The sequence below is a fragment of the Pleurodeles waltl genome, chromosome 6 (genome assembly GCF_031143425.1).
Source record: "Pleurodeles waltl isolate 20211129_DDA chromosome 6, aPleWal1.hap1.20221129, whole genome shotgun sequence".
In the NCBI taxonomy this organism is placed as follows: Eukaryota; Metazoa; Chordata; class Amphibia; order Caudata; family Salamandridae; genus Pleurodeles; species Pleurodeles waltl.
The window spans coordinates 65,339,852-65,484,030 of NC_090445.1; the positions used below are offsets into that span (position 1 = coordinate 65,339,852).

Here is a 144,179-nt window from a genome sequence, read left to right on the forward strand (position 1 = left end):
CCTTGAGAAGGGGGACCAAACCGAACCGCACCCAGAAGACCTCGCTCCTTCTTTTCTACTCTGTCTTGTAACTGACTCACTCTCTCTGCTAGACTAGTTGCTATATCTTTAGATGCTACTACATCCGATCGGAGCTGCGTAATTACTTTAACTAACTCATCCAATGTGGCCATATTGACAACCTAGCGCAAACCAGGAGGATTAAACATTTGTGGGCTCACTGTTTTGTCAGGGAGACCGGATCCTCGGGGTTTGCACCTGTTCCCAATATGTCCACCTCTTGGCAGCTCCAAACTCTAATACCTATTATAGCACAGAGTTAAAGAATGGCCAAGTGGGGGATGGGGTTGTAGGTTGGGAACAGCGGGGAAGGACACCTGTGGGAGCAAGAGTTAAGAACAAAATGGCAAGATTATTCACATTGACTTTCATAAACTTTGTTCCAAATATGTATATACTGATAACATGAATGATCAAGAGCTTTTCTATAACATGACCTTATTAGCTCTGGGTACCTGGAAAATAAAGAAGGATTATGCAAACTTTCATATGAGCATTTTTTTTTTAGAATAACATCTTATGCTCTGAACTTTGAACTATCTCAAGTTAGTTCTTGGAATAACAACTACGTTATAACAAGAATCAATGAACACATTAGTTTTCATGAATAAACTGCAATAGACCCATGAATGATACTGCAAGGTCACACTCTGTCTTGAATTTCAGGATTCAATTGCCTAGAAATTATTATATACTTGATCGCGCACTCTGCCGATCTGAAACACAAGGGATAAATGCCAAGAATGAATCACGCACACTGGTGCTGATTCAACTATCAGGATTAGAATGTCTAGAAACGATTGTGCGCTCTGCCGATCTGATCTACAAGGGTTAATGGCCAAGAATGAATCGCGCACACTGCTGCCGATTCAACCATCAAGGTTTAAATGGCAAGATACGATCGCACACTCTGCTGATCTGAGCTGCAAGGGTTAATTGCCAAGAATGAATCGCGCACACTGTTGCCGATTCAACCACCAAGGTTTAAATGCCAAGATACGATTGCGCACTCTGCCGATCTGAGCTGCAAGGGTTAATTGCCAAGAATGAATCGCGCACACTGTTGCCGATTCAACCATCAAGGTTTAAATGTCAAGATACGATCGCGCACTCTGCTGATCTGAGCTGCAAGGGTTAATTGCCAAGAATGAATCGCGCACACTGTTGCTGATTCGACCATCAAGGTTTAAATGCCAGGAAATGATCGCGTACACTGCCGACCTGAACTGAAGAGTTAAATGCCAAGAAAACAATCGCACACACGATTAACCAAAAGGCCCAAAACTCGAATATTTCTGATAATAGGCCAGGGGCCTAATCCGACCTCAGCCTTACCGCCCTGCTTCAAGATCAGCAAGATAATGAGGACAGTGCCTGGATAAGCCTAGGTAGGCATCCGGAACAGGAGCTCAGGAAAATGCTGCTGCTTTGCACCGGGACCTCTGAATAGTGAGCACGTGGGGCTGGGCTGGGTCCCTTAAATAGACCCAGGCCCTGCCCACATGCAACACCCAGCCAGACTGCAGGAAAGGATTCTAGAAGGGCTCATAATAGGGACCACACCCTAACCACACCCTATAATCCTACAGCAAAGCCTTGAAAATGAGCAATACATTGCAAACAGCATTAATGACGTTTAAAGATAAATCGCTGCAATGCAAAAGGTTAACATACTCCACCAACACACAATGCATGAATTATTACATACATAAGGATTGGCATATTGCATTACGTCGCCCGCAGAGCGGGCATTGTCCTGATTTTGACAATATTTGATATCTGTATCTAGCAAGATTTCTCTCCAATTTAAGCATTCTAGATGAGACACACTACCAATCTGTTTTTTCTTTATTAAGTTCTGATACCAAGAATGCGTAAGGATTTGATGTTTCTATGACCAGATCAGTTGGACTGTGGCCGGTTGGAGTCCTAGATGAAGTTTGTGGTTGGTTTCAAGATTCGATTCGTCAGGTTTTTTTGTTGTGTTATTGCAAAGAAAGAGGAAGGACTTAAGAGTCACGGACATTTATATAGACTGTAGACCAGGGATTGGTCGGATTGGACTACTGGGAATGTTGGGTGTTGTTTTTTTTTGGTTAACTAAACGTTTATTGGCTGCTGTGTTGTTTCAGTAAAGAAAGAGAAAGCATAATCCTCGTCTCCGTGTCCTTAATAGAATTGAAAATTCTTGACATGCAAGCTAGAAAAAGTTTCATTCAAGCTTTCATGCTGGACACTAAAAAAACATCCATTCTGACAACATTTTTGGCTTTATGGAGGATGGGCTCAGGGCTCAAAGCGAGGCTTGGATAACGATGCATTCCTAGCCTCGTATAGCAATAAATAGAAGTTATTCAAGTTTCATGCTGGACGCTAAAACACATATGCTTTGACAACATTTGAACTTTACAGAGGGCGGGACTCAGGGCTGAAAGCAATGCTTTGACAACAATGCGTTCCATGCCTTCTGTAATAATAAATAAAATCACTGAAACAAGAGAATGAGGCATGCACAGGCATGCACAAGAGCAAAAACACACTAGAATGCTGACCTTTGTAGGGAAAAAGACAGCCACAAGGAGATTACATAAAGAGCGGAAGACAAACAAAACAAGCACAGCGTGAGCGCTATGCAGCCAAAACATTTAAAAAAAATCCCCAAAAGTTAATGTAAACAGTATTTTGGCCTCAGGACACTGATAAGAAAAAACACACGACTAAAAAACATTGGTAAATGCAGGAAATATACTACAGCCAATAGAAAAGTAGGAAAAGTGGCAAGCTCAGGAGCCAATAAAAAGCAAGAGGGCATGATGTTGCCCTTTTAAGATGAATATTAACAATAGATTTCACAAGCACAGCACAAGCACTGTGCAGCCGAAACCTAGAAATGAAAATCGGCATGTACGGTGGCAGTTACTTCTCCAATTCTATGGCAATATGATTTTCTTTGGCATTTGTCACTAAATCACATTTCTTTAAGCACTAGTCTTCCATATAAGCCACATAGACTGATTCCTTTGACTCATTCTATGCTTCTATTATGAGGCAGCGCTATTTGTTGTGTGATAAGCTTTGATATCCATAAATATAATGCCTACTGTCTTGTAAATTAATCAGAATGCTTTTAAAGAAAAAGTAATGCGATGCTGTAACCTTTGCATCTTAATATTCAGAGTCAGTTCTGTTTGTAATAGTTCCCTATGGGATCTAAACCTATGCCTCTGGAGAGACAGACATGCAGGCTGCTGAAGGCTCGCCAATAGCACCAATAAAACGGCAGAAAAGGGCCACTTTAAATATTAAAATCAAAAAAGAGAACAGCACTACCAGCCAATTCGTCAAGTTTTTGTCAGCCCTAAAATTATAGATAAAGAATTTTGTTGATGTAACTGCAACCATGATACTGTTTTCTCTGGGGGCGGGGTCATTTTAAGATGTTCATGTAGTGTGTGCATTTAACATTGGTACAACACCAGTAACCCATCAAGAAAAGGATACTTCTCACAAAGATCAAGGTGAAAACTTTCGTTGTTTTCACCTTAATAGGTGTTCAATGTGTTTATTAAATGGAGTGGTAGTCAATAGTGAAACACGCATTAAAATTGCACCACAGTCCTGGGCTGTAGTGTGCTTGTGGGGGAGGGGCTCTCCGCACCACAGCAGCTTCTGGTGCCTAGACTGCCCCTGTGCCTGTGGCATGTTTAGAAGCCTGTATGATGTGGCTACATGTTTTTGGTTGTTCTTATGTCTGCACGCTTATGTGCACTGTGCTTGTTTGGTTTCTCATCTGCCCTTTAACTAATCTCCCCATAGCTGCACCTATTCAAGCATACTTACTTTTCTTTGTACTTCACCCTATACCTAATCTCCCCAATCTATAGTACCACCAGTAACAGCACAATATATTTGGCCTTTCTTCAAAAAACAACTACTAACACAATTTTTTTTTTCAATTCTGTTAGGGACACTGAGTCGAGGATTATGCTTCTCCTTCATTGCTGTTTATTAATGTACAAAGCACAGCAGCCAATAAAATTAGACTTTAAAAAAACGACATTACCCATAAGATATGACATCACAGTATCAGTACCAATCACAGTACATCATGTAATATTTGCTTGTGGAGGACCATACATCTTCCTCCTTCTTTGCTCTTAGGATAATAAGTCTTAAATTCAGAAAGAAAAAGTCTTACCAAGAACTTCTGTGACCGTTTCTGAACGCTGTCCAAACGAACTGACATGCTAACAGGCCCGAAGTGAGAAACGGAGTTCATCTCTTCTCAGTCAACTGGTCTTCTGATCAGAAACTAAGAAAACAGCAAAATAAAACATCATCGTAATATTCTGTCGTAGACAGTTTAAGTTATACAACAACACTCATTTAATCATATGGGAGTCAAGCACATCAATGACAATTTTCAGAACTTGAAAAGTAAGATGAACATTTAATAATCACATTATTGAAAATATGTCCTTTCATATATCATACCATTTCAATGATGATTTACTTCATGAATTAAGATTTTCTGGGGGTAGGGGTAGGGCGAAATGCTTAGAATGATTGGGTGGGATAATCCTTGCCTTCCTGTCCTTAATAGAATTGAAAATTCTTGTCGCTTAAGCTAGAATTTTTTGTATTCTGTGTCAGGACTGGAAGATTCAAATTGTGCTTGTTCAAAGCTGTTGTAACACAATAGAGGGCTCACTTAAAATCGGTTTAAGTAAAAAAGACTTAAATGTAAAGTTGGTTGACCAATCCGCTGCTCTCATTATGTCTTGTAATTGGGATCCTAGACAAAGGGGGTCATTCCGACCGCCGCCAGCCAGGCGGAAACCGCCATGCAGCCGCCAATGCGGCCGCACTCACGCGGCCCCCATTCCAACATTCCCGCTGGGCCGGCGGGAATGAGGCCGCAACACAGGAGCCGGCTCCGTATGGAGCCGGCGGTGTTGCGGCCGTGCGACGGGTGCAGTTGCACCCGTTGCGCTTTTCACTGTCTGCTACGCAGACAGTGAAAAGCAGGCCGGGGCCCTGTTAGGGGGCCCCAGGACACCCCTTACCGCCAGCCTCTTCCTGGCAGTGAAAACCGCCAGAAACAGGCTGGCGATAAGGGGGTCATAATCCCCAGGGCAGCGCTGCTTGCAGCGCTGCCCTGGCGGATTATCCCAGCCGGGGCAGAAATGGCGGAAAACCGCCGGCCCCGGCGGTCCGACCGCGGCTCTACCGACGCGGTCGGAATAGTGAAGGAAGCACTGCCAGCCTGTTGGCGGTGCTTCCGTCATTCTTGCCCTGGCGGTCTCGGACCGCCAGGGTCAGAATGACCCCCAAAATGTTTTTGAGGCCATGGCACCTGGTACAGAGTGACCTCTGAATATTGACATATCAACTCCTGCTTCAGACAGAATCCATCTCACCCAGTGAGCTAGGGTAGGTGAAGATACTGGGTGAAAGGGTTTCTGAAAGGAAATCAGGAGTTGACCTGGTTCGATCTTTGTATTCCCTTAAACATTATACAATGCATAACTTAGGATCTTCTGGAAAACTAGGATAAGTTACTTGCCTGGAAAATGTTTTGGTTCTTCTAGAGATGGAAAAAGTAACCCCATCCAGGGAATAGACTCTGCCGGAAATATCTAGACCTCTAACATCTGAATCCCTTCTACATCTTATCAGGCACAGTAATTTGGTCAGTTTGGCTAATAGTTGTTTCTTAGACAAAGCAGAGTTACATGGCCAGTATCGTAGGAAACTTAGGATGATGTTAACATCGCTTAAATGTGCATACTTTGGTTGGGGAGGCTTAGCTAATGGGATACCTCTCATCACCCTACTTACCAAATGGTGTTCCCCTACAGGTTTCCCTTCACTGGACATGTGTCCCGCTGAGATGGCTGATCGGTAATTATTGACCGAAAAGTAGCTTAAGCCTTCAGATGCCATCTCTGCCAAGAAATTGATTACAGAAGTAATGGGGGACCCTAACGGATCCAGACACAGTGTATTGCACCAACCCACCCATCTACGCCAGGCCGAGGCATAGCCTGGTCAGATTCCATGAGTGGAATCTGACCAGCAAGCGGATATAAAGGAGATAGATTATTTCAAGAAGGCCGTCAGGGACCAACATTGTCAGAAATGCGCCAGGCCAGCAGCTGCAGTTTGTTCTGACTGAGAAAGGGATAGGGCAGACCCACTGGATCTAACAAGCGCTCTGGGATTGAAGGGCTCTGATTCTGAGGGTCTCTGGACATTTCCAATAGAACTAGAAACCAAGGTTGTGCTCTCCATAGTGGAGTGATCAGGATCAGTTCTGCTTTCCGTTTCAGAGTTTGAGGTGCTACTCTTGGTATCATTATGAACGGATGAAAGGCATACAGAAGAGGTCCTGTACACTGTTGTAGGAAGGAATCTGTGGCAATGGCCATGGGATCCGGTCTCCAAGAAAAGAAGCAGTGCAGTTGATGTGAGAAATGAGATGTGAATAGGTCTATGTGACATTGGCCCCACTTCATTTGTAGGACCTGGAATACTGACTGATGGAGCCTCCATTCACTTGGATCTCTGAGATACCTGCAGTTCCAGTCCCCTATTGTATTGAGTTGGCCCAGGAGGTATTCTGCTATCATTGTAATCTGATTCTGGAAGCAGTAATGTCAGAAGGTCTTTGCTATCACTGCTAGAATTCGTGACCTTGTCCCGAGTCTGTTGACATAACAGACCGCAGAAATGCTGTCCTTGTGCAGTAAAACGCAACAGTTGGAGAATAGGGCTAGTGTCTTTATCGCCAAGAAGCCTGCTAACAGCTCCAAGTAGGTTATGTGAAGATGAGATTTTTCGCAAGACCAGCGTCCTCTTGTGGAACAGGAGCCGCACCTGGCTTCCCAACCCCACCTGCTGGTGTCTGAATCTAGAATGACGTCTGGCGGAGAGCGGAAGTTGGCTCTGCTGTTCACGCTGACATGTGGTCCAGCCTCCACCTAAGTTTGCTGCGAGTCTCTGGGGTGAAGTATATAAGTTCTGCATATGTCAGGCCTTTCCCGAGGTGATGGATCTTTAAGCGATGGAGCGCCCTGTAATGTATAGGCACTGGAAAGATGGCTTGTATGGAAGATGCTAACAAGCCTACTATCCTGGCTACTATCCTGAGGGAAATCTTGTCTTTGTGAAGAGTGGACCGGATCTCCTTCTGAATTGAGTGCAACTTCTGGGCTGGAAGAGATAGAAGAGAAGTAGAAGAGTCGATCTGGAAAACCAGAAAATCTATCTGATGAGGAGTGGTCAGATCAGATTTCTTTGCATTGATCAGAAAGCCCAGATCCTGGAGTAACTGAATGGTCCATTCTAAGTGTTGCGTGAGTGACTGGGCATCTCAGGCCATGAGCAGTATGTCATCTAAGTAGACAATCATTCGAACCCCCCTGGAATACAGTTTCTCTGTCACTGGGCGCACAACCTTGGTGAAGCACCAAGGGGTGGAGGAGAGGTCCGAAAGGGAGAACCTTGAAGTTGAACCATTGATTGCACCAGTATCGAGAGATAGGCGTCCTTGAGATCTAAGCGAACCATCCAATTGCCTTCCCTGAGAATGTCCCTGAGAAGATGGATCCCTTCCATTCTTTAAGTGACAATAAAGAATCCAACTGTTGAATTCTTTCAAGTTGATTACTAGCCGTGATCCCCTTTCATTCTTGTTTACCACAAATATATTGCTGCAAAACCCTTAACGATCTGCTTGACAGGAGGAAATTGCATCTTTGACCAACAACTGGTGTATCTCTTGTTGAATAAAGAAACAAGCTAGTATGGAAAAATGGATTGGTTTTGGTAGGCTCGTCTGTTGAGGGTTCCCAAAAAACTCTAGGTGAAAACCTCCCACCGTCTCAAGTACCCAATGATCTGACATCAACAAGGACCAATTATGTGCAAAGAATCTGGTGCTATCCCCCTGTTTTACTGCCAAGGTCGAGATCAAACTTACCTTGGGAGTTGGAGCCATAGTTGTTCCCTCGGAAGCCACCTTGGTTGAAATGGGCACGTCCGGCCCATGCTCTAGCAGGATACAGGGTGTCTCTGGCCTCAGACGTGTATTCTCTGCCTGAGGCAGTGTAGCCTGGGTGAGGGCTGAGTGTGATGGAGCGGGCAGACAGATGCCGTTTGTTTCTGCCGGCCCTAGCAAAAATGCATTGTTGTAACACTTTGTTCAATTATGTCTGGGCCTTGTCAAGGGCCGTGAATGTGTGGACAAATGTGCCCAAGTCCATTATAAATTTGTCTCCAAACAGGAGGCCATTAGCAAGGGGACCCGGCTCAAAGTTGGCTAGGTCCGCTAGTTTGGGATCGATGTACAATAAAAACGATCGTCTCCTTTCCATGGAGATAGCGCAATTTGCAATGCCCAGGATGAACAATGCGTGTGTGCCCACCCTACTAAGGTATCAGGGACTATCAAAGAGCTGGATTCTTTTGCTGCTACTGCCAGGTCCAAACCTTTGCACAAAGGGCCTGCAAGGTCTAAGACTTTATCCTGGCAGGACTTCCATGACCTATTTATTCCCTTTTTAGGGTTTTTGGAGGAGCGCTTGATGAATGTCGCAAGATTGGGGTCTAATTCAGGAGTTAGGGCTCCCTTACCGGGAATGTCAGGGCGAGGGAATTCAGAATATAGGCGGTTCCTGACTTCCTTGTCTAAGGCCTTTGTCAGTCTTGATTGGGCGTAGTCCGCAACTGTGGGCAGGGGAGTCCAGTCAGATGACTTGGGATGAATGGTCGCATCTGGGTCAAAGGTAAGAGCAGACGCGGTATCTAGACCTTCAGCGGAAGGGGTGGCTCCCTGTAATTGGTAGGAGCGCTTCTGCAAGGGCCCTATTAACTGATTGTGCCACTGAGGCGTCCAGGGTCTGGGTATCTGGAGAGATAATCAGCCGGGGCCTGCTGGGGACCAGGGATATGACGGACCTGAAATGAAAAGGGTTGGAGTTCAAGGAACCACCTCAAGATCCGTGAATTCGTATCTTTATGAGCCGATAACCAAGTGAGGGGAGCATGATCTGTATAGAGAATAAAAGGGCGACCCAAAAGGTAATACTGCAAGGTGTCTACAGCCCATTTGATGGCCAAACATTCCTTTTCGATCGTGGGATAATGGCGCTCCCGAGGAAACAGTTTCCTGCTAATATACACTATCGGGTGATCCCTACCGTCCTCATCGGGCTGGGTCAGTACCCCTCCTAGCCCGACATCAGAGGCATCTGTATAGAGGTGGAACGGTTTCGAGAAATCTGGGCACCGTAGGATGGGCTCCCTAGTCAGAAAGGATTTTAGCTGGTCAAAACTAGTCTCCTGTTGATCCGAAAAAGGGGCTAATTGATTAGGACGAGACTTAGCCAGGAGATCCGTAAGGGGGGCGGCTAGGGTGGAATAATTGGGAATGAATCTTCGATAGTAGCCGACCAACCCTAGGAAGGAACGCAAATCTTTCTTCGTTGCAGGGCTAGGTGCATTGAGAATAGCTTCTACCTTCTTAGATTGGGGTTGGAGGTTCCCTTGACTGATTTTGTATCCTAAGTATAATATGTCAGGCTGTCCGATAACGCATTTTTTCGGATTGGCAGTTAACCCTGCCTGTCTCAGAGTATGGAATATCTGTTGCAAATGCCGTAGATGATCATTCCATGTTTCACTGAAAATAACTACGTCATCTAAGTAAGCAGCTGAAAAATGTCGGAAGGGGTTTAGGAGGCTGTCCATTAACCGTTGAAATGTCGCTGGGGCTCCATGCAGTCCGAACGGCAACACTGTGAAGTGGTACAGACCGGACTGCGTGGCAAAGGCCGTTTTCTCTTTATCTTCTGCGGCTAGTGGAATCTGCCAATATCCTTTAGTTAAATCTAGGGTGGACATGTATTTTGCTTTTCCTAATTTTTCTAATACATCATCCACCCTGGGTATCGGATAAGTATCGAACATGGAATGTTCGTTGAGTTTCCTGAAGTCGATGTAGAATCTAATAGTACCATCAGGTTTTGGTACCAGGACAACTGGGGAGCACCAGGGACTAGTCGAAGGCTCTATTACTCCTAATTCTAGCATCTTTTGGACGTCGTCCTCCATAATCTGTTTCCTGGCTTCTGGGATACGATATGGTCGTAACCGGACAATTGTACCTGGTGCAGTCCGTATTTTATGGGCAATCAAAGAGGTTTTGCCTGGCACTATGGAAAAAAATGATCTGAAATGTTCCAGTAAACTGAATACCTGTTCCCTCTCTAATTGTGTTAAGGAGGCGTTCACTGTGGGCAGACTCTCCTCGATAGTGGTCTCGGTCGGGCAAAATTCAATTTGAACCCTCCCATTGGGACATAGGAACCGGCCCATGGCTTCGGTCGAGTTAGAGCTCTCGGGTTCTTCCCATTTCTTTAAGAGATTTATGTGATAAATCTGGGTTTTCTGCGGCGTGGTCGAGATTTCAATTAGGTAAGTGACCGGGGAAACGGCTCGTAGTACTTTATGTGGACCCTGCCATTTTGCAACCAATTTGTGTTCAGACGTGGGGCGCATTATAAGTACCTGATCTCCTGGTAGTAGAACCCTTAATTTACTCCCTCGATCGTAATACTGTTTTTGGTTCTGTTGGGCATGTTCCATATTTACTCGGACTGTGTCCCATAACCCTTGCAACTGAGACCGTAAGTCGTGGGCATATTCTAACAGGGGTTTCCCCCCCTCCTCCGCCTCCTCTTCCCACGCTTCTATGGCCATGTCCAGCAGGGATCGGGGCTGTCTTCCGAACACGAGTTCAAAAGGACTGTGTCCGGTGGACCCCTGTTCATGTGTACGTATAGCATACAATACCAGGGGCAATTTTTGATCCCAGTCTCTACCTGACTCCTCTACTACTTTCCTTAGCAGGGTTTTTATGGTACGGTTGTACCGTTCCACCAGTCCATCGGTCTGTGGATGGTACACCGAGGTGCGAATTTGGGAAATGCCTAACGTTTTGCACACCTGCTTCATGAGTGTAGACATGAAAGGAGTTCCCTGGTCCGTGAGTATTTCATGTGGAAATCCTACTCGAGAAAATACATTAATCATTGCTTGGGCTACTGTTTTGGTTGTTATACTTTTTAAAGGAATGGCCTCTGGGTATCGGGTGGCATAATCTACCATGACTAGGATATATGTGTGTCCTTTCGTGGAGGGTACTATGGGACCTATCAAGTCCATTCCCATCCTACTAAATGGAAAGTCTATGATGGGTAATGGCATGAGAGGCGCTTTTCTAGGTCTACCGGGTTCGGTAAGTTGGCACCTGGAACATTGGGAGCAACATTTTCGTATGTGGGCGAAAACCCCCGGCCAATAGAACCGCCGGAGGAGATACTCCTCTGTTTTTTCCCTTCCGAAATGACCTCCTCCGGGTTGACAGTGGGCTAAGGTTAGAACATGTTCTCTATAGTGCTCGGGCACTAACAACTGTTGCTTACGGTCCCCGGAGCGATTAGTGGTTATGCGATATAAGAGGTTTTTTCTAATTAAGAAGTAGGGACCCACCTCTTCGGTTTCTTCTGATTTTGCCGACTTCCAAGCTTGGGCGAGAGAAGGATCTTCTCTCTGTCTTTGGGGAAACCCGACAGGCACCTCATGTGTCTCGGCAATCAGACCTGAGGGTGTGTTATGTGTCTCTTTCTCCCGGTGGTTTGCTTTTTCTACACGCTTCTCCCTACGTGACAGTTTCCTACGGGTAGAGGGGGGCTCTAGGTCGCTGTCAGAAAAAGGGGCACCCCTCCACCAATCCTGGGTCAGGGTTGGTTGTCGAACGTGGTCCAGGATCTCCTGAAAATGTTCGTAATCCGTCCCAATAATACATTCCTCTATCAGATCTGACATTATACCCATAGGAAGGATGTCCCTGTAATTCCTCCACTCTACTGTCAGGGCCTGTAAGGGGTATCTCTCCTTATCCCCATGAATGCAGCAAATAGTCACCCAATGTTCGACTTCCTGGTCTGCTAGGGCTAGGAGATCCTTTCTTATCACGGATTGACTGCATCCGGAATCTATAAGGGCGCAAACCACTCTACCATTGACGTTTAAGGATTGTTTAAATTTGGGGTTGCCCCGGCCTGTACACAGCACCCGTCGTCGGGTAACTCCAACCTCCATGGGTTCACTAGTGTCTTGTTTTCTTGGACACATACGGGCAATGTGCCCCCATTCCCCACAGTTATAACACTGAGGACCTGGTACTGGTGGATGCTCGTAGGTTCTGCGAGGTATGGGTTCTTCGGGAAGGACTCTGGGAGTGCTTTTCGGGTTGGGGAGCCCCGGTTTTATGCTGGGGCGGGTTGGCATATTTCGTACATCCACCGAACGATGGTAGGCACATGCTAAGTCAATTGCCATCTCCGTATTTACCTTGGGATGTTGACGGATCCAGTGTTTTGTAGCCGTAGGCAAGGCATCTAAATATTGTTCGAGGACAATTGTTTGGATTACGTCTTCCCGGCTATTCCCTGATGGACCCAACCATTTTAAAGCCAAATCGTTTACCCGATAGTAGAAGGTTCGGGGATCCTCGTTCGGTCCCCATTTGATTTTCCTGAATTTGATTCTATAATATTCTGTGTCATGCCCCACCCGCTCTAATATACTGGTCTTAATTTCGGAATATGGGGTTGTGCCCCCGGGGTTCGCTGCTTGATATGCGGCTTGTAGGATTCCTGTAAGCAGGGGGGCGACATACTGGCCCCATCTATCTTCCGGCCATTGCGCGGTTGAGGCCACCCTTTCAAAATTAGTAAAAAAGGATTCGGGATCCTCCCCTTCTTGATATTTTTGCAAGACGGAACTTGGGACATTGGGGTGTACCTTAGTGGTAGCAATAGTCTCCGTTAGTTTCTTCATGGCCGTCTCGTGGACCAGTTGATTATTGGCCAGTATGGTTGCCTGACTTTTCAAAGCCGACTGTAAGGCTTCCCGGTCTTCCTTAGCCTCCCTCTGGTGGGCCTCCCACACCAGTTGTAGGTGTCGTTGGCCTTCGGCCAACTGTTTTATCATGTCCTCCAGCGAGGGGGCGTCACTCATTGTGTATACTTGTTCGATTGTCGAGGAGGATCTGATCCCACTTCTGACACCACTGTGACAGATCGAACAATATACAAATGATGACGAGATATGCGTTTAGTTTATGGTGGGATTTATTCTAGGATTAAGGTTGAATACAGAAAAAAAAACTTAAAGTATATAACCAGGCGTGCGGGGTTTCCTTAGGGTTTTCGGTGTTGTTGTTCAGTTTCCTGTATTGTGGATTTAGTCTCAATGTTTCTTGTTTCTTTTTTTCGGGGTGACTTCTGGCAGGTCCCCTCAGGTGGATTCCCGGATACCGGAAAACAAAGGAAAAACAACACCCGGGTAAGTATGGGGTTTAACCAAGGTTATTTCAGTCTTTCTCTGCAGTCTTGTCTGGGTATGGGTAGGAATGATAAGGGGGGGGGGTGTCTGTGCGGAGTTGGGGAATAAGTGCTCTCAATCTCTAGTTATAGATTTGTGGGGTGCTCATATGTGCTCGTTATCATGCCCCTTTCGGTTCCCTCCCTTTCCTCCTCTATATTCCCTCCCTCCCCCCCCTCCCTAGTCTGATATGGCCTTTGTTTTGGTCCACAAGGACCGTACCTTGGTGAGCCACGACCCTCCTGGGTCGTGGCTGGTGTTGCGGCGTTCCTCTGCTGCGGTTTCTTCTCCTGCGGTCTTTTCTGAGGTCTCCCTCTCCCGGGCTCTCCTCTCCTGCTCCTCCGGTCTCCTCTCCTGGGCTCTCCTCTCCTGCTCCTTCTCCTGGGCTCTCCTCTCCTGCTCCTTCTCCTGGGCTCTCCTCTCCTGCTCCTTCTCCTGGGCTCTCCTCTCCTGGGCTCTCCTCTCCTGCTCCTTCTCCTGGGTTCTCCTCTCCTGGGCTCTCCTCTCCTGCTCCTTCTCCTGGGTTCTCTCCTCCTGCTCCTTCTCCTGGGCTCTCCTCTCCTGCTCCTCCGGTCTCTTCTCCTCGGCTCTCCTCTCCTGCCCCTCCTCCCTTGTTCCGGTGCCGTCTTCCCTTTTGTTTACGCCGCGCCGGGAAACCCATCCGGTTTCCCAGGCAACGGCCCTCCCCCTGCCTCGCTCGTATCGCGTCGCCCTGGCAACGGGGAGACGCGGACATGACGTATCGGCCTGGTCCGATACGTCATGTCGAGCCGCGGCTGCCGGGGACGCCCGGTCACAGTCCTCTGTTCAATGCACCTCATGTCCAATGTCCTTTGCAAGGAGTAGGTCTTCATGCTCCTGGTAATATGCAGCACCGTCTGGGTTCTGTCTGTCTATCATGGTTCTTTTTTAGAAGAAAGAAATAGTCACAGGCCTATGTACTGACAAAGATGAGACAAGAAGGCCATGTGAAGTGACTATTCAGGCACTATCCACTTCTTATATATTGACAAGTAATTTTCTTACTTTAAATTTGTCTCCCCCCAGGAATAAAACCTGTGGTAGCCTTGTTACAGCCCATGCATATGGGTGTGAGGAGAACGCTATACTCTACAGCCTGAATCACTGTGGGTGCCGGCTCTAAACTTGCCGAGTCTGACGCGTGGGCTCGCTGTCCAGATTCAGACTAGAAACTGACCAGCAGCATGAAGCACGGGGGCAGCGAGCCAGAAAGAGGACTAACGTCCTTGCACAATGCGCTTCATTCCCCTGCCTCCTCGCACCCCCACCGGGTGCAGCAAACAGCTTGTGGCCTGTTCTGCCACCCAAGTGAAGGACGAAGACCATGCACGTCCAAGAATCAACCCATTTGTCTCACTCGGGCGGTGGCACACTTGAAAGAAAATTGTGTGCGCTGTGATACGTTTGCGCACTTTAAAACCATTCAATAGCTCATCAGTTTACGGGCATCAAATACAAATAGTAAATCTATAAGCAAAACTTAATGGATAAAATAAGGTACTCATCTTCCGCGGAGCAGCAAAGAAAGAGGAGATTTATGGTTCTCCACAAGTATATATTACATGATGTACTTTGATTGGTACTGATACTCTGACGTTATTTCTTATGGGTAATGTAGTTTTTTAAAAGTCTAATTATATTAGATGCTGTGCTCTTACATTAATAAACAGCAAAGAAGGAGAAGCATAATCCGAAACCTCCGGTTGTGACATAGAATTTCACAGAGTTTCAGTAACTTATAATTTAACATCTGCTCACGAAGCTGCAACTTACAACAAAAATACCTTGTTATAAATCACATAGGGGAAACCAAATGCATTTACCAATGCTTGTCTTTCACATGTTTGCACATGTATCTTGATCTTGTGCAGTTTAGCATGATGTCTTTCCTCTGAGCATGTCTTGGGGCATTGCAAGATTTGATGTTTAAAAACGATATACATTGAGACTTCTATTGTCTTATGTTCATGGAATCACTAAGGCATTGACCAATTTGAGATTGCTTCTTGCTCTATATTATGTGCAACATAATTATAGAAAAGCAACTTTTAATGTGTTGATCTCAGTAGTGGTTCGTGGGCCGCGGTAGGGGCGGGCTGCAGCGGGGAGGCGCGGGATGGGGGAGGAGGGAGGGAATAAACATTTAAGTTAATTTTAAAAAAAACACTTACCTCCTCCGCCGCTCCTTGTCCCTTGACGTTCCTCTGCCTCTGCAGGTACAGGCTCCAAGCCTGCCCTGCGCCAATCCTGACACTACTGAGAGCAGTAGCAGAATTGGCTGGGAGCACCCAGCTAGGGCGAGCCCAAGAAGACCGGGAGCCTGTGCAAGCTCTCTCAGCTCTCTCAGCAACTGTGTTGCTGGGCTGGAGAGAGCCTACAGCGCATGTGTGTTTGGCCGGCCCGAGATGGCCAACCAAACACACTTGCGCTGTGAAGGGCAGTGCACGTCACCCCCATGGCCCCACCCCTTTTAAAGAAAACAATAATAAACATAGTTTAGTATCATTTTCTTTAAAAGGTTTTGCAGCTCCCACTGCAGGCTGGGGTGGCGAAAAAATAGGGAGGGGACCCTCCTGTATACAAAATACCGGGGGGAAACAGGGTACCGTAAAACAGTAAGTACATAGAGAAAACCCCCACCAGGCAAGTTAGTCCAATCACACCTCACTCACACGAACAATGAATCTCACTGTTGATCAGCTAAGAATCCGAAGAATCAAAGTTAAATATTTAATAACATTCTGAACAAACTCACAAATCATATAATGACAAAACAAACACATAAATATTAAAACATCAAGAATATAGATTTCATATTGAATACAATTACATAACAGGGAGACAAACAAAAGACATATACAATCGTCTATAAAATATAACTGTCCCAATATTGATAGGAATCGGCCTATCAATAATTATCAATACACTTTATTCGATAGAGTCCTCCTTCTATGGGTCCAGTAAAGGTAAAGCGTTGACGCGTTTCGGTGGGCTTCCAAACCCTTTTCACCACCTTCTTCAGGACTACATATTGTACTCCCCAAAGTTATTCACTCAAACCTACACATAACAACATAATAGACTAAATAAGTATATTTTCACAAATCTGATCCACAAATCCATCATAAATCTCTCTTAAATCATTTTTTTCAAAATATCTAATTATCCGAATTCTTCCAGATTCTTCTAATATATGTCATCACAAAAAGAGATTTCATCAACCACCTTCTATATCCCAATCTTCTATCCACTTGCAATCACATCTATGTATAAAAAAACTTCATATAAAATATAAAAGCAACCATTAAAACAGTCTCAACCACTCACCTCCAAAAAAGCCAGTGCACAACATCCACATTGATATATATATATATATATATATACTTTCCTTTACATCCACCGTCTTTATGGCCCACACGGAGGAGCCGCCACTGATTGATCTGCTTGTAGTTATATAGTGCAGGGCACTTCACCTATTCCCCGATTATGAGTTGCAGGGGAGTAAACTTTGTATAAGGAGATAATGTCACTGCACCAGTACTGTGCGATTACACGTTAAACCCCCATGGAATGTGGACTAGCCTTGTGGGACTGGAGTTACTGGTCATCAGATCACACATAATTTGGTGTGGTTTAATGTATACATTTTACCACCTGCTCTACGTATGGTGAAGCTGAGTTCCTCTAGGAAGGAGCCAAAGACTCATGAGATTTTACCTCTCAGAATAAGTGCCTGGTAAATTAGATCTGGTGCTCCAACACTGGGGAGAATCTGGTGCAGGAGCACAGGGCACACTGAGAATTTGGCAGAGCAGAATTCCATATGGTAATTCTGCTCTGCCTGAGTCATAATCTGGACCATCGTGTGGCAGCTGTGAGAATTTTCCCTTCATGTGCTATGTTCAGTACATTTTTTGTGCCCTGTGGCCCAAATTTCTGGATCTACATGCAGCATGCCCTGTCTCTGCCGATGTGTTTCAGTGTGGTTTGCTCAAGTCATGGGCAGTATTTTGAGTCTCATTGTGTAGTGTGGTAGCCAAAGGATGGGTAAGATATGACACTTTATGTAGTCACATGTTCCTCACTTCGTTCGGCTATGGGACGCATGTGTATACTATATGCAAAGTCGTGGGCAATAGGGTTCGATGAATTTATGTTTTTTTCAATATGTAGGATGGCAGATGCAAATACAGAGAAAATTTTGCCTTTTCTGCTGGATTGATATCTGCCTCCCTTCACTGCCAAAATGTAGGAATATGTTGGCAAGTTGGTATAGTGGTATGGAGGCTATTCAGGATTAGAGTCCTGTGGACTGTTATTACCATTCTGTAGTCCCTATTTTACAGACCGGGCAGCGTTGATTACATGACAGAGGCCCCTGCTGTGCTCCCCCAGCCACACCATTTTCGAATGCAGCTGATGTGAAAACATAGGGATACAGCTGCTAACTATAGTGCTGGGAGGTTCTGTATAAGAGGTAGACAGAGCTTTAGGCATCAGGGAGTCATTTAGGCCATTGTAGGCTGTACACTGTTCTGTCAGGGCAGCAAAGGGATTTACTCCACTGCTCTGGTATACATACAGCCACCGTCCATCAGACTCTAAATAGAGTGGCAGAACAGCACTTAAGTGGATAGGGCATGCCGGCACGTTTGTGGTAAATTTCCCTATCTGCTACTCTCTAACTGAAGTCCTACATTCCTTTGGCACATAGTGTGAGAAAGTAGCCTCTTTCTAGCCTTGTTACCCTCACTTTTGGCCTGTTTGTGAGTATATGTCAGGGTGTTTTCACTGTCTCACTGGGATCCTGCTAGCCAGGGCCCAGTGCTCATAGTGAAAACCCTATGTTGTCAGTATGTTTGTTATGTGTCACTGGGACCCTGCTAGCCAGGACCCCAGTGCTCATAAGTTTGTGGCCTATATGTATGTGTTCCCTGTGTGATGCCTAACTGTCTCACTGAAGCTCTGCTAACCAGAACCTCAGTGGTTATGCTCTCTCTTATTTACAAATTGTCACTAACAGGCTAGTGACCAATTTTACCAATTCACATTGGCATACTGGAACACCCTTATAATTCCCTAGTATATGGTACTGAGGTACCCAGGGTATTGGGTTTCCAGGAGATCCCTATGGGCTGCAGCATTTCTTTTGCCACCCATAGGGAGCTCTGACAATTCTTACACAGGCCTGCCACTGCAGCCTGAGTGAAATAATGCCCACATTATTTCACTGCCATTTTACACTGCACATAAGTAACTTATAAGTCACCTATATGTCTAACCTTCACCTGGTGAAGGTTGGGTGCAAAGTTACTTAGGCCCTCATTCTGACCCTGGCGGTCGGTGATAAAGCGGCGGCCAAGCCGCCAACAGGCCGGCGGTCTAAAATATGCAATTCTGACCCTGGCGGGAACCGCCAACACAGCCCGCCAACTTAACACTCCGACCGCCACAGCGGTACAAACAAACAGCGCGGCGGTTCCCGCCAACAGCCCGGCGGCAGACAAAGTACCGCCCACCCTATTACGACCCACCAATCTGCCACCTTTTCCGGGGCGGGAGCACCGCCGATAAGAACACGGCGGAAACAGACTACGAACGGGAAAACGCTCACCTCTACGCACTCCACGCGAGATTCCGGCAGTATGGAGCCAGAGTTACAGGTCATCCCCGCACTCCTATTCCTCCTCATATACCAGGAGCACGCCCGGCGGCGCGGAAGACATCGGTGAGTACTGCACCTACGACACAGGGGAGGGAAAAGATTACCGGCACACACCCACCCACCCACACCCACTACAACACACACATCAATGCATTCCCACAGATCACTGTCACAACCCACAAACCACCCCCCTCCGAAATAATGCAAAGACCAAAAGAAGAGATCATAAACGGGCAGATATATTGAAATATGTACGCCATTAATCCCAATAAATAAATAAACTATGTACAAAATATATACAGCTACTAAATGTAGTCCAACCACTGTCAGTGGATCACAGGGGTCCTGTGCAAAGGGGCAAGGCCCAGTCCCACGACAAGAACTCCACGGAGAGAACACTGCAGGGGCATCAGAAAGAAAATAGGACAGGCACCTCAGGGGGAAGGGAAGGGGGGGCACCTCAGCCACTTGAGTACACGACGCCAGATCCACGAGGGGACTCCATGACCACTGGGCCATCCTGGGGAGAGCAAAGCCACAGTCCATACAGTCCATACAGTGGGTGGCCTGCCCACTGGGCCATCCTGGGGAGAGCAAAGCCACAGTCCAAACAGTCCATACAGTGGGTGGCCTGCCCACTGGGCCATCCTGGGGAGAGCAAAGCCACAGTCCATACAGTCCATACAGTGGGTGGGCTGCCCACTGGGCCATCCTGGGGAGAGCAAAGCCACAGTCCAAACAGTCCATACAGTGGGTGGCCTGCCCACTGGGCCATCCTGGGGAGAGCAAAGCCACAGTCCATACAGTCCATACAGTGGGTGGCCTGCCCACTGGGCCATCCTGGGGAGAGCAAAGCCACAGTCCAAACAGTCCATACAGTGGGTGGCCTGCCCACTGGGCCATCCTGGGGAGAGCAAAGCCACAGTCCATACAGTCCATACAGTGGGTGGGCTGCCCACTGGGCCATCCTGGGGAGAGCAAAGCCACAGTCCAAACAGTCCATACAGTGGGTGGCCTGCCCACTGGGCCATCCTGGGGAGAGCAAAGCCACAGTCCATACAGTCCATACAGTGGGTGGCCTGCCCACTGGGCCATCCTGGGGAGAGCAAAGCCACAGTCCAAACAGTCCATACAGTGGGTGGCCTGCCCACTGGGCCATCCTGGGGAGAGCAAAGCCACAGTCCATACAGTCCATAACAGACCCCACTGCCACTGGAGGAGGCAAGTTGGCCAGAGGACATCCTGCAGCCCTGCCCGAGATAGATCCTGCCCTGCCACGTCTGCCAAAGGGCCAGCGGTTCTTGCCCTGAAGGGCCCAGTTCAGCGGTTCATGAGACGGCGGGGCCCAGTTCAGCGGTTCTTGAGACGGCGGGGCCCAGTTCAGCGGTTCTTGCCTTGAAGGGCCCAGTTCAGCAGTTCTTGCCTTGAAGGGCCCAGTTCAGCGGTTCTTGAGACGGCGGGGCCCAGTTCAGCGGTTCTTGCCTTGAAGGGCCCAGTTCAGCGGTTCTTGCCTTGAAGGGCCCAGTTCAGCGGTTCTTGAGACGGCGGGGCCCAGTTCAGCGGTTCTTGAGACGGCGGGGCCCAGTTCAGCGGTTCTTGCCTTGAAGGGCCCAGTTCAGCGGTTCTTGAGACGGCGGGGCCCAGTTCAGCGGTTCTTGAGACGGCGGGGCCCAGTTCAGCGGTTCTTGCCTTGAAGGGCCCAGTTCAGCGGTTCTTGAGACGGCGGGGCCCAGTTCAGCGGTTCTTGAGATGGCGGGGCCCAGTTCAGCGGTTCTTGCCTTGAAGGGCCCAGTTCAGCGGTTCTTGCCTTGAAGGGCCCAGTTCAGCGGTTCGTGCCTTGAAGGGCCCAGTTCAGCGGTTCTTGAGACAGCGGGGCCCAGTTCAGCGGTTCTTGCCTTGAAGGGCCCAGTTCAGCGGTTCTTGCCTTGAAGGGCCCAGTTCAGCGGTTCTTGCCTTGAAGGGCCCAGTTCAGCGGTTCATGAGACGGCGGGGCCCAGTTCAGCGGTTCTTGAGACGGCGGGGCCCAGTTCAGCGGTTCTTGCCTTGAAGGGCCCAGTTCAGCGGTTCTTGCCTTGAAGGGCCCAGTTCAGCGGTTCTTGCCTTGAAGGGCCCAGTTCAGCGGTTCATGAGACGGCGGGGCCCAGTTCAGCGGTTCTTGAGACGGCGGGGCCCAGTTCAGCGGTTCTTGCCTTGAAGGGCCCAGTTCAGCGGTTCTTGCCTTGAAGGGCCCAGTTCAGCGGTTCTTGAGACGGCGGGGCCCAGTTCAGCGGTTCTTGAGACGGCGGGGCCCAGTTCAGCGGTTCTTGCCTTGAAGGGCCCAGTTCAGCGGTTCTTGAGACGGCGGGGCCCAGTTCAGCGGTTCTTGAGACGGCGGGGCCCAGTTCAGCGGTTCTTGCCTTGAAGGGCCCAGTTCAGCGGTTCTTTCCTTGAAGGGCCCAGTTCAGCGGTTCGTGCCTTGAAGGGCCCAGTTCAGCGGTTCTTGAGACGGCGGGGCCCAGTTCAGCGGTTCTTGCCTTGAAGGGCCCAGTTCAGCGGTTCTTGCCTTGAAGGACCCAGTTCAGCGGTTCTTGCCTTGAAGGGCCCAGTTCAGCGGTTCTTGAGACGGCGGGGCCCAGTTCAGCGGTTCTTGAGACGGCGGGCCCAGTTCAGCGGTTCTTGAGACGGCGGACGGTCTATGGCCAACTGCTAATTGCCTGGTGGTGCCCTCCTGGGCAGCGGGGATGGTGCTCCTTCACTGCCCACCTGGGCTGTGGGTGGTGGGGCCCTCCTGGCCAGCTGGGCTGGGTCCTCCCTGGGCAGCGGCTATGGGGGTGGTGGGCTCTCCCGGGGCAGCTGTGCCGGTTCCTCCCGGGGCAGCGGCTATGGGGGTTGTGGGCTCCTCCTGGGCAGCAGGCCTGCTGCCTGACCTCTCCAACTTGCTGCCCTTGCCCTCCTTAGTCGTCGGCCTGTGGCCCTTTCCTCCCTTTGGAGCTGTGGCTGGTGACTGTCTCTGGGTGGTGTCCGGGGGGGATGTAGAAGGCGGGCTCCTGCGGCGCCCCTTCCTCCTTCTGCTCCTCTTCCCAGGGGGTGGGCTGGCTGTCCCCTTGCTGCTGGGCGAAGATCCAGACATGCGGGCTGGCGGGCTCCAATACCCCTGCACCCTTGTCAAGGGGGCTGCAGGGCTGGTGGTGGCTGAGGTGCTCTTCTTACCCCGACGAGAAGGAGGGGGGGGCTCAGGGTCAGGAAAGAAGTTAGTAGTGGCGAGGAAGAGCTTCTTGGGACAATGGAGAGTGGTAGGTACAGTGGGAATGGGAGTGGAGGGAGAGGATGTGGTTGTAGGTGAGTCACGTTTGCTGTCTTTGGGTGCAGGTGCAGGAGGGATAGGCTGTCGTGAGGTGGATGGCTGTTGGGTGGGTGGGTGGCTGCGTTTGTGTGGTGTGGAAGAGGGGGTGACAGACACAGTGGGAGAGGACACAGGGGACGTGTAAATGGCAGTGGGGGTGGTGACTGCACGTGTGCGGACTGGAGTGGAGGGTGTGCTGGTGATGGAAACACTGGCTGATGGTGAGGTGAATGGAGGTGTGAGTGTAGACGTCACAGGGAGGGAGGAGGGAGACGAGGAGGTGGGGGTCACAGAGGTGGTAGTGACTGTTGGCATGTCTGCATCGGAATGTTGCGTGTGTGAATGTCTGCGTGATCTGTGGTGCTTATGTTTGGATGAGCTTCTCTTGGGTGTTGAGGTGTGTGCAGGCTGGTCTGATGGTGTGGGTGGGACAGGCAGAGGAACAGGAGACTGGGAGGAGGGAGTTAGTAGAGGCAGGCAGGAGACAGGGACAATGGCTGCCGTCAGTGCTGAGGCCAGAGCCTGGAACGATCGCTGATGGGCAGCCTGACCCGAATGAATGCCCTCCAGGTACGCATTGCTGCGATGAACCTCCCTCTCCACCCCCTGGATGGCATTCAAAAGGGTAGTCTGCCCAACAATGAGCGTTCGGAGGAGGTCAATGACCTCCTCACTGAGGGCAGCGGGAGTAACAGGAGCAGGGCCTGAGGTGCCTGGGGCGAAGGAGATGCCCGGCTTCCTGGCAGAGCGGGCACGGGGCGAATGCGGAGGGGCTGCTGGGAGGGCGGAGATGGTGCGCTGGGTGGCGGCTGTACCTGTAATGGCGGGGGGCACAGATGGTGCCACCCCCGCAAGGGAGCCCCCTTCCGAGGACGTGTCCGTGTCGCTGCAGGCTCCAGTCGTCCCCGTCGTGGAGCTCCCCTCGCCCTCCGTCTCACTGGTCCAGTCTGACTCTGTGGCATGGCCCTCCTGGGCCATGTGAGATGCAGCTCCCTCCTGCCCCGATGCCACTTCTCCTCCGCCTGATGATGCTGATGCACACAAGCACAGAAAGACAAACAAAAAGGGGGGGGGAGAGAGAAATAAAGGGATATTGAGTACATGGATCTCCGGTACAGTTAGCGGACATGACAGACACAGATGCCCCCTGCACTAAGTTGCGCACTTGGGGTACGCTACGCATTCCGTGGAACATGCCCTACACGCCTAGAGTTGACAACTGCACCCATGGATGACACGGCCCAGGGATGGCTGTACTGACAAACTACTGAGGGTGGTGGCTGGGGACACAGGGGCTTACGGGGGTGCCCAGCCTACAGATATCGCCCTGGCCTAGGGGGACCCCCAGCCCTCCTCCCCCACCCAGACACCTCCACTGCGCGACAACAGAGTAGATAATGCTTGTACTCACCCCCTTGTGTCTGCTGTGCTGCCCTCACGCGCCCATCCAAATCAGGGTAGGCCACCGCCAGGATCCGGAACATCAGGGGGCTCAGTTGACGGCAGGCACCCCGCCTACGTTGGGAGGCCATCCCCAGCAGAGACTCGGCGGTCTTCTTGGTCCCGCGGCGGATGTCCTCCCACCTCTTGCGGCAGTGGGTGCCCCGTCGATGGTCGACCCCCAGGGCCCGGACTTCCTTGGCGATGGCACGCCAAATCCCGATCTTCTCATGGGTGCGGACCTATGTGACACGTACAGGGAGGGAGAAATACCACGTTCAAGTTACTCAGCATTTTCCTTTCCAGTGGCCCAACGCCCCCCATCCCCGCCAGGCCCCCCGCCAGGCCCCCCGCCATGCCCAACATGCCCCCCATCCCCGCCAGGCCCCCCGCCAGGCCCCCCGCCATGCCCAACATGCCCCCCATCCCCGCCAGGCCCCCCGCCAGGCCCCCTGCCATGCCCAACATGCCCCCCATCCCCGCCAGGCCCCCCGCCAGTCCCCCCGCCATGCCCAACATGCCCCCCATCCCCGCCAGGCCCCCCGCCAGTCCCCCCGCCATGCCCAACATGCCCCCCATCCCCGCCAGGCCCCCCGCCATGCCCCCCGCCATGCCCAACATGCCCCCCATCCCCGCCAGGCCCCCCGCCAGGCCCAACATGCCCCCCATCCCCGCCAGGCCCCCCGCCAGGCCCCCCGCCATGCCCAACATGCCCCCCATCCCCGCCAGGCCCCCCGCCATGCCCCCCGCCATGCCCAACATGCCCCCCATCCCCGCCAGGCCCCCCGCCATGCCCAACATGCCCCCCATCCCCGCCAGGCCCCCCGCCAGGCCCCCCGCCATGCCCAACATGCCACCCATCCCCGCCAGGCCCCCCGCCAGGCCCCCCGCCATGCCCAACATGCCCCCCATCCCCGCCAGGCCCCCCGCCATGCCCCCCGCCATGCCCAACATGCCCCCCATCCCCGCCAGGCCCCCCGCCAGGCCCAACATGCCCCCCATCCCCGCCAGGCCCCCCGCCAGGCCCCCCGCCATGCCCAACATGCCCCCCATCCCCGCCAGGCCCCCCGCCATGCCCCCCACCATGCCCAACATGCCCCCCATCCCCGCCAGGCCCCCCGCCAGGCCCAACATGCCCCCCATCCCCGCCAGGCCCCCCGCCAGGCCCCCCGCCATGCCCAACATGCCCCCCATCCCCGCCAGGCCCCCCGCCATGCCCCCCGCCATGCCCAACATGCCCCCCATCCCCGCCAGGCCCCCCGCCAGGCCCAACATGCCCCCCATCCCCGCCAGGCCCCCCGCCAGGCCCCCCGCCAGCCCCAACATGCCCCCCATCCCCGCCAGGCCCCCCGCCAGGCCCCCCGCCAGCCCCAACATGCCCCCCATCCCCGCCAGGCCCCCAAGCCAGCCAGTGGCCCCAAATCCATATTGAATTAAACTCACTTGTTGGTCTGGAGGACCGTAGAGTAGCGCATACTGGGGGAGGACCCCATCCACAAGTTTCTCCAACTCCTCTCCAGTGAAGGCAGGGGCCCTTTCCCCAGTCGCAGCAGCCATTGTCCCTTCCAGACCGAGGTCACAGCAACACTTGCAGTATAGGTCCTCTCCTGTGAAAGTTCAAGTCGCAAGTGGATAAGTAGATAGAAAATGGCGGTCACGTCCGCGGCGGTGCGTACCGCGGCGGTACGTCCCGCCACCGCCGGCGCCCTTCGCCATTGGCTCCTGAAACCCATAGGCTTCAATGTTAACCAATGCGGCTTCGCGCCGCGGTCTTCGCCCGCCGCCCGCCGCGGTGTGCCACGCCAGCGCATTGACCTCACATCCCATTGTCACACTTCACAGGTCAGGCAGCCGCCATTTCCAGGGCCCACATGGCTCAATTTCAACTGCGTCACACAGGCCTAGGCCTTGCATAGCCACTCAGACACGCCATTCACTGCATAGAGAATCGTATACTGTGCTAGCTGTGAGTACGTACCTGTGGGTTGCTTGACTGTGTGCTCCATGTTGTCCTTCCTAGGCACCGTCCGCTGGGTTGGGCGAGGAGACGGATGAATCCTCCTGTGTACCGACCGCTGGTGGACCTGTCGACAATGGAAGAACGCCACATTATCCTGACCTACCGTCTTAACCGTGCCACTATCCATGAACTGTGTGCCCAGCTGGAGCCCGAGCTGATGTCCCCCATCCGCCAACCCACAGGGATTCCCCCTCTGGTGCAGGTCATGTCAGTACTACATTTCTTGGCAAGTGTGTCATTTCAGACAACCGTGGGAATTGCTTCCGGGATGTCTCAGCCCATGTTTTCGAAGGTGTTATCCAGAGTGTTGTCTGCCCTGATGAAATCCGTGAGGAACTACATCATTTTCCCTGAGGTGGGCGAATTGGCTACAGTGAAGGGTGATTTCTACGCCCTTGGACATATTCCCAACGTAATTGGTGCCATTGATGGGACCCATGTGGCTTTGGTTCCCCCAAGAGACAGGGAGCAGGTGTACAGGAACAGAAAAAGTTACCATTCAATGAACATCCAGGTGGTGTGTTTGGCTGACCAGTACATCTCGCATGTAAATGCCAAATTCCCAGGGTCAGTGCATGACGCCTACATCCTCAGGAATAGCAGCATCCCTTACGTGATGGAACAGCTACAGAGACACTGTGTATGGCTAGTGGGGGACTCTGGGTACCCCAACCTGTCGTGGCTACTGACCCCAGTAAGGAATCCCCGGACCAGGGCAGAGGAACGGTACAATGAGGCCCATGGGCGTACTAGGAGGGTGATCGAACGCACCTTTGGCCTCCTAAAGGCCAGGTTTAGGTGCCTGCATATGACCGGTGGATCCCTAATGTACTCACCTAAGAAGGTGTGTCACATCATCGTGGCCTGCTGCATGCTTCACAACCTGGCTTTGCGCCGCCAGGTGCCTTTCCTGCAGGAGGATGGTCGAGACGGTGGTGTTGTGGCAGCGGTGGAACCTGAGGAGAGTGACGAGGAGGAAGACGACGGGGCTGAAACAGACAACAGGGACAGAATCATTGAACAGTACTTCCAATAGGACACAGGTAACATTTCAAAGATAATTTAGTAAATGTTAACTACTCTGCAGCATCTCTGCTGCCTGTCTATTTGCCCCAGTGTATGATGACTGAGTTTTGGCTTTTCCCTCCCTATTTCAGATCTGGGGTCCCCACTACGAGTCCTGTGCTTCGTTTCCCCATGGACTACAGCTTTGTGGCAGCTGTTTGTTGACTTCACCATGTACAAGGACATATTTGCACTGTCATGTCAATTACAATCTATTGAAATCACAGCCAGACTCCTGATATTTTGGTGCAAAATAGGTGTTTATTGAAGTGCTCAAAATGGGATGGGTGGTTTCAAGGGGGTGGGGGCTATGGTGAAGGAATGTCCATGGCAGAGTCCAGAGTAACAGTCACACAGGTGCATTGTCCAGAGGCCTGTGGAGAGATGGAGCATGGGCAGTTCAAGGATGGACAGGGTGACAATGTGGGACAGTGGGATGACATCAGGTGGTATCCATTGCTGGCGGGGGTCTTGACATCCTACTCTGTCTTCTTGCGAGATCTCAGGGCCCTCTTGCGGGGTGGTTCTTCTCCTGCAGGAGGTGGGGGTCTGGTGGGCTGCTGCTGTGCGGGGGCCTCCTGTCCACTAGCGCCGGCGGAGGTGGATGGCTGTTCTTGGTCCAGGCTAGTGGCAGGGGCCCTTGGGTGTTGTTCAGTGTCCGCCCTGCTGTTTACGAGGTCCTGCAGCAGCCCTACCATGGTAACCAGGGTGGTGTTGATGGCTCTGATGTCCTCCCTGTACCCCCGATAGTGTTCCTCCTGCAGCACCTGGATCTCCTGGAACCGGGCCAGTACCGTCGCCATCGTCTCCTGGGAGCGGTTGTATGCTCCCATGATGGTGGTGAGGACCTCGTGGAGAGTGGGTTCCCTGGGCCTCTCCTCCCCCCCCTGTCGCACAGCTGCCCGCCGAGTTGCCCTGTTTCCCTGGGCCTCTGCCCCCTGGCCGGTGTGCCCACTACCACTGCCCCCAGGTCCCTGTTGTTGTTGGGGTGGTGGGTTATCCTGGGTGCCCTGTAGTGGTAGACACACCGCAGATTGACGCGCCCTGGAGACAGAGGCATGGGCCCGCTGGGTGGGAGCTGTGCTGGTGTTCCCAGAGGGGTTAGGGTCTATAGTGGCCTGTGCCTGTGTGACGGGAACCGACTGTCCAGAGGTCCCCGATGGTCCGGGCTGGTCATCGGTGTCCAGATCGACAGAGCTGCTGTCATCGCTGACGGCCTCTTGGGTGGGGGGTGTGGATAATTCTGGCCCCTCCGCCGCGGTGTGTTGACGGTCGGGTCCTGCAGGGGTATAGAGGTATGGTTATAGTTTCAATGTGTGGCATATGGGTGTATCTGTGGGTTCCCGTGTCCCCAAGTGCTGGCATTCGTGTGTGGGGGCTTTGGTGAGGGTGGCTTGTGGGGGGGATGTGTATATGCATTGGGCATGCTTTGGTGATGGGTGTCCATGCTTAGTGGACGCATGCAGGCCTAGGTTTTGGGATGTGTGGGTTGTGATGGTGAGACATTGGCGGGGAATAGGTGTGCTGGGGGTGGGGGTGAGGATGGTGGTGGGGGTGAGGATGGTGGTGGGGGTGAGGATGGTGGTGGGGGTGAGGGTGGGGGTGAGGATGGGGGTGGGGGTGAGGGTGGGGTTCGAGGATGGGGGTGAGGGTTGGGGTCTGATTTGGCATGCAGGTGGGGGGGAAGCAGTATTGAAGCTTCAACTTACCAGTATCCATTCCTCCGCCGACTCCTGCGAGGCCGTCAGGATGCAGGATGTTCAAGACTTCCTCCTCCCATGATGTGAATTGTGGGGGTTGAGGTGGGGGTCCTCCGCCAGTCTTCTGCACGGCGATGTTGTGCCTGGATACCATGGAACACACCTTCCCCCGTAGGTCGTTCCATCGCTTCCTGATGTCTTCCCGATTTCTGGGGTGCTGTCCCACTGCGTTCACCCTGTCGACAATCCTCTGCCATAGCTCCGTCCTCCGGGCAATGCTGGTGTATTGTATCTGTGTGCCGAACAGCTGGGGCTCTACCCGAACGATTTCCTCCACCATGACCCTGAGTTCTTCGTCTGTGAAGCGGGGTTGTCTTTGGGGTGCCATGGGGTGGTGTGTATGATGTGTGGGGTGGAGTATGTGTATTTAAGTGAGTTGAGTGTGGTGGTGTGGGTTGTTTTGTGTGTGGATAGTGTGTGGGTGATGGTGTTGAGTGGCTGTGGCTGTTATGTTTTGGATGCTGGTGTCTTGCTCTTGTCTTCTTTACGAATTTTTAAGCGTAGGGGTTTGTGGGTGATGTGGGTGGGTGTTTTATATTGTATTGTGTGTGTGGGAGTGGTGTGTGTATGTGTATCAGGTGTGTGCGATTCAAATCGTCCAATGTGGGTGAGTTTTGTTCGTTTGTGTGTATTCTGACCGCGCCGGTGTGTCCCACCAATGGAATACCGCGTTTGAATGACCGCCGCGTGGATTCGTGGGTCGTAATGGCATGGGCGTATTTCTGTTGGCGTGGCGGTGGAGGTTTGGTCACCTCCACCTTTCCGCCGACCGCTGGTCTGGCGGTCTGTTGTGGCGGTCGGATTTTCGGAGGTTTGCCTTCTGCGGGTCAGAATGACCGTGGCGGGTTTCCGCGACCGCGGCGGGATTATGGAGGATTTCTGACCGGCGGTAGGCGCCTTTTACCGCCGAGGTCAGAATGACCACCTTAGTGTGTGGGCACCCTGGCACTAGCCAAGGTGCCCCCACATCGTTCAGGGCAAATTTCACGGACTTTGTGAGTGCGGGGACACCATTTCACGCGTGCACTATACATAGGTCACTACCTATGTATGGTGTCACAATGGTAACTCCGAACACGGCCGTGTAACATGTCTAAGATCATGGAATTGTCACCCCAATGCCATTCTGGCATTGGGGAGACAATTCCATGATCCCCTGAGTCTCTAGCACAGACCCAGGTACTGACAAACTGCCTTTCCCGGGGTTTCACTGCAGCTGCTGCTGTTGCCAACCCCTCAGACAGGTTTCTGCCCTCCTGGGGTCCAGCCAGGCTAGGCCTAGGAAGGCAGAACAAAGGACTTCCTCAGAGAGAGGGTGTTACATCCTCTCCCTGTGGAAAAAGGTGTCAGGGCTGGGGAGGAGTACCCTCCCCCGGCCTCTGGAAATGCTTTGATGGGCACAGATGGTGCCCATCTCTCCATAAGCCAGTCTACACCTGTTCAGGGATCCCCCAGCCCTGCTCTGGACAAAGGAAAGGGGAGCGACCACTCCCCTGACCTGCACCTCCCAGGGGAGGTGCCCAGAGCTCCTCCAGTGTGCTCCAGACCTCTGCCATCTTGGAAACAGAGGTTTTGCTGGCACACTGGACTGCTCTGAGTGGCCAGTGCCAGGAGGTGACGTCAGAGACTCCTTCTGATAGGCTCTTACCTGTGTTATTAGCCTATCCTCCTTCCTAGGTAGCCAAACCTCCTTTTCTGGCTATTTAGGGTCTCTGCTTTGGGGAATTCTTCAGATACCGAATGCAAGAGCTCACCAGAGTTCCTCTGCATTTCTCTCTTCACCTTCTGCCAAAGGATCGACCGCTGGCTGCTCAGGACGCCTGCAAAACCGCAACAAAGTAGCAAAGACGACTACTGCAACCTTGTATCGCTTCATCCTGCCGGCTTTCTCGCCTGTTTCCTGGTGGTGCATGCTCTGGGGTAGCCTGCCTCCTTCTTGCACCAGGAGCTCTGAAGAAATCTCCCGTGGGTCGACGGAATCTTCCCCCTGCAACCGCAGGCAACAAAAGACTACATCACCGGTCCTCTGGGTCCCCTATCAGCAAGACGAGCGTGGTCCCTGGAACTCAGCAACTCTGTCCAAGTGACTCCCACAGTCCAGTGACTCTTCAGTCCAAGTTTGGTGGAGGTAAGTCCTTGCCTCCCCACGCTAGACTGCATTGCTGGGTACCATGTGATTTGCAGTTGCTCTGGCTCCTGTGCACTCTTCCAGGATTTCCTTCATGCACAGCCAAGCCTGGGTCCCCGACACTCTAACCTGCAGTGCACAACCTTCTGAGTTGTTCTCCGGCGTCGTGGGACTCCCTTTTGTGTCTTCGGGTGGACTCCGGTTCACTCCTCTTCCAAGTGCCTGTTCCAGTACTTCTGCGGTGCTGTCTGCTTCTGTGAGGGCTCCCTGACTTGCTGGGCGCCCCTCTGTCTCCTCATCCAATTGGCGACATCCTGGTCCCTTCTGGGCCACAGCACCATCCAAAAACCCTAACTGCAAACAAGCCTTGCAGCTAGCAAGGCTTGTTTGCGGTCTTTCTGCGTGGGAACACCTCTGCATGCTTCTTCACATCGTGGGACATCCATCCTCCAAAGGGGAAGTTTCTAGCCCTCTTCGTTCTTGCAGAATCCACAGCTTCTACCATCCGGTGGCAGCTTCCTTGCACCCTCAGCTGGCATTTCCTGGGCATCTGCCCACTCTCGACATTGTCGCGACTCTTGGACTTGGTTCCCTTGTTTCACAGGTACTCCGGTCCGGAAACCCACTGTTGTTGCTTTGCTGGTGTTGGTCTTCCTTGCAGAAACCCCCAATCACGACTTCTGTGCTCTCTGGGGGTTATAGGTGCACTTTACACCTACTTTTCAGGGTCTTGGGGTGGGCTATTTTTCTAACCCTCACTGTTTTCTTACAGTCCCAGCGACCCTCTACAAGCTCACATAGGTTTGGGGTCCATTCGTGGTTCGCATTCCACTTTTGGAGTATATGGTTTGTGTTGCCCCTATACCTATGTGCTCCTACTGCAATCTATTGTAACTTTACATTGCTTGCATTACTTCCTTTTGCTATTACTGCATATTTTTGGTATTGTGTACATATATCTTGTGTATATTTGGCATCCTCATATTGAGGGTACTCACTGAGATACTTTTGGCATATTGTCATAAAAATAAAGTACCTTTATCTTTAGTATATCTGTGTATTGTATTTTGTTATGATATTGTGCATAGGACACCAGTGGTATAGTAGGAGCTTTGCATGTCTCCTAGTTCAGCCTAAGCTGCTCTGCTATAGCTACCTTCTATCAGTCTAAGCTGCTAGAAACACCTCTTCTACACTAATAAGGGATAACTGGACCTGGTACAGAGTGTAAGTACCTCTTGGAACCCACTACAAGCCAGGCCAGCCTCCTACACATAGGCAGTGATACGGGAGAGAACTGTACAATTAGCAGCTGATTGGAATCTGACAGTAGGCTTTGTTTATTTTGCTGCTCTCAGCTGTGGATCTCTCTGGTGACAAATATCAAAGTCTCAGTGGACAGGACAATTTTGGGGTCATCTAAACTGTTGAGGTCTTGAGGAAGAGGCATCATTTCTGTCATATTGACATCAGTAAGGCTACCAGCTTGAAAATTAGCAGCAATTGAAAGAATCTTGTGCTACAGAACTACTCCTCCCTCTTGGTGGAATTGTGGTATTCCAGGCTGGATGGAGTTACCAAGGAGGCTCAGTAAGCAGTAATCCCAAACTGGATCTGAGGCAAAAAGCCATCTACTCCTCTAATATCAATCTGCTGCCAGCAATCATTCAGCCATGGATGGGATCTGGCGATGCATTCACCAATGTAAAATGTTGTTCAACTTTAAGTGGATCTTGTCTCCAGCATAGGTGACCAATCTGCTGTTGAGCAACTTGACGCATGATCCCAGTGAGCACCTGCCAAAGCCTTGTGACAAAAGCCTTCTGCACAGTGCCACATGCCAAATGTGCTAGAAATGTTTAACTCAGAAGCAGTGTTATAATTATCTTTGTGATGTGATCTTGGAAGCCGAGAATGCCTACATTGATAGGAGCAAGCCTGCATATAAACAATGTTACATGTACCTTCCTATCTGCCCCTGATGAGAACATGTACCATATAAAACAGTAAAATGTCTTAAGACAAGCGATGTAGTGCTCTCATCTGGTGTGAGAAAGTGTATTTATTATTTGAGTTGGGTGGCCGTCCACCTCAAGGAATAATGACAGTAACATATCAGTGTGAACCCCAAAGTTACTAAATTAAACTGAGCTCAAACCCCTAGTATCTAAGGCACAGAACGGAGAGGTCTAACTTAGGCAATGTTTAAAGTATTTATGCAGTACTGAAACAGTAATAAAGTCAACACACCAAACAGTACAAATCCCAAACCAATTAGAAAAATAGAATACATTTTAATTAACATAATGACATCAAAACAATAAACTCCAGTGAGGAAAAGTGGAGATATGAGTTTCTATAGGTTTAAGTAGAAATAGCACCAAAAAAACAAAGCGCCAATGAGTCTATAGGAAGAGGTATATTGGGACCTAAGTGTGAGTTGAGGCCGAATGTGACGGAGCCCTGGTCGGATACACCAAGTGGATTGGTCCTGGTGAAAAGTCTGGAAGTCAAAACGTTTGAAAAAGTTTTTAAGTCCCAGTTCAGAAAGGGACTTTGTCACTTTTATGGAGAACAATATTGAGATTTCTTCTAAATCTCAAAGCAGAATGGGACTTTGACTCTATTTGAAGAGAAAAGTCCTACCCGAGAAGGTCTCCCCTGAAAGTAACAACACAGAATGGAACTTTGTGTTTTTTTAAGATAGTAGGAGCATTGAGCGAAGTGAAATAAAGCTGAAATATAATCAGATGCCATGGACCTGCCAGTCAGATACTTTTTAGTGCAGGTCCTGCTGCAGCTCAGGAGGAAAAGTTTTCAAAAGTTTCCAAACTTTCTTTGTGTGTTCAAACAAACACAGGAGTACACTTCTAAGGCCCCCAGGATTTCAGAACGCACTTAGAGACTCTCAGGGTATCAGGTTAATGCCAACAAGCAAAGTCCAGCCTTGTCAATTTGCTACTGGTCAGCTAGGCACTACAAGGAAAGGGGTCTTGCAGCATGTTGTGTCTCTGTAGCCTCACAAAAGGTTAGCCAACAGACCCTTGCCCCTTCTTTTCCCTGGGTATAGGAGGGAGCAGGTCCACGCCCTTTATTGCTGCCCACTGGTAACAGATAACATGTCCAGTCCTCTTCTGATCTTCTGTAGGTCCAGAACGTGCTCTAAGTAGGGTGCATTGAGGTGCCACATGTATGCCTGGCACCAGTTAGTGGGTGGGGGTGACTAGGGACTCCACTCCCTAACCAATGAGGTAAGAGTTCCTGGGGCAACCATACCTACTTTTCACTTTTTCCTACTGCAAACAATCTCAAACTTTGAGAGTGACGATTACTCTCAAATTTCAAGATGGAGAAATCATTCTTCTCATGTGCAAAGTCTGCGTGTCCACCCAGAAGTGTGGTCATAGTAATGAGCATTCCACTCCTCTACGATCACTCAAAACTTGTTTTGGGGTTAGTGTGCCTTCCACAGGTTAGGCACCAGCCTCACAAAGGCTTGGCCTTTCCAGACATCACCTAACATGTGCTTGTTACAGAGCCGGCCTATTTGAAGTTAATAAATCTACTGGGTCCACCCTGACTGGTTTTGCTGGAAGGGGAAGAAAGCAACTCTCCACACCCAGGTCAGTTTTACTGCTCTGGTATCAGTTTTCTTACCACTTTTATGCCTCATGCAGGCAAAGTAAAGGCTGGACAGTGGTTGGAGACTCAATGCAAATAAACCTTGAGTGGATTATTTTAAAAGTTACATTTCCACTACAATCAAGAAAAATCCAACTTCACTATTATATTGAAGTTGTATAAGTATAAAAATAAGTCTTTGAATAGAGTGTGGAGCTGTAGCCTAAATGTTATACATTAAAGTGTATAATCTCTACTTGAATTTTTCTATGTGAAAGCCAGTGACAATGTAGTTTTGGGTTTAGTCACAGAGGGGACATGACATTTCTAACACCATTCATGTTACACTTTTAAATAGTATGCACCCTGCCTTGTGGATAGAAAGGTGAGATTAGGGGTGATATTTAATATTTAAAATCAAATGTTCCTACCTGTTAGATTTTGACAAGTCTGCGCAGCAGGGTTCCAGTTGCTGCTGTCAGGCTACCTAGAGTAGGTCTAAAGCCATGTTTTCACTGCCACTATAGTGGATGGCACGATAGGTGCTGCGGTCCACAATTGTTATTAACCTTTCCATGTCAGGGGTGTATACCCGCCTGTTAGAAATGGGGTTTCTAGTTGGCTAGGCTATGCACCTCAGCCAGGCAGAACTTACCCACTCTAGTCAGGGCAAGGGAGCTACACATCCAAGATAACCCCTGCTCACCCCCTTGGTAGCTTGGCACGAGCAGTCAGGCTTAACCTGGAGGCAATGTGTAAAGCGTCTGCACAACACACACAACATATGTGATGCAATATCGCCACCACAAAGGAAACACAACACCAGATTATATGAAAATATACTGTATTGTACACAATGTAATTATTAGACCAAACATCACATATCAGTACTATCCTGCTACCTTAGCAGTTGTCAGAACGTTACACATTAGTTACTCTGCAACCTAGCAGTAGTCACAAATTACACACAGGTTACTCAGTATTCTGCAACATAAGCAGTAGTCAGGAAAACACGTTATTACATCACAGCACTTGTCATAAGTATATCATAAAATGCCCATAGTAGGAACATTAGAAAACATATGGCAAGTTAGAAAAACATATTAGCAAGCATGTCCATAAAAGGAACATTTGCATACAAATATGTAAAAACATCAAACGCAGGTAGGTAATATATGAATCAAACAGAAGTCTGTAGAAAGAAATTTGGATTGCAACTATATTGGTCCTTTAAACAGTACCTGGTTGGATGAAGGCACCTCCAGTGCCTAGAAGGCGAACAATGGGGCCCCCGGCACTCCTATGCGCAAAACGGGGGCCTCCCTTATACTCTGGGATCAGAGGAGGGCGACATGCACCTCCTCTCTTTTATAGACAGGTCCCTCCAGGGACCGTGATTACTGGGGGCCCCCCAGGGCCTCAACCGGTCCTCACAAGGGGGGCCTAAGCCAGCAAAAACAACTTAGGGCAGGAGGGGGGAACCACGCACCCCCTCCGGTTTAATGAGAGGCCCCTCCCGGCACCAGCGATCTCTGGGGCCCCCCCGGGCCTCCAATGGCCCTTCCACCAATGGGGGGGGCACAATAAGGCCTGTTTTACCTAACAGCAGAAAAGGAGTGTCCTAACGCAGAGGCCAGGGGGAAGGGGGCACTCCCCGCGCCTTCCTCTGGTCCTGCCGTGAAGCCCGAGCAGACACTCGCCTGCACCCGATGCGGTGCGCGAGTGTTCTTCCAGCTTCCCGGGTTGCTGCGGTGATCTTATTTAAAGGGGCACAATGCAGCAAGGAGCCTACGAGCTCCCAAGTCTCCATAAGCGCACTGCAATCAGTGCTATGGCAGCCGCAACCACGGAGAAGCACCCCTCGTGAAGAAATGGATGCAGGGGTCAGGGGCCACAGCACCCTGCCCCTGGGGAGCAGAATCTTAAGACAAGGTCCTCAGGTGGAGGGCCCAGCTACAGGCCAGCACAAGGGAAAGGCAGCAAGTGGCAAGTCCTTCACAGTGACCAGGCAGGTCACAGGTCAGCACAGCAGCAGCAGTCCATGGCGGTTCCTGGTGAGTCCTTTCAGCCTTTGGTGTCCAGTTCCAAGATGATTCCAAGAGTCTCCAAATTGTGGGGAAAATTCCCCTGTACTTATAGTCAGTTCTTACAGTGTTTTACAATGGTAGGGAGAGGAGGTTCCAGCCAGTTGCAACTGGTTCTGGGAGTGCCCCCTCTCTCCTTTCAGCACAGGCTCCAAACATCAGTGGGGGGTTAACGACCCTATTGTGTGTAGCCAGGGCACAATCTTTACAAATGCAGGTGTGCCCCGCCTCTCCCTTCTCTCAGCCCAGGAAGACTATTCAGTATGCAGATTGTAGGAGGCTGGACTGGCTTGTAGTGAGTACCAAGGGGTACTTGCACCTTGCACCAGGCCCAGTTATCCCTTATTAGTGTATAGGGTGTCTAGCAGCTTAGGCTGATAGATAATGGTAGCTTAGCAGAGCAGCTTAGGCTGAACTAGGAGACGTGTGAAGCTACTACAGTACCACAAGTGTCACTTGCACAATATCATAAAAAACACAATACACAGATATACTAAAAATAAAGGTACTTTATTTTTATGACAATATGCCAAAGTATCTCAGTGAGTACCCTCAGTATGAGGATAGCAATTATACACAAGTTATATGTACACAATACCAAAAATATGCAGTATAGTCTTAGAAAACAGTGCAAACAATGTATAGTTACAATAGGATACAATGGGGACACATAGGGATAGGGGCAACACAAACCATATACTCCAAAAGTGGAATGGGAACCACGAATGGACCCCAAACCTATGTGACCTTGTAGAGGGTCGCTGGGACTATTAGAAAATAGTGAGAGTTAGAAAATTAGCCCTCCCCAAGACCCTGAAAAGTGAGTGCAAAGTGCACTGAAGTTCCCCAAAAGACAAAGAAGTCGTGATAGAGGAATAATGCAGGAAAGACACCAACCAACAATGCAACAAATGTGGATTTCCAATCTGGGGTACCTGTGGAACAAGGGGACCAAGTCCAAAAGTCACAAGCAAGTCGGAGATGGGCAGATGCCCAGGAAATGCCAGCTGCGGGTGCAAAGAAGCTTCTACTGGACAGAAGAAGCTGCGGTTTCTGCAGGAACGAAAAAGGCTAGAGACATCCCCTTTGGTGGACGATCCCTCTCGCCGTGGAGAGTCGTGCAGAAGTGTTTTCCCGCCGAAAGAACGCCAACAAGCCTTGCTAGCTGCAAATCGTGCGGTTAGCGTTTTCGGACGCTGCTGAGGCCCACGAGGGACCAGGAGGTCGCAAATTGGACCAGGAGAGAGAGGGGACGTCGAGCAAGACAAGGAGCCCTCTCTGAAGCAGGTAGCACCCAGAGAAGTGCCAGAAACAGGCACTACGAGGATGTGTGAAACGGTGCTCGCCGAAGTTGCACAAAGGAGTCCCACGTCGCCGGAGACCAACTTAGAAAGTCATGCAATGCAGGTTAGAGTGCCGTGGACCCAGGCTTGGCTGTGCACAAAGGATTTCCACCGGAAGTGCACAGGGGCCGGAGTAGCTGCAAAAGTCGCGATTCCCAGCAATGCAGTCTAGCGAGGTGAGGCAAGGACTTACCTCCACCAAACTTGGACTGAAGAGTCACTGGACTGTGGGGGTCACTTGGACAGAGTTGCTGGATTCGAGGGACCTCGCTCGTCGTGCTGAGAGGAGACCCAAGGGACCGGTAATGCAGCTTTTTGGTGCCTGCGGTTGCAGGGGGAAGATTCCGTCGACCCACGGGAGATTTCTTCGGAGCTTCTGGTGCAGAGAGGAGGCAGGCTACCCCCACAGCATGCACAAGCAGGAAAACAGTCGAGAAGGCGGCAGGATCAGCGTTACAGAGTTGCAGTAGTCGTCTTTGCTACTATGTTGCAGTTTTGCAGGCTTCCAGCGCGGTCAGCAGTCGATTCCTTGGCAGAAGGTGAAGAGAGAGATGCAGAGGAACTCTGATGAGCTCTTGCATTCGTTATCTAAAGTTTCCCCAGAGACAGAGACCCTAAATAGCCAGAAAAGAGGGTTTGGCTACTTAGGAGAGAGGATAGGCTACTAACACCTGAAGGAGCCTATCAGAAGGAGTCTCTGACGTCACCTGGTGGCACTGGCCACTCAGAGCAGTCCAGTGTGCTGGCAGCACCTCTGTTTCCAAGATGGCAGAGGTCTGGAGCACACTGGAGGAGCTCTGGACACCTCCCAGGGGAGGTGCAGGTCAGGGGAGTGGTCACTCCCCTTTCCTTTGTCCAGTTTCGCGCCAGAGCAGGGGCAAAGGGGTCCCTGAACCGGTGTAGAATGGCTTATGCAGAATTGGGCACATCTGTGCCCAAGAAAGCATTTCCAGAGGCTGGGCGAGGCTACTCCTCCCCTGCCTTCACACCATTTTCCAAAGGGAGAGGGTGTAACACCATCTCTCAGAGGAAGTCCTTTGTTCTGCCATCCTGGGACAAGCCTGGCTTGACCCCAGGGGGGCAGAAACCTGTCTGAGGGGTTGGCAGCAGCAGCAGCTGCAGTGAAACCCCAGGAAAGGCAGTTTGGCAGTACCAGGGTCTGTGCTACAGACCACTGGGATCATGGAATTGTACCAATAATGCCAGGATGGCATAGAGGGGGCAATTCCATGATCTTAGAAATGTTACATGGCCATATTCGGAGTTACCATTGTGAAGCTACATATAGGTAGTGACCTATATGTAGTGCACGCGTGTAATGGTGTCCCCGCACTCACAAAGTTCAGGGAATTGGCCCTGAACAATGTGGGGGCACCTTGGCTAGTGCCTGGGTGCCCTCACACTAAGTAACTTTGCACCTAACCTTTACCAGGTAAAGGTTAGACATATAGGTGACTTATAAGTTACTTAAGTGCAGTGTAAAATGGCTGTGAAATAACGTGGACGTTATTTCACTCAGGCTGCAGTGGCAGGCCTGTGTAAGAATTGTCAGAGCTCCCTATGGGTGGCAAAAGAAATGCTGCAGCCCATAGGGATCTCCTGGAACCCCAATACCCTAGGTACCTTAGTACCATATACTAGGGAATTATAAGGGTGTTCCAGTATGCCAATGTAAATTGGTAAAATTGGTCACTAGCCTGTTAGTGACAATTTGAAAAGAAATGAGAGAGCATAACCACTGAGGTTCTGGTTAGCAGAGCCTCAGTGAGACAGTTGGGCATCACACAGGGAACACATACCTATAGGTCACAAACTTATGAGCACTGGGGTCCTGACTAGCAGGGTCCCAGTGACACATAACAAACATACTGAAAACATAGGGTTTTCACTATGAGCACTGGGCCCTGGCTGGCAGGATCCCAGTGAGACAGTGAAAACACCCTGACATACACTCACAAACAGGCCTAAAGTGGGTGTAACAAGGCTAGAAAGAGGCTACTTTCTCACACAATCCCCCCCCCCAAACGAAGGACAATAAGGCTAACCTTGGCCAGTTGAGACTTTATTGTCTAAGTGGTGATAAGTAGAGAGTAGCTCTGCAATAGACTGGTTACTCCCTTTATCATCCACTATATGGTTACTTCCCTGTGGGGATGTAAACCACCCTGTTTGAAGTTTTTTAGCTAAGCAACAATGTGAAGATGTATTTTCAGAGTTTCTATCAGTAAGTTTTAGTTTAGAGCAATGGGAATTGTCCACTGAACCTATTTGTAAAGATGGAAATGCCAGACAGGGATGCTGTCTCAATAAAGCCATAGCTGGGCAAAAACTTTGTCCATATGGCTGGAAGAGAGAACAGGGATGCTGTTTCTCTTGAGTTGGAGCAGGGCAGGGATGCTGTCCTAAGTGTTGTGAGGCAGTGCAGGGTTTCTGCACTAAAGTTTCTCTGGGAGGGTTGGAGGGATGCTCCATGTTAACTAAAATGGTGCTCTTTTTCTCACCAATATTAGTTATCCCACAGAGAGGTACTTCTACCTCAGGGAGTACAGTTTTGCCAACTGATGATTCCCTTGGAACAGGTGCCACCCCAGGAGAGGTTTCTCCCACCACAGGAATGGTATCCTGCATGGTAGGGTGGTTAGGGGATACTGTGATACCCTTTTTACCTGTTGATGGAGAGGGATCCTGAGTTTTCAGGCCTTCTCTCCTTTGCTTTTTCATTTCAGTAGAAATGAGAGGGAACAATTCCTCAGGGATGCCCAGCATGGCTGCATGGGCATAAAACTCTACATCAGCCCAACCTGAGGCCTCTAGGTCATTACCTAAGAGACAGTCTACAGGTAAGCTAGGTGATACCACCACCTGCTTAGGGCCAGTAACTCCACCCCAACTAAACTGAATTATAGCTAAGGGAAGGAACTTAGTGGAGTTATGGACATCAATAATCTTATACTGTTGTCCAATGATGTGTTGTTCAGGATGCACTAGGTTTTCAGTCACCAAAGTGATACTGGCACCTGTGTCCCTGTAGGCCAAGGCCTCAACACCATTTATTGAAACTGTCTGCCTGTACTTATCCATTGTAAGGGGACAAGCAGCCAGTGTGGCAAGGCCAATGCCACTAGGTGTGACAGAAACTGTCTTGGGAGTGACTACCCCAGTTTCTACTATGGACCCATAAGTGAACCCAACTACACCCTTAACTTGACTGTTGCCAGCAGTCCCACCACTAGTACCACTACTGCTAGGGGCACTAGAGCTTGATGTATTAGTGGTGGTAGGCTCAGGGGGTTTACCTGGACAGGACTTATCCCCTGGCCTATGGCCTTTGTTTTTACACACAAAGCACCAAGGCTTTTTAATGTGTGTGGGTTGAGAAGAAGAGGAAGAATTTGTTTTATCCCCACCCTCTAAAGAGTGTTTAAGATTTGAAGAAGGATCTTTGGTTTTACCCTTATCCCCATGCTTATCTTGAGATTTTTCACCATCTTTCTTCTTATTGCCATCTTTGTCACCCCCTGTATGAACTTTTCTGTTCACCCTTGTTCTGACCCATTTGTCTGCCTTCTTTCCCAATTCTTGGGGAGAGGTCAGATCAGAGTCTACCAGGTACTGGTGCAACAAATCAGACACACGATTATTAAGAATATGCTCTCTCAGGATCAAGTTATACAGGCTTTCAAAATCAGTAACTTTACTGCCATTTAACTACCCCTCCAAGGCCTTCACTGAATGGTCAACAAAATCAACCCAGTCTTGTGAAGACTCCTTTTTGGTCTCTCTGAACTTTATCCTGTATTGTTCAGTGGTTAAGCCATAACCATCCAGGAGTGCATTCTTAAGAACTGTAAAATTATTGGCATCACTTTCTTTCACAGTAAGGAGCCTATCCCTACCTTTTCCACTAAATGATAGCCATAGGATAGCAGCCCACTGCCTTTGAGGGACATCCTGTACAACACAGGCCCTCTCAAGTGCAGCAAACCACTTGTTAATGTCATCCCCCTCCTTATAAGGGGGAACTATCTTGTGCAGATTCCTGGAATCATGCTCTTTTACAGGATGACTATGGGGAATACTGCTGCTGCCACCATGGGTATCTAAACCCAACTTCTGTCTTTCGTTCTCTAGTTCAAAAGACTGTCTATCCAAATCCAGCTGTTGCTTTTTAAGCTTCAGTCTGGTTTGTTCCACTCTCAACTTGTTGAGTTCCCTTTCTAACATTCTGTCATCAGGGTTGGTGGGAGGGACATTCTTAGACACAGAAGAATGAACAGAAGGAGACCTGTCCCTTACAGAAGCCACCCTAACAGCTTGGCTAACAGAAACATCACTACCACTGTGGTGAGAATAAATGCTCTTGCTATGATGTGAGACAACACTATTTGTATGGTGAGAATAAATGCTTTTGCTATGATGTGAGACAACACTATTTGTATGGTGTGGCTCTTCATCATTACCAACTATGCTAGACTGTCTAGTAATGGGCAGGCTAGGGAGTTTCTTTCCTGAATCTTTTCCTGGGGTAGTCCCTGGATCAGATTGGGAACCATTTGCTACTTTTTCACCAGATGTGGCCCCTATGGCCTTATCTTGTTCTCTACGCATGTTAAGCAACAATTCCAAGGAAGGATTCTTCCCTACACTCAAACCTCTCTCTATGCAGAGACTCCTTGCTCCTTTCCAGCTAAGGTGATCATATGCAAGTTTGGACAGATCAACATTTTGGCCTGTGCCAGACATTTTTAGAGAGAGTTAAAGTGATAGAAAAAGAGAAAAAAGTTTTCAGAACTTTTTAGAAAGACAGAAAAAAACTTTTTAAACTTTTAAGAACTTTTTGAAAGTTTAGAACTACTTTTCAGCACTTTAGAAAAGAGTGAAAAGAGGAAATGCAAAACTTTTTAGCAATGTGTACACACACTGAACTTGTTGTGTATATTTTTCTCTTATGAAAAGTACAATGACAAGAGTGGTAAGTAGTCTCAAAGCACTTATCCCACCGCTGCACAACCAATGTAGGAGGCTGGACTGGCTTGTAGTGAGTACCAAGGGGTACTTGCACCTTGCACCAGGCCCAGTTATCCCTTATTAGTGTATAGGGTGTCTAGCAGCTTAGGCTGATACATAATGGTAGCTTAGCAGAGCAGCTTAGGCTGAACAAGGAGACGTGTGAAGCTACTACAGTACCACAAGTGTCACTTGCACAATATCATAAGAAAACACAATACACAGATATACTAAAAATAAAGGTACTTTATTTTTATGACAATATGCCAAAGTATCTCAGTGAGTACCCTCAGTATGAGGATAGCAATTATACACAAGTTATATGTACACAATAACAAAAATATGCAGTATAGTCTTAGAAAACAGTGCAAACAATGTATAGTTACAATAGGATGCAATGGGGACACATAGGGATAGGGGCAACACAAACCATATACTCCAAAAGTGGAATGGGAACCACGAATGGACCCCAAACCTATGTGACCTTGTAGAGGGTCGCTGGGACTATTAGAAAATAGTGAGAGTTAGAAAATTAGCCCTCCCCAAGACCCTGAAAAGTGAGTGCAAAGTGCACTGAAGTTCCCCAAAAGACAAAGAAGTCGTGATAGAGGAATAATGCAGGAAAGACACCAACCAACAATGCAACAACTGTGGATTTCCAATCTGGGGTACCTGTGGAACAAGGGGACAAAGTCCAAAAGTCACAAGCAAGTCGGAGATGGGCAGATGCCCAGGAAATGCCAGCTGCGGGTGCAAAGAAGCTTCTACTGGACAGAAGAAGCTGCGGTTTCTGCAGGAACAAAAAGGGCTAGAGACTTCCCCTTTGGTGGACGGATCCCGCTCGCCGTGGAGAGTCGTGCAGAAGTGTTTTCCCGTCGAAAGAACGCCAACAAGCCTTGCTAGCTGCAAATCGTGCGGTTAGCGTTTTCGGATGCTGCTGAGGCCCAGGAGGGACCAGGAGGTCGCAAATTGGACGAGGAGAGAGAGGGGATGTCAAGCAAGACAAGGAGCCCTCTCTGAAGCAGGTAGCACCCAGAGAAGTGCCAGAAACAGGCACTACAAGGATGCGTGAAACGGTGCTCGCCGAAGTTGCACAAAGGAGTCCCACGTCGCCGGAGACCAACTTAGAAAGTCGTGCAATGCAGGTTAGAGTGCTGTGGACCCAGGCTTGGCTGTGAACAAAGGATTTCCGCCGGAAGTGCACAGGGGCCGGAGTAGCTGCAAAAGTCGTGGTTCCCAGCAATGCAGTCTAGCGAGGTGAGGCAAGGACTTACCTCCACCAAACTTGGACTGAAGAGTCACTGGACTGTGGGGGTCACTTGGACAGAGTTGCTGGATTCGAGGGACCTCGCTCGTCGTGCTGAGAGGAGACCCAAGGGACCGGTAATGCAGCTTTTTGGTGCCTGCGGTTGCAGGGGGAAGATTCCGTCGACCCACGGGAGATTTCTTCGGAGCTTCTGGTGCAGAGAGGAGGCAGGCTACCCCCACAGCATGCACAAGCAGGAAAACAGTCGAGAAGGCGGCAGGATCAGCGTTACAGAGTTGCAGTAGTCGTCTTTGCTACTATGTTGCAGTTTTGCAGGCTTCCAGCGCAGTCAGCAGTCGATTCCTTGGCAGAAGGTGAAGAGAGAGATGCAGAGGAACTCTGATGAGCTCTTGCATTCGTTATCTAAAGTTTCCCCAGAGACAGAGACCCTAAATAGCCAGAAAAGAGGGTTTGGCTACTTAGGAGAGAGGATAGGCTACTAACACCTGAAGGAGCCTATCAGAAGGAGTCTCTGACGTCACCTGGTGGCACTGGCCACTCAGAGCAGTCCAGTGTGCTGGCAGCACCTCTGTTTCCAAGATGGCAGAGGTCTGGAGCACACTGGAGGAGCTCTGGACACCTCCCAGGGGAGGTGCAGGTCAGGGGAGTGGTCACTCCCCTTTCCTTTGTCCAGTTTCGCGCCAGAGCAGGGGCTAAGGGGTCCCTGAACCGGTGTAGAATGGCTTATGCAGAATTGGGCACATCTGTGCCCAAGAAAGCATTTCCAGAGGCTGGGCGAGGCTACTCCTCCCCTGCCTTCACACCATTTTCCAAAGGGAGAGGGTGTAACACCCTCTCTCAGAGGAAGTCCTTTGTTCTGCCATCCTGGGACAAGCCTGGCTTGACCCCAGGGGGGGCAGAAACCTGTCTGAGGGGTTGGCAGCAGCAGCAGCTGCAGTGAAACCCCAGGAAAGGCAGTTTGGCAGTACCAGGGTCTGTGCTACAGACCACTGGGATCATGGAATCGTACCAATAATGCCAGGATGGCATAGAGGGGGCAATTCCATGATCTTAGAAATGTTACATGGCCATATTCGGAGTTACCATTGTGAAGCTACATATAGGTAGTGACCTATATGTAGTGCACGCGTGTAATGGTGTCCCCGCACTCACAAAGTTCAGGGAATTGGCCCTGAACAATGTGGGGGCACCTTGGCTAGTGCCTGGGTGCCCTCACACTAAGTAACTTTGCACCTAACCTTTACCAGGTAAAGGTTAGACATATAGGTGACTTATAAGTTACTTAAGTGCAGTGTAAAATGGCTGTGAAATAACGTGGACGTTATTTCACTCAGGCTGCAGTGGCAGGCCTGTGTAAGAATTGTCAGAGCTCCCTATGGGTGGCAAAAGAAATGCTGCAGCCCATAGGGATCTCCTGGAACCCCAATACCCTGGGTACCTTAGTACCATATACTAGGGAATTATAAGGGTGTTCCAGTATGCCAATGTAAATTGGTAAAATTGGTCACTAGCCTGTTAGTGACAAATTGAAAAGAAATGAGAGAGCATAACCACTGAGGTTCTGGTCAGCAGAGCCTCAGTGAGACAGTTAGGCATCACACAGGGAACACATACCTATAGGTCACAAACTTATGAGCACTGGGGTCCTGACTAGCAGGGTCCCAGTGACACATAACAAACATACTGAAAACATAGGGTTTTCACTATGAGCACTGGGCCCTGGCTGGCAGGATCCCAGTGAGACAGTGAAAACACCCTGACATACACTCACAAACAGGCCTAAAGTGGGGGTAACAAGGCTAGAAAGAGGCTGCTTTCTCACACAGATGCACCTCTGTGACACCTCCATCCTCCCTGTGTCCAGGCTGTCTGAAAAGTATGCACAAAGCCCCAACTGTCACTCTGCCCAGACGTGGATTGGAGTCAAGCTGCAAAACACCAGTCATAAGCACAGATAAATGCGCACTTTCTAGAAGTGGCATTTCTGTGATAGTAATAAAAAATACACCCACTCCAGTAAGCAGCATTTATTATCACCATCACAACCATACTAAACATGCCTACGCTACCCCTCATAAATCAGACAATACCCCTTACACATAAGGCAGGGCATTTCTAATGTAATCCTATGAGAAGGCAGCACTCACAGCAGTGAGACACCAAGTTAGGCTGTTTGTCACTACTAGGACAGGCCATGAAATATTAAACACATGTCCTGCCTTTCTACATACATGGCACCCTGCCCATAGGGCTAGCTACGGCGTACCTTAGGGGTGACTTACATGTAGTAAAAGGGGAGTTCTGGGCCGGCAAGTAAATTTAGATGCCAGGTCCCTGTGGCAGAAAACTGCCCACACAGGCCCTGCGCTAGCAGGCCTGAGACAGGTTTTGAAAGTCTACTTCAGTGGGTGGCGCAAGCAGCGCTGCAGGCCCACTAGAAGTATTTAATTTACAGGCCCTGGGTATAGAGATACCACTGTACAAGGGACTTATAGGTAAATTAAATATGCCAATTAGGTATAAGCCAATCATACCAACTTTAGATGGGAGAGCACCTGCACTTTAGCACTGGTCAGCAGTGATAAAGTGCTCAGAGTCCTAGAGCCAACAGCGAGAGGTCAGAAAAACCAGGAGGAAGGAGGCAAAAAGACTGGGGATGACCCTGTGTAAGGCAAAAAGTCCAACACCGCCCCATATACTATGACCTTATAGGAAAATTAATTGAGACAATCAGATTTATGCCAATTTCAACATGTTTAAAGGGGGACTGTTGCAAAGTTCCTTGTGCACAGTAATAAATCTGGAATCTTCAGTACAAGGTAGCTTCTTTCTTCAGTCAGTCAGTCAATTATTCTTTATACGACTATTTAAAACCTTAAAAGAAGAATATACATTGTGCATTAAAAGTATCTAAAAATATTCACAAATGCTAAAGATAATGGCAAAACAATTAAAAAGGAATCCAGAAAATCCATTCTAACAAAGGTATAAAGGGCTCCTTTTATTCCCATTAAAAATGACAAAGGCGTTAGGACTGAGGATCCATCAGGGCTAATTGTTTCTTTCTTAATCGCAAAGCCCCTGATAGAAAGCTACGTAACGTTAACACTTGTCATCATCTGTAAAAACAAAAGGGCAGGTTTAACCTGTACAAAGTCCATCCCTCTTAATAGTGGGATAATATTATTTTGTCTTAGGGCACTGTAATGATCAGAGAACATAACGGAGTGCATGGTATCTTGCGGTGAGAAGTTATCACAAGTACAAGGCATTTTGGGGGAGCTAAACAGTTCAGGGGGAGCTAAACAGTTCAGGGGGAGCTAAAAAAGTCATGACCGATCTAAAATAGTTGAGCCACAAGATGCTGTTACCTTTTTGCAGTGCTAGACAATCCTTAAGAACAATATGCTTTAAACTGAGTTCAGGATTAGTCCAAAACCTGAGCCACCTCAGCACTGGGCCCAGGGCTAGGAGTCTAGAGATGTATTCAGCTCCCAACTCGCTTTGAGCAATAAAAGAATCTGTAGGCTGGGGGACCCTTATCAGTCTTCTCAAAAACTTGTTCTCTACAACCTTCAATTCAGGCATGGGCTTGTATCTTAAAATATCACATCCGTAAGTACTAAGTACAATACATTTTAAAATATATACTTTTAGGATGGCCTGGATGGGCTAAGAGCCAAGTCTTCTAGTGAAGTCAAAAACAGCTGTGACCACTTTAGCCATGGAATTTCTCTTGACCTTCCTTACTGCGGACTAGGAGCCCCTGTCATCAAAAATCACACCCAGGTATGAAAAAGCATTAACCCTGGAGACCTCAACCCTACCCCATATCATTTCTTCAGGATCTTATTATTCTGCTTCTGGCCGATGATCATAATGTGAGATTTGGTGTAGTTGGTACTCAGATCAAGCGAGTTCATGAAGTCCACAAAGCAATCAAGGAGCCTTTTCAACCGTACCCCTGTTCTAACCAATAACACAGCATCATCCACTTATAGTAGGGTGGGAATTAAATATGAGACAATACGTGGAATATCAGTATTGGTTGCACATAAATTAGAACCCACATACAGAGTGAAAAACAATGGAGCTAAAATACAACCTTATCTGATGCCCCAATTTACAGTGAAGGATGGCGACAGGCTTCCATTCATGTTTTACCTCACTGAGGCTGATAAATCAAGATGTAAATCATGCAAAACGTTAACAATCTCACAGGCCATTCCCAGGTCCAGGAACAGGGGCCAGAGTTTTGACCTGTTTACCCTGTCAAAGGCTGATGTTAAATCCATGAACGCAAGGTGTAACATGCCTCCCTTAATTACTGTGTATTTTTCTATGATCAGATGTAAGTTGAGGCATTGATCAAGAGTGGCCATACCTGGTCTAAACTCATATTGCAGTATAGAGATAACATTGTTTTATCCAGCCAGGAGGTTAACCTAGCAAGGGTCACTCTCCCATGAGCTTGACCACCAAATCAATTAACGAAATGGGCCTGTAACACTTGGGATCTGATCTAGTACCCTTCTTAAGTACTGGAATTATTATAGATTTCATCCAAGACTCTGCGAGGCCGGACTTGCTGGCAGAGTTCAGCACATGGGTGAGGATTTTCACCCATTAAGCTGGACGGTCTTGAATAAATCTGCCAGACTCCATCAGGCCCGAGAGTCTTATCTTGAGGCATTACTGCTATTGCGTTGGCAACCTCTTCTTAGTTAAGAGTCAAGACATGAACCTCAGCAACATTAACCAGGCTGTTCGCTGGGGAGTCTAACGGCCTGCATCCCTTTTCTTTTTCCTTTGTTGAAGGGGCAGTGTAAATCTCTTTCTACAAAGGGAGACCTCAATCCAGTGAGAAAAGACCCCTAGCCTAGCAGTTGTTAGTGCCCAGGGCACCAGCTAATCAGGTTCCCTGGGTCAGGGTTATTTCCCTAAACTGTTGTGATGCATTGGACAATTGGCAACACCTTTATCTGTTACTATAAGTACCTAGTAAATGGTACCTAGGTACCCAGGGCATGAGGTACTAAGGGTAGGCCCCTGAAGGCAGCAGCACTGATTGTGCCACCCTCTAGGGCAATGCATCCATAGGCATCCAGTCCTACCATTGTAGGCTGAGTGCTCTGGTACAAACCTAAAACACAAACTCGACATGGCACACTGCCTGTGTGCCCTGTCCACTATGCACTGCATGCACAATGGATAATGCACCCCTCTGGCAGGCCTTTCCAGCCCTAAGGCAGGGTGCACTATATTTCCTGGGAGGGCATAGCTGCACGAGCAATATGCCCCCACTATGTCCTTGCCAAACCTGGGACACAGTAAGTAAACAGAGCAGCCATTTTAATACATGTGCTGGACACTGGTCAACACGAGTTTCACAGCTACATGATGGCCACTCTGAACCCTGGGTTGTTTGATATCAAACAACTCGGGATGACAAATCCAAACTGGTACCAGTATTGGATTTATTGTCAAATGTACCCAGGGGTCAACATAGAGGTGCCTCCTGCAAAGGCTAACTGATTGTTTATGTGCAGGAAGGTGTCCCTTCTTGCATTTAAATAATCTACAATGGTGATTTGGCACTTCTATGTGTGCTGCAGAATTTCTTGTAAATCTAGGGCAGGGTCAAAAGCAATGGGTGTTACAATGGAACGCCCTGTGCAACACCCATTGCACGTCCCTCTGACGCAGAAAACTGCATCAGAGGGGCCCATATTTACAAGGAGGAGTAAAACCACAAAAGGTGGCATCACACCTCCATGAAAATATGGAGCAGTGGTTAGCCCCATAGGAGCATCGCACAAAGTAACGCTCCGGGGGCAATAGAGCCTTGTAAATCTGGCCCTTAACATAGACATACTTGTGTGAAAGATATTGATGCCGAAAGCACCTGGGAAATAAATTCAAACTGAAATCTCTTCCCACTGAGCTGTTACTGTTTTGCACTACAGCTCCTCACTTACATAATGATCTCTCTTCGGTTTGTTGACAGAAATTATCCTTGACCGTTTAGCTCCATTTCTGGAGAGTTTGTTGTTTGCTTTCTACTTTTTATGTCTTCACGAGCGCCTCTCTCGTCATATTCTGCGTTTCTAACTTCATTTCAGACTCTCAGCCCAAAAGTTAGGTATCAAAAACATGACCGATGAGGCAAAGGGGTAAAAATTCAAGCTTAGGAAAAACAAAGGGTATAAAACACCGAGGATGTAAACACCAAGAACGTATAAAATAAAGGATGTAAAAAACAAAAGTATAAAACCGCATGCTTTTCAATACTGAATTATAATGTGCTATACTTGTTAGGAAAAAACGGGCTGTGAAAAGTGAGTACCACGATTGTCTCGGTGTTTGCAAAGAAGGAAATAACATGTTGGCATAAAAAGAAAAAAATATTTGTTGACAAATATCAATGTAGTGAAAATCCATCATAGTAACGTGCCAGAATAGTAAAAAGACTCCAATTAAAAAACGTGGTTGTTGTAAAATGTCAAGAACATGAAATGTCGTTGTGAAAGGAGCTGAAAACAATATCCCTTTGGAGTGTTCTTACAGAGGTAAGTATAATGGCCAAAGAGGACCCAGATGGGGGAAGTGGGTGGCTAAATTCAAGACAGCAGGGCATCGCTGGGTTGCATTTGCCCTAATTCAACTAACACCCTGTTTAGTCATCTCAATCCTCATATTTGTTTACCTTTTTTCTGCCAAACTCTGCTCCTTTCTGTTTTCAGTTTTTTGTGCTTTTAATCTGGTGCTTGTTATCTAGTATTCAATTAGAAAACCTAGGCCCTTATTTATACTTTTTTAGCGTCGCATTTGCGTCGTTTTCTGACGCAAAAGCAATGCAAACTTACAAAATACAATTGCATTTTGTAAGTTTGCGCCGCTTTTGCGTCAAAAAGCTGCGCAAATGCGACGCTTAAGAAGTATAAATATGGGCCCTAGTCTATAGGAAGACAGAGAGCATCCAGTCTGTTCTTGTCTGTCCTTAGAGCAAACGAAAGACACGCCATGAACACTACAAAATAATTGTTTATTTCTCTTTACTTTTTTGCGGGTGCTTTGCTCATTATAAAACCAGTGCACACCACCATTAGTTTAACACATTCTGCATCCTCTCGGAAGCAACATCTGTAATCAGGGAGACCAGTATGCCAAGGGCCTTGTGGACTGAGTATTCTTCTTGACCCCGGAAGATATGGATGGGCCCCCACCAAGAATCTGCCATCATGTCCTGAAAAGCGTTGTCATAGTCCAAGAAATGTCCACTGTGTACCTGGAAAGGTAAATGCTTGGACTATTCCGTCAAATGTGAAATGTGTGAACTGGTGCCGCATCTGTGATGACATCAACAGTCTGATTAATCGTAAAATATATAATCTCGCCAGTGATATTACGATGATGGCATTATTTATGTCACCTGTGGTGCTGTGTGTGATACGACATGATGAACGAGTGTCAATGGTTGTGTCGCTGCATATAGCTGCAGAATGTCTTTGTGTTTTTAGGGTTTTATATCAAAACTTTATTGTCCTTTCCGGTGGGGTTACTCGAATACATTTTCTTAACTTTTTTATCCATGGGCTATTTTGTCATATTAGTAGAGAACAATAAATGCCCTTTAACGAAGATTTGTCATTTAAAATGTAGAGTTATGTAATGGTGTACATTGTCCACTGGTACCCTAGGGTCTGAATACATGGCACGGCCAAGGTCCTGCTCTGTGTTCAACACACTTGCTCTCAGTACCTGCATGGCACGACCTAGAGCCTTACCCCTTGAGGACTTGGAGCTGGGCATGGCCTTTGCCACACCATCTGCCTTGTACCCTTATCCACAGTAATTCAAGGTATGCCTTGTGGCCATGCCTTTCATCTAGAACCTGTACCTGGGGTGCCCACAGGGCAATGCTTTTGTCACAGTTTGTGGAGATTGTGTGTGGCCTTTAGCTACGATCTCTTCCTTGTTCATATAGCATCAAAAGTTGCAGGGCATGGCCTCTAATCTCAGGACACTGCAAAGCATGTCTTCAAGATGTACCTACTTTATCACCGGTAAGAACCTCCAAGCGCCTCTGCCCTTCGCTACATATGTAAGGTATCTTACCACTTCCAGGACCTAATGCGTGGAATCTAGAATCACCACCACACCCAGCCACTATACACATAGCCCCACTGCTTCCTAGCTGGACTGGCCTGCATATTTAACAATACACCCATATATCAATACATACATATCCAAGCATTCGTACATAATAAATAATTCCAAATCATTGACTGCTGACTACAAACAGGCAACAATCCCTACTCAAGCACCACAAACCACAGAAAAGAAGAAGTGGCCTTGGGTGGCTACAAGCAGCACCATCAAGAAGAGGTAAGGGAGTCAGGAACAGACTCGTGGTTAGATGTACAAAATCCTTTGGGGGGCACAAGTTCTCCAGTTTGGTGTTTGCGACTGCAGCATGTGTTTTGCCATGTACCATTAGGAGTCGAAAATGTTTTATCGGCTCCTAAAAAGGGTTTTCTACAGGATACTGTGTCGTGGGCATCGCTTCGCAACTGTGATTCATCTTTCAGGGGCATCAATGTTGTTTTCGCTGAATTCCCATCACAAACCATTAAAAGGCAAATGACTCCAAAGCTGGGGTGGTAACTTATTCACAAATGGGAAGTTTCTCCTTAACGCCCCTTCCCCTTTGGGAACTGGGGTAAACATTTTAGGGAGGTTAGGCTGTTGTTCAGAGGACCACCACTGCCAACTCTCACTGAAACCTTTCTAAAAGATGTTTTTTGAAAGCATCCCTATTTTCTTTGAGGAAACCAGGCTGTTTTATTACAAAAATGTTTTAGTTTTGAATTACAGGGATGATGCTCTACTAACTCTTGCCGGTCACCATCCCTGTGATTATGACCAATTGGCGTAAGTTACAATTTGTGACCCTCCTCATAATATTAATTAAGTAGGTTGGACTGTGATCCATTCTGATTCAGGCTTTTGCGAACTGATCGGCTGGCAAAGTTAGATACTGGTCTTAAAAACACTGGTCTTTTTGCGATCAGCATCTTTGCACATCTGACTCCATGATCGAAGGTAACCACTTCTTTTATACGTTTTTCCCCCCAGATCCTTGTTTTTCAACCATTCCTATCAGCTGGAATCTGTCTAAGTAAGTTATCATTAAAACAATTTCAGCCTCTGGGCACTTTTATTTAAATATTTAAATGCGTTTATGTAAACAGTACTAGTTTCTGTTCACTGATATGCTTGACATGTGCTTGTGTTTTCTATTAACATTACAGCCTTAAAACTGCTGTGTATGAGACCTTTAAAGCCTTTTATTAAAATATAAAAATAAAATATCAACTTTAACTGAATAGTTAAATTACACTAGTGAAGAAGTGGGACAATGGAGGAATTCTACTTTCTGTGAACACCTTGTTTCGTTACTAACCTAAGTCCTGATGATCTCCACCATGGAGCTTTCCACTACAATACTGAAGTTTTAATATCGACCTGCACTTATATCGACTCCACTATATCTCCTTGAAACATATTGTCAAGATATGTAGATGTGGATTTAAGAACAGTATTTCTATACTTCCCTGTATAAGCTCATCAGAATGCTAGTCAAGCAGTTAATATTGTGGACTCAATATAGGTGCAGGTTGATATTATGACCTCAATATTGTGACCATCATTTCAACAGCCCACACTTGCACTTGATTACCTCCACAATTTGCTGCATCATCTAGCTTACTGCTTCTCCTATCAGCCACCAACTCTGCACATAAAAATGATTGCAGCATTCAGTCAAGCTGAAATAACATCATGTTCCCATTGCATATATGTGCTATTCCTTCTAGCACTAAACCATACGGTGTCAGTTACATAAAGGTTTTGTGTGACAATTTGGAATTGCATATGAGCATCACAAATCTCCACCTACCATCATATACCATATTGAAAATATGTGCCTTAGGGCTAAACTGAAAGTTTTGTTCTAGTGCAGATCTTTGTGTGTTATTTTGTGTAAGACTGCTGCTGTAAGGATTGCTTTCGTAATGTTCAGTTGGTGTCACTGGTAGTCAGTGGAAAGCTTTCACAAATTCAGATCCTATCCTATCTCTGGATTCCCATGATGTGTGCAGCAGTGTCACTAAATGCCACAACAACATTGAGTTCCTTATCATTAGTCCCTATGTTACAGAATATTGGCCAAGGTCCAGAAAATGAACACATGCTTCCCAGTCTTGGAAGTTCCACTTCATAAATAGGTTCTCTTAGCTATGTATAAATCAGTGGTTTGTTCTTAGTGGGGTGAGGATGTCCAATGACATGTTTTTCTGTTCCTCCGTAGTGTTAACCATCCTATACCCAAACAGATCCATCTCTTGCTTGCAGATCGCTTGTACCTTTTCCACATTTGTAAAGTTAAGATTCTTTCGCCACTGTTGGGCAATTTTCGCAGAGTCGCCGGATAGGGGTAGGAAGTTGCGTTCCTTCGGTATCTCACTATGGGTGATATTTTGGATCCATGACTCAAGCTTAGGTGACATATTGAGGCCTACAAAACTGTACCAGTCTTTTATATGGCCCACTGGGTTATTCACCAGGTCTTCATAGCGCACCATTACATAGCGATCCTTGAGGAAGTCAGGTGGGTTCTGTATGGCCGATTTATATATTCTTACTTGGGCTGCACAAATCTCCTGCATGACATGGAATCTATCAGCAAGTTTATCTTTGGTTCCTGTTATTGTTTTATCATCACGATACAAGCCTTTAAAGTGTTCCCGTGATAGGAGAACACCCCTAGGGTCACGCACCAAATGGATGATCTTCAGATTCAGCTGTGGGTCTTTCAGAAGTGGGTACAAAACATTTAGGTCCATGATCCTGACAGTCTTCAGCACAATGTGACTATATGTGTTGCAGGTTTCCTCCACCATTGGAAAAGATATTTTGCCGCATCTTTGGAAACACATCTCCCGGTTGACGATATCTGATCGGTTGAATGCATTGCAGGCTGGTGGGGAGCATAGAGCCCGGCTGTCATGCCACATAAACAGGTCTGTGATAAACTTGTAACGTTTAATATATGGTTGAAAGGTTGACATGTCACACATGAAGATGGATCTTAGGAGGTCCCTCACAGGCATCTGGAGAAGTTGGAAAGACTCATTGGGCATGCTGGCCCACACATGCCATGTAGGTTCTATCAAGTAGAAAACATTGGGGTTCTGGTTGAAAAGCTGACCAACAAAGGAGGACCCTGACCTCCAAGAGGTGAGGATGAGGATGTGTGTCTTGGAAGGTCTGTCTGAGATTTCACATGGCTGCCTGCTGGATATCCACATCATGGTGAGGGTGGCGAAAATGAGAAGACCAATTCTCAGAAAGAAGATCATGCGAAACATCTTGGCAGGATTCTGCAGAAAGGAGAACCATTTAATAAGTTATTCTGGATAAGCTATGTAGTTGGATATCAAGACTAAATCACTCATGCATTTATTCATACATGTCTTTATCAAATGTCACAGTAATAGCAGAAGACAAGGACAGGACAAGGATAATTGGGTGGAAAAGATACAAATATTTATGAAATTATTTTGATATGTCTCATATGGTGGCAGTGAGCAACCTAAGCAGTGTTTTGGCACCATATCGCATCTCAACAAGATTGATAACATCAGTATTGTAAATGAAGAGACTGCAAATGAATTCTGTAGGCATTCTGTAGGCAGAGGATTCTGTTAGTACTTACAGATTCTATCTGATCTGGAACAAACAGTTGTTTTTTTAGATTGACTAAATGTCAGAGGAAACGTCTTCATCTATGGATCAAATATATCAATGAAGCTTAGTCTAGAACCATATGTAGCCCTGCAATGTAACCTACCAGTAATTCATCTTTGATTTAGGAACACAGATGAATTCCAGATTAGGGACTTATTCAGTAGCATCTCGCGGGGCAGAGCGGCTGGTGGTGGGCGGGGGGGAATAATAATAAAATAAAAATAAAAAATAAAACAACATACCTGCGCGCCGTGCCTTGCCGCTCCTACATACCCTCAGCAGGCAGCACAGGCTCCCAGCCTGCCCTGCGGCCAATCCTGACATTGCTCAAAGCAGCATTAGGATTGGCTGGAGCACCCAGCCAGGAAGACTAGGAGCCTGTGCCGTTTCTCTCCAGCCCGGCAACACAGTGCCGGATTGGAGAGATCACAGTCAGAGACGGCCGGCCATACACACATGCGCACTGAGGGGAGTGCATACTGCACTCCCCTTATCCCTATCATCCCCCATGTTCTGCCCCTTTAGCAATGAAACGACAATAAACATAGCTTATTATCATTTCGTTGTTAAAGGTTTGCAGCAGCTGGTGATGGAGGGGGGGGGGGGGAATGCTCCTCCGCCATAGCAGAGGAGCCGTCCCTGGACTTATTTAGAGTTTGATGGCAGTTCGACTAGAACTCCACAGAAATGTACTTCTTTAAATGATTATTATGTTTATTTCGGATTGAAAACAAATCCATAAAACCACAATATCGATAAAACCAATATAAAAAGATCATATCTGAAATACGAGTTCATATTCATTATAGCAACGAATCTTATATAGGACATTCTCAAATTAAAACAAATAAGAAAACATTACTATTAAAATCATTTTGGACAAACTAACATAAACACATTCTAAGGTTCCAATGCCTAATAAGTCTTAAAAGATCTGCTGAAACTTCAGTCACACTATTATTTCGTAAATCAGGTTAGCCTTTACTATAAATTCATTTTTTGATCTCTGGCCAGTCACCAATGTCGTCAATTATAAAGGTGGGCACAATTTTTCAGCCATTCGATAAAGTGCAAAGTGCAATGAAAAAAAAAAGAAAAAAAATGCAACAAGAGAAGAAGGAAGATACACATCAGCCATCAAACTAAATGAGTATAGAACACATGCCAACTCACCTGGAAAGTTTGTGATTAGATTGGCATTATTTTTCGCTCTATAATCCATGTCCTGCCCAGAAACTTTTCAACTGAACCTGCATATAGTGGCCTAGGATCAGACCATATAATTGTCAGTGCTATTGCATAGTTCCTTACTCCTAATTGTAAGCAAACTGGTTAAATCCAAGTCAATCTCGGGCGCATATAAGCCATGCAGGCAAACAGAACGTGGGCTACACTTTCATTGTGGATTTACACTCTTGCCCTTAAAAAGACTAACGGCCATATTTAAAGATCTCCATAAGGCAGGTAGAGAGATAGGGATCTCAGTGCTTCCAGCTGAGCTGCAGTTAAAGTTGCACCTCTAAAGCGCTTCAGCTTTACTGAGTGGCTATCATGTTTAATGCAGCCATCCAGCATCAGTGTTTTTTGGTTTTGAAAAAAAAAAAATCTCAAAACATTCAATGACAAATTGAGCATTTTCTCTCAGTGCGTGAGTTATTTTTTTCCTTTTTTGTTCTTGACCACCAGTTTTTCCCTGGTGCTCCTGAACAGGAAAAAAGAAAGTCATAATTTAAAGGTTTAAGTTTTCTGCTGGCAGAAAGATGACCATGTGCCTGACTAAATAGCGCGGACAAACCAAGAGTTTGACTGACAAACAGTCACAAAATGACGTAAATGCCTCGCAAAAAAGTTTAAATATGGGCCTTCGTATTTTAATATGCACTCTGGTTTTCTACATAGGAAGGCTCGGCCAACCACAAAAATTCCTTTTTGGGCCTTATCATTGTAGTGAGATAATAATATACATTTTCAATATGACCCACTCTTACCTACTGTGCACCCTACCTTGTGGGTTACCAGGCACACTTGGGGTGACTTATTAATATTTTAAAGAGAGATTTCACCTATCAAACAGGTAGCACTGCAGGTCCAACTGCAGCAGTCAGGCTGCACAGAGTGGACCGGAATCCGTGCTTGCACTGCCACTGTAGTGGATGGCGCTATAGGTGCTGCAGTCCACAAGTAGCAATTCAACTTGCAGGCCCTGGTTGTACTTTCTGCACCATATACAATGGATTTACAGGGAAGTTAAAGGTTACAGTTGGGAATAAGACAATGTAACCCTGCTTAAAGAGGGAGCACAAGCACTATACTACTGGTTAATATAATTATAGTGCACAGGGTTTAGCAAATTGCAAAAATCCAGGGTGCTCGAGTAGAAAAGCTGGATTTCCTAGAGTGCTTTATTGCACGCACAGCTAAGAGAACGTTTTTTGGTAAAACTCATTCTAAAAAGGATTGTGCAGATAATTATTGTGCAGATCCTTTATCCTTAGAATGAATTCATCGTACATGAGAAGTAACCCTTTAACCCTAGTCTGCTTCTGTTATCTGAGATGTACCTACTGACAAACAGCATGCCTCTGTGGCATGTAAAACTACCAGTACCCCTTGAATGTAAAAATGGCAGCAGAATTTGCCAGCTTAAACACAAAAGTAGGCCTTTGAATTTTGTCACCAATTTTATACAAGTCAAAAGGAAGACCTCCAGATTTTATCAAACCCTTTCACAATGGATACAATCAGCTCTACTGACTTTGGTAATAATACATTATTTAACATTAGATTTCTCATAATAGAGCTCACAGGATTTGTCATCACTGCATTTCACTACATGCATTTGCACAATAAGTGACATCACTGGATTTCCCATCATCCAGCTGCACAGGACGTGGCAACACTTTATTCGTGATCATCTTTCTGTACCTCACTTCCCCTGCCTTCTCAGTGCTTCAATCCATTTTCCAGGGCCTCTCATTCCTTTGGGCCAGAACCCCTGTAATACAAGGTGGGGATTTCCAATCCCCGCATGGCACCCATATCTAGACAACACAGACACTTATATAACCTCATATATATCTCAATAACTGCCACACATTCTCAAATGATAGAACTCCCACTCCCACTTATGCTCTTTAACACTCATTCCGCAGTACTCCTTGTGCCAGAAATTACAGACCTATATTAGAGAACCATTTTGTGGAGTATTCCCTCAGATCTTTGCCTTCTTACGCTCAAGCCGTCTTTATTGGTCCAAGGACTGTATGCACTTTACTTATGCTAACTGGTGATAACATGCTTGTGATTACTTTTCTAACACTGGTAAAACTGACATACACCTAATTGTCCCATTTAATTTACTTTTCTGGCATTAGTATATGGTGCTACATGCACCTGGGCCAGTAAATTAAATGCTACAAAGGTACTGCAGCACTCATTGTGTCACCCACTGAAATAGCACTGGAAAACATGTCTCCAGGCCTCCCCTGCAGCCTGGATATGCAGTTATATGCTACAATTTCTACATGGCAAAATAAAACGTTAGTCAGGCCTATACTTTCATTTTAGTACTTATAACTCACCCTAAGGTAGGACCTAAAATTCAAGAGGGCAGGTTGCATGGTATTGAAAAAGTAGGATATGTCTATTTAATTTTTTACATGTCCACATGCCCTGGCATCGAACAGCCTCACACGCCGTTTTTCACTGTGGTAGGAGTAGCCCTGCCATAGGAAAATAGTGAGGTACACTATACCAGCATAAATGGTTACATTTACTTTGGGAGTAACTTCAAAAATGGTTCAAGGACTCATTTTAATAGTAATTTAAAATCCAACTTGATGGTCAAGTTAGATTTTATATTACTATTTTGACAACAACACTTTTAGAAAAATGCCTTTTTCCTGCCTAAGACAAAGGGCCTTTCTGCAGCATACAATATCCTCTGACTGTTGATGGTTCCATTGTGGTGAGCTATGGATTGCTTTCAAGCAGTCGACAAAGGGTGTGGGTGTGGAGATGTGAGTAGGATGTCCTGCAGAACTGTGCTGAGACCCTTCTTGAGCTTCAAAGGTTGCCTACCCTGTCTTACTAGAAGCGTGGCTTCAAACCTAGTGGAAGTGGGGCTGCCCCAGAACTGGTTTGGAGTGACCACAAGGGAGAGTTTGCCAAATCATAGTAGCCACACCTCTGTGTGGGCACATGGAGCTCTGATCGGGGGAGAAAGGTTCTGCCATGTTGTATTTAAGTAGAGAGGGGCACTATGGGATAGCTTACTGTAAAACACACAGTAAGTGCTGCAAATGTGGGTAGGATCACCCCAGGGAACGTTTACCTCAGTGCTTAGGAAATGTACAGGAGTTTTCCTCACCCACAGACTGGAAATGGACATAAATGTAGCACCCACAGAACCCACCTTAGATCACTTCTGGACCTGTAGAACATGGGGAGAGGACTGCACCTCCTCTCTGCGACCTGAGAAGAGCCTTGAAGACTGGACCTGCTCTTTCTTTTTTACTGAGGACAAGGAAGTGGACTTTAAGAGTCATACACCTGACCTGCTGTGTGGGCTATAGGGACAAAACAAACACCAACAGGCCTCTTCCTGCATTTCCTGCTGACTAGTACCAACAGGACCTTCCCGACACTTCAGGTGGCCTCTGTTGGAGTGAGTCTTGACCCCCGGTGCTGCCTATAAGGTCCTGAACCTTTGGCTGGTGTCAAAGTGTACTCCTCTTCATGTTTCCTAAAACCTAGGACTCCCAAACATTTTGCCAACTCTTTGCTCAGAGAATTGATGGAGGTCCAAGACCAACCTGCCATGCGGATCTGATGAAGGTGCCTCACTGCTGGGCTAGATTCAGGTTGCTCCTGCTATGCTCTTCTCCATAGCAGCAAATCCGATTCAGCGTGACATTGCGGATACGGTATCTGGCCTTGTGGAGCCCACCTTGGTTAAAGCCTGCAGCCCTGCCCTGCTGGAATAATCTTAGCTCCAAAAAAGTGACTGAATCCAAATATAGAAATCTTCACTGGGAAAAAAGTATCCAGCCATCTAGGGACCTTTTCTGGACACAAAATTTAAATGTATCCTGCTCCAAGCATTCCTGCCACTAGAAATGGCCCAGCGGTTACACCACAATGTCGAGCCTACTTCATCCAAAGCCTGTTGCCTTGCCTCACTGAGGATTTCTGACACCCATCCCTAAATCCGAAGGTAAAGATTCTCACCGGGATGAACCTAGTCCATGTATCAAACCCACTCTACATCACAGCCAGCCATAAACCTTCCCTTAGACTGGTCAAGTACAACCAGATGACAGTGATTGGCGCTTAAAGCTTTTAAGAGATACTGTGAACCTTAAACATTAAAACTTCACAACTCTAGTTCTATCGATTAGATTTTTGTTGTTGTTTTATTTATTAAGATGTACTCTATGTTTCTAAATTGGTCTGGGATTTTTCTTGTATGTTTTTCACTCTATTGCTGTCAGAATACTGCATACATATTTTATACATTGCCTCTAAGTTAGGACTGCTTTCTGGCAAACTACTGGTTAAGCACAGGTTTATTTAGTGACATTTGAGTTTCATCCAGACAAGTGTTTTGATTAATTGAAGTTAGCTCTCACTACTTCCCTTAAATAATACTCTAATCTCTTACAGGATTCAACCCTTTATCATTACAGAAACATGGTTAACTCCCTCATCTTTGTACATCCTAGTCATACTTCATTCCACAGATTACAGCATCCAGCATGTGTGGAATGCACACTTCAGAAAAAATGCGACCTTTCTGACATCCATGAGTCTTCTTGGTCTTGCACCTTAGGCAAGCAAGTAACACCCAACTCTTTGAAGCTGCTGACATGCCATTTACCTGTCTCTGCAACTTTTACTGCCATCTCATCTACAGGCCTACCACAAATTCTCACAATTCCTCACCACCTTTTCAACTTGACATGCACACACCACCATGTCAGGAGACTTAAACCTTTGAGACGACACAAGCACAAAAAACAAGAAACACACTCTTCAACATCATTGACACACTCAACGTGTTAGGGCATGACACATAACCAACACACTCCAAAAGCCACATCCCCAACCTCATCATCTCAATATCGCCAGTAATCTAGTGCAAACCACTCATGTCTCTGGATTGAACCAGCCACTTTGCTATCTCTATCTCCCTGCTCATTGTGCTATCAACAAACCAAAATAAACACAAAAGACAAGACCAACCCTTGTACCTTCAGCACCCTGGTATTGATGACAATAAATGATCAACATGCATACAAGAAAGAAAATGAAATAAAAACAGAACTCTTGTTGACCTAATGATAATGAAGTTCCTACGTGCAGCAGACGAACAGGTCATCAAATCAGCCAAAGCAAAGTATTATACCAACACTATCAATGAAGCTATCAACAGAAGCAGCATGCTTTTCAGGAAAATAAAACACTGTATTAACACTCTGCTAGACTCAACTATTGAGAAAAATGCAATGCCATCAACCTCTCCTTCAGTGAACAATACCAGACCAACAGGATCCAACAACACCAAGCCTACTTAAACTCTTATGCCCATCCTTTACCATAGAATCTCACAATGGTCAGCCATCAAAGCCTTATCTCTTGCAAATCCCACCGATATACTGAACTCTTTGAAACCCACTTCTTTTGAAGATGATTTCTTATCCTCATCCTTCATCAGAGCTCTCTCTGGGCTCACTTTTTCACCCCTACTCCATATTGGTCAAGCTTCCCTCATTTAAGGCATCCTTTCAGAAGATCTCAAGACAGACCCGGTTTTCACACTCCTAAGAAAAACTTACAATGGACCCAGATGACCTCACCAAATACTGGTTCTTCACTCACCTACAGTTCATCGGCAAGACCATTGATCTTCCAAGATCACATCCATGCTAACTTTGTCCTGCATGACTACCAGTCTAAATTCAGATAAAGTTGCAGCATGTAAACCTCTTCCTTACACATCATAGCTTCCTAATCACAGTTCAAAATGACCCAGCCTCCTGATATTGCTGGGCCTCTCAGCTATCTCTAACACAGTTAACCATCCCATCCTCATACACAGCCTAGAGTATTGAATGGGATTCACTGGCAATATTCTCCTCCTACCTTTTCAACCAAGATCAGTTTCTTTCAGAGGGGCACCTTCAGGTTCCAAAATATCCCCTTAAGCTGTGGAGTCCCCCAGTATTCCATACTGTCTCATAACATCTTCAACCTGTACATGAAGCCACTGGATGTGCTACTTGCAGACACAGCATCAAGAGTTACCAGTATACTGAAGATACACAACTCTACTTAAAAGTCTCCTCTGCTTCAGACGGACATTCAGTGCCTCAAATACGGCCTTCACATCATCCAGACCTAGTTGTCCAGGGAATACCTAAAGCATAACCCATGCAAGACAGAATTCCTATTATTTGCCTAAAACAACACATAAGAAATAGTAGAAACCCCGCTCAATGACATGAATCTAGATGGTTTCAAACCCCTACTTTCACCATATGCAAAGTCAATTTGATTCACCCTGCACACCAACCTCACTCTCAGTGAGCACATTGCCAAAGATGGCCAGGACCCAGTTCTTCTAAAGAAAGTGAAACCTTTTCTTTCAGAAAGTGACTTCAGAACTACTGTTAAAGCCCTTGAACTCTTGAATCGCAGCTGGATAGTGGTAACGCCATGCTCCATGGCTTCCCAGACTTCACAGATGCGTGCCTTAAAGGCATCCTGCGTGCCACAGGACGTCTCATCCGGGGCCTGAAGAAATACGATCACATTATCCCTATTCTGATCGAACTTCCTTAGCTCCTCTTGGCGACTCACAGCATCTTCAAAACCACCTGCATCACTTACAAGGTGAACTTGACATGTGCTCCTGCTTATCTTGCAAACAAGCTCACCATCTCTAGTGGTTCTTGTCACACCCTCAGCTAGGACAGCATCAGACTGCACACCAAGAAGTGTAAAAAAGAAATAACAAGGCAGCAGGCCTTTTCTATCTACACACTCATGATCTGGAACAACATCCCTGTCTCCGTAGGGAATGACCTGACACTGCTCCAACTTAAGAAATAATTAGACTTACTCCTTTAAAGGACGCTATATTGCAATTCATTTGCCATTTACAACTCAGCTAACTTTCCTTTCACATGATGATTGTATTTTTTTATTTCGACCATGTACAGTGCTCACCTACCTTTTCTCTAGATGTGCTGTATAAACTACTGTGTACATACTTACCCTAAATACATATATCTCACTAGAAAGACAAGGCATAAATAAAGTCAGACTCAAGTTTACTTCCTAAGATGCTCTGAATCATTTGCATGTTTTAATTCCCTTCATTGTAGAGTGGCTGGCAACCCTTCTGTAACCATTACTGTTGGAGGTGTCCTCTTCTCCAGGGCACAACGCATATGTCTGGCCCTGTCAGGCAGATCAATCAGGTGCCCTTCTTCACCTCAGCCTCTGTCCCCTCCCTCTTGGAAGCCTCTGAGGTGTATATTTTCTTCTTGCACTGGGAGTCTTCTGGGGCATGCTGCTGCCCTCCAGCAGGTGCCCTGAGTGGTTGTGCGGGTGCCTCATTTACATTTACATTTGTCTTCCCTCAGCAGCGCAACCCCTCTCTTAGAGGCTATGCTAGTTGGTCAAAGTTCTTTGTCCTTTCTGCACATCCGTGATATCCTTTCCTAGACAATGTCATCCTGCAGGGAATTCTTCTAGAACTCTCTCACTGTGAGTTGGCCTACTCCCTCAAGGCAGATTTAACAAGGCTTTATTCAGAGGTTGGCAGGTAAGACATAGTGAATGTCCCATACAGTGTATAGGGTTCCTAAGCAAATTTTTTTAACACCTATATGATCCCGCTAGCCAACATTCAATCTTTATAAAATCTTCTGGTAACTTATTCCACAATCTGGCTCCTTCCTGCTGCACCGATCAACCACCTACAGTGTTCCTGTAATGTGGGTATATTGCAAAAAGAGGGTCCCTCACCACACTTTGTAAAATTTGTGTGTATATATGACTACGTGGGCTCCCGGGATACCAAGGTGAGGGGGGTTGCTCCTGTATGTTTTAATTCCCTTAGTTGTAGAGTGCTCCATAATGTTAGTGGTAAGCAGAAGGTGCTCTCGCCTCACTTACAGTATGCCGGTCTGCTTTGGCTTTGTAGTTTTGATTACACTTGAAGGCAAGTGGACAATTTGGCCTTCAGTAAGTCATTCCCATCAAGGAACTTATGGGCTCTGGATAAAATGTCAAATCAGTTATCAGAGGTCAAGACATACCCGAGAGGGAACAGACAAAGGGCTTAAATCACGAACGTAAACTTACACTTTTGTAGAAGTTTACGACTTTTAGGTATTCACAAACCATTCAAGAACTATACTTATGTGTGCGGAGTTGTCTACATTTGGAGACTCCACAATCATAGCAGAGAACTCTGTACACATAACTATAGAGAGTTTTGAGTCATAAAACTCTGCACATAGCTTGTGAATTGCATTTTGTAGTACCTTTTGTAGTAGTACATAACCTACTACAAAGTGCAGTTTGTGAATCAGGTCCAAAGACTTTTGGATAAATGGCACAAACCTCATTGAACAAACTGGTCTGATGCCTCCTCATTTACTATGCAACCATTACCACGCAATACCTTTAACATTCAGTCATTATCATTCAAGTAAGAACCACACAGGCCCTTTTAGGAACCGAGGGAACACTGGGCGTTTTAAGCGACATGTACATATATTTCGTTATGTCATTTAAAAAATAAGGGGTTGTTATGTTTTTAGGGGCCATGGATGGATAAGGAGTACCAAGCGGGTCATGGTATGTATAATTGTAAGGTACACTATCACTGGCAAGGATTCTCATCTGTACAGCAGGTGTATGTGCCTATCCCTGCCTTGGGTAGATTGGTTAATTGAAAAGCCAGTTTCTTGCAGAATTCAAGAAGAAAGGAGGAAGCGCTGATATTCAGAGGCAGGTCGTTCCACACTTTAGGAGCGATAGAAGAGATCTGGGGCCAGATGTAGGTAGGTTTCCGTTTGCGAGTTGCAAATTGCGAGTCCCAGCGACTCGCAATTTGCAACTCGCTAAAGGAAATGCAGAAAGGTGTCTCAGACCCAAGGGTAGGTCGCTCCCCCTGCCGCTGCAGCTCCTCCAGCTCCTCCAGGTTCCTGAGTTCCTGAGACCCACCTCACAGTAAGTACCCCCCACCTCCCAGCCCCTCGCCCTGCCCTGCGCTACTCACCCTCTCTCCTGGTTCTTTTCTTCTTTTCTTCTTCTCTGTTCTTCCTGCTCGCTCCTCATCTGTAATCTTCTTCTGTACTCTTCTTCTCCCCGTCTTCTCTCTTCTTCTGTGTGCTTCTCTGCCTCTCCTGTAGCCTCTCTTCTTCTTCATCTTCTTCTGAGGTCTTCTGCCTGTCTTCTGCCTTCTGTTCTTCGTATCTTCATCTGTGATCTTCTGCTCTTCTGTGAACTTCTGCTCTTCTGTGTTCGGTGTTCTTCTGGACTCCCGTTCTTCTGTTCTTCTGTTCTTCTGTTCTTCCGGTCCTCTGTTCTTCTGTTCTTCCGGTCTTCTGTTCTTCTGTTCTTCCGGTCCTCTGTTCTCCTGTCGCCTCTCTTCTTCTTCATCTTCTTCTGAGGTCTTATGCCTGTCTTCTGCCTTCTGTTCTTCGTATCTTCATCTGTGATCTTCTGCTCTTCTCTGAACTTCTGCTCTTCTGTGTTCGGTGTTCTTCTGGACTCCTGCTCTTCTGCTCTTCTGTTCTCTTCTGTTCTTCCGGTTTTCTGTTCTTCTGTTCTTCCAGTCCTCTGTTCTTCTGTTCTTCTGTTCTTCCGGTCTTCTGTTCTTCTGCTCTTCCGGTCTTCTGTTCTTCTCTCTTCTGTCTTCTATCTTCTGTCTTCGGCTCCTCTGCCTCCTCCGTCTTCTTCTCCCCGCGCCTGCCATCCTGCTCCTGCCTCATCCCCCTCCCTCACTCGCCTCCCCCTCTCTATCACCCCTATCTAACCCATTCGCTATCTACCTCCCTCTCTCCTCCTATCCACCTATCTCTCTATCTCTCTATCTCACTATCTAACTCCCTCACTCTCCACCTCCTCCTATCTACCTATCTCTCTATCTATTTCTCTATCGACTTCTCTATCTATCCATTTTCTCTATCTATTTCTCTATCTCTCCCCCCTTCCCGCCACCCCCTCTATTACCTATCTTCCTATCCTCTCACTCTAACTCTCACCCTAACCCACCTCTACAACCCCCCTCCCCTATCTTCACAACCCTACTCCTATCTCTCTCCCTAATCTCCTAAACCTCCTAACACTCACCCCCCTCCACCCTTAAACCCCCCTCCCCCAGCTCTTCTCACTCTACCTGTCCCCCCTCCCTCGCACTTTCCCGCCGCGACCTCCTGCACGCCCCCGCCCCCAAGCTCACATTCGCCCCCAGCTGACCCCTCCCACCCTCCCCCCCCCCTACCTCATATGGCGGCCGCTGCGCGACCGCGCCGCTGGCGCGCCGGAGGCGCACCAGAGGCAAGCCCGTCTGCGCCCGTCCGCGCCTGCAAACACGTCTTCTTCAGCCACACCTCCGCTCTACACTGGACCGACCACAGCTGTGTCCACTTCACATTCCGACGCGAGACCCGCCACCTCCGCACTCAACCCATCCCTCGTCGACAGTGGAACAAGATCCCCGAAGAACAACTCTTCTCCGCACTCGCCGACAACCAACCCACCCTCACCACCGACCCCAACGACGCAGCCCTCAGCCTCACAAACTGGATCTCCAACTGCGCAGACAACCTTGCTCCCCTCAAACGCACGCATCGACAGACCAACACCAAAAAACCTCTCTGGTTCTCTGACACCCTCAAAGAATCAAAGAAAACTTGTCGCGCCCTCGAGAAGGCCTGGCGCAAGGACCACACCGCTGACAACATGACCGCCCTCAAGAACGCTACCCGCGAACACCACCACCTGATCTGCGCTGCTAAAAGGAACTTTTTCACCGACAGACTGGACAACAACAGCCACAACAGCAGAGAACTCTTCAGCATCGTCAAGGAGTTCTCCAACCCCAACGCCAACGCCGTCACGCCCTCACAGGATTTGTGCGAATCCCTCGCCACTTTCTTCCATCGCAAGATCAGCGACCTCCACGACAGCTTCGAACACCACCGAACCCGCACCCCCGGCCATTACCCTCAACAACTGGACCCACATCAACACTGAAGAAACCAAATCCATCATGAACTCTATCCACTCCGGCGCCCCTTCGGACCCCTGCCCTCACTTCATCTTTAACAAAGCCGACGACATCATCGCCCGCACCTCCAGACCGTCATCAACTCTTCTTTTTCTTCTGCTACCTTCCCCGAATGCTGGAAACACGCCGAAGTCAACGCCCTACTAAAGAAACCTACGGCTGACCCAAGCGACCTGAAAAACTTCCGCCCCATCTCTCTTCTGCCTTTCCCAGCCAAGGTAATAGAGAAGACCGTCAACAAACAGCTGACCACCTTCCTGGAAAACAACAACATGCTCGACCCTTCACAAACCGTATTCCGAACCAACCACAGCACGGAAACCGCCCTCATCTCAGTCACTGACGACATCAGAACCCTGATGGACAACGGTGAAACAGTCGCCCTCATTCTCCTCGACCTCTCGGCTGCCTTCGACACCGTCTGTCACCGCACCCTAATCACCCGCCTCCGCTCCACCGGGATCCAAGGCCAGGCCCTGGACTGGATCGCCTCCTTCCTCTCAAACCGTTCCCAAAGAGTTTACCTCCCTCCGTTTCGCTCAGAACCCACCGAGATCATCTGCGGCGTACCTCAAGGCTCATCACTCAGCCCGACACTCTTCAATGTCTACATGAGCCCCCTCGCCAACATCGTTTGCAAGCACGACATCATCATCACCTCCTACGCCGACGACACCCAACTTATACTCTCCCTCACCAAGGACCCCGCCAGCGCCAAGACCAACCTTCAAGAGGGTATGAAGGACGTCGCAGATTGGATGAGGCTCAGCCGCCTAAAGCTGAACTCTGAAAAAACGGAAGTCCTCATCCTCGGCAACACCCCGTCCGCCTGGGACGACTCCTGGTGGCCCACAGCCCTCGGCACCGCACCGACCCCCACAGACCACGCCCGCAACCTCGGCTTCATCTTGGACCCTCTTCTCACCATGACCAAGCAAGTCAACGTTGTGTCCTCCGCCTGCTTCCTCACCCTCCGCATGCTCCGCAAGATCTTCCGCTGGATCCCCGCCGACACTAGAAAAACCGTGACCCACGCCCTCGTCACGAGCCGCCTGGACTACGGCAACACCCTCTACGCCGGGACCACAGCCAAACTCCAAAATCGCCTGCAACGCATTCAAAATGCATCGGCCCGCCTCATCCTCGACGTACCCCGCAACAACCACATCTCCGCACACCTAAGACACCTGCATTGGCTCCCAGTCAGCAAAAGGATCACCTTTCGACTTCTCACCCACGCACACAAAGCCCTCCACAACAAGGGACCGGAATACCTCAACCGACGCCTCAGCTTCTACGTCCCCACCCGCCTCCTCCGTTCCTCTGGCCTCGCACTCGCTGCCGTCCCTTGCATCCGCCGCTCCACGGCGGGTGGGAGATCTTTCTCCTTCCTGGCGGCCAAGACCTGGAACTCCCTCCCCACCAGCCTCAGGACCACCCAGGACCACTCCGCTTTCCGGAGACTCCTAAAAACCTGGCTATTCGAGCAGCAGTAACCCCCCCTTTCCCCTAGCGCCTTGAGACCCGCACGGGTGAGTAGCGCGCTTTATAAATGTTAATGATTTGATTTGATTAGACACCTTCTGCGACTAGCTATGGGGTCGCAAAGACCCACCTCATGAATATTTATGAGGTGGGTCGCAGTTTGCGACCGCGTAGCGAGTCTAGGCACTCACGGGGATGGTGGCCTGCTGGGAACAGCAGACCACCATGTCTGTGACTGCTTTCTTAATAAAGCAGTTTTTTAAATTCTTTTTGCAGCCCGTTTTCCTTAAAGGAAGTTTCGGTTTTTTCAGAGTAGGCAGTGGTCCATAGGACCACTGCCTGCTCTGAAAAAATATTTTTTGGGGCATTCACAAAGGGGAAGGGGTCCCATGGGGAACCCTTCCCATTTGCGAATGAGTTACCATCCACTTCAAGTGGATGGTAACTGCGAGTTGATTTGCGACCGCTTTCGCGGTCACAAATCAACTCTACATCGCGATGCGGTCGCAAGTAGGAAGGGAACACCCTTTCCTATTTGCGAGTCAGAATCACATTTTGCGAGTCGGTACCGACTCGCAAAATGTGTTTCTGCATCGCGTGAGCCCTTTTGCGCCTCGTAAACAGCGTTTTTCGCCGTTTGCGAGGCGCAAAAGGCTACCTACATCTGGCCCCTGGTTCTGTGTTCAAGTGGGATGTGTGTGAGTGGGAATCCTGCTGAACTGAGGTTTCCGGGTGCTTGGTGGGAGGAGATGCAACTGTTCATTTAAGGTGGAGCATCAGTTGTGTAGTGCCTTTAGTGTTTAGTGTTTGTGTGAAAAGTTCTAAATGAGTGTGATTTGTGTATTGGGAGCCAGTGGAGCTCCCTGAAGTGTGATGCAATGTGAGTGCAATGTGGAAAGTTGTGTTGTATGTCACAACAGCAGCAAATTCTAGATGAGGTAGTTACCTAACATCAGGACCACTGGAATTATGCGGTAGAAGAAGGCCAAATTATAAGGCATGGTTGAGAAAATTATGCAGAAAGAAAAAGGTGACTTACGCTGTATAATGCAGCACATTTTGTAATGGTATTACTTATTTATTTTCTCATTTTTAAATTTGCTAACCCTCTCTGGGCACTGGTTGCACCCCACTAGTACCAACTTCACACCCAAATATAACATTAAGCAACAGAATGGTGACCAGTACAGCTTTGCAAAGAGCCTTCCACCACGAGACAATACATGTCACTGCATTTTTAGTAACTTCTGAATCATTTGAGCTAGAAGCAATTTTTTTGTTAAAATCTGCAGATTATGAAGCAGATAATGAATTATGTAGCAAATGCACAAATCTCTAATTATGCAAAAACCATTGCAGCCACACAATTGCATAATTAAAGTGGCCACGCCTAGCATCCAAGTGTGAGATCATCTGACATGACATCTGATTGAATGCGCCTATGATGAATGAATTTAAAGAAAAACCATGCCATCTTGGGCAGGGACTTGCTATAAAAGACAGCCCTGCCCTATGCACATTGCACATTATCCTCAGTCATCCAGGGAGATAGAAAGCATGTTTGAACTCCTGTCATCAAGGAAGAATTTTCTAAGGTATTTTGAGCCCGGACTGAACTCCAGGTAAAATTGCTCTTGTGCTACCTAGCTCTTAAGCTCTCCGACGATGATTCAAGTTCAAGACTATTTTTGATTTTAAGATTGAAAAAGATCTTTTTGAGCTGCATTTTGGGGTCAGGGCCCACAAAGACTCTGTATTGGTAAATGCAAACTAACAAATCTAAGTTCAGTCTCAAGCAGTTCAAATTTTAAAAGGTTACAGGAATAAATCCATAATAAATTAGTTTTGTTTTGTTTTTGGATTTAAAAAAATAATTAATAACATAAGAGAAATATCTCCTCAACACTGGGAGCAATTGTTCTTGACAGTTCATTGGAACGTTATCCCTAAAAATCTGACTAATGTAAATAAAATCAAAGACAAACTTCATTTCATTTTATTGGAGATCAAGAGACCCCTCTCTGCTGTGAACTTTGACGCGCCTTTGAACAATCCCTGCAGTATGTCTACAAGAATGGTTCAAGAATATTTATTATTCTGAAAAAAGAAAACTTGTCTAGTTGAGGTTTCATTGAATAAGGACATGTTTATATTTTAGGTATAATCCAAGGTGATCCTAATAGCCGAGGAGTTTGAATTAAGGATTGAGCCAACTAGACTTCTCTTTACAGGTGAAAAGCGTCTGGGGAAATATATAGGGAGATGTTTGGTAATTACTGGAACAAGAGAACACCATTTCTAACAATATTGCTTTTGTTTCAGGTCTCCTTCTCAGATATTCCATACCATAATACCCTTCTATCACCTGGCCACAGTAATGATTTAGGCTACAATGGCATACAGTTGTGGTTCTGCCTGGAGGTGGACTCTTTTGAGCATCTCACTAACTCTGAGGATTTGAGAACCATGAGGTTAAAGATACTGGATGGTTCGTAGTCTTCTGCTAAGTTGCTTGGTAATTCAGTGAAAAGGGTGTTCCTGTAATCCAACTTGCTCGCAACTAGGGGGTGAGTGACAGTTTTTCTTGTGTTGCTTGGGAGCCACTTAAGATCGTCCTCAGGATCTTCAGCATGTGAAAGCATGATACAATGATAGCATTGACTTGTGTAGTCATTCCCAAGTTGCTGTTGATGATGATTCTGAGATTTCTGGTGATGGATCTTGGTTGTGAGTCCATGTTTTACCAGACACCAGTTGGAGTTCTATGGCGAGGTGTTCTTACCAAAGATCTCTACTTCTGTTATGGTGGTGTTAAGCTTCAGACAGTTGGCTTTTATCCAGTTAGCAACTTCAGTCATGCAGGCAGGAAACCTGTTTCTTATCTTGAGGGTCTTGCCAAGTTGGAGAGTTTGGGTTGCGTGTCATTAGCGTAGGAGAAAGTAGACGTGTATGGATGACGCTGGCCAGAGGAATGGTGTATGCATTAAAGAGGTTATAGTTATCTCATGCAAGTATAACTTGTGCTCTAAAGTAACTATAATTCATGCGCCGCCATGCTCAGTGTTGTCATCAATGATGCGATTTCAGAGGTTGCAGTGATGTTATCAATAGCATCATAGAACATGTGATGAGTGATGTAATACTGGAGGTAATTAGCAGTGCCACAGGGTGGAAGCACATAACACTTACCTGTCCTGCAGGGAAACCACAATGAACCTGGGGGTTGGGTTCCTCGGGTCACCGTCACTAAGCCTGCTCCAGCTTAGCCAGGTCAAACTCCCCAGCTCAACTTGTGGACCCTGCAAGAGACATGATGTATAGGATTTTAAAAGATGCAAAGCAGGGAAAATTGCAGAAAAATAAAGCAAATCAAATTGACCTTTGACTGTGGGTGGGTAGCGTACATGTAGCTATTGTATGGCACTGCACAAACACAAGTCTCATTGCTGATCACCTATGTTAGAAATTGAGGTCTCTAATGGGTAGTAGTTAAAGTAGGGACTACAATGATAGTCAGGGTAAGTGACAACAAAATCCAAATTCTCCTATGCTCATCCTCTGGTAGCTTGGCACAGAGCAGGCAGGCTTAACTTAGAAGCCAATATGTAAAGTATTTGTGCAATAATTCATACAGTAGCACAGTGAAAACACCACAAAAAGTACTCCACACCAGTTTGGAAAAATAGCTCATTTTTATCTGAATAAAATAAGATAAAAACAACAAAAATCCAATATGCACAAGCCAAGATATCACTTTTTAAAAGTTTAAATGAGTCTCAATCCTTAGGAATCAGTGGTTATATCCTTGTAACACTCAGTACCTGGGATGCTACAAAAATAACAACAAATGGGCCGAAGAGGAGGAGATGCACTGGAAAATAAGGCGCAATGTCAGATTTCTCAGAGCGGCACAGATGATGTCTCTTTTTTTTCCATGCTGCAAGGTGATGAGTTGATTTCCAGGAGCACAGCCTTGGTTCCTTACTGCGATGCAGGGATATTTTGACATCCAGGGATGAGGCGTTGAAAATCCTTGACACGCTGGTAAAAGGAGCAGGCGCTGCTTCGATCCGGTAGGCGATGTGGCAATTTTTTTACCACAAGGCAGGTGCTGCGACGATTTTTGCAGGCTTTGCATCTATTTTCCAATGCTCAGGGATTTTTTTCTCTGGGGTGAAGTCTTTGTGGCCCTGAGGCATCAGAAAAGTAGGGAAGCAGGGGCTGCTCCTCCGCTAAGGCCCAGGAGCGTTGCTCCACTGGATTGTGGGGAAAGGAAAAATCAAATGATAATAACTCAATGTTATTATCATTTTATTTTTCCTGGGAGTAAGATGCGGGACTGGGCTGGAGGGAGGGGGCTGCGGGAGAGCTTTTGCTGCACAAAGTGCAAATGTCTGTTTGGCCGGCCACGTTGGGCCATCCAAACAGATGTGCGCACTTTGAATGTTCTCTTCCCGGTTGATTTACACAGCTGAGGGGATAACATGCCCAGGCTCCCACTCCCAGTCTGAGCGGTGAAGCAGGCCGCTCAGACCAATCACAACGCTGCTGTCAGCAGCATGGTGATTGGCTGGGAGCCTGTGTGAGCCAGGAAGAGGACTGAGTAAAGACAAACTTATCTCCCCAAAGGGCCTCTTTGATGACTGGAGAGAGGGACCGTGCTCTGCTCTACCCACTTTTAAAATATCTGCCCCAGCGATTGAGGTTCCTGAGGTCTCATTGAGGCTTTGGGAGGGGAGCTGTGGTTTCACCCCCTAATATTTTCTATGGATATTGGGCTACCCAAAACCTCTCCAACCTCTCCTTAAATTGCTGCCAGCCTCTCTGCATTCACAGCTGGACTAGAGGTTTCAAACTTCTGGTCACCTTTGAATGCTGCGCTCACCCCAGTTCTTGAGAAAAATCCAGATCTCAATGGGGAAGCTACATATTTAATATGACGAATTGTTGTGTCTGCAGTCCACCTGGCGCAGACCCCTTTGTATCTGCATGCTGCCTAGTGCCAACTGAATCAAGTGCACCATTTTACATAATTTGGCGACTGTTTTATGCCTTCCTATACCCTTACACCATTGTTCAATGAGGACTCCTCTCTTGTACATATGTGTTTTTTTTCTTTTTGAATTAAATTTAATTTGTATTTCAAATATCAGTCTAAAGCTGTGGGCCCAAGAAAAATGCTATTCTGGCTGTTTTTAAAATACTGTATTTTTTTCAAATTAAAAAAAAAATAGATTGGGAGTTCCAAAGGTTTCCCGACTTTCCCTGAAGGTCTGTTCTCTTTCAAAGCAACGGGGCCCGAATACAAGGCTGGCGGTCTCAAGACAGCCAGACTTGCGGTGGTGGTCTGACCACCGCGGCTGTGTTGGTCTGACTACCACATTATGAGGTTGGTGGGCAGACCCACCAACCTACTGCCATGCCCGCCAGGATCAGTGATCCCGACAGGCTGACGGCGGTCCTGGTTTTCATCTGCCAGGGCAGCGCTAAACTCAGCGCCATCCTGCTGATTACAACCTTGCTCTCTGCCAGCCTTTTCATGCACCCTTGAAATGCACATGCAGACAGTGGTAATTTCAAGGGCTCTGGTGCACCCTACGTGTGTCAGCATTGCTGCTGGCTCAATTATGAGCAAGGAACAATGTTGCAGCACCTTTCCCACTGAGCTGACGAGGGGGAACCTTATTTCCTGCCCATCAGCCCAGTGGGAAAGTTGTAATAGGGCCGGTAGAGAGACCACCACCTCGCCAACAGTCTCCTCACCGCGGGTCTTGCGGTCGGGTTTTCAACCGCCATACTCGTACTCAGGCCCTTGGTCTATTTTTATGGCACACCCTTTTCTGCTTGTTTGTAAATTAAATTCAATATGGGGGCGTCCCTCTCAATGGAGTGTACTTATAAACCCAGGCCCTCTCTCTTTTAACTTTATTCCTAGTAAAAATAGACCTGTGTCTATCGGCAACAAAACTGTAAGTTTACCGAGGGTCCGATTTGTTGGTGACATGTGATTCAAAGGTAGCGCTGCCATCGCCAAATTTTGTTTAATGACTCGAAATTATTTTCGAAGGTGGTAAAAACACGCAAAAAGACAAGTAGTGCTAAACAAGCAAGAACCAAATTTTTAGGCCCTACGACAGCATCATTAAGACACATAGGTGTTCAAGCCACTGCCGACCGGAGCTCAGCTCGTGCCGGGTGACTGGCTCTGGATCAGCGCCTGGCCTTCTGGAATTGTCGATCCAAAACCGAGCTATGCCTCCCTCCCACCTGCCTCCATTTTATGCGGTCAATCATGCATCAAATCCGCCCCCACTGCGTCACAGTGAGACGATGGCCTGCGTCACGAGGGTTTCCAGTTTCCCTCTTAACTGATAGTCTGACAGCACTTGTCACAGGGAACCAAAGGCTGCCCTGTGAATTCTTTTCATTCAGAGCGACAGAAGGGCAGAAAGGTGTATTTAAAAATATATTTTTAGCACATACAGGCTGAAACTTCCTGGCTTTTACATCATCAAACGTAATCTGAAACTGGCCCATGGGCTCAGGAATTCTTTTGAGCAGAGACGAGGTTAAAATACTTAATACAAACGATTTTGCTACTATGGACACTAGTAATAAACAAGCCAGCTAGATCCTGTTGTGGCACGTGGGTTTCTGCGCACCGGACATAAAATCAAGGGAAATTATACAGGTTAACAACCGCCAGCTGGCACCAGTGGGCACCAGGATACAAATAGCTGGTTATGCCTCACTTTACAGAGGCCCTACGGATCAAGTCTTCCGGTCGGACCCATTGAAGGATTCCATAATGATTCCCAAAATAATTGCTTTAAGTTAATGCTTCCTGAAATTCCATGGGGTAGGTGGGTATTTTCAGATCAGAATCTGGAACAATGCACCTGTGTGTCCCAGAGGCAAGCCTATGGTGCTGTCAGTGTGTCAGATCCAATGAGCGAATACGGAATGGTCTGATATTTGGTGCCAATCATATGTGGCAGATTTCCAAAGACCAGGGGGGTGAAGACTCCACTGTTCCAAATCCAGTTCAGTGACAATGCATGGACTAGAGCGGGACAGCCTGAAGATAGGATAGGAAGACTCATCGAGGGTGTGGCTTGAGGCTCAGCTTGCCTGATGATTGGTCTCCAGGAAGCAGCAGCCCCTGCACCGCTGCCAGGCACACAGTTAAAGCATATGGTGCAGCTTAGCTACTCCCAACACATACAAAGGAGCACAGTTAGGGTGACCACCAGCTATGGAGGCAAATTCTGGACAGGGCTGTTACAAAAATCATGACAAAGTGTCAAAATTCAGGACAAAAATTCAGGACAAAGGGTCAAAATATCAAGGCAAAAAGTCAATTGTATGGACACATCCAAGGAGAGGCCATACAAGACTACTTTATCAGTTGGTTTATTTGCTATTTTCTACATAGCACTATCTATTCATTATGGGCTTTATGTGATTGCCACTAGGAATGCTACATTCAGGTGGCACATTATGTCCTTGTTCAATAGTAAATTAATGCCCTTGAGCATGGTGTCAAGGGCATCCACCCTAACCAAATTTACCCAAGCTATCTTAGAGAGAAAGCAACTGCAACATTTTTATTATGTTTCTAAACATTTTAAAACCTGTGGCATACAGTTTGGGACACATTGATAACTGGGAGATTAACCTGGAATATTCAGTAGCTCCCATTTTAATTATATTGAATTTAAAATTTGGAACTGAGCCTACCTTACAACTGCTCAAATTACTAAAATATACCAGGGAGCTGCAGCTGCATTTGTCCTTGCTGTATGCAATTAGATAGCAATTTGCTTGCTATGCTTTGGTCTTGCCCCACTCTCCTTTTATACTGGCATAGAGTTCTCGAGATGCTGTCAGCCATGATGGACTCCGTACTAATGAATTTCCCAGAAATGGTTTTATTGGGCGTTGTGAGAAAGTAGCCTCTTTCTAGCCTTGTTACCCCCACTTTAGGCCTGTTTGTGAGTGTATGTCAGGGTGTTTTCACTGTCTCACTGGGATCCTGCCAGCCAGGGCCCAGTGCTCATAGTGAAAACCCTATGTTTTCAGTATGTTTGTTATGTGTCACTGGGACCCTGCTAGTCAGGACCCCAGTGCTCATAAGTTTGTGACCTATAGGTATGTGTTCCCTGTGTGATGCCTAACTGTCTCACTGAGGCTCTGCTAACCAGAACCTCAGTGGTTATGCTCTCTCATTTCTTTTCAAATTGTCACTAACAGGCTAGTGACCAATTTTACCAATTTACATTGGCTTACTGGAACACCCTTATAATTCCCTAGTATATGGTACTGAGGTACCCAGGGTATTGGTGTTCCAGGAGATCCCTATGGGCTGCAGCATTTCTTTTGCCACCCATAGGGAGCTCTGACAATTCTTACACAGGCCTGCCACTGCAGCCTGAGTGAAATAACGTCCACGTTATTTCACAGCCATTTTACACTGCACTTAAGTAACTTATAAGTCACCTATATGTCTAACCTTTACCTGGTAAAGATTAGGTGCAAAGTTACTTAATGTGAGGGCACCCTGGCACTAGCCAAGGTGCCCCCACATTGTTCAGGGCCAATTCCCTGAACTTTGTGAGTGTGGGGACACCATTACACGCGTGCACTACATATAGGTCACTACCTATATGTAGCTTCACAATGGTAACTCCGAATATGGCCATGTAACATGTCTAAGATCATGGAATTGCCCCCTCTATGCCATCCTGGCATTGTTGGCACAATCCCATGATCCCAGTGGTCTGTAGCACAGACCCTGGTACTGCCAAACTGCCTTTTCAGGGGTTTCACTGCAGCTTCTGCTGCTGCCAACCCCTCAGACAGGTTTCTGCCCCCCTGGGGTCAAGCCAGGCTTGTCCCAGGATGGCAGAACAAAGGACTTCCTCTGAGAGAGGGTGTTACACCCTCTCCCTTTGGAAAATGGTGTGAAGGCAGGGGAGGAGTAGCCTCCCCCAGCCTCTGGAAATGCTTTCTTGGGCACATTTGTGCCCAATTCTGCATAAGCCAGTCTACACCGGTTCAGGGACCCCTTAGCCCTGCTCTGGCGCGAAACTGGACAAAGGAAAGGGGAGTGACCACTCCCCTGACCTGCACCTCCCCTGGGAGGTGTCCAGAGCTCCTCCAATGTGCTCCAGACCTCTGCCATCTTGGAAACAGAGGTGCTGCTGGCACACTGGACTGCTCTGAGTGGCCAGTGCCACCAGGTGACGTCAGAGACTCCTTCTGATAGGCTCCTTCAGGTGTTAGTAGCCTATCCTCTCTCCTAGGTAGCCAAACCCTCTTTTCTGGCTATTTAGGGTCTCTGTCTCTGGGGAAACTTTAGATAACGAATGCAAGAGCTCATCAGAGTTCCTCTGTATCTCTCTCTTCACCTTCTGCCAAGGAATCGACTGCTGACCGCGCTGGAAGCCTGCAAAACTGCAACATAGTAGCAAAGACGACTACTGCAACTCTGTAACGCTGATCCTGCCGCCTTCTCAACTGTTTTCCTGCTTGTGCATGCTGTGGGGGTAGTCTGCCTCCCCTCTGCACCAGAAGCTCTGAAGAAATCTCCCGTGGGTCGACGGAATCTTCCCCCTGCTACCGCAGGCACCAAAAAGCTGCATGACTGGTCCCTTGGGTCTCCTCTCAGCACGACGAGCGAGGTCCCTCGAATCCAGCAACTCTGTCCAAGTGACTCCCACAGTCCAGTGACTCTTAAGTCCAAGTTTGGTGGAGGTAAGTCGTTGCCTCACCTCGCTAGACTGCATTGCTGGGAACTGCAACTTTTGCAGCTACTCCGGCCCCTGTGCACTTCTGGCGGAAATCCTTTGTGCACAGCCAAGCCTGGGTCCACGGTACTCTAACCTGCATTGCACGACTTTCTAAGTTGGTCTCCGGCGACGTGGGACTCCTTTGTGCAACTTCGGCGAGCACCGTTTCACACATCCTTGTAGTGCCTTTTTCTGGCACTTCTCCGGGTGCTACCTGCTTCAGAGAGGGCTCCTTTTCTTGCTCGACGTCTCCTCTCTCTTCTGGTCCAATTTGCGACCTCCTGGTCCCTCCTGGGGCTCAGCAGCATCCAAAAATGCTAACCGCACGATTTGCAGCTAGCAAGGCTTGTTGGCGTTCTTTTGGCAGGAAAACACTTTTGCACGACTCTCCACGGCAAAAGGGATCCGTCCACCAAAGGGGAAGTCTCTAGCCCTTTTGGTTCCTGCAGAAACCGCAGCTTCTTCTGTCCAGTAGAAGCTTCTTTGCACCCGCAGCTGGCATTTCCTGGGCATCTGCCCATCTCCGACTTGCTTGTGACTTTTGGACTTGGTCCCCTTGTTCCACAGGTACCCTAGATTGGAAATCCACAGTTGTTTCATTGTTGGTTGGTGTCTTTCCTGCATTATTCCTCTATCACGACTTCTTTGTCTTTTGGGGAACTTCAGTGCACTTTGCACTCACTTTTCAGGGTCTTGGGGAGGGCTAATTTTCTAACTCTCACTATTTTCTGATAGTCCCAGCGACCCTCTACAACGTCACATAGGTTTGGGGTCCATTCGTGGTTCACATTCCACTTTTGGAGTATATGGTTTGTGTTGCCCCTATCCCTATGTGTTCCCATTGCATCCTATTGTAACTATACATTGTTTGCACTGTTTTCTAAGACTATACTGCATATTTTTGGTATTGTGTACATATAACTTGTGTATAATTGCTATCCTCATACTGAGGGTACTCACTGAGATTCTTTGGCATATTGTCATAAAAATAAAGTACCTTTATTTTTAGTATATCTGTGTATTGTGTTTTCTTATGATACTGTGCAAGTGACACTTGTGGTACTGTAGTAGCTTCACACGTCTCCTAGTTCAGCCTAAGCTGCTCTGCTAAGCTACCATTATCTATCAGCCTAAGCTGCTAGACACCCTATACACTAATAAGGGATAACTGGGCCTGGTGCAAGGTGCAAGTACCCCTTGGTACTCACTACAAGCCAGTCCAGCCTCCTACATTGGTTGTGCAGCGGTGGGATAAGTGCTTTGAGACTACTTACCACTCTTGTCATTGTACTTTTCATAAGAGAAAAATATACAAAACAAGTTCAGTGTGTGTACACAGTGCTAAAAAGTTTTGCATTTCCTCTTTTCACTCTTTTCTAAGTGCTGAAAAGTACTTCTAAACTTTCTAAAAAGTTCTAAAAAGTTTAAAAAGTTTTTTTCTGTCTTTCTAAAAGTTCTGAAAACTTTTTTTTCTTTTTCTATCACTTTAACTCTCTCAAAAAAATGTCTGGCACAGGCCAAAATGTTGACCTGTCTAAGATTGCATATGATCACCTTAGCTGGAAAGGAGCAAGGAGTCTCTGCATAGAGAGAGGTTTAAGTGTAGGGAAGAATCCTTCCTTGGAATTGTTACTTAACATGCTTAGAGAACAAGATAAGGCTAAAAGTGCCCCATCTGTTGAAAAAGTAGCTAATGGTTCCCAATCTGATCCAGGGACTCCCCCAGGTAAAGGTTCAGGAAAGAAACTTCTTAGCCTTCCCATTACAAGACAGTCTAGCATAGTTGGTACTGAGGTGGAGTCACATCATACAGATGATGTGCTCTCACATTACACTGTCAGCCAAGCTGTTAGGGTGCCCTCTGTAAGGGACAGGTCTCCTTCTGTCCATTCTCACCATACTTCTGTGTCTAGGAATGTCCCTCCCACCCACCCTGATGACAGAATGTTAGAAAGGGAACTCAATAGATTGAGAGTGGAGCAATCCAGACTGAAGCTTAAACAGCAACAGCTGGATTTAGATAGACAATCCTTAGAAGTAGAGAAGGAAAGACAGAGGTTGGGTTTAGAAACCCATGGTGGCAGCAGCAGTATTCCCCATAGTCATCCTGTAAAAGAGCATGATTCCAGGAATCTGCACAAGATAGTTCCCCCTTTTAAGGAGGGGGATGACATTAACAAGTGGTTTGCTGCACTTGAGAGGGCCTGTGTTGTACAGGATGTCCCTCAAAGGCAGTAGGCTGCTATCCTATGGCTATCATTTAGTGGAAAAGGTAGGGATAGGCTCCTTACTGTGAAAGAAAGTGATGCCAATAATTTTACAGTTCTTAAGAATGCACTCCTGGATGGTTATGGCTTAACCACTGAACAATACAGGATAAAGTTCAGAGAGACCAAAAAGGAGTCTTCACAAGACTGGGTTGATTTCATTGACCATTCAGTGAAGGCCTTGGAGGGGTGGTTACATGGCAGTAATGTTACTGATTATGACAGCCTGTATAACTTGATCCTGAGAGAGCATATTCTTAATAATTGTGTGTCTGATTTGTTGCACCAGTACCTGGTAGACTCTGATCTGACCTCTCCCCAAGAATTGGGAAAGAAGGCAGACAAATGGGTCAGAACAAGGGTGAACAGAAAAGTTCATACAGGGGGTGACAAAGATGGCAATAAGAAGAAAGATGGTGAAAAATCTCAAGATAAGCATGGGGATAAGGGTAAAACCAAAGATCCTTCTTCAAATCTTAAACACTCTTCAGAGGGTGGGGATAAAACAAATTCTTCCTCTTCTTCTCAACCCACACACATTAAAAAGCCTTGGTGCTTTGTGTGTAAAAACAAAGGCCATAAGCCAGGGGATAAGTCCTGTCCAGGTAAACCCCCTGAGCCTACCACCACTAATACATCAAGCTCTAGTGCCCCTAGCAGTAGTGGTACTAGTGGTGGGACTGCTGGCAACAGTCAAGTTAAGGGTGTAGTTGGGTTCACTTATGGGTCCATAGTAGAAACTGGGGTAGTCAGTCCCAAGACAGTTTCTGTCACACCTAGTGGCATTGGCCTTGCCACACTGGCTGCTTGTCCCCTTACAATGGATAAGTACAGGCAGACAGTTTCAATAAATGGTGTTGAGGCCTTGGCCTACAGGGACACAGGTGCCAGTATCACTTTGGTGACTGAAAACCTAGTGCATCCTGAACAACACATCATTGGACAACAGTATAAGATTATTGATGTCCATAACTCCACTAAGTTTCTTCCCTTAGCTATAATTCAGTTTAGTTGGGGTGGAGTTACTGGCCCTAAGCAGGTGGTGGTATCACCTAGCTTACCTGTAGACTGTCTCTTAGGTAATGACCTAGAGGCCTCAGGTTGGGCTGATGTAGAGTTTTATGCCCATGCAGCCATGCTGGGCATCCCTGAGGAATTGTTCCCTCTCATTTCTACTGAAATGAAAAAGCAAAGGAGAGAAGGCCTGAAAACTCAGGATCCCTCTCCATCAACAGGTAAAAAGGGTATCACAGTATCCCCTAACCACCCTACCATTCAGGATACCATTCCTGTGGTGGGAGAAACCTCTCCTGGGGTGGCACCTATTCCAAGGGAATCATCAGTTGGCAAAACTGTACTCCCTGAGGTAGAAGTACCTCTCTGTGGGATAACTAATATTGGTGAGAAAAAGAGCACCATTTTAGTTAACATGGAGCATCCCTCCAACCCTCCCAGAGAAACTTTAGTGCAGAAACCCTGCACTGCCTCACAACACTTAGGACAGCATCCCTGCCCTAGTGTGGAGCTCATAGGACAGCATCCCTGCCCTGCTCCAACTCAAGAGAAACAGCATCCCTGTTCTCTCTTCCAGCCATATGGACAAAGTTTTTGCCCAGCTATGGCTTTATTGAGACAGCATCCCTGTCTGGAATTTCTATCATTACAAATAGGTTTAGTGGACAATTCCCACTGCTCTAAACTAAAACTTACTGATAGAAACTCTGAAAATACATCTTCACAGTGTTGCTTAGCTAAAAAACTTCAAACAGGGTGGTTTACATCCCCACAGGGAAGTAACCATATAGTGGATGATAAAGGGAGTAACCAGTCTATTGCAGAGCTACTCTCTACTTATCACCACTTAGACAATAAAGTCTCAACTGGCCAAGGTTAGCCTTATTGTCCTTCGTTTGGGGGGGGGTTGTGTGAGAAAGTAGCCTCTTTCTAGCCTTGTTACCCCCACTTTAGGCCTGTTTGTGAGTGTATGTCAGGGTGTTTTCACTGTCTCACTGGGATCCTGCCAGCCAGGGCCCAGTGCTCATAGTGAAAACCCTATGTTTTCAGTATGTTTGTTATGTGTTACTGGGACCCTGCTAGTCAGGACCCCAGTGCTCATAAGTTTGTGACCTATAGGTATGTGTTCCCTGTGTGATGCCTAACTGTCTCACTGAGGCTCTGCTAACCAGAACCTCAGTGGTTATGCTCTCTCATTTCTTTTCAAATTGTCACTAACAGGCTAGTGACCAATTTTACCAATTTACATTGGCTTACTGGAACACCCTTATAATTCCCTAGTATATGGTACTGAGGTACCCAGGGTATTGGTGTTCCAGGAGATCCCTATGGGCTGCAGCATTTCTTTTGCCACCCATAGGGAGCTCTGACAATTCTTACACAGGCCTGCCACTGCAGCCTGAGTGAAATAACGTCCACGTTATTTCACAGCCATTTTACACTGCACTTAAGTAACTTATAAGTCACCTATATGTCTAACCTTTACCTGGTAAAGGTTAGGTGCAAAGTTACTTAGTGTGAGGGCACCCTGGCACTAGCCAAGGTGCCCCCACATTGTTCAGGGCCAATTCCCTGAACTTTGTGAGTGTGGGGACACCATTACACGCGTGCACTACATATAGGTCACTACCTATATGTAGCTTCACAATGGTAACTCCGAATATGGCCATGTAACATGTCTAAGATCATGGAATTGCCCCCTCTATGCCATCCTGGCATTGTTGACACAATCCCATGATCCCAGTGGTCTGTAGCACAGACCCTGGTACTGCCAAACTGCCTTTTCAGGGGTTTCACTGCAGCTTCTGCTGCTGCCAACCCCTCAGACAGGTTTCTGCCCCCCTGGGGTCAAGCCAGGCTTGTCCCAGGATGGCAGAACAAAGGACTTCCTCTGAGAGAGGGTGTTACACCCTCTCCCTTTGGAAAATGGTGTGAAGGCAGGGGAGGAGTAGCCTCCCCCAGCCTCTGGAAATGCTTTCTTGGGCACATTTGTGCCCAATTCTGCATAAGCCAGTCTACACCGGTTCAGGGACCCCTTAGCCCTGCTCTGGCGCAAAACTGGACAAAGGAAAGGGGAGTGACCACTCCCCTGACCTGCACCTCCCCTGGGAGGTGTCCAGAGCTCCTCCAGTGTGCTCCAGACCTCTGCCATCTTGGAAACAGAGGTGCTGCTGGCACACTGGACTGCTCTGAGTGGCCAGTGCCACCAGGTGACGTCAGAGACTCCTTCTGATAGGCTCCTTCAGGTGTTAGTAGCCTATCCTCTCTCCTAGGTAGCCAAACCCTCTTTTCTGGCTATTTAGGGTCTCTGTCTCTGGGGAAACTTTAGATAACGAATGCAAGAGCTCATCAGAGTTCCTCTGCATCTCTCTCTTCACCTTCTGCCAAGGAATCGGCTGCTGACCGCGCTGGAAGCCTGCAAAACTGCAACATAGTAGCAAAGACGACTACTGCAACTCTGTAACGCTGATCCTGCCGCCTTCTCGACTGTTTTCCTGCTTGTGCATGCTGTGGGGGTAGTCTGCCTCCCCTCTGCACCAGAAGCTCCGAAGAAATCTCCAGTGGGTCGACGGAATCTTCCCCCTGCTACCGCAGGCACCAAAAAGCTGCATGACTGGTCCCTTGGGTCTCCTCTCAGCACGACGAGCGAGGTCCCTCGAATCCAGCAACTCTGTCCAAGTGACCCCCACAGTCCAGTGACTCTTCAGTCCAAGTTTGGTGGAGGTAAGTCGTTGCCTCACCTCGCTAGACTGCATTGCTAAAAACCGCGACTTTTGCAGCTACTCCGGCCCCTGTGCACTTCCGGCGGAAATCCTTTGTGCACAGCCAAGCCTGGGTCCACGGTACTCTAACCTGCATTGCGCGACTTTCTAAGTTGGTCTCCGGCGACGTGGGACTCCTTTGTGCAACTTCGGCGAGCACCGTTTCACGCATCCTTGTAGTGCCTGTTTCTGGCACTTCTCCGGGTGCTACCTGCTTCAGAGAGGGTTCCTTTTCTTGCTCGACGTCTCCTCTCTCTTCTGGTCCAATTTGCGACCTCCTGGTCCCTCCTGGGGCTCAGCAGCATCCAAAAATGCTAACCGCACGATTTGCAGCTAGCAAGGCTTGTTGGCGTTCTTTTGGCAGGAAAACACTTCTGCACGACTCTCCACTGCAAAAGGGATCCGTCCACCAAAGGGGAAGTCTCTAACCCTTTTCGTTCCTGCAGAAACCGCAGCTTCTTCTGTCCAGTAGAAGCTTCTTTGCACCCGCAGCTGGCATTTCCTGGGCATCTGCCCATCTCCGACTTGCTTGTGACTTTTGGACTTGGTCCCCTTGTTCCACAGGTACCCTAGATTGGAAATCCACAGTTGTTGCATTGTTGGTTGGTGTCTTTCCTGCATTATTCCTCTATCACGACTTCTTTGTCTTTTGGGGAACTTCAGTGCACTTTGCACTCACTTTTCAGGGTCTTGGGGAGGGCTAATTTTCTAACTCTTACTATTTTCTGATAGTCCCAGCGACCCTCTACAAGGTCACATAGGTTTGGGGTCCATTCGTGGTTCACATTCCACTTTTGGAGTATATGGTTTGTGTTGCCCCTATCCCTATGTGTTCCCATTGCATCCTATTGTAACTATACATTGTTTGCACTGTTTTCTAAGACTATACTGCATATTTTTGGTATTGTGTACATATAACTTGTGTATAATTGCTATCCTCATACTGAGGGTACTCACTGAGATACTTTGGCATATTGTCATAAAAATAAAGTACCTTTATTTTTAGTATATCTGTGTATTGTGTTTTCTTATGATACTGTGCAAGTGACACTTGTGGTACTGTAGTAGCTTCACACGTCTCCTAGTTCAGCCTAAGCTGCTCTGCTAAGCTACCATTATCTATCAGCCTAAGCTGCTAGACACCCTATACACTAATAAGGGATAACTGGGCCTGGTGCAAGGTGCAAGTACCCCTTGGTACTCACTACAAGCCAGTCCAGCCTCCTACAGGCGTATTCTCCCGCCACAACTTCGAGAAACCCTTCACCAAATTCCTCCACCTTGCTCTTCTTCTAACAAAATGCAATATTACACTGCACTGGAAGGATTCACTTCCTCCGACTATCGTAAGTTGGACCAAGGTCATGCTTTCTTGGGTTCGATCTGAGAGCACCATGTTACACAAGGAGGAAGGAGTGGTCTGAGAAAATATTGTATTGCAGAGAAGTGGGATATTTTGGTTGGGGGCTTTAAGGACTGCACCAGTGATGATACACTTCCCTTGTAATCCACCCCGACACAAACACTCTTGGTTTTGAATGTACTAGTTGTTCTTGCCAAATGTAGACGACTACACATGGCAGTGATCTAGTGGCACCTATTTCTAGCACACTGTTGGATTTCCCCACTAGAAAACTTTCTTTAAAGCACCACAGGGTTCAATGCTCTGCTTCACTACATTGATAGTTAAGGCAGCAGTGCCTGGGCTGGAGGATGGGAATGGTCAGTTTATTATGGGTCAGTTTGTTACAAAGAACATTTTAAACATTGTGTGCTAACTCTTCATAAATGTATGTAGCCCAGCACTGTTCTTCTGTAAATGTAGGACGGCATCTTTTGCTACATACCTGGCTACCATCATGCAATGTAACCTCTGTTTGGCATACAACTATAACATCTTTAAACAAAAACTTATGGTAGTGTTTCAATTTAGTATATTAGGTAACATCATTGCACTGACATTTATTTGAAGTGAACGTTTCTAAATAAGAACTTCAAAACATTCCTTAACCCTCCCTCTTGACAACACCAGGAGTGAACTAAGTGAACCAATTATCTGGTGTCCCTTACATCATGGTCAATTATTGTAATGGATGGTGGAACATTACAGGCTAATAAAACATACAAGTTAGTTTTTGTACACAGTCCATCCTAAACAGAATTACTTGAAAGTGCTTTCAAATATCACTATCAAGTAAATTAGGCACATGAAGTTAATTGATCTGACTTAGATCACACAATTTAGTCATGCAAGGAATCCGGGTTCTGAACTTAGGCTTCCCAGTCACACATTGTGCATGTAAGCCACTGACTAGATTAATTTATTTTTTCACTCCCTTTTAAAAGTAGAAGACAGTGTTTTTGTACAATTCTGTAAAATGAATAGTACACTTTGGTAAATAAATACAGATCACAGAATAATCTGACATAATAAGTAAAAAAAACAAAAGGTACATAAAGGAAGGCAGGATAACATATCCTCATATCACTGGTGTTTATTAGACATTTCAGGACACATTTATCAAGGTATTGCGTTTTCCTTGTGTCCTGCAGTGGGACGCAAAACCTAGAATGAAATTGATCATGCCACGGAGAGGCACCCTGCAAGGCTTGGTCAATCCGTTATAACACAAGGCAGCACAAGTTGTTGCCTTGCATTATACTACGCTGGGAAGGCGTTACATGGTTGGAGCTTGGGTGAGTCCACGCATCCACCCATGTAATCTAAGGATTCCTAGATTTACCATAACTGGTAGATATGGGAATACATTAGAATTGTACACCTTCCCAGGTTGCAACAAGAAGAAATATCTTTATTTCTCCTTGTTGTTTCCTCTTTCTGAGTGTGCTGCATCTTGCGCAGCAATCAGAAAGAGGAAAATGCCTCTAAGGATTGTTTTTGTGAAGAAAGGTTACCTGTCGCACAAAAACAATCCTACCTGTAAGTTGTTCTGCTCAGTTGCATGTAAAAAATGTAAAATCTCGGCCTACGTACCTATTCAAAGCAGCAGTCAAAGTGCATTACAAAAGTATGGGGACGAGGTCAGTGAAAGTGGAGGCAGAATAAAAGGTGTTGCTTGGAAGAACAAAATATTCTGTAACTAGTTAGTTGATCTTTCACCATTGAGTAACTATGTATAAAATAACACACAGCTTAAATGAACAATAAATTAAAGTTAAAGTAGTCAGTGGGAAATGCACTATCTTATGTTATGAAACCTCTGTTTGGTCAGTGCAATTACTACAGATGCCTAGATGAGCAAGCAGAGGCCCATAGAATTGAATCCTGTTTGGTGCAGCAGGGAAGTGACATGTATTTTTAGAACCACGAGGCCCCTGGAAGCACTCTGAATGTATAAGTCATTATCTTAAAGGTGCATTACACACTGTTTAGTATAGTCTGCCACAAAATGTGCATATAAATTTAGGTCAAGAAAAAAAAGCTTCTAAAGTATATATTCGGTGATATACAGATTATACCTAGATTGATCCCATCAATTAAAGCCTATCCTGGCTCCAGAGCAGCATTTACAATTGCAGATTCAACCAAATGCACACATTTTCATTTCTTTCATGGAAAGCAGGCACCCTGCAAAGAAAGCGTGTTTCTTGTTTATGTTTCTGCCCCTTCCACGGCAACACAGAAAAGGAGACCCCCCTCCCTTCCACTGCTGCTGTGGAATTCTCATTTAGTTTGTCCTTTTGCTGAAAGTTGAAAATGATGAACAAATGATGTTTGTGACACCTTTTACCACGGACAACAGACATTAGGCTGAAACTACGGACAATCCTCGAAAATTACGGACATGTGGTTACCCTAGTCGGAGCATGGCGAAACACACAGCGAGCAGATCCCTGAGCGGTTGAGGTCTGAGAGAGTGGTAGCAATGGCTGATGCTTGCATGTCTTAGGCGTGCCGGAGAATTAACCAGCGTCCGCTATACCCAGTCCAGCACTGATGTTACCATGGCCGACAATTAACAAAAAAATACGCATCCGTGTGCCTTCTGCAGAAAGTGTGAGACCCTCCACCCATCGCTTCTACAAGAGAAAAATGGGCCTCAGGTCCCTCCGTAGGGTTGTGAGAAGGAATTTTTGGAATGCCTGTTTCGGGGATGAGTGTAAGGTGCCTATAAACCTAAAAAGATTTTTTCCTTCGATCCCTTTGTAAACACTACTCTTTTTCTTAAATGTTGTGTTTTCTCTTTGGTGGTACTATGTGTGGAGAAGATTATGCTCATTCTTTTGTTAACATAATAAAGTGTGCTGGTAGCCCCAGTGGAGGTCATTGTGCTCTAAATTGTGTTTCACTGGTAACTTAGCTGCTGGGGAAGGGAATCGACCGGCATATCATGACATGTGTCACTGTCTCAGCTGCTGCATGTCCTCCCTTCCTTGCCATTTTTTAAAAACCTATTTAGAGAACATCAACATTAGTCCAAAGTGCAGCAAGGATTGAAGGGATTTAGGGTCAGATGTATGTAGATTTCTTTTTAGGTCGCAAACGGCCGTTTGTAATGGGAAACAAGCATTTGCAAATGTACAAAGGCCCTTTTTGCAATTCAGTAACCTATTAACGAATCGCAAATAGGGTTTGAGATTCAGTATTATGAAGGCGTGTGTTTAGGGCATCTCTTCCTAATACTGAATCGCACTGGTATGTGTGAATGTTTTGGGATCTAAATACGTTTGCAAAACATTCGCATTTTACTGACTCTTTGAAGGAGATTGTAACCTATTTGCAAATGGGAAGGGGTCCCAAAGGTACCCCTTCCTCTTTACGAATGGTTGTAAAAATATATATTTTTAGACCAGCCAGTGGTCTCACAGACCACTGCCTATGCTTAAAAAATGAAAAGAAAGCATTTAATTTTTTTTTAAAGCATCCTGTTTTCCTTTAAGTCAAATGGGCTGCATTTCAAATAATGGATTACTTTATTTGAAAGCAATCACAGACATGGTGGTCTGCTGACCTCGGCAGGCCACAGTCCCCGTGTGGCCTGCTGGGGTTGCAAAGAGAGACCTATTTCATGATTACTAATGAGGTAGGCCTATTTGCAACCTAGTGGGAATAGCAAAATGTGTCAAAGATATAGGTGTGTGCGATCTCCAAATAGCAAATTGCACAAATTCACTATTTACTTATTGCAAAGCCACACCTATGCACATCTGGCCCCTATTTATTTAAGTATATGTATGTTTTGTTTCATACAATGTGGATAAGACTCAAAGTGTGACCCCACGCTGTGCAGACAAGAAACTGTAAACAACGTCAGAAAAAAAACTGCAACTGATAGATGAATAAAAATTCGGAAAAATTATCTGACTGATTCGAAACTGAGTGTTATTTTACTTAAAGGGACTAAGGGGGGTTACAGACAGCATTCATAGAATGGACATTATACAGAAATGAACGGGTGCATTTTTAGGCTATGCAAGCATGTAAACATCTTTGTGCATTACCGATTAAGCGTGGGATGGACCCAGTCATGGAGGGCCAATGTTCAGACTTGAGGCCTGCAGGAGATGTCAATACTGTCTGGCAGGAGCGTAGCTTTGAGTGGGGGTTGTATTACTCTCCTCACCCAAGAAATTTACTTTATGGTAAATAGTTGGATAGGTGCCTTCATTCGGGCATGATGAGGCGTCTGTTGGATTTAATCTCGGATTTTTACATACACGCAGAGAGAAACGCACATGCACTCTCTCCCTCTCTGTTTTGAAAGTCTTAAAAATGTTGGTTATTTTACAAAATTTTGCATGTTCTCTACCTTAGTGCCCTTACCAAACTGCATTTATCTCCCTTTTCACTACCTCTCTAGCCCCTCTCATGCGCCCTCCTTGTCCTATGATGTATTTTCCAATTATATGGCAGAGTGATTGTTGGAAAATCTGACGCTCACCCACCCCAACCAATTTTACTCACCAAGCTACGCCCCTGTGCCTCAGTGGCTCTGTCATGACACAATTAGTTTCACATTGGGTGGTGTTGTCGCAATAATAGCTTTTCATGTCATCTTTGGAGTCTGCATAAGAAGGTTTAAGTTCTGGTGGAACGGTAGGTGCGTTCCCCCAGGAGGATTGGTTGACCGTTCTTTTCTTTCTGTAGATTGGACCTTCCAGCAGAGAGGGGCTTGGTCTTCATAGTTGCCCAAGCCTCCGCTGAAACAAACAGTTTAAGTCGGGTACTTTGAGAATTTGGAGTGGAGTCTTGTGGGTAAAACAAACACGTTTGAGAAGACACCTAGCCTCGGCCAGGAGCCAATTCAGGGATCTGAGGATTGGAGAAATGCTGATAGATCTTCTGCTCTTAGAGATCAGTCTGGTTGCAGGTAACAAAGCTGACCTTAGTGGGGCGAGATGAAGCATCAGTGACCCGGTCATTAGGGAGTTTCCACAGTCCGGTCTAGATAACACAAGAGATTGCACCACGTGGTTGAATGTTTAATTGGGAGGAAGGGTTTGATTCCCTGCAGGAGCCTTCTTTGGAATTGCACTCTTTCAGCATTGGATGTGCAGGTGCTTATGGAGAGGGAAGCTCTGGGACTTGGAGCAGTCAATGACTGTACTGAATTTTTACAAGAGTTTGTGACCCCAGGACAGAGTCCTCTGTTGCTCTAGCTGCAGAGGGTGTGCTCAGTTTCCAGGACTCAGTCTGTGGGTGGGCCATGTAAATCCCCTGTATTCACTGTACACTGCAGTGAAGCCCTAGATCGCCGAAGCTGCTGTCAGAATGGGACTTCCTGCTATGCAAATAAGCTTTGTGTGCTGCGGTTTTACTCTGCCCTAAATACTACATTGCATGAGTTCAACAATATAACTTACAAGAACGGAGCAACACATCACTGGGACGTGTTCCAGAGTTTGATGGGGCTCTAAAACGTTAGTACATATTTTTGGGCGACCGGTAGCATCTGCTCCTAAATTCCTCGCCGCTTGCATTTGATAACGCCGAGCAATACCCTGAACCCTTTCATACATATATTTTTGGTATGTAACAGTTGCTAACATTGGCACTGAATGCAATTGAATTCAGACCAAAAGCCACTACTAAACGAGTAAACGAATCACTCTGCTCTAAGTATGGCACCACCCGCAGAACAGTTTGTATATATTTGAGTCCTGAGCATCGTGTTCATTTTCTTAAGACGTGAACTGCATTTCCAGGATTCAGCCTCGTGACCTGCAGCAGACCCATGTGACTGCGGGTGCGTAGTGAAACTGTGTTGATCTCATGTTGCACAGAGGACTTGGAACATCATGACATCACAATGACGTAATGATGTTCCAAGACACACAAGGTTGTCAGGAAGCTCTCCTCGACCTGCCCCTGATGAACAGTGACCCACGGCAAGGGGTTTGCTGCCTTCTGGGCTCAGCAGAGACGACTGTGCACAAGTACTGGTGTAGCCAGAGTGGAGGTGGGGGAGCCCAGTTGGATCCCTCCGGCAGTATCACCACAGTTAATGGCTAACGAGGAGATAGTATCCAAATGAAAGAGAGATAGAGGGGCAGGAAGGCTGGTCCTCCTACCGCTATGTAACTGTGTTTGGTAACCAGGAGGCAGATCATTTAGGTCCTAGACAAGTGAGGAGAAATGCAAGCCAATTAACCTTTTCTTTGCCACAGTCGCACCTGGAGTTGAGAATGTACCTTCAGCCACAGACATCAGTGGAGACTTTCAAATGGCTAGGCTCATATTTATACTTCTATAGCGCCGCATTTGCGTCATTTTTGACGCAAAAGCGGCGCAAGCTTGCAAAATACAATTGTATTTTGCAAGTTTGCGCCGTTTTTGCGTCAAAAAGCGGCGCAAATGCGGAGCTAAAAAAGTATAAATATGGGCCTTCGTGTGTAGCAATTGTTTCTAGTGAAATTGCTCCGAGAACATGTATCCTTGAGCCAATGTCTCGATGGGCATGCATTGTGGGTTTAGAAATGCTCACAGTGAGGCAAAGCATATATGGTCGCAGTGGATTGAAATAGGTTAAATGGACAAGATAGTGAGCCCCCTCCCAAATTAAATATGGAATTTTTATATGAAGCAAAAGCTGTGCTACATTTTCCGTCAGCGCAGGTCCATAATGACCAAGCCATTTTGCTTGTTTTGGGTATTTCTTCCTGTGCGACCAAGTGAACACGTTTTCTTACAGCATATTAGTTCACTTGGATTCTTCCTAGTCGCTCAGACGTCCTGAGTCCAAGAGCTTTCTCAAAATCCAAGTGCTCTAGACTTCAAGAAACAAGATCAGGGCACATTCAAGCAGTATGCATCAGAAGAGTTCTGGAGTGAGAACTGCCATTGGTTCATATAAGCATCCCAAGTCTTCCCGGGGTAAATGGGAGTCCTTCGCTGGCCAGTCGGACGTTCTGGTTACAGGAATGTCTTACTCCAAGTACATAACATCATAGACACGCGTGTTTCCCCAGAATAAAAATAAATTGTCCAGAGCAGACCGATTTGCTTCTGTCAAATCAGGATCACTAACTAGAGAGTTCAAAAAGGAGGTTTGGCAACTTCCCAGGTTGTTTCTCCACTGATTAGTGTGGACTTCATCTGCCTGTGCGTTACCTCTTCACTAATTAAACTGCCTGAAATGGAGCTGAACAAGATGTCGTAATGGAGTTTTCTAGTGTGCCCTTGAAAGGGGAATTCCACTGTGTCCTAAAATGCGTCCTAATCTATCCACAACTTCCAGCTCTACAGTATAATGACTATTATGCACTGGGAATTTGACATTAAAATTCGCTGGTGTCCCTTGAAGTATGGAACCAACATTGGGGTGTTTTCAGTGAGTAAAACATACCCTTCTATAGCTCTCCAGCTGCTCTGCCTCGAAGATGCTTAGAACACTATAACAGTGTTCCAGTTTCCATATTCTGTTTCCTAAACCAGGATGGCTCCTGTACTTCCTAAAATGTCACTTCCTGTTTCCTGGAATCCTCCGTGTCCGATAGCTGTCTATGAAGAAGCAAAGCTGCACTACATCATCATAGCCACTCCATGATTGTAGGTTTTTGGCTGCTTCCCAATCCAAGATGGCTCATGTTACTGCCGTGATGTCATTTTCTGTTTCTGTAGCATAAAAGGCTTGTAAATTCAGGGCCATGTTTGAGGCAATGCAGCTCATATATGATGCGATATTTCTCACCCCTTGCTCTACATTTTTGTCTCATTTCACCTCCCCCAGGACTTTCCTTGGATTCATGAATCGTTTGCAAGTCTCTCCTGATTCAGGATTCTTCTTTACTTAATTGTCTTAATTGTGGGTAGTTTAATGTCCTGATACTCATCTTTGCATCAACTCCTGACCCGTTTCTTCAAACCATCTTTGTCTATTTCTGGAGGTTTTTCTCGTTAAGGTTTTTCCTCCCTTGTGACATTTCATGAAGGAAGCTGGTAATCAGATGATAAAATCAGATTAGAGAAACTTTAAGAATTTACTGATTTAAGGATGTTTTCAGTAACTTGAGGCAACACAAGGTTGGCATTCCAAACGGGTCATGCTAAATAATTGGATTAGTTTGGTGGTTTAGTTTTTAGGCACATTTTCTACCTGTGGATACCCTGACAAAAGTGACCACTTTTAAATAGAAATGGGCAAGCCACTAAAAGCTGTAACGAGGCTCGAGCCAGATGCCTGGCTATGGTCCAGGGTCCTCTTGACCACTCAAGCCTAAAACAAACTGAGTTTTCACGTGGCTTCTGCCTGCCACTATGGCTGTCACCACATGCACCAAGAATTAAAGACAAAATGGCATATTTATACTCTATGCACCAAATTTGCGTCATTTTTTTATGCCAATTCAGCACAAACTGAACTCCATATTTATATTTTGATGCTAGACACGTCTAGCTTCAAAATATAGGAGGTTGCATAATTTTTTGAAAGCGTGAACCCACCTTGCGTCAATGAGATAAAAGGAAGGCGGTCCCATCCGAAAAATGGTGCTAACCCCATAGCACCATATTTATCCCTCCGTGCTAACATGAGGCACGGGTGGGAGGCGTGGCTAAATAATGGCGCTAAGGGCCAGATGTAGCATTTTTGCAAATTGCAAGTCGCAATTTGCAATGCAGAACGGTGTCTCAGACACCGTCTGCGAGTCGCTATGGGGTCGCAATGACCCACCTCATTAATATTCATGAGGTGGGTCGCAAATTGCGGCCCCATAGCGACCATAGGCACTCGCAAACATGGAGGCCTGCTGTCGTCAGCAGACCTCCATGTTCGTGGCTGCTTTTAAATAAAGCAGTTTTTTTTTTTAAGTGTAGCCCGTTTTCCTTAAAGGAAAACGAGCTGCACTTAAAAAAAAAAACGAAACCTTTAGTTTCGGTATTTTTTCAGGGCAGGTAGGTGTCCCTTGGACCACTACCTGCCCTGAAAAAATAGTTTTGGGTCCATTCGCAAAGGGGAAGGGGTCCCATGGGGACCCCTTCCAATTTGCGAGTGGGTTACCATCCACTTGAAGTGGATGGTAACTGCGACTCCATTTGCGACCGCATATGCGGTCGCAAATGGAATTGCATACCACTCCGAATCGCAAATAGGAAGGGAACACCCCTTCCTATTTGCGATTCTGAAATGCATATTGCGAGTCGGTCCCGACTCGCAATATGCATTTCTGAATAGGAAAATGCGATTTGCGAGTCGCAAACGGCAATTTTTGCCGTTTGCGACTCGCAAATGCTTTCCTACATCTCGCCCTAAGTTTCCTCAGCGCCATTATTTAACGGCTGGGTCAGACCAGGCATTAGGGAACCTGTGGACCCATTTACATGGTCAAACACCATGGAATGGGTCCACAGGTGCCCACCCCAAGCCCCAGGAACACCCCCACTTACACCAGATGGACACCAAAGGATGGGGGACCCCATCCCGGGTAAGTAGGGTAAGTATAGGTAAGTATTTTTGTTTTTATTTTAAAGAGCCACTGGGGGCCCTAACAAGGGACCCCCTGCATGGCACTGGGTGAAGTGGCCATGCCCAGAGGACACTAGTCCCCTGTGCTGGCCATTGGAGTGGTGGACATGACTCCTGTCTTTTATGAGACAGGAGTCATGAGTTATGGATTGTTGTGCATCAGGAAATGACTCTAGGCTGGTTTGAGGCATTTTTTTGCCTCTAACCAGCCTAGCGTCATTTTTTGATGCTCAACCTCCATCTCTTCTACAGCCACCCCCACTCGGCTAGCGTCATTTTAGTTGACGCTAGCCCAAGCTTAGCGCCGGCTTCCACCATTCCATTAATACGGCACATGGCTGGAACTCAGGAATGGCACAAGCCGGCGCTAAACTTTTTGGTGCAAAACTGCGTCAGCGCAGTTTTGCACCAAAAAATTTAAATAGGGCCAAAGTTTTGATGTAAAACGGACAAGAGAGAAATAGATGCCCATCTAGGTGCCAAGTTGCACAGTGTAGAGCAAGCAATCCCAACTTCTCCACTTGATATAATTGTGTGATCCTAGGCAGATACATTTTCACCTAGACTCCTTTTTTAGGGTCGAGCCTGCTTTGCATGCGCTCGCGCATGCGTATAGCAGGGAGACTCTTTAGTATTTAGAAAAGGGCTCTGAGCCCTGTCAACTTCACGTCAGTGCTTTTTATTGGTTGGTGGGCTTCCCTAATTAAATCGGCTTGCTTTCATTAGTCGAAGGCATGCATATGTCATGCCTTTTCCGGTGGCAAGCCCTCCTCGAGCGCAGCGACCAAGTACAGAAAACATGCGAGGCTCGCTGTTTTCCATCGGGCTCGTGGACTTTTTTTTAAACTAATTTACGAGCCCGATCTCGATTGGCAGAAGTCGAGCGCTTTACTTACTTGATTTCACTTTTTCGGGTTACGTGCATAAATGCACTTTTGCCCGATAGGTGAAAAGTCGGGTTAGGAGTTTACAACGCGATCGGCTCTAACACGAGCAAACGCGAGACCCGATGCATTGTAAATGCTTGTTCTTTATTATCACCTTTGAGAGACCATTCAAATGTGCACTCAGGATGAGTGTTAAACAAAAACGTTTTGTTTTTTGTTTAATAGACCCTAATGCAGTGCTTAATTTGTAAATAAAAATGTGCCAGTGCCCAAAGCTCTCCTCTTAAACATGCAGCTGCTGCAATTAAATGTGCCAACACACAATACTGGGGCAGCGTAATCCTTAAGCTATCTCGGGCCTCTTCAATCCATTTAAAGCCACCCATGCCCCTCCAGCTCACTCTTGCAGATTTCTGCTTTCTTCCTTTGTGAAGCTTTTTCATTTTTCTGTTTCTCCGTCTTTCCCATATGTGTCTTTTGCTCGCAGGAAATGCTTGAGGCAGAAATATAAATGCCGGCCCGCAAAAATAAGTGCCGGTGCTCCGCACTGGAAACAACAATTACAAATTAAGCACTGCTCTAATGTTGTTCTGTCTGAAATATAATTCTACACCTCATATAAAGGGTGCACATGACAGTTGGCTTGCCTCATACTTTACTAATGGCATTGCAGGAGGGTGTTAATTTAATGTATAAACACTATCATTTTTAATAAATGCTTCTCAATGCAGTGATGTAATCTGAAGTGTTGAAACGCATCCACATGTTGAAGAATACACTTTTATTTAAATTTGGAAGCAGTTTCATCGAATTTTAACAAGTTGTCTCTTGCATGATTTATATGCCAAATATTTCCTGGGCTCAGCTGGTGCAGGGTTCTCAGAGCCCAGTCATACCCATGGCTCTGCTGTGGCTTGGCTCGGCTCTTCCTGTTAATTTGTTGGTTCTCCCATCTCTACTTTTACCTCCAAATTAGCTTTTGTGTAGCAATTGAGTTTGGGTTATGAGTCTACTGCATGTACATCACTGTGATCCCTTCCTACTGGACAGCTGGCCTTTCCTATTTTGCCCTTTGACCTGTCTGAGCACATATATGTGCATTTTTTCAATTTACTGATCCTCTCTAGCTTTAAAGAGACTTCTGGGGCCTGTTAGTGACATTAATGAGAATTGTGGCTTGCAGGTCTAACAGAAGGCAGATGCACAGGTTCTTTGGCCTCGGTGTCTAGAGAGCTCTGTATATTTTATTAAAACCATAAACGCAAGAGGGCAGCTCATGGGGAGAGACAGTGACGGGCGCAGAAGTGTCCAGGATGCGGCTATCAGGAAGTGTCTACTGGTGGGGCAGTCCCATCGTGTGGCCCAAGGCCAGACAGGAAGAGAGCTATACGAGGCTGATGGTGCAGGTTCACGTAGACCGACTTTTGGCCCAGTTCCAACATTCACAGGACTGCAGTCAGCAGAGGGAAATTCCTTGAAAGAAAGTGAACGTGCAGGGTGCAGTGACCTGAAGCCTCCAGGCCAAGAACCGATTGTGTGTAGGCGCTGTACATAGGCAGGTCTTTTCAGGGGTGACAAGGCAGGGCCGGCCCTAGCACTGGTGGCACCCTGTGCGTCAATGTTTGTTGGTGCCCTCCCAATGACCACCACCGTCTTGGACTGCCATTAGCATCCTTTAACAGTGCCCCTCAAAACCTTCGATCTTTCTCCAAGCAGAACATTAATCATCAGAGTTATCTTGACATTTTTATTGTTTCCTGGCAATTGCTGTAGGCAAGAACTCTTCAGCAGGTGCTTTCAAATCATAATATACTTGCAAACAGGGTGCCCTCACACGAAGCGAGCACCCGGTGCTGTGGCACCGCTCGCACTGCCCTAGAGCCGGCCCTGTGACAAGGCATACCCTGGAGAACATTTTGTATATATTTGGTTCCTGAGCATCATGTTCATTTTCTTAAGATGTGTGAACTGCATTTCCAGGATTCAGCCTCGTGACCTGCAGCAGACCCACGTGACTGCGGGTGCGTAGTGAAACTGTGGTGATCTCGTGTTGTACAGAGGACTTGGAACATCATGACATCACAATGATGTCATGATGTTCCAAGTCCTCTGTACAACACGAGATCACCACAGAAACTCCTCTGTCACACAAGGTTGTCGGGAAGCTCTCCTCGACCTGCCCCTGATGAACAGTGACCCACGGCAAGGGTTTGCTGCCTTCTGGGCTCTGCAGAGAGGACTGTGCACAAGTACTGGTGTAGCCAGAGTGGAGGTGGGGGAGCCCAGTTGGATCCCTCCGGCAGTATCACCACAATTAATGGCTAACGAGGAGATAGTATCCAAATGAAAGAGAGATAGAGGGGCAGGAAGGCTGGTCCTCCTACTGCTATGTAACTGTGTTTGGTAACCAGGAGGCAGATCATTTAGGTCCTAGACAAGTGAGGAGAAATGCAAGCCAATTAACCTTTTCTTTGCCACAGTCGCACCTGGAGTTGAGAATGTACCTTCAGCCACAGACATCAGTGGAGACTTTCAAATGGCTAGGCCCATATTTATACTGCAAAAGCGCCGCATTTGCGTCATTTTTTTACGCAAAAGCGGCGCAAACTTGCAAAATACAATTGTATTAAGCAAGTTTGCGCCGTTTTTGAGTCAAAAAGCGGCGCAAATGCGGAGCAAAAAATGTATAAATATGGGCCTTAGTGTGTAGCAATTGTTTCTAGTGAAATTGCTCCGAGAACATGTATCCTTGAGCCAATGTATCGATGGGCATGGATTGTGGGTTTAGAAATGCTCACAGGGAGGCAAAGCATATATGGTCGCAGTGGATTGAAATAGGTTAAATGGACAAGATAGTGAGCCCCCTCCCAAATTAAAAATGGAATTTTTATATGAGGCTAAAGCTGTGTACATTTTCCTTCAGCGCAGGTCCATAATGACCAAGCCATTTTGCTTGTTTTGGGTATTTCTTCCTGTGCGACCAAGTGAACACGTTTTCTTACAGCATATTAGTTCATTTGGATTCTTCCTAGTGGCTCAGACGTCCTGAGTCCAAGAGCTTTCTCAAAATCCAAGCGCTCTAGACTTCAAGAAACAAGATCAGGGCACATTCAAGCAGTATGCATCAGAAGAGTTCTGAAGTGAGAACTGGCATTGGTCCATATAAGCATCCCAAGTCTTCCCGGGGTAAATGGGAGTCCTTCTCTGGGCAGTCGGACGTTCTGGTTACAGGAATGTCTTACTCCAAGTACATAACATCATAGACACGCGTGTTTCCCCAGAATAAAAATAAATTGTCCAGAGCAGACCGATTTGCTTCTGTCAAATCAGGATCACTAACTAGAGAGTTCAAAAAGGAGGTTTGGCAACCCCCTGGTTGTTTCTCCACTGATTAATGTGGACTTCATCTGCCTGTGCGTTACCTCTTCACTAATTAAACTGCCTGAAATGGAGCTGAACAAGATGTCCTAATGGAGTTTTCTAGTGTGCCCTTGAAAGGGGAATTCCACTGTGTCCTAAAATGCGTCCTAATCTATCCACAACTTCCAGCTCTACAGTATAATGACTATTATGCACTGGGAATTTGACATTAAAATTCGCTGGTGTCCCTTGAAGTATGGAACCAACATTGGGGTGTTTTCAGTGAGTAAAACATACCCTTCTATAGCTCTCCAGCTGCTCTGCCTCGAAGATGCTTAGAACACTATAACAGTGTTCCAGATTCTATATTCTGTTTCCTAAACCAGAAGTACAGGATGGCTCCTGTACTTCCTAAAATGTCACTTCCTGTTTCCTGGAATCCTCCGTGTCCGATAGCTGTCTATGAAGAAGCAAAGCTGCACTACATCATCATAGCCACTCCATGATTGTAGGTTTTTGGCTGCTTCCCAATCCAAGATGGCTCATGTTACTGCCGTGATGTCATTTTCTGTTTCTGTAGCATAAAAGGCTGCTAAATTCAGGGCCATGTTTGAGGCAATGCAGCTCATATATGATGCGATATTTCTCACCCCTTGCTCTACATTTTTGTCTCATTTCACCTCCCCCAGGACTTTCCTTGGATTCATGAATCGTTTGCAAGTCTCTCCTGATTCAGGATTCTTCTTTACTTAATTGTCTTAATTGTGGGTAGTTTAATGTCCTGATACTCATCTTTGCATCAACTCCTGACCCGTTTCTTCAAACCATCTTTGTCTATTTCTGGAGGTTTTTCTCGTTAAGGTTTTTCCTCCCTTGTGACATTTCTCGAAGGAAGCTGGTAATCAGATGATAAAATCAGATTAGAGAAACTTTAAGAATTTACTGATTTAAGGATGTTTTCAGTAACTTGAGGCAACACAAGGTTGGCATTCCAAACGGGTCATGCTAAATAATTGGATTAGTTTGGTGGTTTAGTTTTTAGGCACATTTTCTACCTGTGGATACCCTGACAAAAGTGACCACTTTTAAATAGAAATGGGCAAGCCACTAAAAGCTGGAACGAGGCTCGAGCCAGATGCCTGTCTCTGGTCCAGGGTCCTCTTGACCACTCAAGCCTAAAACAAACTGAGTTTTCACGTGGCTTCTGCCTGCTACTATGGCTGTCACCACATGCACCAAGAATTAAAGACAAAATGGCATATTTATACTCTGTTTGCACCAAATTTGCGTCATTTTTTTATGCCAATTCAGCACAAACTGAACTCCATATTTATATTTTGATGCTAGACACGTCTAGCTTCAAAATATAGGAGGTTGCATCATTTTTTGAAAGCGTGAACCCACCTTGCGTCAATGAGATGTAAGGAAGGCAGTCCCATCCGAAAAATGGTGCTAACCCCATAGCACCATATTTATCCCTCCGTGCTAACATGAGGCACAGGTGGGAGGCGCGGCTAAATAATGGCGCTAAGTTTCCTCAGCGCCATTATTTAACGGCTGGGTCAGACCAGGCATTAGGGAACCTGTGGACCCATTTACATGGTGAAACACCATGGAATGGGTCCACAGGTGCCCACCCCAAGCCCCAGGAACACCCCCACTTACACCAGATGGACACCAGAGGATGGGGAACCCCATCCCGGGTAAGTAGGGTAAGTATAGGTAAGTATTTTTTGTTTTTATTTTAAAGTGCCACTGGGGGCCCTAACAAGGGACCCCCTGCATGGCACTGGGTGAAGTGGCCATGCCCAGAGGACACTAGTCCCCTGTGCTGGCCATTGGAGTGGTGGACATGACTCCTGTCTTTTATGAGACAGGAATCATGAGTTATGGATTGTTGTGCATCAGGAAATGACGCTAGGCTGGTTTGAGGCATTTTTTTGCCTCTAACCAGCCTAGTGTCATTTTTTGACGCTCAACCTCCATCTCTTCTACAGCCACCCCCACTCGGCTAGCGTCATTTTAGTTGACGCTAGCCCAAGCTTAGCGCCGGCTTGCACCATTCCATTAATACGGCGCACGGCTGGAACTCAGGAATGGCACAAGCCAGCGCTAAACTTTTTGGTGCAAAACTGCGTTAGCGCAGTTTCGCACCCAAAAATTTAAATACGGGCCAAAGTTTTGATGTAAAATGGACAAGAGAGAAATAGATGCCTATCTAGGTGCCGAGTTGCACAGTGTAGAGCAAGCAATCCCAGCTTCTCCACTTAATATAATTGTGTGATCCTAGTTAGATACATTTTCACCTAGACTCCTTTTTTCTTTATTATCACCTTTGAGAGACCATTCAAATGTGCACTCAGGATGAATGTTAAACAAAAACGTTTTGTTTTTTGTTTAATAGACCCTAATGCAGTGCTTAATTTGTAAATAAAAATGTGCCAGTGCCCAAAGCTCTCCTCTTAAACATGCAGCTGCTGCAATTAAATGTGCCAACACACAATACTGGGGCAGCGTAATCCTTAAGCTATCTCGAGCCTCTTCAATCCATTTAAAGCCACCCCTGCCCCTCCAGCTCACTCTTGCAGATTTCTGCTTTCTTCCTTTGTGACGCTTTTTCATTTCTCTGTTTCTCCGTCTTTCCCATATGTGTCTTTTGCTCGCAGGAAATGCTTGAGGCAGAAAAATAAATGCCGGCCCGCAAAAATAAGTGCCGGTGCTCCGCACTGGAAACAACAATCACAAATTAAGCACCGCTTTAATGTTGTTCTGTCTGAAATATAATTCTACACCTCATATAAAGGGTGCACATGACAGTTAGCTTGCCTCATACTTTACTAATGGCATTGCAGGAGGGTGTTAATTTAATGTCTAAACACTATCACTTTTAATAAATGCTTCTCAATGCAGTGATGTAATCTGAAGTGTTGAAACGCATCCACATGTTGAAGAATACACTTTTATTTGAATTTGGAAGCAGTTTCATCGAATTTTAACAAGTTGTCTCTTGCATGACTTATATGCCAAATATTTCCTGGGCTCAGCTCGTGCAGGGTTCTCAGAGCCCAGTCATACCCATGGCTCTGCTGTGGCTTGGCTCGGCTCTCCCTGTTAATTTGTTGGTTCTCCCATCTCTACTTTTACCTCCAAATTAGCTTTTGTGTAGCAATTGAGTTTGGGTTCTGAATCTACTGCATGTTCATCACTGTGATCCCTTCCTACTGGACAGCTGGACTTTCCAATTTTGCCCTTTGACCTGTCTGAGCACATATATGTGCAATTTTTCAATTTACTGATCCTCTCTAGCTTTAAAGAGATTGCTGGGGCCTGTTAGTGACAATAATGAGAATTGTGGCTTGCAGGTCTAACAGAAGGCAGATGCACAGGTTCTTTGGCCTCGGTGTCTAGAGAGCTCTGTATATTTTATTAAAACCATAAACGCAAGAGGGCAGCTCATGGGGAGAGACAGTGACGGGCGCAGAAGTGTCCAGGATGCGGCTATCAGGAAGTGTCTACTGGTGGGGCAGTCCCATGGTGTGCCCCAAGGCCAGACAGGAAGAGAGCTATACGAGGCTGATGGTGCAGGTTCACGTAGACCGACCTTTGGCCCAGTTCCAACATTCACAGGACTGTAGTCAGCAGAGGGAAATTCCTTGAAAGAAAGTGAACGTGCAGGGTGCAGTGCCCTGAAGCCTCCAGGCCAAGAACCGATTGTGTGTAGGTGCTGTGCATAGGCAGGTCTTTTCAGGGGTGACAAGGCAGGGCCGGCCCTAGCGCTGGTGGCACCCTGTGCGTCAATGTTTGTTGGTGCCCTCCCAATGACCACCACCGTCATGGACTGCCATTAGCATCCTTTAACAGTGCCCCTCAAAACCTTCGATCTTTCTCCAAGCAGAACATTAATCACCAGAGTTATCTTGACATTTTTATTGTTTCCTGACAATTGCTGTAGGCAAGAACTTTTCAGCAGGTGCTTTCAAATCATAATATACTTGCAAACAGGGTGCCCTCACACGAAGCGAGCACCCGGTGCAGTGGCACCGCTCGCACTGCCCTAGAGCCGGCCCTGTGAAAAGGCATACCCTGGAGGCCACCAGGCACTCTGCAAGCTCAGCACTGAGTAGGTAGAAAGGTGCACATAATTGAGCACACTGGCCCTAATTGCAGAGGCACCACGTGCATACTTACAGACACTACACACAGGAACAACACATATATAGAGAGACACCACATGCACAGCTGCAGATACACCAGATACTTGGAGCACACATACCTAGCTACATAGATAACAGTAACAGACACATAGACAGTGCATAGACAGCTGGTCTGCTATTGGATGCATAAACTCTAAATTATAGATGTGTAGACACCTTGTGAAAAGATATAAACAACCTATACATAGACACTAGGTTCAGAAACACCACATACACAGCTACATAGAAGCATATACTTAGATAATAAGGAGAAGATTTACTAATATTTGACTCAATGCAGGAGCTACGTTATGTGAGAGGGTGAGAGCAGGACAGCACGTTATCTACTAAGATATGGCACTGCTGCTGCCGCACAATCAGGCTGTCTTGCTCCACATTCACACCTTTGAACTGTAGGGAAAAAGTGTGTGTGTGATGTCTAGCATACATTTTGTGCTTTAAGGGTATCCTTCTAGTACAAAATACTATGCTCACACTTTCAAATTTCCCATATATATATATTTATTCACTGAAAAAAACAAAGGTTACAGGGATGTTATAGCTGGTAAATAGAATTAAACAAACCATAGATAGTTATAGTTATCTCAAGTAACTATTACACGTGCCCTAAGGTAACTATAACTATAGTGTATTTGACAAAAAAAAGATTGAGATCACCTTTCAGTATGAAACATAAACTTTGAAAGTTTGAAATAAGTGATAGGAGGGAAATGATCATGGAGACACCTGGACTAGTTCTCTCAACTTTCATTGTGAGGGTCTGTGACCTTAACTATTATGCCACAAATAACTGTTTCATTTTTTTGAAGTCATTGCATGGAAAGAACATTGCAATGACTCTCTCTCTCTCTTTTCCATCCCATTATGGGACAGTGGGGGTGGAGCCTGAAGGCCCCGCAGTCCTAGCTGGCTCCCCATGTCTTGTGGGAGCCAGCATCGCTCCCTCAAGCAGGGAGCTGCTTTTAGTAGCAGTTCCTTGCTTGTGGAAGCAATGTTTTCATCTGTCGTCCCCGAATGCATATTAGCGTACAGAGAAGACAGATGAAAACTCTGCTTTCTCAAGTGAGAGCTGTTGAAGCTCTCACTGGCAGAAAGCAGACTTTGTTTACTTTTGCTTAGTGGGAGCTGTCAGCTTCCACCAAGCAAAAGGAAGCAGCTATGTCTCGGGGTGGACACCCCAGGACATAGCAGGAGCCGGTCCTGGTGAATGGTGGTCCCCAGAACCATCTGTGGCTCCTCACGGGGCAGCCCGGCCCCTCCTCCAATGACCTTCACCCTAGGGAGGCCATGGTCCACAGGGCTTGGGGGTCTGAAACAGACCCCCTTCACTTTTTTATTGTAGCCCCTGAGGTGGTGGTCCCCGGGGCTGCACGGCACCCTGGCACTGTATACATTGAAAGCCCCGGGGAGGTGGTCCCCGGGGCTGCGGTGAGGCCACACAGCCCCCTGCATTGAATTGGATTATAGTCCTGGGGAGGTGGCGGTCCCCGGGAAGAGAGAGAGTGACAAGACCATGGGGGAACATGATCATTATCAATGATGTTATCAAAGATGTCATGAGTGCCATCATTTATTGGGTAATTAGTAGTGCACGGCCATGACCTGTGGCCAACCCCCTATAACCACCCATCCTTGTGCCGTGCACAGCCTTGGGCGTGCGTGGTAGGGTTGGCTGCAGGGTCTGGCCAACCCCCCCTAACCACCCAACCCTGAGAGAGAGAGAGAGAGAGAGAGAGAGAGAGAGAGAAAGTGAGAGATTGAGAGAGAGAGAGCAAGTTAGGCTTTGATGAATGATATACTTAGAATGAGATATTTCCAGACAAATTGAAAATAACAATTATTTTGTCAATTAAAAAGAGTGAGATTACCTTTCAGTATGTAACTTAAATATTTATAGTTGAAAAGAAACTAAAGCCGTAAATGACCACAAACTCACCTACACTAGAACCCTTACCCTTTAGTGTGAATTTCTGATACCTTAACTACTAGGTCAGAGGTGACTCCTTATTATTCAGTGTTTAGACTTAGCTGTGACATTCAAACCACAGATTTTGAGGGGGAAAAGACTTCAATGTTTCATCACTAGGAATGTTTAACAGTCAAACACTAGAAAATAAACAGACACACTGTCATCAGATATTAGGATTTGAACCTTTAACCTACTGACAGTCTTTACCATTAGGCTAGAAGTGACCCTTCTCCGCTGTCGATAAAATCAAACATCTTGTTAGTTTGAAGTTACTGTTTGGAGTGACCATTGTAATAACAATCTCTCTCTCTCTCTCTCTCCATCTCTTTCATCCCATTATGGCCTCAAGGCCCTCGCATAGCTTGCGGCTCCCCGCATCCTGTGGGAGCCAGCATTGCTCCCACAAGCAGGGAGCTGCTTTAAATAGCAGCTCCCTGCTTGCGGGAGCAATGTTTTCATTGCTTCCCTGCATGCATATTTGTATGCAGGGGAAAAGATAAAAACTTCTTTTGACAGCTCCCACTTGCAGAAAGTGAAGTGTTTGCTCCGACTTGGTGGGAGCTGTCAAAGCTCCCACCAAGTCAGAGCAAACAGCTATGTCCCGCCGGTGGGCACCTCAGGACATAGCAGGATCCAGCCCTGGATCCTGGTGGAGTGATGGTCCCCAGGGCCATCTGTGGCTCCTTGAGTGGGGACGCGCGCCCCCCCTCCAATGTAAAATAACCCTGGGTAGGTGGTGGTCCCCAGGGCTGCACAGGGGCCACACAGCCTCCCACATTATATTTGATTAAAGCAATGGGGAGATTGTTGCTGCAGGCCTCCGGGCACCATATGTGAAGGAGGCTGACCTGGCTTTTAGTGGGTACCTGATGGTACTTACACCTTGTACCAGGTCCAGTTATCCCTCATTAGTAGATTAGTAGCTGTAGCAGAGCAGTTTAGGCTGAACTAGGAGACATGCAAAGCTCCTACTACACCAAGTATATCATATAGGTACCATAAGATAATGCTCGGAGTTACTAAAAATAAAGGTACTTTATTTTAGTGACAATGTGCCAAAAATATCTCAGAGGATATACTCTCTTAGGAGGTAAGTAAAATACACAAAATATACACACAAACCAAAATCAGGTAAGTAAAACAGTCAGAAAGTAGTGCAAACACTGTAGAATACAATAGGATGCAATAGGCCTAGGGGCAACACAAACCATAAACCAAGAAATTGGAATGCGAACCACGAATAGACCCCTACTGCTAATGTAGTGTGTAGAGGAGTGTAAGAAAACACTAAGGGTGTCCAAGATACCCCACCCAAGACCCTGGAAAGTAGGAGTAAAGTACTACTATTTCCCTAGAAACACACTAAAGTCGTGATAGCGGATTTTGCAAGGACCACAACAGACTGCAAGGCACAGAAGAAGATTCCTGGACCTGAAGACCTGCAAAAGAAGGGGGTCAAGTCCAAGAGTCATGAAAGTGTCCAGGGGGCAGGAGCCCACTAAACCCCGGATGAAGGTGCAAAATGGCTCCCTCCTGATGTAAGAAGCTGAAGATTCTGCAACAATGAAAGATGCTAGGGACTTTTCCTTATTGCAAAAGATGTCCCACGGAGTGCTGGAGGATGCAGAGTTGTTTCTTTGGCAGAAGGCCACAAACAAGCCTTGCTAGCTGCAAGAGTCATGGCTAAAGAAAAAGGGTGCTGCCTGGGCCCAGGAAGAACCAGGATGTCGCCACTTAGGAGAGGAGACAGAGGGGGCCCTCAGCAACATAGAGAGCCCATGCACAAGAAGGTAGCACCCGGAGAAGTACTTGAACACGGGTTCAAGAAGTCTGAACATGGCAGTCATCTCAACACTGCAAAAGAGGGTCCCACCAAGCTGGAGATCAACTCAGGGAGCTGAGCATCACAGGACAGAGTCCTGGGGACCTAAGCTTGGCAGTGCACAAAGGATTTAAGGGAAATGTGTGCAGAAGCCCTTGTAGCTGCAGTTCAGGCGGTGCACAGGATTACTGTCTGGGGAGGGAAGGCAAGGACTTACCTCCTCCAAATTTTGACAGTTGGACCACTGGACTGTCTGACTCACTTGGGTCCACCACCTGTGTTCCAGGGGCCATGCTCGTTAGGATGAGAGAGGTCCCAGAGTACCAGTGATGCTGAAGTTTGGTGCTTGCTGGAGCTGGGGGCCGATTCCATCAACCCACTGGAGATTTCTTTGTGGCTTCCAGTGCAGGATGAAGGCAGGCAGCCCACAAAGCATGCACACCAGAAAACAGTCGAGAAAGCCGTCAGGATTAGGTGCTACAATGTCGCTGCTAGTTTTCTTGCTACTTTGTTGCAGTTTTGCAGCCGTCCTGGAGCAGTCAGCGATCGATCCATGGCAGAAGTCGAAGAGAGAGGTGCAGAGGAACTCTGGTGAATTCTTGCAAGTCATTATCTGAGGAAAACCCACTGGATAGACGCTAAATAGCCCTCAGAGTAGGATTTGCCACCTAGTCAGGTAAGCACCTATCGGGAGGGGTCTCTGACGTCACCTGCTGGCACTGTCCACTCAGAGGCCTCCAGAGTGCCCTCACACCTCTGGATCCAAGGTGGCAGAGGTCTGGGACACACTGGAGGAGCTCTGGTCACCACCCTTGGAGTGGTGATGGACAGGGGATTGGTCACTCCCCTTTCCTTTGTCCAGTTTTGTGCCAGAGCAGGGACTGGGTGTTCCCTGAAATGGTGTAGACTGGCTTATGCAAGGAGGGCACAATCTGTGTCCTTCAAAGCATTTCCAGAGGCTGGGAGAAGCTACCCCTCCCCAGCCTTTAACACCTATTTTCAAAGGGAGAGGGAGTTACACCCTCTCTTAGAGGAAATTCTTTATTCTGCCTTCCTGGGACTGGGCTGCCCAGACCCCAGGAGGGCAGAACCCTGTCTGTGGGGTGGCAGCAGCGGTATCTGCAGAGAAAACCCCAGAGAGCTGGTTTGGCAGTACCCGGGGTCCATAGTGGAGCTTCGGCGATGCATGGGATTGGCACCACAATACCAGATTTGGCATGGAGACAATGTCATGATCTTAGACATGTTACATGGCCATATTTGGAGTTACCATTGTGAAGCTACATATAGGTATTGACCTATATGTAGTGCACGCGTGTAATGGTGTCCCCGCACTCACAAAGTTGGGGGAAATGGCCCTGAACTATGTGGGGTCACCTTTGCTAGTGCAAGGGTGCCCTCACACTTAGTAACTTTGCACCTAACCTTCAGCAAGTGAAGGTTAGACATATAGGTGACTTATAAGTTACTTAAGTGCAGTGAAAATGGCTGTGAAATAACATGTGCGTTATTTCACTCAGGCTGCAGTGGCAGTCCTGTGTAAAGGTTTGTCTGAGCTCCCTATGGGTGGCAAAATAAATGCTGCAGCCAATAGGGATCTCCTGGAACCCCAATACCATGGGTACCTAGGTACCATATACTAGGGAATTATAAGGGTGTTCCAGTGTGCCAATTAAAATTGGTAAAAGTGGTCACTAGCCTCTAGTGACAAATTTAAAGGCAGAGAGAGCATAAGCACTGAGGTTCTGATTAGCAGAGCCTCAGTGACACAGTTAGTCACTACACAGGTACACACATTCAGGCCACAAACTATGAGCACTGGGGTCCTGGCTAGCAGGATCCCAGTGAGACAGGCAAAAACAAACTTACATACATGTAAAAATGGGGGTAATATGCCAGGCAAGATGGTACTTTCCTACACCCCCTCCCCCCAAAACGAGGGACAATAAGGCTAACCTTGCCCAGATGAGTCTTCATTGTCTAAGTGGCCTGTTTGAGCTCATCAAAAGCCTTTTGACAGCTACCTGTCCATAATACCTTTTTAGGCATCTTTTTGAGATCATTAAGAGGGGCAGCTATGGTGCATAGTTCTTAATGAACCTCCTACAGTACCCTGTGAGTCCTAGGAAGGCTCTCACCTGGGTTTGGGTTAAAGGGGGAGCCCATTGTATAATGGTCTGGATCCTCCCCCGCAGTGGTGCAATCTGTTCCCCACCTACGAGGGGGCCCAAATAAACCACTTTACCCTGCCCTGCCTGGCACTTTGAAGCCTTGATAGTGAGGCCTGTCTTTTTAGGGCCTCCAAAACTTTCCACAGGTGGACCAGGTGATGATCCCAGGTGGAGCTAAAGACAGCTATATCATCTAGATATGCTGCACTAAAGGCTTCCAATCCTTGGAGTACTGTATTGACCAACCTCTGAAAAGTGGCAGGTGCATTTTGCAATCCAAAGGGCATAACAGTGAACTGATAGTGCCCTCCAATGGTTATAAATGCTGTTTTAGGTTTAGCATCTTCTGACAACTTAATCTACCAATACCCTGCAGTTAAGTTGAAAGTGCTTAGATACTTGGCAGAAGCCAGTGTATCTATTAGCTCATCTGCCCTGGGTATAGGGTGAGCATCAGTGTTGATTACTTGATTGAGACCTCTATAGTCCACACAAAACCTAATTTCCTTTTTACCATCTTTACTGTGAGGTTTGGGGACAAGCACCACTGGGCTAGCCCAGGTACTTTCAGAAGGTTCAATCACTCCCAAATCTAACATTTTCTGTACCTCTTGTTTTTTGCAGTCCCTGACATGGTCAGGCTGCCTATAAATCTTAATTTTGTCAGGTAAACTGTCTCCAGTGTCGTTTATGTGCTCACACCAGGTAGTTGTCCCTGGGATCAGTGAGAAGAGGTCAGAGGCTGATCAAGGAGATTTATGCAGTTGTCCTTCTGCTCAGCAGTAAGGCAACCTGCAAGCACAACTCCCTCCACTAAGCCATCAGCTTCAGTGGTGGAGAAGAGGTCAGGGAGAGGGTCACTCTCTTCCTCCTGACCCTCCTCAGTGGCCATGAGCAGGGTTAAGTCAGCCCTGTCATAATAGGGTTTCAGGGGATTGACATGAAGCACCCTAAGGGGACTTCTGGCAGTGCCCAGGTCTACCAAATAGGTGACCTCACCTTTCACCTTAGGAGGTAAGTAAAATACACAAAATATACACACAAACCAAAATCAGGTAAGTAAAACAGTCAGAAAGTAGTGCAAACACTGGAGAATACAATAGGATGCAATAGGCCTAGGGGCAACACAAACCATATACTAAGAAAGTGGAATGTGAACCACGAATGGACCCCTAGGCTAGTGTAGTGTGTAGAGGGTCTTTGAGAGTGTAAGAAAACACTAAGGGTGTCCAAGATACCCCACCCCAAGCCCCTGGAAAGTAGGAGTAAAGTACTACTATTCCCCCAGAAACACACTGAAGTCATGATAGAGGATTTTGCAAAGACCACAACAGGCTGCAAGGCACTGAAGACGGATTCCTTGACCTGAGGACCTGCAAAGGAAGGGGACCAAGTCCAAGTGTCGTGAAAGTGTCCAGGGAGGGGCAGGAGCCCACTGAACCCTGGATGAAGGTGCAAAATGGCTGCCTCTGGACGGAAGAACCTGAAGATTCTGCAACAACTAAAGATGCTAGGAACGTCTCCTTCATGCAGAAGATGTCCATGGAGTGCTGAAGAATGCATAGTTGTTTTTTTGGCAAACGACTGCAAACAAGCCTTGCTAGCAGCAAGAGTTGAAGTTAAAGAAAAAGGGTGCTGCCTGGGCCCAAGAAGGACCAGGATGTCGCCACTTAGAAGACAAGACAGAGGGGGCCCTCAGCAATGTAGAGAGCCCACACACAAGAAAGTAGCACCCGCAGAAGTACTTGAACACGGGTTCAAGATGTCTGAACACGGCAGTCATCTCAACACTGCAAAAGATGGTCCTATGAAGCTGGAGATCAACTCAGGGAGCTGGGCATCGCAGGACAGAGTGCTGGGGACCTAGGCTTGGCTGGGCATGAAGGATTTCATGGAAATGTGCACAGAAGCCCTTGTAGCTGTAGTTCAAGCGGTGCACAGGATTACTGTCTGGAGAGGGGAGGCAAGGACTTACCTCCTCCAAATTTCGACAGTTGGACCACTGGACAGTCTGGGTCACTTGGGTCCACCAACTGTGTTCCAGGGGCCATGCTCGTCAGAATGAGAGGGGTCCCAGAGTACCGGTGGCGCTGAAGTTTGGTGCCTGCTGGAGCAGGGGGAAGATTCGGTCCACCCACGGGAGATTTCTTTGTGTCTTCCAGTGCAGGATGAAGGCAGGCAGCCCCCAAAGCATGTACCACCAGAAAACAGTTGAGAAAGCCGGCAGGATTAGGCGCTACAATGTCGCTGGTAGTCTTCTTGCTATGTTGTTGCAGTTTTGCAGGCATCCTGGAGCAGTCAGCGGTCGATCCTCGGCAGAAGTCAAAGAGAGAGGTGCAGAGGAACTCTGGTGAATTCTTGCAAGTCGTTATCTGAGGAAAGCCCACTGGAGAGACCCTAAATAGCCCTCAGAGGAGGATTGGCCACCTAGTCAGGTAAGCACCTATCAGGAGGGGTCTCTGACGTCACCTGCTGGCACTGGCCATGCAGAGGCCTCCAGAGTGCCCTCACACCACTGGATCCAAGATGGCAGAGGTATGGGACACACTGGAGGAGCTCTGGGCACCAGCCCTGGGGTAGTGATGGACAGGGGAGTGGTCACTCCCCTTTCCTTTGTCCAGTTTCGCACCAGAGCAGGGACTGGGGGTTCCCTGAACCGGTGTAGACTGGCTTATGGAAGAAGGGCACTATCTGTGCCGTTCAAAGCATTTCCAGAGGCTGGGAGAGGCTACCCCTCACCAGCCTTTAACACCTATTTCCAAAGGGAGGTGGTGTAACACCCTCTCTCAGAGAAAATTCTTTGTTCTGCCTTCCTGGGACCGGGCTGCCCATACCCCAGGATGGCAGAACCCTGTCTGTGGAGGTGGCAGCAGCGGTAGCTGCAGAGAAAAGCCCAGAGAGCTGGTTTGGCAGCACCCGGGGTCCATAGTGGAGCCCCGGGGATGCATGGGATTGGCACCCCAATATCCGATTTGGCATGGGGGGACAATCTCATGATCTTAGACATGTTACATGGCCATATTCGGAGTTACCATTGTGAAGCTACATATAGGTATTGACATATATGTAGTGCACGCGTGTAATGGTGTCCCCGCACTCGCAAAGTCCGGGGAAATGGCCCTGAACTATGTGGGGGCACCTTTGCTAGTGCAAAGGTGCCCTCACACTTAGTAACTTTGCAACTAACCTTCAGTAAGTGAAGTTTAGACATATAGGTGACTTATAAGTTAATTAAGTGCAGTGAAAATGGCCGCGAAATGACGTGTGCGTTATTTCACTCAGACTGCAGTGGCAGTCCTGTGTAAAGGTTTGTCTGAGCTCCCTATGGGTGGAAAAAGAAATGCTGCAGTCAATAGGGATCTCCTGGAACCCCAATGCCCTGGGTACCTAGGTACTATATACTATGGAATTGTAAGGGTGTTCCAGTGTGCCAATTAAAATTGGTAAAAGTACCAATATACTACAATATAGCAAAGTGACACATTTAAAGGCAGAGAGAGCATAAGCACTGAGGTTCTGATTAGCAGAGCCTCAGTGACACAGTTGGTCACTACACAGGTATACACATTCAGGCCACAAGTATGAGCACTGGGGTCCTGGCTAGCAGGATCCCAGTGAGACAGGCAAAAACAAACTTACATACATGTAAAAATGGGGTAACATGCCAGGCAAGATAGTACTTTCCTACAACATGCCCCCCGCATTGTATTTGATTGCAGCCACGGGGAGGAGCGGTCGGTCCCCAGGGCTACGGGGGGTGTGTGGCCCCCGCATTATATTTTATTAAAGCCAGTACCAGAGCTAAGAGGTAAGGATGTACCTACCTAGGCCCCTTTTCTTTTTTTCCTCTCTTTTTTTCCTTGGACTCGACTGAAGCCGAGTTCCAAGATGGTTGCCAACACTTCCTGATTTGACGTGTTGGTAGTCTTTCAGAGCTCTGCAGCTCCGTGCATGAGCTCTTATTATTCACGAAGTCGTCAAGGAGGATCCCTAACCCTAGATATAGCAATTTATTATCCCTCTATTACCTTAAAAACTACTGAACAGATTCACACCAAATAACTGAAAGCGTAATCTGGGTACCGAAAGCTACCTTTCTGTCAAATTTGGTGTAATTCCGTCCAGCAGTTTGGGTTGTAGTCATGTTCTAAACTCCTATGGCAATTAACATGGGTAAAGCATGTTTTTTGACACCCCCTCCTTTATCTTGGTCCCCACTTTAGAGATCACCCAGAAACTTCCCATGCGCAACAAGAATCACCAGCACACTTTTTTAAAAAAAATTACGTGAAGATTCGTCCAACAGTGCCAAAGATATAGGCAAACCAAAAAAAAGCTTTTTCTATGGAACCATGGTTCTAGCTATAACCACCTAGTGGTGAGACTGCCACTAGTTGTATATATGTGTACATTCTACAGTGCAGCACACATTAAAAGTTTGGGCAATAAAAAACTTTTCTTCTACTTTGTGCCTGCATCACAGAGGCTTAGTTTTTGGGTGCAAAGCTGTGTCTACAAAGGTTAGTAGATAGGATTTTACATCAAAAACTATAGGTGGTAGCGTGAACATTTCCATTAATTACCCATGGGATGACTGCTTGATGCAAAGCTGTGCAAAGTAGCGCACAGTGTTACTTTGTGCTACTTTTACACAACTTTTCAGCACAAATTAAGTTTTGCACTGGAATGTAAATCATAAATCAACTTTTGTGTGGACTTGTGCCAAATTGGTGACTTTGCACTGGCTTAATTAGTTGATAAATCTGGCCCCAGGTATGTAACTGTATAAACACTAAATACATAGGTACAGTCTACTACAAACATAGCCACCTGGTCCAAAAATACTGCATCCATCAAAGGATAATTGATATACTTTGCATAGATACACTGACATGGATGCAAAAATAGAATAATAGTGACATTGACACCAGACACAGGGAAACCATATACACAGATACACCAAGACCAGATACAAGGGCACTGCATGTAAATATAGGGGTACTGAGTTGCATACACAAATGCATAGACACCGTATGCATCCATGCCTCATATATAGATAAATTAAAATCACATACTGACACTACTTGCATAGATAGACTCAAGGTGCCTGGTCACAGATGCATAGATACATGGGCCAGGCATTCACAACTACACAGATTCTTTATGCATACATACATAGACACCACATATGTAGCTCCACATACAAGGCATTAAAAACATAGACAACAGGTACAGAAACACCACATTCATAGATGCATAGCAAATATAGAGACCCCGCGTGCATGGATACACTGACGCATATACAGAGATACCACATAAATAGTTACATTGACAGCACATTTGGTTACTTTGACACAGTTACAAGAACACCACATATTTAGATAATTAGAAAACCAATACAGATACATAGATACATGGACACTGATTATGTAGATAAACACTATTTACAAAGATATATAGACACATCAGCACCAAAGGCATATACAGCATATGCAAATCTATGTCAACACCACATATGTTTCTGTCAGGACGGTTCAGTAAGCTGAATGTTTACTGGAAGCACGTGATGAACTGAAGGCTACGAGTTTGAATCACTATAATACAGGCTCAGCCTTCCATCCTTGGGAGATCAGTACACCCCATAATTTAGTACTGATAAGTACAAATTGCATAATAATACCTTGTTACTTACTGTGCTTAGAAACTGCAGACATGTTGCATGAAGAGATACCATTTGCTGTGATACATCGACTCCATGGCTAGTTCGTATTATTTAATAAAGAACAAAGTGATGGAAGGAATGTCTGAATTAATCTTAACCACTGGCAAGTGTGCAGTCTGCATTCCTGTTCATTATTTTTAATTCATGTTGCCATTCTAGACAGAGACCATCCATAAACAATTCACTCTTGGGCCTGTTCCAAAGGAAAAGTCTGGCCAGAAAACACTCAGGCCAGGTCTCCTCCAGATGGGAGTATACGCAGCCACAGACTGTTTCAACCTACCTGAGCCTTATCAATGAGGCCCAGCTTGAGCCCTGTGGCACAGTGAGCACAGACACACATCTGGCCATATCCATTGCAGTGCAATGACCTAAATGCATCAGGTAAGCAAAGACACAGTTGCCGTGCTCACTACCATAGCATTCAAGCTACACCCTAATGACGAGGTCCAATAGGCTAAAACTGGTCTTGTAATGCGCTTCAGAAAGGACCTGGCCTGGCTGTTCAGGCCTGACTATTCCTATTGGAGCGTGATCAAGGCTGATTGATATATATATATATGTAAAAAAAGAAAGGTTAAAGGGACTTCATAGTTAGATTCTGAATTTACTCACACAAAACCAAATCATAGAAATATATATGTGTGTGTGTGTTTATATATATATATATATATATATATATATATATATATATATAGTAAAAAATAGATGTGTAGAGCTTTAAAATATATATATATATATATATATATATATATATATATATATATATATATATATATATATATATATATATTATAAAAAAAGACAGCGCACAACCCCCAAAGTCCACCCCCTCCCAGCCCCGGCCCTTACCCACACACAGTGACTGTGCATAGTGCCAGACATATAGACATAGAGGTCTAAGGTCTCAAACACCATCTGGCCGTCTACATCCCTCACAGCCCACCTGGTAACTCATGTCTCATCACTGGTAGGGAGTCGTGTCTCTGCATAGCATTTCTTCCTGAAGGATAAGTGTGCTCCTTAAGAGAGCTCAACAGAATCAGTGCACTCACCTCTAGTGACTCTGAGGATGCTGATGACTCCTAGTGACTCTGAGACCAAGCCTGCTTACTGATGAATAGCTGTAATTGCCAGGCTGAAGATGGGCTACAATGGCGCTGATGCTGCGGGGGTCTCAGTGACTCTGCGCCCGCAGATGAACCCCAATGAGCCTAACGCTGAGGCTGCTGATGAATTCCTGTATTGTGGGCCACAATCGCCTGAGGCTGCAGATGAATCCCAGTGACTCTGATGTTGGAGAGGGTAGGGGTCTCAGTGCTTCGAGGTCAGCAGATGAATCCCGGTGACTGATGCGGCAGCTGAATCCCAGTAGCTCTTATGATGCAGATAAGTTCCGCCACCTCTGAGACTGCAGCCGGGTGTTTGAGAGTCTAAGGTGACAGCTGGGTCTCAGTGTCTCAGGGTGCGGCTGAGGCTCCTGCGGGTCTCACTGACTCTGACGCCGCAAATGAATCCTAGTGAGTCTAAGGCTAAGGTTTCTGATGAATTCCTATAATGCGTGGCAGCAGATTGGTCACAGTGGCGCTAATGCTGCAGTTGCCTCAGTGACTTTGACGCCGCAGATTAATCCCAAATACCTACGAGGCTGTTAAACTCCTGTAATTGCGAAGCTGCAGGTGGGATAAGGTAGCGCTGAGGCTGCAGATGAATTCCAGTGAATCTGATGTTGGAGGGGGCGGAGAACCTCAGTTACTTTGTGGCTGCAGATGAATCCGAGTGAGACTGAGGCTGCAGATACATCCCAGTAATTCCGATGTTCGCAGGGGGTAGGGGTCTCAGTGACTATAAGGGCTGCAGATGAATCCCAGTGACTCTGATGTTGGAGAGGGTAGGGCTCTCAGTGCCTCGAGGTCAGCAGATGAATCCCAGTGACTGACGCGGCAGATGAATCCCAGTAGCTCTTATGATGCAGAAAAGTTCCGCCACCTGTGAGACTGCGGCCGGGTGTTTGAGAGTCTAAGGTGACAGCTGGGTCTCAGTGTCTCAGGGTGCGGCTGAGGCTCCTGGGGGTCTCACTGACTCTGAGGCTGCAGGTGGGCTCAGGGACTCCGAGATTGCAGCTGTGTCTCAGTGGCTGATGGATCTTCCTCTGACTGGCGTTGGCGGTGCTCGTCGCTGCAGTGGTTTTACTGGTTGCCAAGCAGGGTGGCGTTCATGAATGTGCCCCCCCTCCCGCCCCGCCCCCCTTGTGGTTTCACTACGTCCTAAGGGTGGTCAGACCGAACAGTATGTGGCGTTACGGCCAGAACAGCCGACTTTAAAGTTTAGAACTGGAGAGTCAGCTTAGAGTCCCGGGGTCAGTTTAATGCCCTGTGATTCTGGGCAAATCACTTAACCTCCCCGTGCTTGAAAAAAAAAAAAAGAATATGACCTTGTGTAAGGTAACCGGTGCCATAGCAAAGCGCTCCGATGTCCTTGGGTCGATTTGGCGCTGTCTAAAATTGCAAAAAAGTAAAGAATAAGCACTTACAAAGCCAATAGGGCTGGCCTTTTTTGTTTTATCAGTGATAGGACACAACGCCTACTATTGTACATATGATCACATCAGCTTTCTCTTAATACACAAACAAAGGAAAACTTTGTAGTGGTGGTTATGATGGTGTAGTGGTGATGGCATTAGAAGCGATGCTAGTGGTAGAAGTGTTGGTGGTAGCAGTGAGCAGTAGTGGAGATGATGGGGATAGTAAAGACTGATGATGGTGTAGTAGTGGTAGTAGTAGTAGTGATGCTAGTAGTAGAAGTGATGGAGATAGAGGTGAGCAGTAGTGGAGATGGTGGTCATAGTAGAGACTGATGATGGTGTAGTAGTGGTAGTAGTAGTGATGCTATGTTGGTGGTAGAAGTGCGCGGTAGTGGAGATGGTGGTCATAGTAGAGACTGATGATGGTGTAGTAATGGTAGTAGTAGTAGTGATGCTAGTGGTAGAAGTGTTGGTGGTAGCAGTGAGCAGTAGTGGAGATGATGGGGATAGTAGAGACTGATGATGGTGTAGTAATGATAGTAGTAGTGATGCTATGTTGGTGGTAGAAGTGCGCGGTAGTGGAGATGGTGGTCATAGTAGAGACTGATGATGGTGTTGTAATGGTAGTAGTAGTGATGCTAGTGGTAGAAGTGATGGTGGTAGCAGTGAGCAGTAGTGGAGATGGTGGTCATAGTAGAGACTGATGATGGTGTAGTAATGGTAGTAGTAGTGATGCTATGTTGGTGGTAGCAGTGAGCAGTAGTGGAGATGATGGGGATAGAAGAGACTGATAACGGTGTAGTAATGGTAGTAGTAGTGATGCCAGTAGTAGCATTGATGGTGGTAGAGGTGAGCAGTAGTGAAGATGGCTACTAGAGACATAGTAGAGACTGATGATGGTGGCTCTACTGGCAGCAGTGATAACAGTGGTGAGGATGGCAGAAGTGGCGCTAGAGGGTACTATAGCGATGGGGTTGATGGTGATGCCGGTGGCAGTAGCAGCCATGTGGTGGTGGCCATAGTGGCCGCATTGACAGTGGTGATGGTGTTAGTAGGTGTAATGAGGGCCATGGTAATAGTGGTAGCACTATAGATGATAGTGGGAATCGTGGTTGTGATAGGTGTGTTGTTAATGGCGGAGGTGATTGTAGTGCAGCTGATCATGGTTGCGCTATGCTTGGTTGTAATCATTCAGATTGTGGAGGTAGTGGTGCTTATAACTGTGATGAACTTCGTGTTAAGGGTGGTAATGGTGATAATTATAATACCAGTGGTAATGGTTGTGGTGATGTGAATGGCAGTGTTGAATGTAATTGTGGTGGTGATGGCAATGGTAGTGAAAGTGGTTGCAATGGTGGAAGTAGTGGCAATAGTGATGACGGTGCTACTGATGTTAGTAGTGGATAGGAGGGTGGTGCTAGCAATGGTGGCTAAGGTGATCATTACATCGGTGGTAGTGGTAAATGCAGTACAGGTAATGATTTTGGTGGTAATATTGGTGGCGGTGTTGGAAGAGATGTTGATAATGGTGGTACTAGTGATGGTGGTATAGGTGGTGATTGTGGTAGTGGAGGGAATCGTGGTGCGGTAATGGAAGGGTGGTAATGAAGATGGTGGTAGTGTGCTGGTAGTGGTTATCGTGATGGGGACATTTATAACTTGTTTTTTAGTTTTTTTTTTGACATGTTTCTTGATTAAAACGACACTTAACCATAGATCTTCAAATAAACTGGACACGGTGCCACCTACTATGACTTTCTCTTTTAATGCTGTTCTTTGCCATTTAATTGCACGAGCCAATAAGATTGGTTCTTAATTGCGATGGTGTATTTAACATTTAGAAATAAATTCAAGACGGAGCAAAAGGTGGTCCCAGAGAATTACAACATTTAGCCACGCTGCTACAAATAAGGCACCTTTTGCAACAACATTTACTTCAAATTGCTGCCACGTATTTTGTTGCAAATCTTCCCCAAACATCTTCGAAATTCTGTTCAAAGAGCCACCATTTTTGCTGGAGTAAACCCGTAACTGCGGGCGTCTTTAGCTGACCCAGTGACATTTTTTCTTTTTTTGTGTTCGGGCTACTTGTTTTTCTTCAAAGAAACCTACTCTGCCCTAGGCTAAGGAGGGATGCTGAGCATGGAGTCTTTTTAAACCACAAAATCGACGTTTGCCCTGCAGCCATTCTGCAGTTAATGTACTATGACTCTTTACAGTCACAGCTTTTCTCAGCCACAGCAAGAAACTTACAAGAAAAGGCTGTGCAAAGCCCTGCTATGTGTCCTGCAGCAGGGCATTGAGCATGAGCGCTCTGACGTATTCTATACGTCTCCACCGCGTAAGACGTACACCTGGCACTGCTACCGAGAATCCAGGGCGGTGAAAGAAAACATGAGGCTGGCGAAACGGCTAAAGCTGTCCCTGGGACAGACCTAAAACCCCACAGCAGCTGCCCAAGCAACGGAAGAGTGGACTCCTGGCCCTGGTGGAAGGGCATGGGCTCGGTATCCAAAAACAGATTCCATAGGCTCTCTATGATTTATCCTGACTTGCCAAAAGATGCAGCACTATACATTTATGAATGCACATGTGTTTGAAGACCCACATTGCAGCGTGTAATTGTATGAGTTAGTAGCTTAATGTTTTCATCAGTCAGCAAAAGTGTGTACTTTAAGCATTTTTGTTCATGTTTCTTTTTTTTCCGAATTAAGATACATGTTGGACAATAGATTCGAGGGATTATGACCTATAAAACACCCCCAGTGTAACAAAATGAGCAGCCTCACTAACCACTAGTCACCCTAATCAGGTAAACACTTCTCTTCAGCCAATGCCACTCTCAAGATGGCAGCGATCTGTATCCTTTCCAGCCAGGGCCATGATAACAGTCCAGATACTTAGGTCATCAGAATAAAAGAGTCCGATCCTGTAATCGGCCAATGCTGTTTGTTTTATGGAACTTTGACGGTTTTGCATAAAATAACAGGGTTGAAAGCAGAGAGTAACATTTAGGTGAAATCGTCGTGAGAAAGGCACAATAAATAGTTGGTGAAAAAAAGGGTAGAATAATTTTATGCACTTGTAGCGTGAGGGAGTTTGCAGGCCCCATTTCCTTCCTTGATTTTTGTTTTCAGTCTGCTTTTATTTTCTTAGTACAAATAGAACCCCTATTGTTTTCATTGTTTGCACGCTTTGTACATTAAACAACTTGGGCCATTTTGGATCTATTGTGTGTGACTATTTATTTAAAAAAATGTGTAAATACGTATTGAGAAACAGAAATAAGCTGTTGATATTAAAACAAAATCTTCGTTGTGTCCATTGTCAGCAACTGCGCAGATTTTAATTGGTTAAACTGTTAGTGTGACTTGATTTATAAATCGGGGACGTTATTTACCCTTGAGGCAGATAAAGATCTGATGCAGGGCATCCAACTGGATTTAATAAGAAATCAATTCACGGATCCCCATCTAGCTGTTTCATACCCTAATTCTGGAGGGGCTAAAAGGTACACCGTCTGCATTTTATACCACTCCTCAGTGATATGAGATATTACATGGGTACCCCAGTGGGGCAATGTTTAATTTGAGCCGGTTGTTGCCGGTGAGGGGCATTTTTGAGGGCCGACACTTATTTTTCTGCATCAATTACTGCGAGCAAAAGACATGTACAGTAAAGATAGAGCGAAGAAAGAAAGAAAAGCGTCACAAAGAGATAAAGCAAACAGCTGCAAGCGTGAGCTGAAGGGGCAGGCAGTGGCTGTAAATGGATTAAAGAGGCCCGAGATGGCTTCAGGATTACGCCACCTCAGTACTTCATGATCTCACATTGAAATGCAGCAGCCGCGTGTTTTCAGAGGAGAGCTCTGAGCACAGGCACGTTTTTATTTACAAATTAACCACTGCAGTGGGGCACCCATAATATCAGTCAGGCAGTCATGCCCCAGTCAGGTAGAAGAGCCCCAACGTGCCAGTCAGGCAGTATTACCCCTAATCCCCAGTCAACCACAAGTGCCCTCCCCACTCGCTAGTCAATCAGGTGTGCCCACACGCCCCAGCTAGATGTAAGCCCTCCACTTCCCTGCCAGACAGTAGCACCCAACTCCCCAGTCAGACAGTAGCGCCCCACTACCCCCAGTCAGGGGGAAATGTCTCCACTCCCCACCCAGGCAATAGCTCCCTCACTTCACAGTGAAGCAGTAGCAACCCCAGGCTCCAACGGGCAGCAGTGCCCACTCTCTCTAGCAGAAATGACGCCAATTATCAGTCAGGCTTAGCTGCCCAAATGCCCAGTAGCACTCTCACCCTCCAGTCAGACAGGAGTGCCCTCCTTACCTAGTCAGACCGTAGCACACCCACTTCCTTGTGTGACGGTAAAGGCTCCTCTCCTTAGTAACATAGAAGTCACCCCACTCCTCAGTCAGGCAGAAGTAACACCATTCCTTAGTCAAACAGAAGTGCCTTCATCCCTCAGTCAGGATTGCCCACACTCCCCAGTCAGGAAGAATTATCCTCACCCTCCCGCAAACAGAAATCCGCCACCCCCAATTCAAGCAGACAGAAGTGCCCACACACCTCAGTGCGGCAGACCTGCCCACATTCTGCAGTCAGAAAGAAGCGCCTTCTCCTTGCAGTCACAGCAAAGTGTACAACAAGTGATGGATGGATGCTTGAATTAATCTCAGCCACTGGTAAGTACTCCGAGGCATCCCCTTCTGCTCTCCAGGCTACCTTAGTTTGGACCCAGTCATAGTAAATCAGTCTTGACCCTGCTCCAGTGGGAGTAGCCCAGCCTGAACTTCCAGGCCAGGTCCCCCTGGAACCGAGCACAAGCACCCCAGGACCGGGTTCACCCGACAGGTGTAGTTTGATTCTAGTGCCGCATAATTTGGTCTGCAATGCCCTATGGCCCTAGTAGTCCTGAAAAGGTTACAGCTCAAGGGAGGGGTTAGAAATCGCATTATCTTGATGAAATCCGTATTACACAGAAAACCATGCAATATTTCCCCATATTTCACGGCTCCCAACGGTGATTGGCTTTGTATACCACTGCACTAAAACAGTCCACTGCTGGCGCTGCCGAATGTCATATAACAGGGTCCCCTACACTTTAATCCATCATCTTGACTACTTCATGGACCCTACTTTCAACACCTTCCTGTTCATGTTGCTGTCTCCCCCTCATGCACCTTCTCTTTCATCTCTGCTTTTTCCCTTTGTCATAGTTTTTCTATTTTCTCCCCCTCCTACTTTGCTCCCGTTCCCACCTTTCCCTCACGTGCTCCGAGTCAACTTCTAACGATGTGAAATAAGTCATGGTCACCAAAAATGAGTGCCGGATCCTGCAGCGTACAATCACCGGCACAAATCAAGCACCTCCTAGATTCTGTGCTGAACTCGAAGGAGTTGCCGGCGTACAGGCTTGGTGTGATTTGTGTGGTGTGGCGGGTCCCATGAGGATTGTCAGATAAATGGATTCCAACGCCTAGAGACACGGATTCAAACCGCACAAATGCACAATTTGGCGGAGGTAAACAGAAGCAGAGTACACCTGCCAGGTCACTTCTCCCTCGAAACTGTTTGCCATCTTCGCCCGACCTTGCCCTCGTTCCCAGGGTCTGTGTTCGCTCTGTCTCAACAGGCGCCCAAGCAGGGAGAGATGTCAATCAAAACCCGAGGGAAGGGCGAGGTACTACCTCCCAACCCCAACAGGCTTGTAAACAAACACTTGGATTTTAGATCGAGAATAACAGGAACTTTAGGGAAGAGTCTTTAGGGATTATCTCTGGCACCAGCTGATACAGAGGGCCTTATCAACCAACTGCACGATACGAAAGACACCAGCTATGCGTACACAGACAACATGGGCACGTCAACAAACAGCAGATGTGTGTGTCTACAGGCCGAAGAAAGTGGCGAAGCGCTAATCAAGGATTCCATGGACCTTAATGCAAGTAAAGACACGCATTTGCAATGCAATGGGTCTCGCATTTGCTTGAGTTGGAGCTACTGGCGCTGTAAATTCATAACTGGATTTTTCTTGCCACATAAATTGGTCAACCCTGCCTCATAAATTTGGTATTTTCCTGCCACATAATTCCAGTGGCCCTGATATAACTAAAGCATTTCTCTTTGTCCTCCTCCTCTATCTGCAGCCAAAAATTAAATGTTGCCATTTAGCTTCCTAATTTAAATCGGCCATGCTAATTCCAGTAGAATACCACTTCAGCGCACCACCATCAGAGTTGCTGGCTAGCTAACACAATTCCCAAAACAAGACAGCCAGGGAAGAGTAACAAGATAAATAACCTAGAAGGGACACCCAAACATATCAAGAGTGGTAAAACAGTCATAGTATAATAAAGATGTTTAGTTGTCCTGAATCATGGTCATAACTGCAATAAGGAGATATTAACCCCTTCGATGCCGGGCCTTTTCCCCCTTTTTTTGGCTATTTAGGGTAGTTCACGCTTAGGCCCTCGTAACGTTTTGTCCACATAAGCTACCCACATCAAATTTGTGTCCTTTTTTCCAACATCCCAGGGATTCTAGAGGTACCCAGAGTTTGTGAGTTCCCCTGAAAGAGACCAAGAAATTAGCCAAAACACTGGTAAAAGTTTAATGTGAAAAAGGGGCTGCAGAAAAAAGTTTGTGTTTTTCCCTGAAAATGGTATCATCAAAGGGTTTGCGATGCTAAAACCACCATTTTCCCAGCTTTCAGGAACAGGCAGACTTGAATCAGAAAACCACATTTTTCAACACAATTTTGCTATTTTACTGGGACATACCCCATTTTTACTATTTTTTGTGGTTTCAGCCTCCTTCCAGTTAGTGATAGAAATGGGTGTGAAACCAGTGCTGGATCCTGGACAGCTAAACATTTCTGAAAAGTAGACAAAATTCTAAATTCAGCAAAGGGTCATTTGTGTAGATCCTTCAAGGTTTTCCTACAGAAAGTAACAGCTAAAATAAAAACAATATTGCAATTGAGGTAAAAAAGAGCCATTTCTGTCCATGTTTTCTTCTATAATTTTTTACATCTATGACAGATTTTTGAAAGCAATATACTGTTACGTCTGCTGGACTCTTCGGGTTGCGGGGATATATAGGGCTTCTAGGTTCATCAAGAACCCAAGGTACCCAGAGCCTATAAAGGAGCTGCACTTTGCAATGGGTTTTCATTGTATACTGGGTAAAAAGCAATTCATTTGGTGAAATATAAAGAGTGAACAATAGGTATCAAGGAAACCTTTGTATTTCCAAAATGGGCACAAGTTAAGATGTTGAGAAGCAGGGGTTATTTGCACATCTTTGAATTCCGGGGTCCCCATACTAGCATGTGAATTACATGGCATTTCTCAAATACACTTCTTTTTTACTCACTGTCTTACATTTAGAAGGAAAAAATGTAGAGAAAGACAAGGGGCAATAATACTTGTTCTTCTATTCTGTATATTGGTAGGCCTAATGCCCGCGACAGGAAATGCAACATGGACTCATCATATTTTAAAATTGAAATCCGACGTGTTTTTTGGAAAGTGCCTAGCTGTGCATTTTGGCCTCTAGCTCAGCCAGCACCTACCAAACCTGTGCATTTTTGAAAACTAGACACCTAGGGTAATCCTGGATGGGGTGGCTTGTGGGGCACTCCCCAGGATCTGTTACCCAGAATCCTTTGCAAACCTCAAAATTTGGGAAAAAAACCTTTTTCCTCACATTTCGGTGATAGAAAGTTCAGGAATCTGAGGGGAGCCACAAATTAATTTCCACCCAGCATTCCCCCAAGTCTCCCAATAAAAATGGTATCTCACTTGTGTTGGTAGGCCTAGTGCCCGTGACAGGAAATGGTCCAAAGCACAACATGAACACATCAAATCTTTACATTGACAACTGACGTGATTTTTGGCAAGTGCCTACCTGTGGATTTTGTCCTTTAGCTCAGCCGGCACCTAGGAAAACCTACCAAACCTGTGAATTTTTGAAAACTAGACACCTAGGGGAACCCAGGATGGGGTAACTTGTGGCGCTCTTACCACATTCTGTTACCCAGAATCCTTTGCAAACCTCAAAATCTGGCAAAAAACACCTTTTCTTCACATTTCTGTGATAGAAATTTCTGGTATCTGAGAGGAGTCACACAATTCCATCCATTCAGCAATACCTGAAGTCTCCTGATACAAATTGTACCTTACTTGTGTAGGTAGGCTCAGTGCCCGCGACAGGAAATGCCCCAAAACACAACATGGACACATCAAAATGATCAAATACAAAACTACCTGTTTTTGCTGAGGGGAAGAGGCACCTGCGTTTTTGGTCCTGAGCTCAGCAGCCATCTAGGGGAACCTACCAAACCCAGACATTTCTTAAAACTAGACACCCGAGGAAGTCCGGGGAGGTGTGACTTGCATGGATTCCCCATTCTTGCCCAGAATCCTCAGCAAACCTCAAATTTAGCTAAACAAATCACATTTTGCCCACATATCTGTGTGGGATCACAGCACCGGCACACATTTCCTACCACCCAACATTCCCCTCAATCTCACAATGAAAATGATACTTCACTTGTGTAGGTGGGCCAAGTGCCTGTGACAGGGAAGAGCCAAAGACATGTTGAAATTGAGGGGAAACCAAAGCGTGTCCAAAAGAGCAGTTTGAAAAAAAAAATGTTTTTACGCTGACAAGTGAGGCAGGATTTTCATCGGTATAGATGTGACAATGCTGGATGGTAGGAATTTTGTGGATTCCTGTAGATTCTGGAAGGTTCCATCACAAAAATGTGTGAAAAATGTGTGATTTCAAGCAAAGTTGGAGGTTTGCAGGGCATTGTGGGTAAGAAAATTGTGCGGGGTGCATGTGAAGCACACCACCCTGGACTCACCCAGATGTTTAGTTTGGAGATTTGTCAAGGTCTCATAGATTTTTCTACATGGCAGCATCCCAAAGTCCAAAAAGTGCAGCCCTCACCATTCCAAGTGGGACAATTTTGAAAGTTAGACAAGCTCTCATGGCCCAAATGTAAAACCAAAACCCAAAATAATGAAATGTCCTCTTGCTTGCTATTGGGATAAGATCTTTTAGTGTGAGGGGGGAGAGATGAAAGATTGTTACCCCCTTCAGTTGGGGTGGGGGCATAACCATGCCCATACTGGCTGGTAGCCACCACCCCACCCCCCCAGATCCCTGGCATCTAGTAGGCTTTCTGCCCCCCCAGGGGAGTGGATCAGGTGTAATTGCCTCATTTGCCTACCAGTGGGCATAACAACTTTGTCCCATTTATTTGGGTTGGGGGTATAGCCCCAGTGGAGCAACCCTTGCCTAAGGGGTTGCTCCCCTCGCGTGAAATGGGCACAAAAGAAAATCCCTGGTGTCTACTGGTTTCTGCTTCCCACGTGGTCAGATTGGCCTACGAAAGATAGGCTGATCTGCCCCCAAGGTGGGCAGAAATGGCCTAAAATAAAATTGTCCCCCAGGGGAGCGACCCTTGCCTAAGGAGTAGCTCCCAATCTGTAAAAAAGTTTAAAAAAAAATCCCCGCTGCCTAGTGGTTTCTGGCCCCCTTGGTGGAAGATCAGCCTAATTAAAATAGGTCAATCTATCCCCCAGGGGGGCAGAAATGGCCTAAAATAAATTTGTACCCCAGGGGAGCGTCCCTTGCCTAGGGAGTCACTCCTCTTTCGTGAAATTGTCATGAAAGAAATTAATTCCTGGTGTCTAGTGGTTTCTGCCCCCCTTGGGGGCAGATTAGCCTAATAAAACTAGGCCGATCTGCCCCCAAGGGGGGCTGAAATGGCCTAAAAACAATTTGCCCCCCAGGGCAGTGACCCTTGCTTAAGGGGTCGTTCCCAACGTGTAAAAAAAGAAAAAAAAGAAAATGATCCCTGGTGTCTAGTGGCTTCTGCCCCCCTAGGGGCAGAAAAGGCCTAATAAACAATTGACCCCCAGGGGAACAACCCTTGTCCAAGGGGCAGCCACCCTTCATTGTTTACTTTAGGTAAATACAAATCCCTGGTGTCTAGTGGGCATTTCTGCAGCCCGACCGTAAAGCGATCGGGCTGCAGAAATGCTCAGAAAGACGGGAAGGAAAAGGAAAGGCTTTTAATTTCATGTCTCTGCCTGATCGTGCTGGAAGCTGGCAGTAGCTGAGGTTCCAGCGAAATGGGGCAGCCTCTGATAGGGTCAGCGCACGATCGTGCGCTGATGTCATCAGACGTCAAGGGTGAGAAGGGAAATCGATTCCCCTTCCATCCCTGCCCAAGGGAGGGGGTGAGGGGGTGGGAGAGGGCTGGGAGGCCCACGGGGGGAGCACTAGTGTTCCCCTGTGGGTCAGGTGCAGGGCAAGCTTTTTACATCCTCTGCACCCAAGCGCTGTGCCGAGGCCATAACCAGCTCCCAGGCACCTGAGGGAACGTTTGGTATTAAATTGCAATGCTCAGATCACCCTAATGAACACCATAATGAAAATAGCATTAGTAAGAAACATGGTCATGTTACCATGTAGTCAGCCCCTAGAAAAAATAATCACATGTAAAGAGAACAACAAAGTATTGCAATGTAATCATATATTTAGCCCCTAGAGAGAGTAGTGCATTACACATTTTCATAGCTAACAGGCCTACTGCAATGGTATCATAAATAAAACCCTTAAAACACAAACTACTCTCAACTGTAAAACAAAAGTTCCAACCATGAAAGATGTTAAAAAGACAATGAATTGAAGGAGGAGTTATTATTTTGGGGTCCCCACTAACCTATGGTGGGGACCCAGAGGTGATTACGGCAGAAAAAACAGGTTGTGGTGAATGTTTTGAAGGTGGTCCCATTGTCCTATGACCACCATAGGCTGAGTTATGAGCAAAAATGTTTTGTAAAGGAATGCCCTGCAAAGCATTATGGGATGACCGAGTGAAGCAAATATTGTAGTATGTTGATTGTTCTGCTCAGGACAGCCCCTAGAGGATACCACAATAAAAATATCATTTGTAAGAAACATGGTCTTGTAATCATATAATTAGCCCCATAGAGGGCATAACCACATGAAAATAGAACAGCACAAAGTAATGTAGTGCAACCACACATTTAGCTCCTAGAAAACATAGTACTTTACACATTTTCAGGCCTAGTAGCCCTTCTGCAATTTTAAAGCCTTTAGAACACAAAATAATCCAAGCTGTAAAAACAAAAATTTCAACCACAAGAGCACTTAAAAAGGAACTAACTGGTCGGTAGGGTTATTATTTTGTAGTCCCCACTGACCTAGTTTGGGGACCCAGAGATGACATAATCAGAAAGTGTGTGTCATGCTGAACATTTTGGTTGTGGTCCCATTGGCCTAGGGCCACCACAGGCTGAATTATAGGCAAAAATGTTTTGAAAAAGAATGCTTGCAAAGCATTATGGGGTGACTTTTCTCAAGTGCAGTGAATATTGTATTTTCGGCTCTCCCGCTGTGGTGGTAGAGCCACTTGTGGATTTCTATGTTTTTTACTGAAGCATTTATCAATTCCAAGTGTTTTTGAGAAAGCTATGGAGCGTGAAGGGGAGAGCAAAAAGAAATGACTGATTAGGTAACAGTATGAACAATGTGACCAGAGCTCCAATACCGCCGATGGAGTTTGAGCTGTTGGCGCTGTAAGGGACATGGCTGCCATGGAGCACGAAGGTGAGAGAAAAAAGAAAAAATAGTTCACCCACGCCGAAGTATATCAGTTATTGTGCAATTATCCATGTAACAGGGTCAGTCTTCAAGGCGGTAACAAAACCCCCCTAAGGCAGGGCAAACGTAAAGCAATTACCAATGACAACAAGGGATGTTTGAAAGGCAAGTGTATGAATGGGTGAAAGTGAGGGGCATGAAGTGTGCATGGTTAAAAGCTCACAATACTTACAACAGGTCAAAGCACTTGCACGCTCAACCTAAGAACCATGAACATTGGACAGAAACGTTTTTAATCAGTAAAGTGCAGAAAATTAAACAGATCTGACAAAATTGTTTCAAATTCTAAATTAGCCGACCCTCGCCAACTGAAAGAATGCACGTGCCTCTCATTCTACCTACTTCTTTGCCTTCTGTGGACCATGCCTGTCCTTTGCTCCTACTCTACCTACCTTGCAATGTATATTTTTCCTGTAATAATGCGGTTAAGCATAGAGGAGGTTATTAATCTGTCGACATCTGCCAGAGTATGTCAAACCTCCTGATAATACCCAATTTTAAAAAAAGGCACCTGCTGATCCTGAGAGCCACAGACCAAACGCTGCTTCTTAGAGTACTATGCTGGCCACCTGTCACTATCACGTCCTATGTTTCTTTGATTATCTGTTTCTTAGTAGATGACGATTCCTCGAACGTCAGACACAATTAAAGGATTAACAACCGCAAGTGATGGAAATTAACCACACAGAATCCCCGCTGTCTTACCACTGTAGTAAGAGTGGAATCAGCCAGAATCCTTTATATGGAGGGCCATACATCAGGAACTTACTGCAAATCATCCTGACCAACAATACCTTATAATGTGCACTAAGCAACAGTATCAGGTGAAATGAGCCAACATTTCCAAGGATTAGTCTATGCTCCTTTGACTATTTGTGTTTGACTTTCAGGTGGGATAGTTGGAAACAGCTTAAGAAAGTAAAAAGAATATTAAATAGCAGTTTACAATAATCAATTTAAAATAAGTGTAGCTTTACTAATCAATTTAAAATAAGTGTGGCTTTACTTTACCATCTGTCAAGCAACACTCACAACAGAACAGAAAACGAAATAACTGGATTATATGCAACTAAAACTATTCTGTTTATGTGAGAAACTGTAAAGTGTTTGAGGTTTTGTTTAGAATCAGCACGACGTTTCTAATTAACAACAGCAACCTTTCAGATAGCCTTCATAAAAGAGTAACTGAAAAACCGAAGAAAAAAATATATAACCGCAAAAGCATAACCAAACAAGAAAATCCACTTTGCTGTTTAACACATAACAATCTATTGTTTAGACTCAACTATGTCCTCCTACAGACTGGGTTGTTTTGAAAGGAACTCGAGTCACACAAAAAGTGAATGTGATGGGCGTGAGGTGGGTGTGGTAAATGCCCAGATACATACCAACACGTTGGAAAAGCAGCGCTTGTGCACTGCTATGCTCCACCTAAAAACGTGCCACCTACCTACAGTATGGTAGTAGAAGACTGCTACAATCAGCACCCTGAGCCCCGATGCCACTGAAACTGCTGCACTGTTGATAACCACACCCGGACAACAAATACATAGCTGGTCTAGCACCTGGCCCATTCAGCGGGTTTCTAGATCTGATAAACCTTTTTAGGAGTTTCAGGGGGTAAGGAGAGACACATTTTTATATTTAAATCAATTTACAGTAACTCATTTGGCCACTGTTAAAAATGGGGTTTCTGGTTGGCTAGGGTATGCACCTAAGCGAGGCAGAACCCACCCACTCTAGTCAGGGCAAGGGAGTTACACGTCCAAGATAACCCCTGCTCACCCCATTGGTAGCTTGGCACGAGCAGAGGCAATGTGTAAAGCATTTGCACAACACACACAACATACGGGATGCACTATCCCCACCACAAAGGAAACACAACACCAAGGCCCTCATTACAACATTGGTGGTAAATCCTGCTTACCGCCGTGCAGAAGACCGCCAACACACCGCCGCGGCTGTGGAAATCCGCTACAGCTATTACGACCCACAGCTCAGAATCCGCCAAAATCTAGACACCCACACAAGTCCGCCACACCAAAGGTCAGTAATAAACTGGCGATAACCAAACCTCCACCGTCACGCCAACAGGAATACACCCACACTATCATGACCCACGAATCCACGCAGCGGTCTTTCAACCGCGGTATTCCATTGGCAGTACACACCGCTGCGCTCAAAATACACACACCTGATACACATACACACACCACTCCCACACACCCAATACAATATAAAACACACACCCACATTACCCACAAACCCTTACAACCAAAAAGTTGGCAGGATCAGAGAGACAGCAAAGCAAAGACCACACCAGCATACAGAGGCACACAACACCATCACTCACACACCATCCATGCACAAAACACCACACCCCCCTAAACATCACATCACAACACACACCACCTCACACATCACCCACACCACCCCATGGCACCGCAAAGACACCCTAGGTTTTCTGAGGAGGAGCTCAGGGTCATGGTGGAGGAAATCATCCGGGTAGAGCCACAGCTATTCGGATCACAGGTGCAGCACACCACCATAGCTAGGAAGATGGAGCTTTGGCGCAGAATCGTGGACAGGGTCAACGCAGTGGGACAGCACCCAAGAACACGGGATGACATCAGGAAGAGGTGGAACGACCTACGGGTCTCAAGACATCATATTGCGGTTCAGAGGCAGACCCCCACCTCCTCCCCCAGAACTAACAACATGGGAGGAGCAGGTCTTGGCTATACTGCATCCTGAGGGCCTCGCAGGAGTAGCTGGAGGAATGGACTCTGGTAAGTCAAATCTTTCACTACTTCATCCCCCACCCTACCTGCATGCTATCACATACCCCCACCCTCGCCCTCACCCCCATCACTCCAACTCCTCACATATGTCCCACTATCACAAACCACACATCCCAACACCAAGCCCTGCATGCAACAACAACGCATGGACACCCAACACCAATGCATGTCCACTACACATACCCACACAGACCCCTAAACAATTATCACACAAGGTCCTACACAAGAATGTAAGCACTGAGGCACAGGATCACCCACCCATTGCACACCATGGCACACACAGATGCAATAATCATGCCTTTACACCCCTGCAGGACCCCTACCCAATATCACCAGACAGGAGGTTCCAGACACGTCCACTCAACCCTCAGAAGAAGCCCACAGTGATGACAGCAGCTCTGTCCAACTGGATCTAGATGACCAGCCCGGCCCATCTGGGACCTCGGGACAGTCGGTTCCCCTCACACAGTCACAGGCCACCACAGAGCCTCCTCCCCGGAAACACCAACACAGCACCCACCCAGCGGGACCATACCTCTGTCCCCAGGACACGTCAAGCAGCAATGTGTCCACCACTACAGGGAACCCAGGCTAACCCATCACCCCAAGAACAACAGGGACCTGGGGGCAGTGTGCACACGGTTCAGGGGACAGAGGCCCAGGAAAACCGGGGAACTGGGAGGTCTGCTGCGCGACAGGGGGAGGACAGGACATGGAACCCACTCTCCACAAGGTCCTCTCCAACATCATGGGAGCGTACCATCATTCCCAGGAGACGATGGCAACGGTACTGGCCAAGTTTCAGGAGACCCAGCGGCTGCAGGAGGAACAGTATTTGGGGTTCATGGAGGAACTCAAATCCATCTATACCATCCTGGACACCATTGTAGGGGTGCTGAAGGACCTCGTGAACACCAGGAGGGACACTGTGGCACAACAAGGGGCCCCTGACACTAGCCTGGCGATTAACTGCCCACCACCTCCGCCGGCGCTAGTGGACAGGAGGCACCACCACAGGACCACGACACCAGCACCCCACCCCCTGCAAATGGAGAACCACCCCGCAAGTGGTCCCTGAGATCCAGGACAAAGAACAATGCCAAGACCCCGCCAAGAAATGAGACCACCCTGAATGTCATCCTTCTGCCCCACTTTGCCACCCTGTCCATCCTTAAACTGCCCTAGCTCCACTTCCTATGCCCCTTTGAACAATGCACCTGTGAGACCAATAGACTGGACTCTGCCATGGACATTCCTCCACCATCACCCCTGACTATTTTACAACACCCTCCACTATTTAGCACTTAAATAAACACCCTTGAACCACAGAACAATCTGGAGTCAGTCTGTGCTTTCACAAATGTGTATTTGCAATAACTGTGGGAAACAGCAATGTCCATACTATTGTCAACATACTTATGTCACACAGCTCTAGTCCATGAGGTAACATAGCAGAGGTCACACAGTGGGACCCACAATTGTGAAATCGAAAGGGAAAGTGACAAATTAGGGTCCATACACTGGGTGAAAGTGACAGACAGATGGGAGGTCGAACAATTTTATCAGATGTAGGAGGCAGTGATGGCTTCTTAACTGTGTCTCACTGAAAGTATTGTTGGATCACGGTGTTTCTGTTGTCTATGTCCTCTTCTTCTGCCTCCTCTTCTTCACTGTCCACAGGCTCCTCAGCTGCCACAACACCTCCTTCAGGACCATCCTCCTGCAGAAAAGACACCTGTCGTCGCAAAGCCAAATTGTGCAGCATACAGCAGGCCACGATGATCTGGCACACCTTCTTTGGTGAGTAGTAAAGGGAACCACCTGTCATATGGAGGCACCGGAACCTGGCCTTCAGGAGGCCGGATGTCCTCTCTATATCCCTCCTAGTTTGCCCATGTGCCTCATTGTAGCGTTCCTCTGCCCTTGTCCTGGGATTCCTTACTGGGGTCAGTAGCCATGACAGGTTGGGGTAGCCAGAGTCACCTGCAAATGTCGAGGGACAACTGTTAGACACACACTAACCCTTAGGGACAACCCCAGAGAACTATTCACACTGTATAGGGTCCTTGTCCTCACCTAATAGCCACACACGGTGCCTCTGGAGTTGCCCCATCACATAAGGGATGCTGCTATTCCTCAGAATGTAAGCGTCATGCACTGAGCCAGGAAACGTGGCGTTCACATGGGAGATGGACTGGTCAGCCAAACACACCATCTGCACATTCATAGAATGGTTGCTCTTCCGGTTTCTGTACACCTGTTCACTCCTGCGGGGGGTATCAAGGCCACATGTGTCCCATCAATGGCACCTATGATGTTGGGGATATGTCCCAGGGCATAAAAGTCACTTTTCACTGTAGGCAAATCCTCCACCTGAGGGAAAACGATGTAGCTGCGCATGTGTTTCAGCAGGGCAGACAACACTCTGGACAACACGTTGGAGAACATAGGCTGGGACATTCCTGATGCTATGGCCACTGTTGTTTGAAAAGACCCACTTGCCAGGAAATGGAGTACTGACAGGACCTGCACTAGAGGGGGGATTCCTGTGGGATGGCGGATAGCTGACATCAGGTCTTGTTCCAACTGGGCACACAGTTCCTGGATCGTGGCACGATCAAGTCTGTAGGTGACTATTACATGTCGCTCTTCCATTGTCAACAGCTCCACCAGCGGTCTGTACACCGGAGGATGCCGCCATCTCCTCACCTGCCCCAGCGGACGTGCTCTATGGATGAGAACAGCGATCAGAGGGTCAGCCAACACTGAGGTACCAAGAAACAACTATATTGCACACAATTGTCAATCCGCTATGTGCCTGTCTTAGTGTGTATGCAAGGCTTAGATATGTATGACGCATTTAAAATTAATGCCATGTGGCCCCCTGAAATGGTGGCTGCCTGACCTGTAAGGTGGGACAAGGGGATATGAGGTAACTGCGCTGGCGTTGTACACCGTCGCGGTAGGCAGTCGAAGACCGCGGCGCAATCCTGCATTGGTTAACATTGGACCCTATGGGTCCAAAGAGCCAATGACGATGTACTCCGGCGGTGATGGTACGCACCACCGCGGACGTGACCGCCATTTCCTCTCTGTTCACTCACTTGATGCCTGATCTTCAACAGGAGAGGACCTACACTGCAAGTGCTGCTGTGACCTCACCTGGAAGTGACAATGGCTCAAGTGTCTGGGGAAAGGGCCCCTGCCTTCACATCGGAGGAGTTGGAGTTGGAGAAACTGGTGGATGGGGTCCTCCCCCAGTACACGCTACTCTACGGTCCTCCAGACAAACAGGTGGGTACATTGTGAGCATGCTGTATGGGCAATGCCTGTTTGGAGTGGTGTGGATGGGTAATTGTGGGGCGGATGAGGCGTCTATGATACGACCGTGAGTGTATGTGCGTCAGGGCAAGTGTGGGAATGTGGGACAATGTCTGTGACGTTCCGGACGGTAAAAGTTTTTCCTTTTCCCCTGTACTATCCCTGTAGGTCAGTGCCCACCAGAAGAAGGATATTTGGCGTGCCATCACCAAGGACGTCCGGACCCTGGGGGTCCACCACAGACGGAGCACCCACTGCTGGAAAAGATGGGAGGACATTAGCCGCTGGAGCAAGAAGACGGCGGAGGCCCAGCTGGGATGGCCTCCAAATGTGGGAGGGGTGCCCGTCGCACCATGACCCCCCTGATGTTCCGGATCGTGGCGGTGGCGTATCTGGAGTTGGATGGGCGCTTGAGGGCATCACAGCAGCCACACGGGAGTGAGTACCGTCACATCCATCTGACTCTGCACGCATTGGAGGTGTCTGGGTGGGGGAGGTGGGCAGTGGGTTCCCCTAGGCTAGGGCGAGCATTGTAGGCAAGGACCCTTTGTGAGGCAGGCTAAGTGGCACCCCAACCCCACCAGTAGTAAGAGCCATCTAGACCTAGTCAGGCTCCTGTGACTTCCAGGAGTGCAGCAATCGGGCATAGGCCATGTACCCCATGTCCCTGTGATAAATTAGGGAACTCTAAGTGCATGGTGTAGTGCAGAGGGCTGCTGTGTCTGTAGTGTCCGCCAAGGGTAGTGGTGTTGCATGCACTGAACAAGTCTTTCTACTTTCTCCCCCCCCCTTTTTGTGGTCTTCCTGTTCTTGTGTGCATTAGCATCATCAGGCAGAGGAGCTGTGCCACCGAAGCAGGAGGGAGCTGGAGGGCGACAGAGTCAGAATTCACCAGTGGGACGGAGGGTGAGGGGAGCTCCACGGCAGGGACTGGAGCAGAGACCAGCGACGCCGACTTCTCCTCTGATAGGAGCTCCCTTGCAGTGGCGGGGCCCTCTGTGCCCCCCCATCTACAGGTTCAGCCGCCACCCCCCCCCCACCAGCACCGCCCTCCCAGCAGCCCCTCAGCGTGTGCCCTGTGGCCGCTCACCCAGGAGGGTGGGCATCTCCTTCGCCCCAGGCACCTCAGGCCCTGCCCCAGTCAGCCCTGCTGCCATCAGTGAGGAGGCCATTGACCTCCTCAGATCCCTCACTGTTGGCAAGTCTACCATTCTAAATGTCATCCAGGGTGTATAGAGACAGTTGCAACAGACAAATGCATACCTGGAGGGCATTCATTCTGGCCAGGCAGCCCAACAGAGAGCATTTCAGACTCTGGCCTCAGCACTGATGGCAGCCATTGTCCCTGTGTCCAGCCTTCCCCCTCCAACTTCCTCCACCCAGACCCAATCCCCAGTACCTCAGCCTATCCCACGCACACCATCAGACCAGCATGCACACACCTCAACACACAAGGGTAGCTCTGGCAAACATAAGCACCACACATCCCACAGGCACTCTCACAAGCATCATACCCATGCACACATACCAACATCCACTGCCTCCACTGTGTCCCCCTCCTCCACGTCCCCCTCCTCCCTCCCTGTCACCTCTCCACTCACACCTGCATGCACTACATCTTCAACAACTACCTCCATCACCAGCACGCCCATCACCACACACCACTCACTTGCAGTCACCACCCCCACTACTATTCACACATCCCCTGTGTCCTCTCCCAGTGTGTCTGTGAGCCCTCCTCCCAAAGTACACAAATGCAGTCACACACCCACCCAACAGCCATCCACCTCACGACAGCCTCCAGCCCATGCACCTTCACCCAAAGTCAGCAAACAGACACCTCCTACAACCACTACCTCTTCTTCCACTCCCAAACCCCCTCCATCTACCCGTCCCAGTGTGTCTAAGAAACTTTTCCTGTCAAACCTTGACCTTTTCCCTTCTCCTCCCCCACCCCTTCCATCCCCTAGGGCCCGCCTTTCCAGGTCCCAACCCAGCACCTCAGCCACCATATCACCGGGCACAGTGGTGCCAGCAGTAACCGGCTTCTGGAGTGCGCCAAGCAGCAGGGCTGCCAGTGTCCCAAGGAGCGAGTCCAAGGACATTCCCCCACCTCCAAAACGGAAGAAGTTGCCCACATCCCAGAGGGAGAAGGCCAAAACACCTGCCACCAAGGGCTCAGCCAAGACAACAGTTGGGAGTGGCAAGACAGCTGCGCCACCATACAAGGTAGGGAAGGGCCTGAAAAAGAAAGGCTAGTCCCCGCCAACCAGTACGGCGGACAAGACTGCCACCGGCACCGCCACATGAACCCCTGCCACAGCCACCGCCCCCAGCACCCACGATACTGAGCCCTTCACCAGCACCGAGGTCAGTGAGCCCCCCACCAGCACCGCCACTCATGACACCGCCGCCAGCACTCATGACACCGCCGCCAGCACCGAGGTCAGTGAGCCCCCCCACCAGCACCGCCGCTCATGACACCGCCACCAGCACCGAGGTCAGTGAGCCCCCCACCAGCACCGCAGCCCAATGACCATCGCAACCACCACCGCTACTGAGCCCTCCACCAGCACCGCCAACGGCCACATCCTGAGTCAGTGGCACCACCGAAGACCAGGCTGCCATCCCCAGTGGTCATTCCTATGAGGCTGGTGGTCAGTTCCAGGGGCCTGGGCAGCTTCCATGTTGCACGCACTCTGGGCACAAAGCCCCCTCCAGAACCAATGGAGAAAAGCATCCATTACCTCTGTCCTTGGCAGGATGAAGCACTCTGGGCACAAAGCCCCCTCCAGAACCAGTGGAGACTGTTATCCACTTGAGAGACTGTGGCTTTGCACTCCCCAGGATAAAGCAGTGGGCAAACCACCCACTGAAAAGACTTGAGAGACTGTGGCTTTGCACTCCCCTGGATAAAGCAGTGGGCAACCCACCCACTGGAGAGACTTGAGAGACTGTGGCTTTGCACTCCCCAGGATACATCAATGGGCATGGAGCCCCCTCGTGGAGCTGGCGTCGTGCACTCATCAGGCTGAGGTGCCCCCCTTCCCTTGCCCCTGAGGTGCCAGTTTTATTTCGATCTGATGCCCCTGCAGTGTTCTCTCCGTTTGGATCGGGTATCTAGTGTGGGCCTCGCCTATGCATTTTGGGCCCAGTGGTCCATGGAATATATAGGTGCAGTACCTGGACTTGAATTCTTGCTGTACATATTTGTTAACAGTGTATATGAATTTTTGAGTAATGGATTTTTGTTGATTACATTTGTTCAAATCATTTCCTTTTGTCCTTGCGTTCTTCCAGGGCGGTTTGGGGGGGGGAAATGTAACGTTTCAGCATTTATTTGTGTGTGTGTTGTTGTGGTTGAGGGTGGGGGTGTTGCGTGTTACGTGTTGCGTGTGTGTGTCACTCTCTTTTCCCTCCCCCCTCCCCTGTGTCGTAGGTGCAGTACTCACCATGGTCGTCGCCGCCGTCGGTCGTGATCCTGGTAGAGAAGCAGGAAGACAATCGCAGGGAGGATTTGAAGTTCCGGCTCCATAGCGTCCTGGTTCCTCGTGGGTTGTGAAGAGGTTAGATTTTTCCCTTCCAAGTCCTCTTTCCGCCGTGTTTTTGTTCGCGTTGAATACGCCCCGGAAAAGGTGGTGGATTGGCCTGTCATAATAGTGTGGGCGGTACATTGTCTCCCGTCTGTCTTTTGGCGGTGACCGCCATGCTGTTTGTTTGTACCGCCGTGGCGGTCGGAGTGTTAAAGTGGCTGTCTATGTTGGCGGTATCCGCCACGGTCATAATTCAATTTTTTCTCACCGCCGGCCTGTTGGCGGTTTTACCACCGCTTTACCACCAACTGCCAGGGTTGTAATGAGGGCCATTGTCTGGTAGTACCTGGTTTTCTGCTGATACACCTCCAGTGCAAGGACCGAAGAAAGGATTCCTGGCGCTCCTCTGTGCAATGTGGGGGCCTCCCTAGAACTCTGAGGTGTAGGGGGCAACACGCACCCCCTCTGCACTACTGATGGGCGTCTCCTGGGCTGTGGTCCGACAGAACACCTTCAGGGCTCGGAGGGGCAGGGAGAGGCTTACTTCGATCCTGCCCACCTCGGGCCTCGCCTGGGCCCAAGTAAGGGCCTTCTGGTGCCCCGGGGACGTTCCTCAGAGCAATCCTTGCCCGGGGGGCACCGCTAGGAGCACGCTTGCTCCCAAGTAAGTTTTACCGTTTTCTTTGTGCCCCGGGGTCCCAGAAATCAGCACGACTCCGGCGCCGCGCTCAATGCAGCCCGGGTCGCGCAGTGATCTTTTTTCACAGCAGAAAAAACGCGTTTGAAGCGCTAACAACATCAAGGACGCAGCGCTTTCCCTCAAGCGCCAACGACATGAAATGTGAAGAGCTTTCCAAAGCGCTAGTTACTGCAATATATTGAAGCGCTCCTCGTGCTTTTGGGTTTTTACAGGGATTAGGGGCCACAGCACCCTGCCCCTGGGGGACAAGTCTGAGGAAAAGGCCCACAGGTGGAGAGGACCAGCAACAGGCCAGCACACAGAGGGTGCAGGCAGATGGCAAGTCCTTTCAGTGACCAAGCAGGTCACAGGTCAGCACAGCAGCAGCAGTCCATGGCGGTTCCTGGTGAGCCCTTCCAGCTTTTTGTGCCCAGTTCCAAGATGATTCCAAGAGTCTCCAAATTATGGGGAAAACTCCCCTGTACTTATACTCAGTCCTTACAGTGTTTTACAATGGTAGGGGAGAGGCGGTTCCAACCAGTTGCAACTGGTTCTGGGAGTGCCCCCTCTCTCCTCCAGCACAGGCACCAAACATCAGATGGGGGTTGTTAGAAATGGGGTTTTTGGTTGGCAGTCAGGTTACCTCCTGTCCAAGCAAAAGCCCTCACTCTAGTCAGGGTAAGTCACACACTATCCAAGATTATCCTGTGCCCACCCTCTGGTAGCTTGGCACGAGCAGTCAGGCTTAACTTAGAAGGCAATGTGTAAAGTATTTGTGCAATAAATCATACAATACCACCATATAGCACCACAAAAATACACCACACAGTGTTTAGAAAAATATATAATATTTATCAGGATAATTGTAGGTCAAAAAGAATAAAGTTGCAATGGAAAATTGTAGAAATATCACAGGGAAGTGATATAAAGTGTCTTAAGTCTTTAGAATGCAATACAGTGTCTTTCAAGCACAAAGTACCTGGTTTCTGGTGGAAAATCTCCTCAGAGGGCCACAGGAGAAGAGATGCGTGGAAAAAGGGGTGTGTGCGTCGATTTCTCCTCAGCACACACAGACTTGCGTCGTTCTTTTCCACGCGGGGAAGTCGGGCGTCGTTTTCCGGCGCGCAGACAGTCTCTTTTTGTGGATCGCGGGGATTACCAGATGTCCCGGGTCTGTGCGTGGATTCTCCTGCTTGTTTTCCGGCTGCGCGTCGTTCTGCGGGGCTGCGCGTCGAAGTTTCGATCTCACGGTAGGCGTCGCGTCGATTTCTCCTTGGAAGTCGGGCGGCGTTGTCCTTGCGAGGCCGTGCGTCGAAAGTTTGGTCTCACGGCAGGCGTCGCGTCGATTTCTCCTTGGAAGTCGGGCGGCGTTGTCCTTGCGAGGCCGTGCGTCAAAGTTTCGCACTCACGGTGGGCGTCGCGTCGATTTCTCCTGGAAAGTCGAGCGGCTTTGTCCTTGCGAGGTTGTGCGTCGAAGTCTCGATCGTCCCGAGGGCGTCGCGTCGATCAGCGTCGGTGTGCGGCGTTTTTCTCGCCGCGAAACAAGCTGTGCGTCGAAATTTTCGGCGCACGGAGCGTCCAAGTGAAAGGAAGAAGTCTTTTTGGTCCTGAGACTTCAAGGAACAGGAGGCAAGCTCTATCCAAGCCCTTGGAGAGCACTTTCACAGCCAGACAAGAGTTCAGCAAGGCAGCAGGGCAACAGCAAGACAGCAGTCCTTTGTAGAAAGCAGACAGGTGAGTCCTTTGAGCAGCCAGGCAGTTCTTCTTGGCAGGATGTAGTTTCTGGTTCCGGTTTCTTCTCCAGCAAGTGTCTGATGAGGTAGGGCAGAGGCCCTGTTTTATACCCAAATGTGCCTTTGAAGTGGGGGAGACTTCAAAGAGGGGCTAAGAAGTGCACCAGGTCCCCTTTCAGTTCAATCCTGTCTGCCAGGGTCCCAGTAGGGGGTGTGGCAGTCCTTTGTGGGAGGGCAGGCCCTCCACCCTCCCAGCCCAGGAAGACCCATTCAAAATGCAGATGTATGCAAGTGAGGCTGAGTACCCTGTGTTTGGGGTGTGTCTGAGTGAATGCACAAGGAGCTGTCAACTAAACCTAGCCAGACGTGGATTGTAAGGCACAGAAGGATTTAAGTGCAAAGAAATGCTCACTTTCTAAAAGTGGCATTTCTAGAATAGTAATATTAAATCCGACTTCACCAGTCAGTAGGATTTTGTATTACCATTCTGGCCATACTAAATATGACCTCCCTGCTCCTTTCAGATCAGCAGCTGCCACTTCAACAGTGTATGAGGGCAGCCCCAATGTTAGCCTATGAAGGGAGCAGGTCTCCCAGTAGTGCAAAAACGAATTTAGGAGTTTTACACTACCAGGACATATACTTACACAGGTACATGTCCTGTCTTTTACCTACACAGCACCCTGCTCTAGGGGATTCCCAGGGCACACATTAAGGGTGACTTATATGCAGAAAAAGGGGAGTTCTAGGCTTGGCAAGTACTTTTAAATGCCAAGTCGAGGTGGCAGTGAAACTGCACACACAGGCCTAGCAATGGTAGGCCTGAGACAAGGAAAAGGGGCTACTTAAGTGGGTGGCACAATCCGTGCTGCAGGTCCACTAGTAGCATTTAATCTATATGCCCTAGGCACCTGGAGTGCACATGACTGGGGACTTATAAGTAGATTAAATAGTTCAATCAGGTAGGATCCAAGGTTACCATGTTTACAGAGAGAGAGCATATACACTTTATCACTGGTTAGCAGTGGTAAAGTGCGCAGAGTCTAAAAACCAGCAAAAACAGTATCCAGAAAGAGGAGGGAGGCAGGCAAAAAGTTAGGGGTGAC

At 47.3% G+C, this 144,179-nt stretch overlaps 1 protein-coding gene across 3 annotated transcripts; it reads right to left on the reverse strand.

Annotated features, from left to right (window-relative positions):
- Positions 1-4,263: 4,263 nt before the first annotated feature.
- LOC138299200 (carbohydrate sulfotransferase 5-like) lies at positions 4,264-118,968 on the reverse strand. 3 transcript variants are annotated; one of them, XR_011204720.1, is made up of 3 exons: positions 117,824-118,968; positions 73,054-73,163; positions 4,264-4,372 (listed from the first exon to the last, which is right to left on the reverse strand). XR_011204720.1 is itself a non-coding variant. In XM_069237306.1 (3 exons), exon 3 carries the CDS (start codon positions 55,688-55,690, stop codon positions 54,569-54,571), a length of 1,122 nt encoding a protein of 373 aa, XP_069093407.1. In that variant the 5' UTR covers positions 55,691-55,702; positions 73,054-73,163; positions 117,824-118,965; the 3' UTR covers positions 51,218-54,568. The 3 variants fall into 3 exon arrangements, 2 of the variants coding, with proteins under 2 accessions (XP_069093407.1, XP_069093408.1); XM_069237306.1 differs by lacking the exon at positions 4,264-4,372 and adding an exon at positions 51,218-55,702 and having other exon boundaries at positions 117,824-118,965; XM_069237307.1 differs by lacking the exons at positions 4,264-4,372; positions 73,054-73,163; positions 117,824-118,968 and adding exons at positions 51,218-55,702; positions 57,243-57,329.
- Positions 118,969-144,179: the final 25,211 nt, after the last annotated feature.

Coding starts and splice junctions, on each gene's coding strand:
- LOC138299200 (XM_069237306.1), bottom strand. CDS start 55,690: ATGTTTCGCATGATCTTCTTTCTGAGAATTGGTCTTCTCATTTTCGCC.